The sequence below is a fragment of the Aquila chrysaetos genome, chromosome 9, assembly GCF_900496995.4.
Source record: "Aquila chrysaetos chrysaetos chromosome 9, bAquChr1.4, whole genome shotgun sequence".
In the NCBI taxonomy this organism is placed as follows: Eukaryota; Metazoa; Chordata; class Aves; order Accipitriformes; family Accipitridae; genus Aquila; species Aquila chrysaetos.
The window spans coordinates 7,555,950-7,700,128 of record NC_044012.1 but is presented as its reverse complement, the minus strand read 5'-3'; the positions used below and the strand labels follow the sequence as shown (position 1 = coordinate 7,700,128).

The following is a 144,179-nucleotide window of genomic DNA, read 5'->3' as shown; positions in this document are numbered from 1 at the left end:
CTTTTTCTGTAAGAAGGGTTGATTCTTCTCTGGGAAACACGTTTTGAAAGAATTTCACTAAAAATGCTGTGAATATCTGACCAGCTGTTAAAGTCACTTAGTTCAAGTGCCTGTGGGATGTTTTTAAGATCCAATGTCCTAGCTCAGTTTGCACTGGTAATCCAGTCTTTGAACCAGGGAGTCATTATATTTATCTGTTTGGGTTTGGGTTTTATATACCACCAATTACTGTTATCAAAATATGTTAAATTAACTGTGTTCTAGGGAAGCAGATAATTTCACTGTAGACTGGTAAATATCCAGCTATAAATGAAGGTACCTTTTATTTATTGCAAAGGCTAGCACATTCATCAGCATGCCTAATTAAAATTTAACAATTAATAAGCAGTGGCAAACCCTGCACGAAGGTCAGTAGCAACCTAAGCAAACTTATCAAAAATGCAAAGGGGTTTAGAGTTTTTAAAAAGTTCATTCTGTCCTTAATTAACAGATCTAATTACAGCTCTGCCATAGCAAAATGCAAAATGATCTCTTCAAAAGACAAGAAGTCAAAGGTTTAATAGTGCAGATAACCTTCTTCTTCAGTACGTACCGACCCAAGTGTAGAAGGGAATTTTACCAAGCAGTCAACAGAGTTGATTGGATGGCTTTGACAGAAATTAAAGCTAAGCAATACATAGAAATCCCCCCAAAACAAAGGATTTGAGAGGGAATAAAAACTCTCTTGTGTCTTGGGGTTTGAAATAACACCAAGTCAAGACTTCGGATAATCTCCTTTCTTAGCAAGTTGTCAATGTATTTATTCTGTGACCTTTGCTGGTTAGTTTTGAATAACACTTTCTGTTCTATAGACTGCATGTGTTTAATTATCACCTCATTCAACAAAAATGGACAGTGCAAAAATCAAGGATAATCTAGCGTAGTAGAGCTAAATACAATCGAGTGAAACACTTAAAATTCCTGCAGTTAATAGTCAGCATTTAGGAGTTGAAGGGAAATTTTCCAAGTTTAACTGAAGGGTTTAGTTATGTATTAGTTCTTCAAGAAGACTGAAAAAAACCTGAGTGTTATGTTCAGTTTTGCAGGAAGAGGCTGGAAATGAACAGAACTGGGTTCATCAGTAAGCGAGTTAAATCTTCCTGGCTGATTTATGTGGGCAAGGGTCATATAAAGTGGCTAAAAGACAAACTAGACTGCTTAAAATTAATAATGTATAGCTGAAATGAATTGTTACTATTCATCTTTACATTTGGATTAGCAGAAAGAACACCACTATGAGAGGCAAGATCTCTTCAGGGAAACCTGACCTATGTGAATATTCTTATTGTTCCTTTTCATACCCTGCCAATGACAAAGTGAATGTAGACCTATGGAACATAGGTACCTAAAGCAGAAACAATTGAATCTCAGTAATGATCTTGGAAAGGCTCAAAACCACAGGAGTCATATTCATCTTAGACTGGAAACGAAGTGCATCATAACAAATTTTTTCAACCAAAAGGCTCATTAAACATAACTTGAAAACAGAGACTCTGTTCTGAGCAGTCTCCATGAATTGTCCGCTAGCTTTACAGCTGTGCTATCATGAACTGAATAAATTTCATATGGCTTTCTATTGGCTGTAGGAGGAAAAAAAATGAAGCCTGCTCAGACTGATGGGCATTTTAAGGCTTCCCTTTAATTCCTTTTCTTAAAAAGAACATAATCTTCTGGTTTTAAACTTGTGGCTTGAACCAATAGGTAGCATCAACCATCAGTAACATGCCATACTAATGTGGCCTCATGCTAGTCCTGTGCTACATATATTTGAAAGCAGAAATGGTGAGACTTTTAAATGTAACAAACATTTTATTTTTCTACTCAAAGGAGCCAGACATCCTGTGTGTCCATGACACGATCCCCACCTCACCTCTAAGGAAATTATAGTGATCTGTCTAAAATGTGCATGCTCAAAGAGTTTTATTTGTTATTTGGGTCCTTCTGTGCATCCTGCCTCAGCAGGGGAGACAAAACTGGTCCCACTACGTTGCTTAAAAACACAGATAGTAGAAAACACATGCCACATTATCACATTCCTTTCTTTGGTAACACTTGCTTTAAGATAAGAAATGAACATAATTACTGGAGTTCTGCTGATGGGAAGTGAAATATCAGAGGTAGGCATTATTACTGTTACTGTTATTATTATTATTGAAGTAGCAGGAAGTGCAGTGCTATAAAAACTCTTCTAAGCAGTCACTCCCTCTTACAGACCATTAAAGGTTCACTTCACACTTATATCTCTTTCTTCCAGACTGAATCCTGAATCATTAATTTTGCACTTGACGTTCCTAAAAGAAAGCTTTTTTGAAGCAAAACCTTCTCTTGATGTCTGAATGCACCCTGAAGATGTTAATCACCAGAGCCGTAAATTCAAGACAAAAAGCCATCGAGGTACCTTGAATTTATTGAGAATTGAAAGCAGTAAGATGTGAAGATTTTTGTTTTATTTTCCAGCACCATACAATGTCCAAGCTTTAGACAATATCTTTTACTAATAGCAATCTGAGTAAGCAAAGCTGTTAAAGATAATATATGGCCCAAGACACTATATGAAAGGGTGATAAATTAAATTCAGGAGCAGAGAGAACCAAACCAAATCTTTTTAAATCCTACCTACCTCTATAAGCTTTTTCTTTTTTCTCTTCTCTTCTCTTCTCTTCCCCCCCCTTTTTCCCTTTTTCCTTCTATTTTCTCTTGCCCCTCTTCTCTCCTTTTCTTTCCAAGAGATTTTTCTCTGTCAGTGCTTCACCAAAATACAGAATAAATTCAGGGATCTAAAATGTCCTTTAATATATTGTTTGGAGGAGACGCCCCTTCCCTGTATGCAGATATCCCTCCCAAAAGAGTTTCTCACTTTCTTTTAAGAATATCACAGCAATGTGAAAGCAAGCAAGTGATTTTTCATTTCCAGTCTTCTGTGAATCTTTTTCTTCCTCCTTTCCTATTCCAGCCTAAGTCCTTTCCAAATTAAAGCAAAGACATGAAGCAAATTATGGACTTTGCTTAACTGTTAACAAAGACGACCACCCATCTCAAATATTCTCCAGCTCAGAAATTCTGAATATCTCATGCATTATTGCCCTCTAGTGTTACTTCAGAATGTATACAGAAGATTCCATCTGTAAAACTGAACAAAAAAAGCATGTTTCAACAAGGCAGGGCCAGATCTGAACCTGAGAAGAAGCAACCATATATCCATGAAAAGAGACATTTTGCAATCCCTTGATTTCAGTTGGGTCAATTATCTAAGGTCTTTACTAAGACCCAGTGCTTTGAATATTCGTTTCCACACAAAGGGAGTGGGGGGAGCACAGGGATCTTTACTTTTCTCTCCACATCTCTATTCGTGCTCCAGAGACGATGCCACTGGTGCCATGTGGGCATTTTGATCTAATCCTAGTTTTCCTGTGGCTGAAAGTTTCTCACAGAGCTTAAAATGCTTGGTTTAGCAGTGGGCCAATATAAATAAAATAAACAAACATGGCAGTGTAAGCTCAAAACAGCATTGTTGTAGAATGGCATGAACAAATTGGAGTGTGACCTGTTATCATGTCTGGTTAATGAGACTTAGGTGTCCCATCAAAGAATGGGAAAGAAGTAAATAATTATAATTTTCTATGGAAATATTCCAAGGCTTTCCAATTTCCAGGGAAATTTACAAGTTGAAATGGGAAGAAAATTACTAAGTCCCAGTTCTTTCCTTAAGTCTAAAACAAATTCTTGATGCAAACAGTCCCAGACTGTGAGGGAGTGTGGATCCAGATCTGCCCTCTCCATGAAAGTAGGAACAAAATATCTGCTGTCAACCTGCCAAAGAAAAATTATATATTAGTAGACAGGCTACTAGCAGTTTGCTAGAGTGGGTGCTGAAAATTAAGACCCTGTATCAGTATTTAGGTAACTCATTACACCTGATCTAAGAACGTACTGGCTAGTGGCAATTTTAAGTAAAAGTGATCAACAGGAATATTCAGTTTCTTTGAAAATGAGACCTTTACAATCATGTTTTGGTTGGTATTTAAATGGTGTTCAGTATTATTACCAGACAGGCATCAAATGCTGCATATTTCCTCATTTGATAAAGGTCTGCTGGAAAGTATATCGCTTGGCTTAGTGGACGAAGTTACCACCTGTGGGATGCTAAGAGTTCAAATTCTGTATTTCCTGCATCATATTGTTTTCCTGTGCTTCATTTTTCCCATCTAGAACTAGGATGATGAAATAATTCTCTTATGTAGAATTCTTTCTGTAGGTCCATCAGAGCTGGGGTTTTACTAGATAGTATCCAGACTTCCTCTGAAAGTTCTAAACATAATAAGATAAATTACTAGATTTTTTTTTAATTCTCTCCAAACTCACAATAGTTTTTCAGAAAAGTTCTCTAACCTTCCTGAAAGTTTTGAACCCAGATCAGCACTTTCCTCAAACCATGCATCATATTCATTTTGCGGCCATTTAGGGGGTAGTTTGAAGGAAAAATCCAGAGGACTCAAGTCAAGAGTCCCAAAGTGAGCCATGGAAGGTACAACTTCCAGTCCTCTCACAGGGGCTTTCATCCTGTGCTCGTGCAGGAGCTCACATGCACCACTGGAAGAGGTTTTGCTGGGAACATGCTGATGAAATCCAGCAAAGAACTCTGCACGTTTCTTATTCAAAATCCTGAAATCCCCAACACAAGATGAATCATGACATCCTAGCTATTTACAAACAAGAAATGTTACTATGTTTTTTACATACTCATATTGGGCATGATATTTATCTCATACTGATTTTGCAGCTGTATACTGCAGTCAACTTCAGTTGTTCATGATGACATAACATGACCTATCCTAATAAAAGGAACAGAGTCAGAGCAATGTTAAATACCCCGTTACATTTTGTGATCTATTTATCTGCTGCTTTAAATGTGTAAGGGGTCTGTTCTCTATGTTCTTTTGCCAGCCATTTAAAGGCACTGATAATTAGACTTCTAAAGTCATTTGGTCACTTGCCATGCTCAGTACCTCCTGGAATTTTCAAAACAGCTGTGATACTCCCAGATTTAAAGGATTTTGACAAGAGTGAGATACTAAAAATTTTCAAAACTATCCATAGGCACTTATCTACATCTTTAGAAATGAAATGTCTTTCAAAATGTGACCCTAATCCCTTTCTGAGAAGAGTAGACCATGACATCCCAGTACTGGGTGTGTTACATGACACTTTTAAAACACGCTTTGCCAACATTTTTACACGTCTCCTTGACCTGCCTGCAAGAAGTCAGCATTCAGACAACTTAGAGAGGATGATTTAAAATCTGATCTTGAACAAGACACTATTTTTCTAAAAGATTGAAAACGTCTCTAACATTTCATGCTCTGAAGCTCATTTTTTTAATGATGCTCATAACTAGATTTTTATGGTGAATCTTTATGATTCAGAGAAATCAAATCTCAGAGTGATTTGTGTCACCCCTTAGCTATGGTTATAGCTTTATAGTAATCTTAGGATGTGCACTAGTTGTTTTTTATATTCAAGGCCTGTTAAAGGATTTATATCTGAAGCTAAATGGGTAAATGTACTGCAGGTTGCACAGTTTCCTAGTACATCATGAAGCCAATTGTCTTCATGCATGTGGCTGAAGTGAGAGGTTTGCCAGAGAGGAGTTCCACTAGAGTCAGGGAAGACTTCAGAGCAGCAGCAAAAATGTCTGAAGATTTGCTTCATAGCTCACAGCTGCTGCAGCCATCACGGTTGTAAACACTTGTCTCCATAGAGGAATCTGTCCGGGTAAGCACAGCATAGAGACACTCAGCATAGCTCTTCCTATGCATTAAACACATTTGTATGAACAGGAGAGGAGACTCCACACAACCCAACAAAATACACAAGCAGTGTGGAAATAAGCTCTGGCTCTTCACTTTCTGTTCTGAGCAGCACAGCTGTACTGGCTGATACTAACGAAACTGCCAGCTCCAATCTCCGAGCAAAGGAACTGAACATGGTGCGTAAACTACCTTCATCTGCTGGCTCTGGGACACAGCTGCCTTTGGGCCATGATTGAACTTGTTGCACTCTAAATTTACTATTGAGCTAGTCACAGTAGTGGTAAGGAAGACTGCGCCTTTACCTTTAATTTGAGCTGGACACAAATGGGATATTTTTCGTGGTCAGAATGCAAGGGTGGTTTAACTTTGGGGGGATTTATTCCTTAATTTTTGCACAAGCAACCTAGACTGGAAGGTGGGCTGCTGAAGAATGCAAGAAAGTTCTTGAGTTCAGAAAACCTACAGGTCATTGCTTGCACCTGCCTGTCCCTGTGTTCCTTCTCTCCCTCTGGTCAAAAATGGAGCCACATATAGTGTTCCCTTCATACTCATTAGATCTGTTCCCTGCATGCCTTTTTCCTTTTATATGGCAAAAACAATTTCCAGGGTCTTTTTATTCTTGTTAGTTCTGTAGAATCAACGGAGCAGTAGGGAAGTAGTTTGGATAATTTTTTCTCTCTTACATTAACAATAGAGTTTTAACTAAGACACCACTTCAGAAAAGCAGTAATGAAATGCACAAGTCAAGGAGAACACAGCTGTGACTTTCAGAGTTTGCAGGGCTGTCAGCGAGAGAAAATATATCTTTACCTATAAAGTGGGCAAATTTATTCTGTAAGACTTTGAGAGAAAATAAATTTGGAACTTCACAATGCTATTTATTCAGAGTCACTTTTCAGCGTATAACCACTTCTTAAAGTTCTCATAATCGTCAGTAGGAATCTCATAAGCATCTCAATGCACCTTACATTCTTACCTCTGTCAAGAGTCAGCAACCAAGTTGATAACAAGACCTATCTTCTTTTATTTTGCTGGAGAGACTCTTTTTAATCAGTTCACAGTTGCCTGGTATGTGTCTAATTTTATGCAGCAAGAAAAAGATGAGCATATCCATACTGACTTAGCAAGTTCAGAGATATTTTGCTTTGAAATTTACAAACAGATAGGATCCATGACTGGAATTACAAATGTAGGTAAGCATAACACATTTAGAATTGCATTTCTTTTCTTCTAAATTGTTTCTCTGCAGCTTGTCATTGCTTGTGTAACATATCAGCAGACTCGGGACAGGCACAGTAACACAAATGTCATTGGGCCACATTCAGAGTAGGATGCAAACTCTGGTTTCATATATGCTAATACATATTTTAAGATTGTTCACATTTTAAAAGAAAGATGTACATGAGATATATGGGTGAATAACAAGAAACAAGAAAAGTTCAGCTTTAAATGCATTCCTACCACTATGTCTGGAAAATCTCCACTGCATTCTGTAGAGTTTAAATCTGTATTGAGAAGAAAATTTGGCCCTGGAAATAGCACAGGCTACATTGTGTAGGTCTAGCCAGGAGCATGCTGAGCTAGAAGGAGAGTTGGGTCTATGTGGTTTAAGACCGTAATTTCTGCCTTGAGTTCCATAAAGCAGAATGACAGAGAAAAGCCTGTTTTAAGCATCATTCTTTAGCTCAGGAGCTAATGTCTTAAGGGTGTTGGTGGTATTATGTGTATCTCCAAGCAGATACGGAGCACCTAATGCATTTTAATGGAAACAATTTGATTCAAGACTTTAAACATTAAGTGATAGCTCATACAGGGCTTTGAAGATCCAAGTAGCTTAAACTTTACTGGTTTTGGGTACCTGGAGTCAAGTTCCTCTTCATGTTCTCACAGTCATATCTATTCTTCCTGCCTGTAAGGTCTGAGCACAAGTGTGAGCTGGACTCCATGTGCCTTGGTTTTCCTTAACAGAAGAGCAAGAGAAGGTTCAACCTGTAGGGCTGTACCTCTTATAATAGCATTTGGGTTCAGATCCTCTGAGGTACATGGCTTTCAGCTGGCTTGAGATGTAATAGATAATAGGTGCTTAAGGTTATTTAGGATCTGGACCTCAAATGTTGGCACTAATTAGCTCCTTAAATCGCTGCTGGATAGAAGTGCAGAATGAAAAACTTTTTGCCCTCAACATAGTCCTTTCCAAATTAGGATGAGATGTTTGCTGAGGATAGAAAATATCTTGAACATGCTGTACTTGGATTATACCTGTTCTGTAGCTACGCGGGGAACTTGCAGTTCTGGCATCTCTCCCGGACTCTGCAGTATGTTCACTTTCAGTTTCAACCAGTTTAGTAGTAAAAGATCCTTCCTTGGCAGTGGCTACAAATACCAGTATTCCCACTGTGAGGAAAAGTTTAAATATTCAGAAATTCCCCTTCAAAGCATTAGTTGAAAATCACTATAAGAAATTCTGCTCTTGTCTTTGTCTTTTATCTTGTGAAGAAAAGCAAACCCATAAAACCTTAAGAAACAAAATCTGTCTTTGACCTTACCCTTGCCTGGATTGGGCATACACATGTATGGAGCTAGAGTCTTGTTAGTCAGCAACTGAATGTGTTTGCAAGTTTAATGGTACAGTGTCCAACCTATTCAATTACAATACTACAGCTTAATCACACTAATAACAAGCTTTTAGAGAACTGGAAGCTGTATTCTGCTCATACTTGCTACTTTTCTTTTTACCTGTTACAGTGCACTTGGGCATCTGCTAGTTTTGGCAAATTCAAGCTGACGTTGTCTTAGAGAGGCAAGAGAAGACCACAGGTGCGTGCCCTAATTGTAATTCCCAGAGAACCTGAACTGGGCCAGCTATGGAAAATGAAGTAATTCTCTTGGTCCAGTATAAAAAGGATCTAAGTGCTGTTCTGGTTGACTGTTTTTATGATGGAGGGGAGGCCTTTAGGGGAGAGCCTTTAGGCAAAAACACTATTAGGAAAAGTTTTTAAGAAATTTTCTAGTGATTGTGATTTCTTGTGATTCTCGATTACATTTCTTTAGTGGTCAGGCTGAAGAGAATTGTCCCTTTGTTCTTAGGCTCTGAGTTTAGAATATAGGAAATATGCTTGTCTTTCTAACAGGCTGTAACAGTAGGCTTTGAAACTGTAGTTAACTTGATATGTTCTTGGCTTGCTGACTTTGCTTTATCCTCTTAACAGAATAAATAATCTCATGTAATAACAAACCTGACAGATCTTCATAATTGATCGCTATTCCTGACATATGAAGGGCACAGGAAGCAAACAGAATGAAGCCGTGTAAGTATTGTGCAATGTAAGTATTGATTCTTTTAATAGCAGTACTGCTCTTCTCTGTAAGTGCCCACCTCAGCAATAAGAAATTATGGGGAAAAATAGAAGTGGGAAGTAAAATTAGACTTAAATGAAAAAAATATGTAACTGATAACTCACTGAGAGCCTGCCAAGTAGTCTCTCATTGCCTAAGGGTTCAGTTTTACATAAAGCCCTTAACTGTATTAATAAGATTCCTTTTGGACTACTGAAGGCTAAAACAAGTATAAGTGGGGGAGGAGTAATAAATCAGCCCTGTTTGTACTAGACACGTTAGTAGTGTTCAAAACCCCTTTATACAATTAGAATGATTTACAGCTGAGTGATTGGCATAGGCTAAGAGACGCTGTGGGTAATGGGTAGAGTGGTGTGGGGAGGGCTGCTCACACCTCTTACAGCAAAATTATAATCTAGCAAGTTGTGCTTTCAAAGCCTGATGTCCTTGATAAACAAGGAATGGCAAGACTTATTAAAGTGTAGTCCAATCATTGTTATAACCTGATACTGGAAGAGATAGGTGTCAGGTTCTGTTACTGCTGAAGTTTTCACAGCATCCAAATGATCTCTTTTGAGGTGTGTGAGAAGGCACATTGGCACATAATATGTGCACACCTATTCCCAAACCTGCAAAACCACTGCAGGAACCCTTTAACCTGTTCTTTCATCTCTCTTATACATCGCTGTTGTCTCACAATCTGCTCCCACTGAGCATGCTGCAGTTGTCTAACGAATTTCACATTCAGATGGTTGACTCACATTACACTCCACAGGGTCATATAAATGTTCTGAAACTGACAGTTGTGATTACAAGTTAGTTGGGTAAGAAGAGGACCCCTGGGCACAAATCTCTGATGTACCTGAAAATTTTTTTGGCAGCAGTGACTAAATCTATCCCAAGCCTACAAGGTCAATTTGCAGCTCAGTTGCCATCCATATTTATCTGCCTCACACATTGAAATTTTACTATGACAGTGATAGGATCTCTAGGAAATACCTCAAGTAGATTGTTTCCATGGATAGCCTGTAATCCTCATTTTCTTGCAACAGTCTTCCAGGATGTGTCATTCTCCTGATGATGCCGTCTTAGGTTAAGTTGAAAAAAACAAGACAAAACACAAAACAAAATATGTTCTTATAGTAATAGAATTCACCTTGATTTTAAATCACAATGGCTTGTAACTTGGTACGCCTTGGTCACAGCACTGTCACCAGGTGTGGGCATTGTTCTGCTAAACGATAAAGAGAAAGGGTTGGCTGCTGGAAGGGACAAAGAATACAGTGTGAGCATTAAGTAACTTAAATTTCTTATGTTAGTTGTGACATCTCATATTATGGAGGCACTTACAAATAGAAAAAAATATGGAAGACAAGGAAAATTGTGTTTACATATAGAGCCTCTTTTCTCTTAAGCACCTTCAGTTTCTGATGATTTGTCAGTAGGAGTTCCTGCTGAGAACTAATATATTTAATCACAGTAATAGTATGACAAAACACCAGACAACTACAGTTACAAAAGGAATCATTCCTACATTTATCATGCGGATTTTAGAAGCAATAGCAATTTTAGAAGCAAGTGGGGGGGAGGGAATCAGACTGTTTTTAAAGTATTTAGCATTTAGCAAGTTTCAAAGTATTTAGCATGACATGATACTTGAGAAGTTTTCATCTGAGGCTCTTGAGAGAACCACTTCTCTTGGTCCATGATCAGGGCAGTGCATGACCTTGTGCGATGTAGGAACATGCCTGAAATGGAAGAAGGTTTTAACTAGGATTTTGTAATTCACTAAATGAAATGGCTGATTCTTTTCAACTCTCAACACAATCCACTTCTGAACCGCTAAATATTGAAAAAAATAAGACAGCCATTGCTCTGGAGTAGCTGTTTACTATTGAGACAATGCAGCTGATATTTTTGTCTGAATTTTTTTTTTCCAAAAACAAAAGCATGTAAAAGCAAGAAAGTTGCTCAGTGGCTTGGAGAAAATGGTTTTGTTTTGGGTTTTTTGGGTTTTTTTTGTGGTAGACTGCAAAATGAGCACTGAAAGGAAGGGAAAAGAACTTTCTCTAGCTCTGTCTTACATGTGTTCTTAAACTGTGAAATATCCATGTAGCATAAGGGTTCAAGAACTTCAGCATTCAAACACTGTCACTGCAATTAACTGCACCAAGGGCCTAATATAATGCATGCTGAAATAAACAGGAGTCTTTCCATCAGCTGGAATGGATGTTGGATCAGGTTCAACACAACACAGAAATGCAAGCTCTGCAGCCCTTGCTCTCAGAGGAGCTCTCCACTATGTCAGCTGAAGTAAACTCTCCATTAGCTGAGTTGGTATTGTCATCTGTGATACTGAACACATAAGCAATTCTGCAAAATAAGCCATATGCTAGAAGGTAGTGATAGGCACTAGATGCAGCTTCGTACATACCTTCAGAAGCGCTCTCTCTGTGCTGTATATGTTATGTACTATGATGTGCATTATGCAAAGTTTCTGCTCAGCAGAATTAGTCTTTTCTGTAATTAATTTTGATTTTTAATTAAATTTTGAAATTTAATTTTAATAGTTACTCAACAAAGAGTGTTCCCTAAGATAGGGAACTAACATGCAGGGAGATGGAAATGCAGAGGTTTTTTTCTGAACCTATACACTGATCTCCCTTGTGACCAAAGGCAGAGTTGCTGTAGTTTCCTCCATCATTATTCGATTGCTAAAATAGCAATAACACTTAACTAGGGGCCAGGAAATGCTGTCAGTGTTCTATTGTGAATGTGCCCTCTTGCCATTCACAACCTGGAATCCTAGTCCTGCACAATTTTGCTTTTTATTTACAGCCCTCTAAGTAAATTTCTAGAGCTAGATAATACAGTCTTTGTCAGAGATACAAGCAATAAAATATTACTGTATAGCTGGCATCTCTGAAGCTAGAATACAACCCAATCAAACTGACACAACTGATAAAATTTGGTGCTGCAACTCTTGCAAAGTCTTTGCAGCGCTCTGAAATGCTTGACTACAGAGTGGTCCTGAAATCAGTATGGTTTTGCCATAAAACCACACTACATCAGTGCCAGGGAATGGCATCCTTTGTTGCACTGATCCAGTGCTCCGTGCGAATCCTGTTCTCTTGGGAATTGGTCACCGGGGACAACTCAAAAGTGTTTTGCTGCTTTTAAGTAAGAAATCTAAATTAGTGGAAGCTTCAAGTGGAGTGTATGTTTTCTTTTGCTACCAGAAATCCCTCTGTCCTTTGCATCAATAAAACCAATTGATTCTAAATTTGCTAATTGTGTTGAAAATAGTTTTATCATACTCTCTCTGAGTCTAGTAAATGGGAATGGAAAGTGATAGTTAGGCTAGATGCAGTATGATGTAGATGGTGAGTCAGAACTCCTGAAATCCAGCATGTTGGGTTTGTTTTGTTTTGTTTGAAGACGTAATCTAGGGCTACATTATAAATGTACCTTCAGCCCAAATTATGCTTTGTTTATCACTTCCTTCTTGAAGAACTAACTTTATATTAGGTAGCAAAATATTTCTTCCTATGCAGAGGAAGAGAAAGTTTTTGTCTCATACTATCACTGCACATTTGATGACAGGAGAAAATATTAACTAGATGTATCTTTGAAGTATCTGTGGTGATACGGTACATAGCATCGCAGGGGCCAGTCCTCCTATATAAAACCCATTAAAGAATTTCACTGACTCTTGTAGTTTATTGAGCCTGGAAACTTGTTCAGTAACTACGGAGCTTTTAACCACTTGGCTGTTTTGTCCTCCCTTCTGCCCCACAGGAGCAACGTAAATTAAAATGAAAGATGATTTACAGTGTTTTGAAATAACATGGTATAAGTTAACTTGTAAATGTCATATATCATTAGACCTGATGGGAAGGATGAACAAGACTGTATTCTGTGCCATGCAAAAATGTACTGTTTGTAACACAAGCTTGCAGCAAAACTACCACCCCAGCGTGTTTCCTACTGCTTTTCCATATTGCTGCAGGTGGTACTAGAGAGCTAGACAAAAAGAAACAGATTTTACTTTTTCAAAGCTGCATCTTTCCTTCTTTCATCTCTTCTCTGCTTATCTGTTGCTGTTGTTCAGACCCCCCTCTAGGAGGAAGATTAAAGAACAATATGGAAAAACAAAGGAAATAACAAGAATGTTTTATTTTAAAGAAACCTTTTTCGAGAGTCTGCTTTCAAATGCTTCCCTTCAGATTTTAGTTTTGTTGTTTGTTTTTTGTGTTTAAACACATTCCACTCTGTCATAAACACTCCTTGTGCCATTTCTAGTGTCAGGAAGGGAAATCTGGGGCTTGAATTGATTGTGTAAAGGTACAGTTACAAGGAGAAGCAGATGGAAGATAAAATGTTGGGTGAAATTTTCTGTCTGTCTAGCCACCCGTTCATTTATTGTTCGTTTCCATCTGTCTTTGCCTGGCTTCCAAGATTGCATTGTGTATTTCTCTAAGTGCTCTTAAGTGCCAGAGATTTAACTGAGTGCTGCACTCGTGCTACCTTAGCTTACTTCAAGAAGAAATAGTATTTCGTTATACTGAATTGGGTTTGTGTTCAGCGTTTTTTATGGGATTTTTTTAAAATATAGTTGTTCACGGGTCTGGAGAAGGCTTTTATGACAGGTTTATTGTATAGCCCATCTTAACCAAAGATATGTTACCTACAATGTAGGACACGTGCTTCAGGGTTTTTTGTCTTCAGTGCTCATATCTTTATTTGCCTTGCAAGTTCTTAATCCTTAGTCTCACTTCTCAGCTGGCTTGCCTCTCGATACTTTTTTATTAGTTTCTTTAAGATTTATTCAGCAAAATACTTTTCAGTTTTGTTAGCGTGGGAAAGGAAAGGTTTCAGTAAGGTAGGTGGGATTGTATACAGCTTTTAAGGTGACTTTCCTGAATTCTAAGCAGGTCTGATCCTAATGGTAGGTGTTACTTTAGAAGGGACATAAACTTCTGGCCTCTGTCTCCCCAGCTGGAGCATGGAGGTGCTAATGCTACTCTCTCCACTGCAAATGGCTGGTTGGAAAGGATAGTTAAACAGTATTAACTGTTCACTGTTTTATACACCATGCTGGTAGTTTTAAACTGCTGCAGCCTCAGAAAGACTCACAAAACGTGGTGGTTTTAAGCTCACTTGACATTTTATTCAGATAAACACCAGTATTTTCCATGTAATGTGAAAATCTGTGTATATATCAGAATACAAAGTCTGTTGTTCAGATTACCAGCAGCTTTAGGTTAGAGAACTGAAATGACCCAAAACAAAACCGCTAAAATGTCATAGAAGCCTGCTTAGAATAATGATGAAAATGTCCACTGACCTGAATGATGCGATACTAACAATTCCTGGATATGGAAAACAAGATATGGCTACTCTAAAGTTAGACAGCCAGAGCTAATGACCAGGTGCTGATGTCAGGAGCTTTTAGGGAGAGGCTATGGGAAATGACCCAGGTCAGATCTGCAACTGAGAGGGGGATGTATGTTTTGAAGAAAAGATCAGGAGATGGAGGTAAGTGTACTTACCTTCAGGTCATCAGAGCAAGATGGTAATTTTAAAGACTTAAAATACAAATTCTGACATCTTTCAACACCTAGATGCGGTTACTGCTTTGTTCTCAGTGTGGTTCTTTTTTAACTGTTCGTTCATTCATTCACCCTTTCTCTGATTTCTTGTCCTGAAATAACAATTGTGTGAATTGGCTGAAAAACTCCACAAAGTTACTTAAGGTTTTAACAGATTCTCAGCCTTAGAGGAAAAAAAAAATCCTTCTTCCCTTCTATTTCCAGGATCCTTGTCCTCTCTCCTCTTAAGGATAGGTGCACTCATTTCCTCTGTTAGGTCAATTTGTGAAATAGTTAAATGCTGCTAGGTATTGAATATCAATGCAGAATTAGTTCACCTATGATATGCCACACAACCCTATCAGCAATTGCTGTGCTCTTGTGGAAAAAAACCAAAACAAAAAAAACCAAAAAACCAAAACCCATATGCAAGTTATTTCTCAAGTTTGTCTCAAGACAAACATCTCATTTACTGTCTCAAGACAAACATCTATTTCTTTGTGAAGCTTAAATATGTTACTAGTTTTTTCATTATTAGTTTTCACTCACTTGAGAATACTTCTTTATGCAGTAGAATTCAGTGAAAGCCATTTAGGTAAGAATTATAGGATTAAGAAATGTAGGATTAGAAACTTTCTTCATAGAAAAAATTGTTGTTTTCTCTCTAGGCAATTATTTTATTGGAGTACAACTGGAAGTTCCCCAAAACTTCATGCCTGAATTTCTGAAAAGAGTAATTCCATCATGACCATTCCCATATGTTTTGTAAAAAGAAATAGCTGTCAGTACTCAATTTACTTCCACCATATGCATTAAAATATCCATTATATATTTATAGTGGACACAGGTACAACATGTATCTTCATGTCTTGTAAATAAATGCTTTTTCTGTTTGCTGGCCAATTTCATGCTATAAGCCTTTCTGAGATACCATCCTGTTGAAATCTTAGCTGACATGTCTTGTTTCCTGTCTTTTTATAACATTTCAGTGGTTTGGGACCTGAATTACAATACATTCCTCAATCTGATTTATTTTGTTATTTTATTTTTAAAGTTGCATGGTCACCACAGTGCTGCTAAGATGCTCAGAGTGAAAAGGAAAAGAACCTAAAGTTTTTCTTCAACTTGTTTTGCAAACTGGGCAACACTAGGTTGCAAATTGGTGTTGGCATGTGATGTTCTTCAAATATTCCCAAGGGAATTTCCTGGTGTGAGGAGTCTCCAGTCTGTGTAAAAATACCACAACTGGCTCCTTTGCCATATTCCCTTAGAGAATCTGAGGACATAGGAAAATTGTGTCTAATGTCTGCTGAACTCTTGACCATCTGGGTATGGGAGATGTCATGTTGGAAGCCACCCATTATAGATTAGACTAGTTGCTCTGACTTCCCTGACTATTAAGACACTGTAATTGGGTTACTGATTTTCCCAACGTAGTCAATAGTAGTGTAGGACTAATTCCTTAATGACTGCCACAAGTTATTCCAGTAGCTCATTGCCACGTAGTGAGACAGTGCTCACATTTCCTGTTGCCTTTTTCAGAGAAGAGAATGTTTCTGTTCTGAGAAATGCACTAGATTTTCCTTAAAGTGTTTATGAAAGAGGAAAAGATAGCCATTACACTGTCATGTAGGCTGCTTTTCCAACTCCACAGTTATCTGGCAATAAATACTTGGATAGGAGTAAGATGAAGTTGTGAAATTGAATCATGATATCTCAACAGATGGTCATAAGCAGCCTAAATATGAGGTGAGTGCATCATATGTTTGACTTGACTCTGAGAAGAAGATTTATACAGTTATGTTCTACCTTAAAAGGAAATACCTAAATACCTTTGCTAATCTGGATCTGTACTACATTAACTTTCAAAGATAGACAATATCTCCATTGCACACTTAAGGTAGATTATTGGTTCTTCTGAGCCATAAGGCATGTAAAAAATGACAAAAGGGAATAGGCTGCTATTGAATTTATTAGAACAAGTTGATGAATTGTATGTGAAAAGGGAGGTTGGAAGTATAAATATGTTCTACATCCTTTCCATGACAGGCTATGGAATATTTATTACAAATGGAGACATAAAGCAGGAATAATCTTCCCCATGACCTCACTGTGACAAACTGGCTTTCTAATTCTTGCTGAGTGCTGATTATTACTTGGCTAACACTCTGAGCTAAAGATGAAGCATGTGCTAAGTTGCGGGAATTCTTACAAATAGGCTGAGCTATTTTCAGAAGGGCAATTTTAAGGACACAGTCATGTTTTTACTTGCAGGAGTATTTTTCCTTAAGGCATATGAGTAGATCCACATATGTGCAAAACCTTCAGGCAAACACTATGAATGTAATTGCTCATTTATGCATTGTATTTAGTGCCTGCTTCAATGAAGTAGGCTTGTGAAGTGGGGGTTAGAGAGCTTGGTTACATGATGCTATGAAAGGCACTCTCATTAAACACCTTTTTGGAGGTGTATATTAAAGGAACAGGGGTAACGTTAATAAACATCCTTCAATTTTTATCAACTCGGAAAGGACGCTACTGGCCAAGGTAGCTCAGAAATAGATAGGTATAACACGACAGAGTAAAGAGGCTCCTTGTTGAGTTTTGTCACTTGCTGGAAACATTTGAACTATGTTTATGTACAGACTTTCCTCTTGGAAAGAAGCAAGGATCCTGCTTCTTGTGGCAGTGCAGGGGTTTTGCCATGTACTTCTATACAGTGCGTTCAGAAGGCTGGAGAGAAGAGCTACAGTGAAATCACAGAAAGAAATAGAAAGTCATTAAATTAAGGATCACACCATTCTTCATGCAAGGTTTTCCCCATGTACCATCTTGATGATTTTACCATGATATGAATTAAACCAAGGCTACTTCTGGTCTGTACTTTGAAGGTGGCAATGTCCTTAAGCAGAGACTCGCCAGACCTGTCTGACCGTAAGTAGGCCATCGCCTCTCCAGGCTTGTAACTGTAGCTGTAAGGAGCCAACCCTTCTAGTGTGCTCTGAGCGGCATAACATAGACTTTATACTGCTTAGGTTTAACCTGGACACATTTTAATCTAGCAAGCAGGTCAAGCCAGTGAGATCTACGTGAACAGTTGTCTCGTTCCATACCTTTCCCGTGTTGCATGATGTGCTCCTCCAAATCTCGCACTGACCTTTGATCAATTCCTCTTATGCTTACATAGCAACAAGCTGTAGTCAGGGGACCTCTACAAGCTCTTTCTTCCCATGTTTTCAGAGCCTGTTAGTGGTAGCCTCTTTGCAGTTTTGTTCCACAGCCCTATTGATGTGTAGATACAAGAACAAGGGGAAAAAAGGTAAAAAGTTTTCAGGTCTTACTGATACTGAACAGCAAGAATAGCATGCTTCTGGGGATGGTTTTTACAGCTTTTCTTCTAATAGTGTCCAAAAAGTGTATAAAGGAAGGATTTGTCATTCATTTTTGTAATAATCTAAACACCTGTAACTTGCTTTCAGAGTTTTCCCAGATGACATAGGAGTTTCTCTACAACTTATTCTACCATCTCACCACACAGTCTGCTTCTATGATACAACACTTCTGTTCTGAAATTAAGACCACTAGGGGAGATCAGTGGAGGGAATTGTCTCACATGAAGAGTGTAAAACATCAAATAGAATGAGCAAACACCTCTTTTAAGTTCTAGATGAGCTGTGGGAAGTTTTTGCGTCTGTGAAGTTTCACAGACTGCCTGAATTTAAATCTCCTAAATCTGTGAAAACAGAGAGGGTTTTTTTTAAATTTCTTTCAGATCCAAAATATGAGACTTTCTCCAAAACTAGATAGGCTCAGCATTGAGCAACACTGACAAGAGAGAAAAGTTATCTCCAAGCTCAGTAGCATGTTTCTGTTGGCTCTGTCATCTGAGCCCTGTGGTATTATCAATGCAAGCATACTGTTAATCCATGTAATGTTATTAAACCAGTAGGTATATCTTAGTTTCTCAGATGGGTCAACGTTTCTCCTATTTTACAAAAAGTGTGACAACTTGGTGTCTCTGAGGTTGTTTTCACTAAAATGGAACAAATTGGGTTTTGCAAGCAAGTCATCCAGGAAATGTAGGGTTTGTTCTCAATATTCTTGATATGACTTTGAAACTTTGCTACCTGCAAAGAATCTCAGGCAAGTCGCGTCTGCAGAGCATCTTTTGCAAGCACACAGTGCATTAGTTTGGTTGGTTGCAGCTCAATTGAATTTGTCAAAAAACTTGAGCAAATTTTAATAGTTAAATTTGTGTTCTTGTGTATCTCATGTTCACAGGATAACATAAACCCTTACATAAAGTACACTGGAGATCTAAACATATGCCTTCCTAGCACTGTGGGTTACTCTGCCATATTTTGTGTCAGCATGTCAAATTTGAAAAAACAAAAGCATAATAAAATAATTTCCAGTACATGTTTAATTTCATATGCTTGAGAGTGTTGAGAGTGTTATGTCAATGTACAGTATTACTCCTGTAAAATGGCTTTACTCTGACATCAGAGGTGAATTTTCAGTAGTTCCATACTTCAAGTTCTCACCAGCTTCAGCTGTAATTTCATGTTCTTGCCTGCCTTCAAAACTTAAAAAGAAAACCTCCAGTTAGTAAATCAGGGATAGAAACAATAAAATAATCCAAACTCTGTTTTGTGAAAGGTCTACGAAGTTTTAAAAGGAATGTTTCTGTAGTTAAAGATCTGGGAAGCAATAAAAAAAATCCACCAAACTCTCCTCTGCAAGAGAATTCATGGCTCTAATTTTGCCAGTCTGCTTAGAGTATTTTCCAGAGGCTTTGGAGGATACCAAATTTCCATTTCCAGGGGTAGTTCACCAGAGAGAATGGTAGGATTTCGTTCTAAGTTAGAAGACCCTGGAAAGATATTTTTGCCCTGAATCATTAAAGGTTAAAACCATGATCACGAAGATACTCAGTCAAGTCCTGACCTTATTTTCAAACCACAGAAGGATGGATGCAGCTTAATGGTCATTCATATGACAAGTCGGATATTTTTCTGGGGGCCACAGAAAGTTGGTCTGCTTTCAATTCCTTGGATCCTTTCAGTTCCTGCCTAGACTTTTCACTTAATAGGGCAGAGCAATGGTATTGAACAAATTGTCAAATGAATGAACAGAAGTCCTAGAACAAAACTGCAGGCTATGCCTGAACTTACCTGTAGGTTCAGAAGTTGTTCACATTATTGTTTCTACAAGCTTAAATTCTGCAATGTTTTATGGCTATTAATCCGTACCTCATGGGGTGATTCTGGTTACAAGGCTGTGTCAGAACAAAAGGTCAGGAGGGTGGGGGGAAACAACTCTGAATCAGGCTTCACGAGAGAGATGTTTCTCCATAGCAGATATCTATAATAAACATGCAATACTCATCATCTCTGCAGTAACAGATGTCAAATACTGTCAGAAAGGGACCTCTAGATATATGATGGGAACACACAGTCAAACTACTCCAGGGGAACTCAGGTATTCTGAAGGACAGTTTTAAGGGATCGTCACTGAAACGATTTTAACCACATAATGTAGAAATATGTGCCATACAGGTGTTACCTAAAAGAAAAACATATAGTATAATTTTTGCATGTCTAATGTAAAGGAAATATATTTTATACATTCTCAAGTGTTAAGAAGGAATACCTGCTGCATAGTCAGATAGGAATTAATTTTACTTGCACTGCAGGTGAGCTGCATAAAAGCAGGAATTATACCTGTAGGTAGGAAGGTCAATATAGGCATGGCTTCAGAGCAAAAGGAACTGCTTCAGGGTAGAGTACTTTTATAACTGTAATCGCTAGTATAATACTACCTTAATACAACAGCACTAAGCAGCTTTCTCTCTTTGGCCAAATTAAATATGACTCTTAATCTAATTTTGTTGCTTCAACTTCTAATAATTAAAGAGAAAGGCTTCTAAATTTTGCTGGTAGGGTCTTCAGATACCTGTGCTAAACTGGAGAAGCACACAGAGGAATCATGGAAACTGTGGAGACTGTAGCTTTAAAGAGGCTTGTGTGTGTAATTAAACCATAACTGGAAGCAGATTTCTTGATAAAATTCCTGGGAAAGTTGCAATACTAGAAATAAGATGAAAAACAAACAAAAAAAACCAGCATGGAGGAATAGAACTCCTAACGGCAGAGCTGGAAACCTCAGCAGCTGTGGAAGTGGCTGGCAGAAGTTCAGACCGAAATGTCACACGCAGCACCTGCAAGTGCTGAATTCCAGCAGCAGGGGAGCACTGGGAACCAGTGGCCTGTTGGGGAACACTTGTAGGTGACCCCAAGTAGAGGAGAAGTACGACATTGTAGTGGAGATGTTTCAGAAGGTCTATGTTCCATGTTGTAAGTCTTTCCAACAGCTGGAATTTAATCTTGTAAGTTATAACTTGCCAGACTCCCTGGTTTGGCATTTAAAAACAGACAAACAAACAAAAACCATTCAGAAGTCATTGCAAGATGTAGAATGAACCCTTGCAATGACAGATAAAACATTGTAGTAAACAAAAATCATTCAGGGCCAGGATGAGGCTTGTGACACTTAATACTGGGTATGTTTGAACCCATAGTACGCACACACACAAAAAACCCCAAAGTCTATGCTTAAAAATACTCGGGACCAGGAAAGGAGAAAATAAACTGCAGGACTTTGTTAACTAGGACAACCAATATCTGTTATGCTGAAGTGGATGAAATCATTCTAGTATTTGTAAATAGCTACTTAGAGCAAACTGGATATTCATATCATTCCAATTCTCATGGAGTATAAGCTTTAGTACTTACTATTAATCAGTATGGCTGGGAAGGGGGGAGGTTGAAGACTGTACTTTAGAGATGCCCCAGTTCTTTAATGCCAAAGCCTTAAATGTCTGAGTTGGAACTGGGACACTAAAAAGTGCTTCTCACATGTCTTGGCACGGTCACAGAACACCACGGCATTGTGGCACAAATTCCACCCTGGGTACAAAAGAGATGAAAACTGAGGTTTGTGGAGGGAGATGGCAGAAGTGTGAATTTGTCCGGATCTCTTCTGTCGGTGGTGGTACCCACACTCCCTCTGGTGATACCCTTCAGGGACTGGTGAGCTGCCGTCAGGATTTAATCCCTCTCGCCCTCTAAGGCAGGCAGTGAGATCTGAGGTTATATTCCAGTTGCTGGGCTGAGAGCTGATCTGCTTGTGTCTGTGGGAGGATAAAAGGGCTGTAACTCTTATCTGGAATAAATAAATACTGTTTCTCCTCCTCCACAGATTTTGTATGGAACCTTCGTGCATATGTTCAGCTTCTACACAGAAGCACACCATATGTGCAGGCTAGCTCTTCCTGAGGTATAAAAAAATAAGAAATCAGCAAATGGCACCAGCCCCACGTGTCTGGGGAGTTTCAGAACTGGAGCTCTGAGGGCTGGCTGACAGTAAATTCTTAAGGAACAGGGAGAAACTGGGACAGAAGAGCAGCAACCAGTGTGAAAGGGAAAGGAGAGGCCTGGAGCACAGCATGCAATCTCAGTGTGACTGAGTGTTTTGTAGTGAGCTGAGCCATGTGAGGCTAGGAAGATTTTGAGTGAGACCTAATTAAAATCATCTGGCCCTCATGAGGGAGATTTCTTTTTCCTTGCAATTATTTTTTGTGTGTCAAGGATATTTAATTAGGCATGTAGAGCTGATGTTTCTGAGAGGAATTCAAAGCACACTCATAGCTATTTTTAGTATATTATTATATTGTTGGACTTGGGGATTACAAACACTGCAAGTCTGTAAGAACAAAGAAACTCTATGTCCAAGGCTGCAGCAATGGTTCAGGATTGACACAATCTGCAGCTATGGCAGTTGTCTGTATCTGATTCTTGGGAGGCAGTAAATATCTAAGTAGCAATTCTACAGCATCCCAAACATAGAGTATCATCAGCAGGGATTAATTGTTTCTTCTTTGACCTACTCACCCCCCTGCAGCTATTCTGGGGCATATTAATATTAGATGAAACTTTGGAGAACCGTGGTTTTGATAAGGTTTTCCACTAGTGTCTTAATTTTTTATTTCAGCTGATTTTTTTTTTTTTTTTCATTTTCCTTTCAATGATCACAGTTGCAAAAAGAGACCATCTGGGAGCTTTTCTTCTCACAAGTGGTCTTTATAGCAAAAAGTAATTTAGGAAGCAGTGGTTAATAGGTAACCACTGGACTGATGAGGTGCCAACTCTGGCTGCTTCATTATAATTCCACACATTCTGCGGCTTTCTAACACGAGGATAAAGTTGCATGCTGTGGCTCTGTGAACATCCAGAGCACTAGCACAGATATGAGACCATAAGTGTGAAACTTTGTTGGAGGTCTCCCTGGAATAACTTTGCAAAGGCAAACTCAAAAATCAGACCTCAATTTTTTTTTTGTGGACCCTTATGGTTGAGGCCTTTTTTTTTTTCTTTTCTTTCATAGAGCTAGACTTTAGCACACACACCTAGCAAATGCAAGTGCTATTCCTGGTGTGAACTGGGCTTGTAGGTTCTCTTGTCTTACTCAAAAGACTTCATGTTATTTTCACAACCACATTCAAAGTTAGGTAATCAGAAATGGTAGAATACAAACATGCTGGTCAAGCGGGCTCTCTGTGTGAATTCCCAGGGGCAGTGCTATGGATCTCTCCCTCTGGACTTTGCCCCTTTTTTTTTTATTGCATGCTGTAAGGGTTTTCGGTCAATATTAATGTTTTGATTTAGAAATGGGTACCTAAGAAAAAGGTGAGGTGAATATATATATATATATATAAAAACATACACATATACTTGTTCCTAAACAAAAATTTGAAATTCACTTAACCCTCAGACATCTTTTTTAATACCTGAACTCTCACCCGAACATTCATTTCTAGACTCGTAAGGTGATGAGGAATCTTGTCTCCCAGGTGTTAAGTAATTCAAGAGCCCTTCTGCTCTGCTACTGCATCGACTATGAGGCAAAAACCCTATGAAGTACATTGCTAATTTTAGCACGGTTTTAGAACTGTATTTGTGGTGTAACTCCAGGCTCTGTACGAGTTCTCTGAATTTTCTTCCAGCTCTTGATTCCTCACTAAACTCACTAGGTGGCTGTCTAAGAACACGCATATGCTTGTACTTGCTGAAACACAGCTGTTTCGCTGCTGTGCCGTTCTCTGATCGCACGCTGGAGAGCACCCTCTCATCAGCCACAGCAGGTCCCGGGGACCAGCTGCAAGGTCTGGGCTGAGGGAACCCAGCCCCACGCGTACTGGACACCAGAGCCCTTTGATTAAACCAGTCTTGTCCTCCAAGACAGAATTAAGTGCGTGTATCAACTAAGTCCAAGCCTCGCTTGAATGACTTCCTCGCAACACCAGTTTTTCGAATTCTATGCGATTCATAGGAGTTAGGTAAAAACAGGGATTAAGGTAGACTGTGCATAGCTAAGGCTAGTTTGTTCTTCCAGTAAGCTAGAGGAGTGAGGCAAAGCGGCTTCCAGAATCTGGAAATTGTGGTTTGTATGTGAGGGGATAGGCTGAGAAAAAATATGTGGTGTTCACTTAACATCCTTCTTGTTGTTAAAGTCCTTATTACCAGATGTGGCTTGAGTTTGGCCTGTACGCACTGATTTTGTATGGTTATGAATCCTTTAACTTAAGGGAAATTATTTCTGATTGAGATGAAAATTGGACCCCAAGGCTCAGGCTGAGCTGAACTTTGGGCACGTATCTCAAGTTTTCCAGTGCTTTTCATTGGAAACCCTGACTTACAAAGGAAAGTATGCATGGATCTATCTCCAGTCCATGTGTCATCCTATTGTCTTCAGTACTGCAGAACATAAAGCAGGGAATGAGACCACACAGGAATGCATCTCTCTAGAGCACCTCTGAATCTTTCTTATATGGTTTATGTTACTCTGTACTACCCCAGAAAGGTGGGGTAGGGAATAGGCAGTATCTTGTCTCTTTGCCTTAATGTGATTGCAGCAAAGCTGAATTGGCACATGGCTGGGAATCATCTTAATTGCTTATGCATGGAGAAACAAGGGGGAGGATGGGAGAATAGTAGGGAATATAAATGTTATCTGTACTTAATCAGTTTTTTCCCATCATCGTGTTTTCAACAGGATACTTACATTCCGTAAAACAATAATTTTTCTTTTAGTTTAGCCTTGTTGAAAAACCTAGATTTACCTGACACTTTAACAATTTTCTGTTGGAAACACTGAAATGAGATACTTAGTCTAAGGGCCGGGTCAACTCCCTATCTTCCAGAAAATCTCAGACTGTGAAATAGTTTGTTTCCTGTCATCAGGACACAAAATGCTGATATACAACTCTCCAGTGTCTTCTGGGAGTTGTAATTCGCTTGTTCTCTGCCCAGCTCTGGTATTTTTTGGAACCTTGCAACTACATGATACCTTTTCCACGTGAAGATAAATGCATAGTTTTAAGCCTTCATTTGCCATAAATCTTAATTTGCATATTGCAGGTTTAGCTGAAATAATAACAAATTGCCAAAATGTTTTTGCCTGGCTGTCAGGCGAGTATGAAAGCTAGCATTCTTGGCTCAGAATCTGCAGGATTAATATGAAATGCTAAAACATGATACTGGAGCTGATCAAACCGTGCAACCGACACCTGAGGGGAATTTTTCTCATGGAATTCATAAAAACGTCCTTATTTTCTCTTGATTAGATGTGACTGTTAAGTTTTAAATAGAAAGCAGCAACTTGTACATGGACAGCAGTGGGAGCTTTACTGTTCCAAAGCCATAACTTTTAATCAGCATAGTTCCCTGTCAAAGTGGATTACCCCAAGACACTTCACAACCCACTCTGCTCCCCACCCCCCCATGGCTTCGGGGGGGGGAGCTTTGGAACAGGAGGAGAGAAGCAGTGAAAAAGGGGATGCAATTGTCCGAGAGAGACAGAGCTATGTGCCAAAATGTCTGAAGGTTTTGGGACTGTATGATTCTCACATTATTGGTACTTTATTTTTTAATCGACCGCTGTTTTTAAAAGGGCAAATCCACTGTTTGCCTTCCTCTTCTATATAGTTAGTATGCCACAGTAACACAATCTGGAAAGCGAGGTGTAAACTCTCCTTTCAAAGAGCCCTTTGGTAGTTGAAGGATGCTGGCTGGGATCCATCCAGTAGGCATGAGGTTCAGAAGGTTAATGAGAAGTTCAGGGAAGAGCACTTACAAAAGCCAGCACCAAGAATAACCCGGTTCTTGAAGTACTCTGTTCCTGGGCAAAGCGTGATTGTGTAATCTAGGAAGCTGGGGAACGACTTTGGCTGTTTCCTGAATAACAAGACACAGCATGTATGAAATAGTTTGAGTTTGGGTTTTTTTTTCACCTTAATCAAGTTCCTTATATAAAAAAAGAGCTAGATTAACAGCCTGGAAGAACTATACAATATATATTGTATATATGTAGATAAGAAGTGTTTGGGTGGCAGATTCTAAAATTGGCCTTAGAGGAATCTCTCACCTAAAAGAAGAGCAAGACCTTTAATCTCCCATTAAGTCACAATCTCTCAGCAGATCAGTGCTGTTATCGGTACCAGTCAACAGGAGAGCCCCGCTGCACTTGCCTTCATGCAGACATGAGGTGTGAGTTGTGCCTGCCCTAAATAAAATTAACCATTTAGCCAAACTAATCAAAGAGAGGATAGTGGATATAGCAAGGTAGAGAGAGGTTGTTAAAGGGCTGAAAGTGATCACTTGTTATAACAAATCCAGTCTCTGACCATAACAGACTGCTGTCATAGGTGTAGAGTCCAGAATGAACCGAAACAGTATCTGCTCTTCTGTTCCCCTTCCCCTCTTCCTTTCCCAGTGCAAGTGTAAGAAGTTGCAAACACTGTCTGCCAGCAGACTTGATACAAAAGGTCAAAGGCTCAAAACCTGGTAAGTCACAGAAGATTGTAGAAGAGGTTAAAGTATGTGGAATAATACTAGGAATGTATTTGAAAAAGTCCAGATGATCTTAACTGGGTGAGAAAAACTCCTCCTTCTTGACCAGAAATTTAGCACTGGGTGTAAAAAAAGTGAGCAAATCACTCAACCAAGAACAAGAGAGTATCAGCAAATCCTGTACAGTATCTCATCTCTGGTTTTTGTCAGTCAGAAGATAAATTCCCTTCTATTTTGTGTTTCCAAGTTATACTTCAAGATGAAAAACCCATTCCTGGTCCCTGCTGAAGACCAGCAGAAACACTGAAGAGTGGGTCAAATTCCATGCAGTGAAAATACTGTGCAGCAAACACAGGTCAGTCTGGCCTCCCTTCAGCCTTGCAGTTGTTGATCATGGCAGGTCAAAGCTCAGAAGCCCTGCAATACCAAACTTTGATTTATAGCTCTGGCATCAACCCTCACCTGTTAATGTAAGCAGTTCCGTGAACTTCTGGCTTCTCAGCTGCTTAGCCCAGATGAAGTTTTTTCACCAGAGCTCGCAACCAACCTGCAGCACTGCACTGTGGCAGGGAGGCGTGGGGGCTTTAGCTCTACCTTACAAACAGCAATCTGACTGGTGAAACTGAGCAGGATTCTCCAAACCGTGTGAGCTCTAGGGTAGAATCACTGTGCTAAGGAATAAATGAAATGACTGATGAGTGTGCCAGATGTTAAATGTGTCTTAGTGAGTTAAGTGTTTTATATTAGCTATCTGAGAGTTGCACTGGTACACTCTTGAATCACTGTGGCTGATGTAACATAGGTCTAGCCTAGCTAGAGATTAGGAGGCTGTTTCTGACCCTTGAGCGATCTGTATGCTTATCTGACCCATAAGCTTATAAAAAGTTCATGATTTTCATGACAAGTTCCATTGCAATTGAGAAACAAACAAACAAAAAAGTCAGCATTAGATGTTAACTGGCCACAAGACACAACGCCAATTCAAGTTCAGAACATGTAATATGGTAGATGTATATCACAGTAGCCCATATACCATCTGATGGTCTTACTCAATAGCTGAATGCTTTTCAAATTAGATGTTCCAGTTTGTTTATATACAATTTGGGGTTTGCAACTAGTATTTTGGAAGTGCACACCAAAATCCTCAAAATTAAATTGTGGTAAATGATACAGTTTGAAGAAGTATATACTACATTTAATTGGAGAGAGCTGTGTTTACAGCCTGTTATTGTCTGTGTTGGTTGACCTTTCCCCACACACCAGCAAAGACAAGAATGAGTAAGTCATGGTAGTTCTGGGCCACTTGGCATTTGCAGTGTATTTTTACAAAGTCTGAGCTGATGAGCTTTCTGCTGACAGGCAATATCTCTGGCTAGAAGTGAGATGTTCTGATCCAGTTAAAAATATTATCTATCAATGGAGGATGCTGTACAGTTAAAGTAAATTCTTTGAAAGTTAAAATTCCTTTAATGGACTTGGAAGTAGAGCATCTTTTTGTGGAGGGTGAAACAATAATTTGTATATTGAATCTTACTCAGCCCCTGTGGATAAATAGTGACATATCATTAATACAATGAATAATCTATGAGCACTTTCTGCAGGGTTTATCTATTTGTATCATTTGGGGAAAAAATCAGTGAGATATCTGTTTGGATATTAAAAATATACCTAGAAAGGTTATTCTGTCCTTTTCAATCAAAAGTTATATTTCATCTCTCAAAAGCCACTTTGTTTAGTAGTTTATAAAAATCCTTTTTGGTAGTGCATTTTGAGGAAATAGAGACCTCAATTACTTTTTACTTGCTCAACAGTTATGTTGAATATGCAATGTGGAAATGCGAGTTCTAGTGCTCTGGGGAACACCTTGCACCAGAACGGCTTTTCCTGTGAGACAAGTCATAACTGCATCCAGGGAAAACATTAATGGCATTTTGTCTCATCTCTCCTTATGGAAGGAACGTGTAGGCACTTCTGTGTTCAGGTGCCCCCCGGTATCATTGCGGTGTCCTGCAGTGCCTGCGGTGAGGAATCAGGATGGCTGCAATACATTACCATGCTAAAAGCACTATGACAGTTGGTCAAAAAGGGCATTATAGATAGGATTAAGTATTTTGTACAAGAACAACTCTTGAATTCTGCAGATATCCTGAATCTCTTCAACTAGAATCTAGGTAGAGCTAGTAGAGGGCCATTATTTCCATGGAAGCACGGGAGGGCTGGCAGGAGATTCCTGCTTTGGGGAGAATGCCTTCAGTTTCCCCTGTTACACAGACCTAATTCAGGTATTATGGTGATACGAGAAGGTGAAGCTCCCAAAAAGGGAGTTCTTGTGTATGCTTTTCTCTGAAATCTGTTTGCTTCCCATAGGTAAGAACTTCATGAGTAAACATTTCCATTATAAACCCTTTCATATTCTTTTCGAATGAACTTTTGCGTCAGCTCTCCTATGTTATTATGAAAGGATTAGTGAACATTATGACAACAGAACGTAATAAATTAATGCTTGGCAGCCCAAGTCACCTAAGGGGTACTAAAGGTCTGTCTTAACTGCAGTAGGTACACAACAGTGTTAAGAGTGAAATGTATGGTGGCAACAGCTGGATTTAATGCTTAGAAAGCCTGGAAGTTAGGGCTTAGCTGCAGGTTTCTGCCTCCATTGGCAGAATCCAGAAATTAAAACAGATTCTGCTCATGGTTGAATACTTCTTATTATTGAACAGGAAGCACGTAAAATATTTCATAGTTTGAAGTATAGGTCCCATAATAGATGCTTTTCTTCAGGGAGCATGAGGAAAACTGGTTTTGGTGTTACTACATTGCATCATGAATTGAGAAATTCAGGTTTTGTCTCTTGTTCAGCCCAGCTGGGACATTCAGGCTGGTTCTGCCCCGGTATCTCTCGTGGAAAACAAGCACACTACTTCCCTTAGTTCTGCCTGGTGTACGTTGGCTGCTAGAAGGCAAGCTCTTCGGGCCAGAGTGTGCTTCTGATTACCTCTACCCAGGGCAGAGGCAATGACTTCCCGTGGGCAATGCAATACAAATGCTGTTAATAGCAGCCCGCATCTGCACCACTTGCAGTGCGAGTCTGAGAATCAATACGGCCCCGCTACTGGTCTGTCACTGCCTGTTCCTGTGGGAAGCAAGTGTTATTTGTAAGCTGCAAGGTGAAGAAGTTCGGAATGCGATATACATCAACGGACACGTTCCAGCCCAGCCCAGCCCTGGATTTGTTCTGAAGAGCAGGGGATGAAGAATATCTATGATAGCGATGCACAGCGTGTAGGAAGTAGACAGGAAGGTCAGCTTGATTTGGCTGATGTTCATGCAATATTGGCTGGGGAGGAATTTAAGGTATTTTTCTAGCAGCTGCATCTCCTTATTTCAGAACTTTTTTTTATGGAAAGAAGACTTACTGCTTTGCCAAAAACTCACATCTCCGTAGTCCCCGATAACTGCCAGGCTAACAGTTGGAATGATTCATATGTATTGCTTTCCTCTCACGATAGTCACTGTCTTGGTTAGGACTCAGCATTGAACACACCTCATTTTTGATTCATTCCACTGTATCCCAGCTTCCCTACTGCCTTTCCCCTCTACTATCCTCTCAGACCTCAGCAATGCTCAGCGTTTGCTTTCAAAACAGAGTCAAGATGAAGTTCCTCAATATTGCTCTTTCAGATCTTATCTGCATGGAGCTGCCTTTGAAATGTTCTGCAGTGTCCAGACAGACAGTGAGCCACGAGCAACACTTTTTCTCCTAATCACAATGAGCTCCCTGTTAACATGTTCTTTTCCAATTGTTTCTTGTTCTACACTCGGGACTGTATACATGTGTATACAGTGTTGTACACAATGGGATCCCAGTGACTCAGTAGGGTTGGACTTCTGTTACAATAGAAATAATAACGTTAATTTATTTTATTGATGCTTTTGAATAGGATTTGCTGAAAAATAAAGGAAATATGGGATATGGATCATGTTACCGTAAAACCACATGCAGTGAAACGTTCATCTGTCTCCAACATTTCATGTCTTCTGGGCATCCGAGATAGCTGAGTTTGATTTACACAATCAAGCTATTCATTAAATATCTGTTTGAGTTTTAGGCAGATGCATCCTTTACCTGAGTGATGAAATCTGACTACAGGAAACGGAGCTATTCCTTTGTGAAAAGACCCCATTCTGCTTTATAAAGTGAGCCTTGCAGCAATATACTTCTAGAAAACTGCCAAGCTTTGTATACCAAATATCGTTGTAAGGGCTCAGCCATGAAACAGTTGTGGACTTGGGGTTGATCCAACCACACAATAGCACATCTTTATGCAATATTTCCTCTTTCAACATCCATCTCCAACACTGTAATTCACTGACAACCATCGGTTCATTTTAATTCCAAAATTCTAGCCCAGAACACAAAGCAGTTTAGAGTCTGAATTCTTGTGTAGACATATTAATTATTTAACTCAGTAGTCCAAATCATGTTCAAAAGAGCGCTTGCTGGGAATCCTTCAGGAGCCGACTGATCTATTGCGTATTACTGACTACTAGATTATAGTGTAGGTCAGAAGCATGCTCGGTGTTTCCTAGCACCAATACTCAGTATAGCTTGCTGTTGTCAGAGAACTGAGTGATGGTGAATGAAGGGAAAAGTGGCAAATCTATGTTAGAGAATATATGTGCATAAGAAATGATCCAGTGAATCCATGTAGTTCCTACTAGGGATTGGCTTGGAAACTTCTTAGCTGAGTCATTTTTAGAAAAATAAAGTATCCCCAGGCAGATGGGAGAGGCTGTAAAACCTCATGCTATGTTGAATGACGCTTCTAATCTTGCAAACCACCTTGCAGATAAATACATGCTGGGAAGAATCACGTGGTTCTGTGACAGACAAGTTTCCACTGTCTTTGGTGAGAGAAGGGATAGGTCAGTTTTGTCTTGCACATAGGGAGGGCAACTGTATTTTTGTGCATTTTAGCTTTTGTGTTGTTATAAAAATAAAACCATGAAGTTGTGTCCATTTTGCCTTTTTGTGCCTGAAATGGGCGCAATCCAAGCCAGCTGCTTCAATGGTAGGGTAGTCATTCAAATGAGAAACATCTTCTGCTCTTAAAAGGCAACTACAATATATTCACTCTGTTGAATAACCAGTCGCGCATTCCTCACTTGCCAGCATAATGGGACCTTCAAAAGTAGAGAAGTTTCACATGACCTTAGCACATACGCCTGACTTTGAGTGCCTGAAAGGAATGACCTCCATCCCATTCATCATAATGGCTTGTTAACACTCAAATCCACTGTTTTGAGGGTTCCCCGCCAATATTAACCCATACGAGACCTGAATGGTAGGGGCATGGTCAGGCAGAGAGGTCACACTTAGCTATGGTGGCTAAATTTCCCCTGCCCCAAAGAACAGGCTTTTCTTGTGGGCAGCTTTTGTCGCTACCCCGCCACAGAACTGGCGCAGGCTCAGAGTCGCAGACATTAGCCAATTACGTAGCAGAAGAAAACAGGATAATGTTGTACTTGAAGATACGATGGGACAATCAATGTAAATGCAAATGAATGCATACACCACTTATATTACTTGATGTTTACTTATAACCTCCGTATTTTATTCATGAATTTTACAATTCCAAATATAATGAAACAGTTAGAGTACTTTATTACAAGGCTTATAAAATAATTAAATATTACACTTATATTTTTTGCTTTTTTTACACCATAATTCATACTGTGTGACACTACCATTTTCTTTCCTCAGTTGTCACTTAAGGAAGCGAGCAAAGAAATATAAAGGAAAAGCTATGCATTAATAAATTAATTATTTTACATCAAATAATAAAAAGGACACAATTATAAAAACGAAACAAAAAAACCCCTTGTAGTTTTCCTAGAAAAAAGGTCATAATTATACAATGTCCAATATCAAGACAGAGCGGTGTAGGTTGAGATATGTTTCCAATCATCATTTCTTAAAGTATCACAGAATACATGTTTTTAATTTAAATTGTTGCAGAAGGAACTGCTAATTTTAAATGACCACTGTCTGGCATTAGTGCTGAGCTGGCTAATCTTACGCTGAAACGATACTTTAAAAAAACAGTAAAACTGAACTACATTCATCAAACAAAGTTGTGGGATTGGGTGGAATTAGATAAATATGTCCCTCATAGGCACTCCCCAGAAAATTACAGTAGAACACAGCTCTGTCTCAGAATGGGTTTGGCAAATAGGTTGGGTATTTTTTCAATGCAGAAACTTTAAAAATTGTACCATCTGATATATAGTGTCACTGAACATCTCGATACTGAATCATTACAAATAGCATTATGTTTACATTTCTTTTGTTTGCTGGTGGATTCTGAACTAAATAAAAGTTTTAGGAGAATGTATAAAAATAAAATTGACTTTTATTTGGTTAGAGTAAATCATCCACTTCTTTTACTTTTTCTTTTGTTTTTCATATAACCTGTGTGAATAAATAACTATTTAGAGAAGTTTAGCATGAATTAATGGACTGTAATATTCTTGTTACTTCCTTTAGGTAACGGATGAATCAAAATTTGCAGAGAGATTTAAGATTAAAAGGAAGACATTCTTCAGTATCTTGGCATTCAAACAACCTAGCTTCTGAAAAAAACTACTTTAAAATATCAAGTTTAAATTTTAAAATTACATATCTAATGAGCTTAGAAAGTTGAAAACATAACCATTGAGCTCAATAAATCTGAGTTCCTTGAGTTAGTTAGTTGAAATATGAAATTCTATTTTACTTGTAACACAGCAATATTAAAAGTCCAAATATTCTAAAGCTGAATATTTCTAGGAATACATTTCAAGTTACTAGTTAACCACCTCTGAGTTTCTACACAAAGCAGAAAATGAATTCTTCAAAACAATAAAAACATTAGCACAATGCAAAACTTGCTTTTCCAGCAGCAAGTCTAATAGAGAAGCACCATATATCTTTGTAGTGCACTATTTACTTCTCGTGGTCACACGTGTGACGCTGCATTCTCCAGACAACAGCCATTTGAACGTCTTTCTGTGAAAGTGGCAGTAAACAGCTTCCTTACCCTGGGACGATGGGATCATAAAAAAATAGGAAAGGAAACGCTTTTGATAGTGCGATCTGTCATGCTGCCGTGCTGTAACCTTCCCCTTGAGCTCCCGATCTCTTTTGCTTTGCATTCTGGTAAATTAGCCAGAAAAGGCTTCCTTGCCTTAATTTCTTCCTCATAACATATGACAGTGCAAAATGACACTTTTAGAGAAAGAAGAACTGCCCCTCGAGTCTCAGTGTTCAAGTGATCCATAGTACCCTGTACTTTAGTGAGGTCAGTAAATAAAGAAAAAAAAGAAGAAACATTCCTTTTTCAACATGTATCGAACAATTACTGTACCTCAGACATTCCCTTAGAAAAAATGTCTCTTCCATCAGTGGTTTATGTGGCACCATGTCTTGCCTCAAAGCACAGTTAATTCCAACATAAATTGAAGAAGAGAATCCTGTCACTGAAGGGTTCACGTAACACGCTGCTATCAGTTCTTCTTCGTGCATGATTTACAACATTGCTTGCCATAAAATTTGTGGTTACAGACACCATGCTGGGGTACCAGATGACACCAAGTGAAGAAATCCACACAAGAAGGATCATCTGAAGGAGAGAAATCCAAGCAATATGGTAAGACCGTGTTTTAGCAAGTCTACGAGTCAGGCAATATTTCAGCACACTTGTATGCATTTGGTAATATTAAAAACGTGATGGGTGACTCAATTCAAAGAAGAGGAACCATGAACTAGCTTTCATCTCAAAAATACTAGTTTCTTTTTTAATTCATTAAGAGATGTTTGATTTGTTAAGAGATTAATCTGATGGAGACAGAGCTAATACAATAGGAGGGTCAGAGGCTAAAGGAATTAAAAAATGAGGAGCACGCTTTGAAGTTCAGGAAAACAGGAGGAAGTTCCACTGTGCAGGATAATAAGAGTCATCTGTGTTTTCATCTCTGATTACAAGTATTGTTCCAAAGCCAGGTACTTGTACAAATGAGCCCGCTCCACGCTTGATGCTGATTGCTTGTTGCCATCATCATCCCATGGAGTTTACCTGCACCTCAAAGCAGTGGCAGCTTTGAGTGTACGTGCATGTACATGTACACACAAAATGCATGGAAATCTGAACGCATGGACCCTACTCTGGGTACGTGTGCCCAAAGTGCTCTGCTATGTGTTTGCGTTCCAACACTTTCTCGAGGGACTTCTTTCTCTCCATTTGACTAGGCAGGGAGCCTAAGAAATCTCTCTTCTTAGACACTTTAGTTAGGGGGCATGAATCAGGCTTTTAGGACTTGCCATGTTGGTGAAATCTTAACTGCAATGGGAAAAGAGACAGGCTGACGATGTTTAGTTCTGAAAAGCCCAGCTTTTAATTACAAATACAAATAAACCATATTTCTCAATTACGATTTTATTTCACGTAAAGTTATGTACAGATCATTTATACACACTGCCTGGTCGCTTTAAAAACATTTCATAGCTGCTCCTTTCTACAGTTTTGTACTGGATGCTTTATGTTTCTTTAAAAGAGGAGAGTGATGATTCATATAGATGATTTATAAACAAATTCACCATGTCTGAGAGAGCAGTAAGACATTTAGATGAGGTTTAGCAAAATTTATAGCTAAACTGAAATCTCCTGTGAGCATGGGAAAAGATTCCATTTGACTCTCAGAACTACTGTTTACATGGTCAATAAAAGGAATTTACAAGGAGACAGTGAAGAAAAATCTAGCCACTGTTGTCTGCATTCTCACATCCAATAAGTTGAGTCACAGAAGATAAATGCTCCCTCACATAGCACAGACAACTTCTTCATATTCTGTGGGCCAGGAGTCATCTCTGTCTCTCTATAGGAACTTATTTTGATTAGTCACCACTTTTTGCTTTTTTTGATTTGCTTTTATATGATGGCAAAGGTGGTTTTGTATACTTTTATCACCCTCAAATTTATTTGAATGAATGAATAAGAAAATAATTTAATATTTTTTTTTAAAGATGCTCTTTTATTCCTCAGTTTTTAGAAACATTTGCCTGTCTGTAAATGCTAATGGTATGTAAAGAAAATACTGTCTTTGAACAAACAGTTGTCCAGGAACTAGGAAGCTCAGTACTGAATGGCAGCCTTCCCACTCCACAGCATTGCCTTTCTAGTCTTAACTGAGGGTCAGTAGGGATGCAACTGGGAGTTCAGCACCAGCTTTTACGTTACTTCATCTGCTGTCCACCAGACAGAATTTGCCGCTGGGAGGATGCAAAGCAGACAACAGATGAAAAACATGCACAGCACAAAGAGAGGAAAGCTTTCTGATTAAGTCAGGAAGAAGCTCTCCTGCCATGGAAAGGTAAATTTTCAAAAATTACAAATTACTGTTCCAAAAAAAATTATAAGCACTAAGGAGGCAATGTTAATAAATCATTATGTCCCTTTTGAAGATTGGAGTGCAATGCTAACATTACAGAGGTATAGCCATAAACTTTACTCTTGGGACCTAATCCAAAGACCATTGGAATGAACACAAAGAGTCCCACAAACTTCAATGGATGTGGATCAGGCTGTCCGTCCCTTATTTCTATTTACTCAAGTATTTAAATGTTGTTTAAATTTTCATTCATTTTAAGCAGTTGGATTTACTAGGAGTTATGGTGACCGTAACTGCATCTAACAGAGGGATGGAAATGACCCAGTTTGTCTAGGAAAGTGTGTAAACTCTCCCTGAAACATTAATTTCTTGACTGTGATCACTGAGCTGGAGCTGCATGGCTGATAATAGAGACTGATTTGCTTCAATGTGATTCCAGCACAGCTGGTTCCCTCTCTTTTTGCTGGTTTAGACAGAAAGTTAGAGAGCAGTGAAGAGATAATTGATCTCTAGAGCCTGACGACCCAGTTATAATAAAGGGGAAAGGGCTCCTGCAGATGTGAGGAGAGAGAGAAACAGGCCAAGGCCAAAATTAATAACAGACATTACTCCAGACATGAAATATAGCAGAGGAAGGCAGGGGTGAAAGAAAAGTGTTTGCTGTATCGTGACAGAAAAAGATGTAATACAGAAACTCCAAAGTACAGCAGAACTTTTTGGGAAGGTTAATTTGAAGTATGAAGAACACTTACTTATAAAAACAGCAGAACTATTTACTTATCCCTTTTAGGACCATTTCATCTATAGATCCTTGTTTGGATTCAGGTCCCCTGATACATCGGTTTGATACTCTGCATGTCTTGAGTTGCTGCAGTAGAATGGCCTGTTAAGATATCACTGGGTTTTACGGGGTTTCTGTGCACAGTGAATGCCAGGAATCGGTGCAGATGAGGGGGGTGGTTGGCTAATGTCAATTTACAAGATGCAGGGCCAGAGCCTGACCTTTGCTCCCAACTCTGTTACTACCTTTCTCTTGCAATCCAGCCTAGGTTTTATAGAGATTACTTTCAGCTTGCAGTTTTAAAATGGTAACAAGACAGTTAATATACGGTATTTTGAAAGTTAACATTTAAAGTGCTTTAGCATACCTAGATAACTGTGTTATATGGGACAAACCCGGACCTCCATGAGCTTTTTTCCCACAGTGAAAACTGTAACCAGCTTGTAAGCAAATATATGGGCTGGGGCTAACGCACAGCGCTCTTTCTGTGGCGGTTCTGAGAGAACTCCCCTTCCATCATTGAGTGACACAAAAACTCTTGCTCCCCCTGCTCCTCTAGAATTGCAAAACACACTGAAGAGGTGGAGAGGGATACAGCAGACACACAACTGGGGACAGAGCTTAATTTCATGTTCCCTGACTGCATGTCATACGCTGATCAGAAGCAGTAAGAAAAGAAGTACATTCTAGAGAAAGCATTTTTGGACTCCCAGGATATGGGTGCAATCTGAAGCTTGGGAGGGCTTCAGAAGACTAAAAATAAATGCCAAATTCTTATTGCTTAGTACAAAAGTTGCTATTTTTAATCATAAAACAGTACCAGCATAGGATGCTTCTGTTATTAAACAAGATAGTATAAAGATGCAGCTCAGAACCAAATGGCATAACTTTTTTACGTACTTTTTTTTTAACATATCCTTGTTTTTAAAATCTCCGGTGTGAGTTATACTCTCAAGTCTGCTTTAAGAGGTTTCACTTTGAGAAGAGAGATGTTGTAGTGTCAGAGAGTAACTGTAAACCTGGAAAGTTTATGAAGGAACATGACAGATACTACTCTTCAGCGGGTGTGACTGGAAAAGGTGATTTTTGCTGGATACAGATTTCTAAGCAGCCAACCCTGCTGCAGCACATAGAGCTGAGTTTTACCTCTTTTCACAGGGACTGGGCAGAAGTTAGTATTGCAAGCTCTCAGGACTGCTGGTTTCTGATGGGGCAAGCACCCAGAAGCTGGTCTTCCTTGGCGCAGGCACTGTACGCTCCGGGTTTGCACTCCCCCTCCACATGTTACCGTACACTGTAGATAGGAAAAGAAGTCAAAGCCTTTTTTTCATTACAGAGACTCTCTGGGAGCCCATGAAAGCCAAAGGAGTAACTTTCAAGGACTTTGGATGAGACTTCCAAAGAGAGAGAGGTCAGGATTGGATGTGTTGCTGTTCAGCAACCCCCATCAGGACCAACTTTTCAAAGATGTGTGCATCTGGTCTCCCTTCCGAAAGTTTGGTTATTTAAGGACTCAGCTGAAAATTTGGTTCCTTACTTAGGCGTCGAGACAGAAACTGAACATTTCAGAAAACCTGTTCCTGATTGTCTGCAATGATTTCTTTTGAACTCTGAGCCTCTGGGCCCAATCCTGCTGTCTGAACAGAGATAAAACTCCCATTGGAACCACGATTATGGCAGTATCTGGGGAAAAACACTATGCATTTGCAGGAAGATCTATGAAGTATTTTAAACTGAATAAGCCTTTTACTTGTATGTGTTTCATGAAAAGTTGTCTTTAAGATAAATGTGATCATTTTCATCTGATTACAATTGTCAGGCATACATTGTTTCAAGTAAATATTATTAAATGAGTGTGTGTCCCACTGATATGTGACTCATAAAGTAGATAAGTTCCAGAAATACAGAAGCTTGTTTGCAAGAATGTAGAAACAAATACAGACTGATCCCATAATTAATCATAGTATTTAGGGAATTCCAGGCAATCTGTGCAGATCCTCAAATACATTGTGCACATAGATATGTAATAGTTCAACCACAGTGCAGTTTGAAGAAGACTGAGAAGAAACTGTTGGAAAATAAGCATGGAATGTAGTGCCTCTCGAGCATGAATAACATTTTTAGGTGACATTCTTCAGTTCCAGGGCAAAGAATTGAGCTGCACCAAAGCACATGATGGATGTGGACCAGCTGCATCATGTTTCAGTGGCTGAGTGGTGTGACCTTCTTTAGGGAATGGCTACATGCAGGAGTCGCCTGTGGACTGTTAGTACTGGAGATATCGCCTCCATACAATCGGACATTTGACTACAGCACAATGTAAGACTGGAGCTAGCTTTAATCTAGGTAGCTTGGACTCACATTGCCAGTCACAGTGGCGTGGTCTTCGGCATTTTATGCCGGCCAGGTGTTTGTGCCACTCCAGCTAGCATTCAATCTGTGGCATATGATACCGCGGCTTTTCTAGGTTTGGTGCTCTCTAAGCCCAGCACTGCAACCTCAGCTTCTAATTACAGTGGGTACACTGTCCAAGATTCAGCAGTCGCATTGCAGTTGTTTTGGTCTTTAATGTTGTGTAGTGAAAAGCACTAGGGGATGCTACTTGAGCTACTATGTAGAGAAACTTGCTCCTTTTGTAAACCGCGTAAAAGCCAAGATGTGAAATAGTGCTGGAGAAAGAGCGCTAGCCAGGACAGGGAGAGAGAGGCGAGAAAGTTTCCCATTCCTACCTGCTGCCAGGGTGAGGAATACCAGCCCGACACCATGTTATACAATGTTAGTGATGGGCAGGCTCCCTTGTTACAAGCTTCTTCCAGGTCAGTGTTTGGTTTCTTGATGTTTCTACATCTTCTCTGCGGAAAGGTGATCAATTTCCCATGGATGCTTTTCTCACCACATTTTAGTTCTCGCTTTTGTATGCCTGGGCCACAGGAGGCTGAGCACTGCAAAGGCAAAGTACATGTGTTTCTATAAACACATTCAGATAAAGGAGAATGTGCTATGTGCAAGAGAGCCCGAATTATGTGAAACTACAAAAGCATTATATAACTGAAACCACAAAGACTATGTTTCGTAATGTGTAAACTGAAATATGAATCCAAGTCAGTGAAGGTCCTGAAAAACAAAGACATCAGGGTACATCTGTCTACATCTGGATGTAAAGAACTGTGTTTTTATAGCGGCTTGCCTAGAACACCTGATTTTCAAATGACAGCCAGCTTGCTTTCCCCCACTTGGTTTGTGTGTGTCCCTGAGTCAACATTTCCAAGAGCAGCAAAGGAAGGCAGTGAGCCATGTAACTGCACCACCGTACCTCACTCCAAGAAGAAATCACCCACTGGAGTCGGTCATTTTTGGGGCAGCGTCCTAGCACACAGGTCTGCTGGGATTCAGGTTTATGGTCTCTGCTGCACATACTGTCAGGCAAGATTTTAACCTTGGGAGAACCGGTACTTTTGCAGTAGACATCCCGTTTCTTAACACCTCTCCCACAAGTCTTGGAGCACTGTGATGGAAAGAAATACTCATTTGAACTAGAGGAAATGAAAATTGGCATTATTTGTATTTTACAGCAGAGCATAGAAACCATGGCTAATGTGCTGTGTAGCTGCCATTGTAAGTAAACTTGACATTCTATTAGTGAATAAGTAACAGTAACATCTGTATGTCGCTTCTAAAACATTGTTCTAAGTGCTTTCTTAATGTAAACTATGAACTCTTACAGCCCCCATGTAGAACAGATAAGTAATATCTCTCTTCCGTAGATGAGGTAAGTTGGACTGGTGAGCAAAATGCTTTTTTCCCTGGACAGCATAGTTGAAAGCTGGTCCTAACCTCCCATCGCAAAATCTCCCATGGCAAGATGTTCTCGGCTATTTGTTATTTTGTCCTCACCTTGGCCTAGAGGGGTGAGATAGAGGCAGAGAAAACTACCCAGGGAATCTATACATAACTCCTTCACCAAATGAATCTCACTACAAGACAGAATCTGATACAGACAATGGTTAAGAAGTTTGACCAAAGATATTTTAATTGCCAAGATTACAGCTGAAGCTTAGGACAAGTCACCAGTGAATAAATATGCCTTGTTGAACCGTGGTTCAGTTGAAAAGACATTCTATAGTTTTCATTGCCGTAGCATACAACAAAATGCATGAATGAGCCATTTCTGATGAAATGAAGAAATAGACAGCCCTGAAATAATGCTGCCAGCTCTCTACCTTGTTGCATCCTCTTCTAATTGTTCTTCTTTTTACTAATAATTAAGGGGCACATTCCAAGGCAGAATCCTGCACTATCGCTATCCGTATTAAATCACAAATGTTTTTGAAAGATTTCATGAAAGCAGAGTTGTACTGAGGATGCAATATCTGCATGCTGAAAATCTGTGGTTTTAATCTTTCCCCAAAACAAACAAAAAACTCCTTTCATTTAAATTTACTCTGATTTGTGTAGAGAGGCTGGGTATTTTGCATTTTTTTCCTCTTAACTCCTTTGAGCCTGTGATACAGCTGAATCTTAAAATCTTCACTAACTTGTTCAACAGGCCTGTTCAGTACATTTCAGCAGGACTTGTGAACTTAATTTTCATATTTGAAAATGAGGCTTATTTGAAGCTTGAATTGTACACCTCTTAAAGAGGAGGAAAATGGATGTGTTCATTTGGGGTTTTTTTAAATTTAGGAGAAGGAAGGTTTGAAAATGTGAATGTGTTTGAAGACTTTGTTCTTCCTTTTTAAGTATCTAATCATCATACCTGGTGTTTATAATCTCCTGCGACACCAAGGCTTCCTTTACATACACTGCAAGAAAAAGTTTCTTTTTGAGTGTTAAAACTCTGTTATGATGGACTATCGAGTAGTTACTTGTCTGTCATAGTACATTACAGGGCACTCCTCTGGAGAGGCAGTCTGTGCTTCTCAGCTGGGAATGCTTAGGTCAAGATGTTTTTGAACACCTAAAGAGTAACAGTACCAAGAAGTGTACACTGAAGTAATAGATTTTTCAGTAAATTTAAATCCACCTTGAATCTCACTAAATGAAGATGGAAAAATAAAAACGATATAGCTCCTTTTGATATGTGTACTGTCAGCTTTCTCTTAAACCCCAAATTCCCCAGTACTCCATTTATCCTTACATTAATAGTTCATATCAGCATCAGTAGTAGTGAAAGAAAGAGCAGAGATGAGTTTTGTGTAAGCATGTGTGTGTTTTTTAACTCAGGCTGGTTTAATGTCAGGCAGTTTGCAGGTTTGTAAAGCAGGGTGTGTACACACAGGAATCTGCCCAGGGGCCTTATGCCCCTTATGGCAATTAACTGCAGCAGTACTCTACTTGCAGTAGAATAGTTACTCTAACAAAGGCAAAAGTACAGAAGTGATTAGTGAACATGTAAATCACAGATTTATCAACCCAAAGCTCACATACATGTGTGCATTAATATGCAACTCTAACCCCACATATTTCTTCATTCCTTGACTGCCTGTCATCCCGGAGAAAAGTTAATATTGCTGTGGGACGTAATCTCAGAGGGGGCTTAATGGCTTTGAAGAATTCATAGAGCCTTAAGTTATGAAACCAGAAAAAATTCTCCATCTATTCGTATGTACCAAACAGGACACCACATGTCCACTTCTGGCAAGCCCTCCTGTCCGAGCACTTAGGAGGGCTAGTTAAAATATATACATAGTTTACATATTATCTTCATGAATAGAGCCACTTGCAAAATACCGATATTCACAAAGTTTGCACTGTTCTTTTTGAGCAGAGTTTTTGGCAATATTTTCATTATGCCAGCAGACAAAAATAGAAGTTTTTCTCCCAATTACCTGAGACCATAGGCCGGGGCTCCATTCAGGTGGGCAGTCCTGACTATTGCACATCTGCACCTGTGTAGGGGTGCTGACAGGACACAGGGAATGGGCCACTACCTCCTCTCTTTGGAAAGCCCTTTTCTGGACACACTGAATGAGACGACTTTGTTGCCCTCCTCCACAAGATTTGCTGCATGCACTCCATTCGCCTGTTGACCAACTTAAAGGAGAAAATGTACATTAGAAACACAGGAGTCCAATGAGCTTTATAATATCAATACATACGAGCCTCCTATCAAATGTGAATTATTCAGGGATTCTGCTTAGCCTGCTCTCCTGATGTACCGATACCTGTTCCAGAAATCAGAAAGCCATAGTTACATAATCTGTCTTCAAAGCATGGAGCATTTTGCTAGGATGAAATATAAGTCACACAACTAGAACAACTAGTATTACTTACTTACAGTTCTCATCTACCTGAACCAGCCTGCCTATGAATCTGACCTGGAATCTGGAATTCCGTGGGGTCTGAGAGGGACGCTGCCATTGAGGCTGGTGGAGTATCCAGAAGATCTAAGGGTCTGGCTAACAAATCACCATTCCTTTGTAACCATGTCTGTGCTTTTAATTGAAAAAAATCTCTCTAAAACAGGAAAAGAAAAATCTTTTCTAAGGAAATGGTAGGATGATCACTTTCGTCACTTTAGCTGCTGAAGAGACCTCCAGATAGACTAACAGATCCAAGGCCAAAGGAAGAATCCAGATAGATGGAGAGAATTCTGTAAGTCGATACGATTTGATTATTGGAAAGTTCTGCCCTTTGTTGTTACATTTTTTCCTTTTTACATCTCTCAGAAGACAGGGCGGAGGAGGCAGATTCACCTAAGCTGATAGAAAGGAAAAGCTGGCATGACAGGGAAAGAATGGGGCCAATTTAGCTGAGCATGTACCTCCCAATACATTTGTGTGTAGATACACTCAGACAGGGCGACAAATGTTGGCATGGTGCTGTCCGGTGGTATTTATGTCAAACTTTACTGGCCTCTATTCACAAAAAAGAACTTGCTTGCTAAAATCAGCAGTCCTGTCATTAGTGTCTTGAGGATTGAAATGTCCTTAGACTAATAAATTTGGCAGACAGATGATGTAGAATCTAAATAAAACAGAGGAAATTTAACCAAAAGCTGTGGGCCAAATCTATACTCCAGTCACAGGCATGCTTCAGTTATGCATCATGTCACTGAAGTTACACAAAGTCTGAAGAATTATTGCCAATTGCTTAGGATAAGTTCAGTTTTGAAATGTGAATAGCTGCTCAGTATTTCTATTATTGAAGCATTGAGTGGGTCCCCAGCCTTTGTGGAAAACTTTGCAAACATACAACCAGGTGCCTTTGACCTTGAAGGCTTACAACATAAGACCGTAAATAACAACTAGACAGGAAAACAGAAGTGAAGAAACAAAGGAAATTATGAATGACTAAATGATTACTCAAGTCGAGAACTCTTATTCAGAGACCCAGCACTGAAATTAAACTGTAAACAGCAGTTTTACAAATTTTTTAATAATTTATGCCACAGAAAAGGTTCTCATCTCAAATCCGACTGCTTGGCCTATTCTACTTCCTACAGCATCAGTCCTGTGACCACTGGCATAGCTGCTTACATACAGTTTGAATGACAAGAAAGCTTTGGTTTTTTTTCTTTTCATACTGTGTGAAAGATGAACAGCATCCCATTTGCCTGTCTGTTCACATCTGCCTGAAAACAAAGCTAATTTTTATTTGTAAAAAATGTATAAAAAGCCTATTTTGGAAAAATCCCTTTGGGAATAGAATAAACCCCAACTCTCAGTCTAGTAACTTCGGTAACTGCCAAAAGCAGTGGGGAATATAAAAAGCACTAATTTAAGGACAAAGAAGTATTAATGTGAAAAGTCAGTAGTTATGTAATTCCAGAACATGTCAGAAGTTTCCTTTTTCTCTGATTTATAAATATTTGGACTATTGCAATAAAAACTTCTGGAAAAAAGTTATACTTTTTATCCATTTTACAACTTTTAATTAGTTTGCCTTGATGTTTCTGACAACGGTGATTGGTAGAGCAACCAAAAGTGTTCATTTTAAGAGTTTGTTCACCGTAACTGCCCAGAAAGTTCCCCTCTTCACAGATGAGAGGGCAATAAACCTACTTTAATGTCCTCTAGTAAACAGCCATTTTCCAAGATTATCTGGGCTGTGATCCAAGAGCATCTTTCATTAGCTCAAATAACTAAATAATTATGACCAGATTTGGCAGCTCTGAAATCCAACAACAACAGTGTGCAGTACTGATGCTTTTCTGTGTTCTTACTGTTGGGACAGTAGTTTGTTCCTACTCAGACTAATAAGTCTTTGTTCTTATGCAGTAATTATTCCTCACTGACCTTTTTAAGTCTGGAGCCTCTTTTATGTCACAAAACTGACACGCTTGTATCTCATCTATTATTCACCTCCTTCCAGTGCCTGTTATGCCTACCGTATTTGTTTTTGCTTTATTTGCTGGCTAGTAAGCATTCTTTGTTTCCTCCATGGTATTTATTAATACTACATTTTTTGATGTTGGCAGTCTCGGTTTTATGGGAAATATTACATGCCGTGACTTTCTGGGCAGATTCCTCAGCAGAGATATTCTGGCATAGTTTCACTCAGCTGAATGGCAATCTGTTAACTTTAGACATGGTCCTACATGTAGATCCTCCATACATTAATATATCCTAAGGTTTTTAAAAATAACTAATTAGTGAGTTGAATTCTTTTTCCCTAGAGGTGGCTTGGGGTTTTTATGGTTATTCTTTTTGTACTCTTTTTAGGGTTCAAGTCATTAATTGTGCTTTAAAGTAGTAAATCTAGGAATACCAGAGCAATTTCAGCATGAAAACATTGCACTGTGTCTCAAAATGGATATTCAGCATTTTCAGTGACAGGTATATCAGTGGATGTTCAAAATACATCGGGATCTCCAGTTAACAGAAATGGAAACTTTGTGTGTGGTCAATAAAAATGAATATGATTTTGGTGAAGCTTTATAGCATAGCAATGCCACATCAAAACAAAGGTAAGCATAAACAGCTTAAAAAGACTCCTGGGAACATCACAGACAATACATTTCTGTCTACATGATACTGAGTTCATTGGATAAAAATAGTTCTGGCAAAAGATAAGTCACATGTGAGAAGACTGTGTTTGGCTACAAAGATTACTTAAAATTGGTATTGAGAAAATCATGTGGCTAAACGCAATCTAAAGAAACTGCTGAAGCAGGAACATGGGGCTCTCATGTCACGTGTTACCATTATTTAAACCTTATCTCTAGCATTTTGTGGTCATAGTGTATAATTTGCCATTTGGATTTTGTGTACTCTGCTGTAATCTTTAAATTTTGCAGGAAATTCCAAACTATTACTGGACTATTTTTTACTATGTTCAACATATTGCAAACTATGGGTTTTTAAGTAAAAACAAAGCCACTGCAGAACATACATACACATCTTTTTGCTTTGCTCCATCATCCTCTTCTGGTTTGGGAGAGATGAGGAATGCTTCCTATTAAACTTCATTAAATGTATTATTTTATGAAGTATGAGAGTGGGTTTAGCCAATTGCTTTTACCACTCATTGCTTTTATCACTGCAGAGTAAAACCAGCAGATGACACCAGGTCTAGAGCTTTCCTCCATTTCCTCTGCCTTCTGTTGCCTGTGTGCTTCAATGCATCTTCGACTGTCTTTCTTTATTTCCCACTGAAACACTCTTAATTTTTTCAACATATCAATTTAGAAAATCTCCTGTTCTGGAAGTCAAAATGTCTTGGCCAACTTAGTACAGTTTTTCTGTGTCTATGGAAGTATAAAATTAAAATAATGCTAAGGTTGCAAAGTCAGGAATCCAAAAGTGAAAAAAACAGCAGAAGAAAGGTGGACAATGTGTCCTTAAAGGCACCCATTTATATTCTAAGCCATATAATACTGTGTTTAATTATATGAGCACACAACATTTTTTTTTCCAAAGGACCCCTACTACAGCTACTATAAATCAGTGTAACTCCCTTGTTTTTAAAGGACCTGTATTGATTTAGACCACCTGGATTCTAAATGCTTATCTATACGTCAATGTCTTCCTTTGCATCTCACCTTTCTTATGTCTTTTAGAAAATAAGATTGTTCACATAGGCAGTGTCTTCATATTTATTTTTGTGGGCATTAGGAGCACTGCTGATGATTTATTTGGTTTATATAGTCCTCTTCTTGGTATCATAATACTCTGTGGGACATTGTGTCCAAAAATCACTAATTACACTTCACATGATTCTTTTAACCTAATCTAATATGTGGAATCTGAGTCATGGGGCCAAGCTTCCACACGGGGAGTAGCACTTTACTCAGGAAATGGTCTTATTGATTCAAGGTGAGTAAAGGTGGCAGAACGAGCCTCTAAGTAACTTAGATTTACTCAGTGTCACATAGCTAACCCCAGCATGGTGACAGAGCTGCAAGCAATCCTCAGGAGGTCTTGCTTTGCAACATTAGAAATACCGCCTCTATTATTATCATTGGGCTGAAGCCTACACAACTAACATTTTTAAACAATTACTGTTTTACGTTACAGAATAAAAGTGGGTTCATCTAGCAGGCTATACAATTCTGTGTGCCTATCAGAGAGGACTTCTTTTGTGGCAAATTCAGTCATAAGGCACAGTGAAAAGGTAGAAAAATAAAGCGAACTTACTATGCTGGGCAGGGATTAGTATTGCATAGTTTTGTTTCAGTCATAGGCTTCGTCCTTGGGCCACAAAAGGAGGAATTAACTCGTGTACGATGATCTTCTAAACAAACTGCTTTTGCTGTAATGTGTCCTATGGAAGTATTAGAAAAAAGTACAGTAAAATAAATGTTTACTCAATATATAGGAGAAAAAGTAGTAGAGAAGAATTTTAACTAAAGAAGTCCAAGCTCATCCTTGGTATAATTCCCCTGACTTGAAATAAATAAAATAGGATTTAATTTGGCAACAGGTTTTTAATTTTTTAATTAATTTCCTTCCCTGTAACACAGGTACTACTGAAGTCAGATGAAACATTTTAGTTATAAACAGCGTATTTGCAGAATCTTCCCCCAGCAAATATTAGCAATTCTTCAAATCCTAATTCCTTGCAGAAACTAGCAGTGCTTGCTTAGAGCTCTCCTCACGTACTTGCAAACTGCAGCAAAACATTTTGCAACTTGTTACAGTATATCTTTATAGACTTCAGAATTCTGCAGGTTCCTGTACCTAAACTCTATCTACTGTCAACATCAGGACAGATTACAGAGAAGACTATGAATGCCTTAAGAGATGAAGTGATTTTATAGTTTTAACTTTAAATTGAGATGTATCATTCACCTCACACATGGTTCATTGGGCACAGCAAGTCAAATTTGGAAACACGGTTGTTTCCATCATCTTTATATCCATGCTGCATCCTTCATTTGTTTTAAAGGGAAGTAAGAAAAATACAGTTGTCGTATTTTATGTCTGCAGTGCTCCTGCTGGGTCTTTCTTCCATAAACAGTTTATTGAGATGCTGTGAAGTCTGACAACACACTAGCAAGATATTCCTGAATTTCACCTGGACTTTTTTGCCAATACAGGAACAGAACATGGCATTTCCTTGGTTACCCAGTCCTATTCCTTGGTATTAAAGACAACTGCATCATAAAGTCTTACTTGTATGACCTATTTCCAATTTAAAGGCCACTAAAATTTTAATTCTCAATTCTTTTTGCAGGACTTCCCACATGCCAGTTTTCTGCTTTCATTACATCCCAGAATTCCTTTCAGTGACAGAACATCAGGATCTAGAAGAACAAGTAGATGGTCTGTGCAAAGCAAATACCTAGAGGAATATGGTAATAAGAAATCCTTAGCTTATAAGGAATTTCAGACTCTGACCTGGCAGAACTCAAATATTTGAAATTAAACAGTTGGAAGATCAGGGTGCAGCTGTCAGTAAAGAAAGGTCTTGATAATGTTTTAGTCTTCAATTACTCTCTACAGATAAGATAAATTTTACACATTATTTAGTATCTTTCTATGTTCCCAAATTACAACAACATCAAAGCACATATGTAATTCCCACATTACTTCAACAGCAAGATATCATATGCATATGGATTGACCTAAGGAAAAAAGACTGAGTCACTGTAAATGACATGAATTGAGACTGGCATGAATTTTTTTTTTTACTATAAAGGAAGTATGAAGGTACTTCATCTATGTTATAAGTTGTCAGATAAAAAAATAAGGACCAGGTGTTCAGTGTAACCCCCTGTATGTATTGATACACATTTGCAAAATTAAAGGCTGCTGAAATGTTTGAGATGCTTTATAAAAATGAAAAAGAAGAGGATTGGCAATTGGAAAGTTACCTACCACCACCACAAGTAGCTGAGCACTCTGACTGCACTGTCACCCAGGAGTAGCTATGTTTTTTGACAGATGTCTTGTTTTCATTGTTGGTTTTGGAAAATGTATATTCCCAAGAAATCCCAGGATTTTTGCCTTGTAACAGGATCTATAGAGGGGTATTTGGGGTTTGTTTAAAAAGAACAAAGGAGCGGGGGTAAAAAAAAAAAGAAGGATTCTGTCATTCTGAAGGAAGATGAGCTAAACATGATACACACATATTTATACACACTATGTTTGTGAAATAATTTTTAGGAGACCTAATTTTTCTATAAACTAAAAACCATCAAAGTAATTCCTAAACAGCAAAGCATTTGCTTGGACTAACACCTGCAGGTCATGTAACAGAAGAGTGCAGAAATACATGGTTCAGCGTAACACTCCTTTAAATCAGAAGGCATTTGACTGGATTGGTGAAGCAGAAATGCCTTCAGTAGGTGTGAAGTATCATCCAAAGACTTTTGGCAATGCAGTATTAGTCGCTGCCCCGTCCCAGCTCTCAGTGCTCTGCTCCTGCAACTGGCCTTTAACAACTGGGTCCCTGCGTTCACTGGGGGCTCAGTGGCAGGTGCTGGAGTTTGCCTGTGGCAGTGCAGTGGATGGATTGAGGATTTGGGGCTGGGAGAAATTTCCTCTCTTTTAGTAAGCAAAGGCCAAGCTAGCTGATCCTTCCACAATGCCTTTTATGAATGAAGAAGCCTTTGCCCATGAAGTATGCAGGACTCAAATGCTTCACTGAAAGAAGCTTGAGCAAAGCAGTAGTAGAGCTGTGTGAGGACTGGGAATAGAGGTGGTTAGAGATGGCCTCCTCAGTTCTTGAGGCTGAGGGTATATAAAATAGATTTTTTTTTCCTTGTAAAAAACTTTTTTCTATGCAGACTGGTGATAGATTTTTTTTGGAAGACCTTCAGCTGGTATTTTTCGCCTGATGATTGAAGCTGATAAAGCTTCAGTCAAGGAGAGGACCCATCCTTGGGTGTCTACAAGGGAAAAAGGATTGGAAAAATCTTCTATTCATGATTTTAGCATAATGTGTTAGAAAATTTATAGAAAGTGTGATTACTGACTATAATAACAATCTTTGTCATTTAACTTAGGGAGCTTAGCTCTTGGGATGTACTATTTTAGTGGTGAACTATATTGCAGTTTTCATGTAGGCAACTTTCTAAAATTCACTGTATTCATTTCAAGTCTGAATTATAATCAATGCAAGATTCATTAACATCTGACACATACCTAAATTTGGGGAGAAATTTCTAGTTAACATCTATTTTAGAAACTTTTTGGCAGAAAAGTGCATTTAGATTCAAACTTAATAGAAAAAGTGCAAGAGCTTACAGTTACAGACCTCTACTAAGTTTTAATTCTTCACCGGTGTAGATCCGGTCATAGTAATATAAAGAGCAGGTGCAGTTAACCTCAGTTCCTAAATACGCTTTTTGATAAGCACTAGCATTTCAAGTACATTTTCAGTCTATGATGTTAATGATTACCATTCAAAATATTAATAAAATACCAGATAAGTTCACACGATGCTTAACCTGAGTGCTTAAGCAATCCATGTAGGTAGAACTGATCTCTGTATAGACTGGTTTCATAAAATAGCAACAAACTTGCATTTATGCCGTTTGAGACCAAGAAGTATAATAACATTTTGGAATGTAGCCAAGGGTTTTAAAGAATTCTGAAAATGTATTTATTGGAAAACAGAAATTACCCATGACAGTCAAAATTCAGACCAAATTTACATGGCCTCCAGCTCAATAATGGGAACACATGAAGGATCTGGACTGCATACTGTTTACTTTTCTAGAAGAAAGGAAAACAGATGCTCTATTTTCCATTCTTAGTAGCCAAAAATTTTATTTCAGTCAGTGGATCTCAATAATGACCCAAACTGAGAATATAGCAATTAGGACTGTAAAAGGCAAAATACTTCCAGAAGAATTGGAGAGCACGGGCCTTCTTATTGGAAGAGTCAGACTGAAAGATCCTCCAAGCACAGGTAAATTAAAGTATTTCATGTGAAAGTTTTCATCTCACCCATCCAAGCTTAACTCATGAGCACCTTAGAATACCTGTGAGATTACAGAAGAAATAGATCTGAGAGTGATTACTGACCTCTGTATTTTTACTGAATATTCTTGATAGAAATAATATTACTATATATGCTTTAGGGGTGAGTCATATATGTATGTATATATCACAACTATTTTACAAGAACAGGATTAAAATCACTCTGAGATTAGAAAACATTAGAATTGAGACTGCTGTGCAACTCCACTCTGCCCTGCACAGATGCACTATGAATCTCCAGATCTCATACTGTCTTTCCAGAAAGCCTCTACAATGTTCAGTGCTCACAGCACGTGGTGCTCACTAATGAGCTTAGTACAAAGTTTCCATATTTTACTTTATCCTCATTCATCAATGTGCAGTTCTGTGCTCTATTTGCTATGCTCTATTCAAACCGTTACCAGTGTAACTTTTTTCAGGACCTTTCTTTTTTCCTTGGCTATTCATCACTATCTGATGTAAAAGTTTTCTAAGATTTAACAGCCCCTTCAGATGAAGGAAAATATCTCTTCTATATGAATTTTTATTATTAGAAAGCTGTCCAACTGCTGATAGCAAAAAGTCCAACTCTCTTAAAACAGCTGTTCCACAGTCACTTTGAATCTTGAACCTCAAGTCCATGGGCATTACAGTTTCTCGAAAAAACAGGTTGTAATAATATATGTTCACTCTGCTGTCCTTCTCTTAAGGACAAACTGAGGCAAATATCTAATGTGTAAAGTTTCAGAACATGTGCTTAAAGAAAAAAATAGGGTGCATTAAGCCTAATAAGAATTGAGCCCTGGAAAACTATTCTTTAATTAAAACAATTCCTTTCCTCGTTCTTACAGACCAGACTTCAAAATGCTTTAATTTGCTTTTACTCATTGGAAGGTCCTACAAGTCCAAGGTATTAGCACAGATCTCAGGATCTTAGGCAGCTAGAAACAATTTCAGAGACTAGCTTTATTTTCTTCTTGTATTCGAAAAGATCTGGCTAATGTATGAACAGTCAAAGTCAGATTTCCTCTTTCATGGTCCTATGAGGATTCACTTTCTCCCATTTCAGTAGGTGCTCTGTGTTCCTTCAAGTGCAGAGGCTGAAATTCTATCTGGCCTTTTAGTAAGTCGTGTGTCAAAAGAGGAGGAGGTTTTGTCCATGCCTCATGTCCTTGTGTAAGGGTTAGCCTTTGTCTCATTTGATTCTGACAGCTGTCATAAAACTGTGCTATGTCAGTGGCCAAAAAAACAGTAAAGCTTAAAACTTTTCTAATAAAAATATCTTGAAGTATTAGACTGAACACTTGTCTTCTGAAAGCGCTCTTTACTTTGTGATAGTAGAGGCAAGAAACAGAATGAATGCCTCCTGAACCACAGAATTCAGAACACAGAAGAGGGAGGATGAGAAGGTAAAAGTGGCAACCAGTTTTACTCCTGTTAGAGCAGTATTCTGGGGCTTCAACAGAGTGAAGGGAATGAAGAGGAAATGATCTCAGACGAGTTAGAACAAGACATGTTAGTATCTATCACTTCAGAGAACAACCACACAATGATGTAAGAAACTCGCAACCTCCAGCTGAATGAGTGCCCGTGGGGTAAATCCTGCAGATTAAGACCTTGGGCTACACCCCCTTCTTGCGCATTGGAAAGTAGACACAATTATAGCAGGCAGATGAAGTGAACTTCCTCTCTATTTCCTGGCCGGCAGGCAAAGCTAGAGCCCCTTCCCACCCAGCAGACTACAAGAGGGAATGTTTACAAAGCAAGAGCTGCATCACAGTCAGGTCTCTTCCTCCTGTATCATCCCAGCTACATAGAAAAAGGGCAAAATCAAACTCTGGAAAAGTACTGGAGACAAAGTGTTGCAGGGCACAAAACCATATACTTTAAAGTCCCTGGCACTCAGCTGAAAAATAGTATACAACATATAATGTTCAACCACGTTTTCATCAGGAATGCAATACTATTGCAAAGTTGCAATTTTGCCAAAGTAATGAGCATATAAAAAGTTTTCTATCGTATTTTCAAACGTTCATTATAAAGCCCTTCCTTAACAACCGAATAACTGAAGTCTGCATATACAGCCAAGTTATCAGACTTACAAATTTGGAAAGACCTCCAGTGCTAGTCTACTTAACTGGATGCGTTCCAGCATCTTTTCAGCCAACTGGCATTTGCTCCCAAATTTACAGCTGGCAAACAACCTCCTTAAACATTTCCAGTTCCTCAATAGAACTGTTTAATGTCTACCTTTAACACACCAACCACCTGACTTCAGACACAACACTCAGCAGCTCTGACCGCAGGGCGCAGAGTTATAAAATTTACAGCTTCTTGAGTTCGAAAACCACAGACTCTATGGCTGGAATCTGCCAGATCTATTCTGAAGAAAAAGAACCGTGGCTTTTGCTTAGGGCGCAAAATGTTAAAACAATGGATAAATTGAATTCTCCTGAGTAAAGAACCTTTTCCTTTTGCTGCTAATTTTGATTTCAAAGTTAAACCAATAAATTTTCTAAGCTAGCTGTGCATCTGCTCCTTTGTTTCAGATTATTTTTTTTTCCCCATGGATATCCTAAGTTTCCAATAGAGTACTCCATTTTGCAGGTCAAATTTTTAAAGAGTCTATCAACATTGCTTTGTTATGATTGACTCTGTGCTTTTCAGGTGTTTTTTATTGTAAGATGTGTATGTGAAGTTACTTGCAACACACTGAATTAAAAGAGATTAATTTACACAAGATAAACTCCTCTTTCTTCCATAATAGTCTGTCTAATGTATAAGAAAGCGTACTAATGCCTGGCATGTAACAAGCTGAAAAAATGACTCATTATCTCTGTGAAGGACTAATAGACATTTACAAATCACTTACAGAGTGAAGCTGAGCATAGAGAAAAAGCCAGGTAAAGTAATAGCTACTGTTTACCCATATGTGCTTCATCTATTTTCATCTTTACTCGTTCTGCATGTGCATAATTTACAAAATGGGCATGAGCCCAAACTTTGAATCCCAGCATACGTGGCAGCTTTGATCTGAGTCTTCCAATTGCATCTACATTTCCTGGGTCACTCCCATGCTTTGTAAGTCTTTGATAATTTCTTTAGGTGGATGTAACAGAGTTAAGCTATCTGCAGTGAGCCATCAATTACACCAGTAAGGGCAGACGGAGAAGTTTGTCTGTGTGGAAGACTAGTGCCTGGCTCTGTTATGCTTGTGAGACCTGCAGTTTTCATCCACTGTGAATCTACACGCTGTTTAATAAGTATTGTAGCATCCAACATCCTAAGCCGGATTCTGATTTCTCTGTTCAATCAGGATTAATTCCATTGACTTTTATGAATTTACTCTGGTTTCAGAAGGGTAAATCTAAGCATGCAACATATGATGCCGGTGGAAAACCGTTTAAACAAGTTTTAAAAGAGGACCGTTCTCTTGAAGGGCAGTTATTGGATGAGATCCTTGACGGTGGCTAACACCAGGAGCTTCAAAGGAGAGTGAGAGAACACCTGTTTGGAAAGCACCAGCAAAGGAAGAATTACCCATTGGTTGCTTAAGCCAAACATTAAAACAAAAGGGGTTTTATCTCTTCAATATTTCTAAAGTCACTTTAAAGACAGTCTTAACTAAAAGCTTATGACAAACTATTGTTTTTCAAGAAAGTCCACTGAGGTCATTAAAAGGAAAAAAAAAAAAAAGAGTATCCTTGAAAGGTCCTGTATGATCTCATTTCTACTTCAGCTGTTTCAAATTTATCTTCTGTTGTTATTGTGTCTCCATTTTTTTACCGTTCACATGCTAAATGTACAACTTTCAGGGATACTGTCCAGCTAATCTCTCCTCGCTAAAGGAGAACCCTTTTATCCATTGTATTGTATCAACATCTGTATCTTATAAGTACATCTTAGCTCTCTTTAGCTTACTTTCTCTTTAGGGGAAATCAGTACAAATTTATCATCTAGTAGCTAATAATAAATGTAATGCTTTATAACTGCAGCTTGGCTTTCTCTGCGTGGCAGCTAGATCATCAGTAAAGTCATTCCACCTGGCCTCCTTTCTCTTTTTTCCCCCTATTGATAAAGAGGAAGTGATTTACTGGTTTTAATTAGACATATTCCTGCCCTGAAGCTCTGCTCACCTTCTCTTACCGTGAATGTTTCCCTCTTTGCAAAGCATCCTTTCCATCTGTTACTTACTGCTGTCAAACTCTCTTTTTTCATAAACATTTCATAATTTCTTGATTCAATATTTCACCAAGTTTGAGGTAAACTTCAGTGAGGATACTGATCCTATCTTGTCCTGAAAAACTTTACAGAGCTTTCTCAAATCATATTCGACTTCTCAAATCGGTCAATTTTTCATCTGTTTATTGATAGAATGGAAAAACAAATTATTAAACTCTCATGTTTTTAAGTTAGTTTATCAATCCCTGGTGATGCAGTATTTTTCATGCCCACATAACAGTTCCGTTTCTTTTGCCCTTTCAGAATCTTTCCCATAATTCGAGAGAGTTGTGGAGGGTGACTGAATATTTCGACAAATGGATGTCACAAGTGAAGCTCATATAAACTCTGTATTGCTAGAGCCGTGTGATGGCAATGATGTCCCTTGTGCTCTGCTAGCCTCTTCTGGAAAGTATTTTCAGCAGTTAGCGGTGCCCACTGGCAGCTTTTATTTGCAAAGCTAGATAAATGAATGATGAATTTACTGTTCGTTTCTCCTCAAGGTAAATATTTTTCAGTTAACAGGAAAATACTGACGAGGTCTTAAAATTGAAAGTGCTGACCTTAGATTACCTACAACCAAATGACAGATAAATGAGCTGAATACATTCAACTACATTAAAAAAAAATTCCAGCATGTTTCCATTTAAGATGAGAAAATTATGCTACAGAAACCGTATTTTAAAAACCTGGTATTAATTTCTGATCCTACATTATCATTTAACTATCACATTTCTACCCCTTTGACCATTGTCTGTTATTTCATCTAACCTGAATCTGACCATTTCTGGAACTGCCTTCTGAATCTATGAATATTTTTCATTTCAGCTTTTATTGGTTTCTACAAACCCACAATCACTAAAGTATCAATAATACTAACTTCAGAAGGATACAGGTACACAAATTCTGAAGGGCACTGGTTTACTGGGTTTTGCCCTCCCTCCATCTGTGAAATTAATTCTTGAACAATCCAGAAAGGGTTCTGATGAATTCTGAAGTCTCATCGTGCATTTACACTTCCAGTAGTTGTGGTCAGGAAATACTAGTCCTACATACTTAATTCCACATTCAGCTCACAATGTTCTCCTCCTCCTCTGAAAATATTTGGCCACTATAGTCTGTATTTTTTCTCCCACAACCTAGTTAAATTACAGATTCACTGCCCTTTGTCTTCTTTGGTATGACTCATTCCCATAATTACATACATATAATATATGTAAATATATAGATGTGTATTTATTTTTTTATGAAATTCCAGGGTAAATAAGAAAAGCACTCTATCAGTCTTTTTCTTGTCTCCTATCCATTTCTAAATAGCGTTTGGGACTGCAAATTCTGATTAAATGATACATGCTCAGCTGAACTAGCGAAAAACCTGATAGAAAAATAGATGCATAGGAACACACTGTACAACAAGATATAAATACAAAACATTTCAGGGAACTGCAAGGCTGCACTTGTGATATGCAAGACAATAGGGAATGTTAAGGTTTTTTTCTTATTTGGGTTTCCTCCTTCTCTCTTAATACATGCTTCAGGTGTCTCCTTCAAGAAAATATTTTGGTGAATGACTGCATTTCAAAGGGAGTGATTGCCTTGAGCACAGACTTGCCAGACCTGTCTGGACCTGGAGAGCACTGGTCCCATCCTCTCCTGTGAATGTTGCTCAGAGGACGTGCATAACCTGAACTTTCTGGATACATGCAGGCTGATTTGCATTCAGAAACACAGTTGAAAACCTGGACCGCTTCAGTCACCACACAAATGTCTAGCAAAACTATGGCTAAAAAATTAAACAGGCACAAGCTGTGTTAATCTGTCTTTCAGATCATAGTGGCATGGCAATAAATACAGCTACAAAACCTTATATTTTCTGCCCACCTGAATAATAAAAGTTCCTGTATTTATGCGTGCAATTGATTAAATTTCTCAATACCTGCAGTGTGCATTTTACAAGGGCTCGCACTGAATTCTTCTGGAAAAAAAACTAATCTAGAAAATAAGTATTAAATTTCTTTTTAATACAACCTAATTAAAAAATGAAGAAAAAAAGATCTGAAGATACAGGAAGAAGTTGAGGTCTGAACCCTGGAAAGCTTTATCTTATTGAAACCCAACGTAATTGGATAAAAAATTGCTGGCAGGACTTTTTTTGTATGCTGCTTTGAAAACTACAGATGAGATGATAGAAATAAAAACAAAGCTACAATGTAGTATGGTTAAACACTCCTTTTTTCAGTCTTCTATCAGTTTCTGGTATTTATAGTTGAAGTAGGATTTGTTTCATTATTACTGCTGCAAACAGATCTTCACCAATATATGTGTTTTCTCAGAAAAGCATATTACTTTAGTTTTCATTGGCATTTTTGCTGCTTAGAGTTACTGGTAAATCATAAATAATGCAGATCTCTGAACACACAAAATTTTGCATTTTTTTTCAGAATTCAGCTTGTTGAATGTTGCTTAAGTTATTGAAAGGAAAAAAAATCTTAAGTACAGCTCATAGATATATATAATTGGGGAATACGTAACTGTAACATTTTCAGTCGTTAGAATCCCTAGTTACCAATGCCAGTGGTGTAGGTATTTCAATAAAAATACAAGGGAAGTTTAAATAAGCTCTCAAAGGAGCAATAGCCTCCAGTTAAATGTTAAATCTTAATAAAACTGTTTAGCATAATTTGATAGGATGAAAATAGAAGTGTTATTTGGCATTAAATTTTTTTCTTTAATCTTTATTCTGCAAAGTATGTGCATGATACGCAGCCAAGTAAGTCGTCTTACAGGCAATTTATTATTCATACTTTAGCTCTATAATAATACAGTTCAATCTACTTTGTATTATGACAAATAAGATTCCTGAGAGTTCAGCTTAGCATTTCATAGTATTTATAAGTAAGTGTGCTTGTTTCTTTGGTGTAAGGCTATTTTGGAGATGGTTTGCAGGCAGGGAAGCATGTCTACAACTTGTAGACCAAGCTCTTCCTTGGACTAAAGCATCTCTATTAACATACGTACCCAAAATGAAAATTCTTCAACTGAGAAAAAAATGTTTTAAAAAGGCATTGCAAATTGCGATAGTAATTTGTGAAAATAATGCCCTTAGCCCATGTCAAGCTGTCCGTTCTAAAACACGTGTTCATCCTAAAGTACTTTAACATGTGTTCATGATCCATGAACTTCAGTCGTTCTTAAAGACACATTTAAGTACATTACTCAATCAGTACGAATAGTAAGGCTCTTCACTATTCCAAATAAACACTTTACTGAATAGTTGTGAAAGTTTAAATAATCCTTGCAGAATATATTTCATGTCACAGTCTATACTTACTGTGTTTCTTAGTTTAACAGAACAAAGCTGTGTAAGGGAGACAGGGTGCAGAGTTCTCAGCTAACCCCTCCTGCTAAAGTTGTGCAGAGAGCAGTTTTCAGTTACAGTGTTGTATGATGGGGCAAAGAACCACAGATTGCTGCCTCAGAGACCGAGTACAGCACTCGCTCTCATGCTCCCCAAGTGCACACCAGAGAAAGCTATGCGTTGGATAGTGAGCTGACCAGAGTATTGCTGGAAGGCGGGGGAAGGAATTGAATCCCTTCTGGGGAGGGCTCCTTCCTTCTCACAGGGAAGGATTCGTCAAAACAGACATTACAGTCAGTTGAGTTACAAAGCCAAAGATTTGCTAGAGCTTTCTAACAAAGCAGGCAAACTAAAGTGGCTAACAGGGAGTAAAGACTTCAGCGATTCAGCCAGAATTGACCCTCAGATGTTCTGATGCATTTTAAAAGATAATCTAGTAAACTAACCTAAATGCAGAAAGATATTTTTCTTAGAACAGAAGTATTAGTGGCAAATTTCAAAATTGTAACACCGGAACAAACCATGTAAGTACCAAATTTACTTTCTACTAAATATAATTTCAACACAGGACACCTGGCAGACAGAGTAGGTGATACAAATTTGACTGGGAGATAAACATATATAAAATTCATTACTTTAGATACTATCACCAATAAAACTGAATCAACTGAAATTACACAGGAGCCTATGTGTGGTACTTTGACCATCTGTGTCCCAAGGTAGATGTAAAAATGGCTACATGCGCTTGCAGTTTCAGAAGCATTATTTGAAATTGTTACCATTAGGCCTTGCCATAATGTTAGATTTAATTTTTAAATCACTCAATTTTATTGTATACCACTTATGGGATGAATTTATAATCTCTATTACCATTGTGCAGCAACTGAGAAGTAATGCTATATGGTGTGTTTTATGCACCTTCCTGTTCACTGAATTTGTGACAGTTTACTAAACCTCAGACCTTGATAAACTGGTGAAAGGCCTTTCAACCTAGCATGACCACACAATTAAGTCTGAATACTATCGTGACTCAACGCCATTCTTTAATCTTGCTGAGAGCTACAGTGCAGAGCTAAAGCTGTCGTTACTAATTCTGTAATAGACATCAAGGGAAGAATAAACAGAAGAAAGCTTACTTCAAAGACCAGCGTCTCATTAGTTGGTCCTGCTGCATATAGACTCTCTGGATGGTTAAAAGAGCGTTGATAATCAAAAACTGTTCCAGCAAAAGAGAACTTTCCTGGCCAGTCAATCGTCCAGTCTCCTGTCAGGTAATACTTTTTACTGAGGTTGCGCACTGCAAGGTAGCTGGTGGAGATTTGCATTTCGTGGAGCTGTATACTGCGTGCTCCTGCTGGAATAGTGACCACAGCATAGTAGTCTGAAATGAAAGAAGTATGCAACATTTTTGCAGTTGTCATACAGCTAGAGATGGCTTATCATTTTTGAGGCAATTTGAAATTTTTTGCAGTTTAAAAGATACTGAAGACAGCTGTTCTGATCCACCACAGTTACCGTGTTTTCACAAGGAGAAAACAGCTCTGATTTTAAGCCCTCTATGCAGCCTGTAATCAGAGTAACTCTGAGGTATTTCAATTCCTGGAATTTTTCTTTGTGATTAAAGACAAGAAAAAGCAAGTTCACCTTAGAAAAATGCAGAACAGACTAACAGTGGTTTCACTGTAATCGTTCTACCATGTTTTCCCTGCAGCTCCCTACAGTAGTTGGAAGGTACTACTTCCATCATGGACAAGGTTTTTGAGGCGAGATGCAGTGGGATGCAGAGAGCTTTCACAAAGCCCTGTATACCACTCGATCTCCCTGCTGTGAGCCTTTGTGCTCTGAGCATGTAGAAATCTCACTCGTTCTATAGTCAGATGAGACACCACTGACAATCTCCAACACGTGCTGCACACAGCTTAATTTCACAGAGCATTCAGTTTAGATTATTTTTTTTCTAGCATTGTATCTCTGCATTACTATATCCTAAACAATTTCCTGGCCTATATTACTGTAGTAGTGACATGTCTTATGATCAACAGTAAACGGATCCTCAAAATACCCCCGTGAGTAAAGAAATATTATCTGCATTATATGCCTGAGAAACTGCTGCATAGTGAGATTATTTCAGAAGAAGCCTGTGACAGTCCACTAAAGAAAATTCTACCTCCCAGTGACTGGATCATCCATTGAATCAGCTGGACAGCTTCCAGTCAACTTAATTTGAAAATGGACATGGAAATACTGTCATGTTTGGCATTATTCTGTGTATCACTTTTTGTATCTTCTACAGTCTCATTCCAGTCAGAGCTGTTGACAGCTATTTTTTCACTCGCCTGAATCCTAAAATATCTTTTAAGAGGAAATTCACATGTAAAGGGAAAATGTGGCTAAGAAGCAAGAGGAGTGCTTGCAAATTAGCTAATCAAGACTTATGCTCATAGCTTTCTTGTTACCAAGAAACAGGAGAAAAGTGAACTCTCCCCTCACTCTCCCTGTGATTTTCAGTTCACATCTGGACTTCTAGCCACTGCCCTAATGAGCAAGGAGTCATATATATTACATGGGGATACAGCAGAGCAATGAGTTGATGATCATGTGGGAGCAGCTTTCCTTACCATTAGCTTTGTGCTGGATCAAGTATTGGCCTTTAAAGAACTTGCACGTTGAATTATCTCCTTTACAAACTCCACAAGCATCCAATACAGCTTTGGAACCAAGTCCATGATCACACCCTACTTGCTGCAACCAAAAGGCACAAGTGAAGGACTCAGACACAAGGGAATTTGAAGAAACAGCTGCATTTTCCATAAAGGAGTCAATTGCCCACTTAAAAAAATAGACATTAGGATTGTAAGAAATTTTATCTTACTTCACATATTCCATCAATGCAAACATCATATGTATTTGGAGAACACAGAGTTCCATCCTTCACTTTGCTGGACATTGCAAAGAAAAAGTCAAAGTCTTCAGCTGTGCAATACAATTTACATCTGTCTTCCTCTGGGGAAAAAACCCAACAAGACAAAAGAGAGGACAAGAAAGTATTAGCAGACCTGCAGCACAGTTTAAAAAAAAAAAAAAAGCACCTTGCTATTGTTTCTTCCTGCATCCTAGATGACAAGCTACAAGGATTAATTGTGTCTGGTGACATATTAGGACCCCAAGATGGGCAGAAATATAGCCAAATACAGTAGTTTATATTATGCTATTTTAAAAGAACATGTGGGTTTGACTGTCCACACATAGAATTAAGAATTCAAAACCAGTGTGAAAACATGCACATTGCATTAGCTCTGCTGATGTGGCCCTCATTTCAGTTCCACTGGTTCACAGTTTCAAATTTCATTTTTTATTAAGAGAAATGGGAGACTGTAATAATTTTATTTAATTTTTAGTTAAAATTTGAAAAAGATATAAGATGGCACAAATGATCAGTTCAGCTGAAAGTTAGGACTAGGGCCAGATTTTGCCCTAACAAAAGCACTTTTCCTCTAGAAAATCCCGACCATTATCAATCAAATTTCTTCTTACACAGAGATCGTGTGTTACGCTTATAAAGGGCTGATTAGTTCTACATAGACAAAAACAGTCTTGCAGTTGTAAATATTATCACAATTGCTGAAATACACAATTCTAATACAAATCATAAGTGCAACAAATAAAACAGCATAACAATTTTGAAGAACATGAAATTGGATTCAAAATAGTATCCTTTTATTCTTAACTAAGCAGCTGGATTTTCAGTAGTACTTTCTACAGAGGCAAGGCATCTGTAGCAATTTTGAAAACCAGATCATGTTTTCAGGACTGTAAATGTAGATCTTGGGGTAGATTTTGAAAAGCAGCTAAGAGGGTAAGGACAGGCATTTTCAAGTTCAGAGTCACTTGGGGACATCTTGCTTTTGAAAATTATGCCCTTTGTCCCTAATTTTAAGTTCCTATTTCTTTTACTAAACATGGCCCCTACCTTTAAAACCAATGTAGGCTACCTTAATTTCTATTAAACAAGATGCATTATTCTCCCTATTATACCACATCCATTGTTACATGCTGTGAAATCATATTGTTTCTTTCCTCTATTCACATTTGCTGTTAGGACATAGGTTTCTAAATAACCGTGAAAATGTCTGCAAAGACTTTTGAAGAAAATATAATCAGGCTATGAATGAAAGTTGCATGTATGTGTAAATGTGTGTGTGTGTGTATATATATAATCATACACTTATTATCATCAAAAGCAAGTTTTTAGAGGTGCTAAACGAAGCAGCTACAATGGGACATAATCCAGCCACTTTTATTCAAGTAGTAGCAATTGCAGCTACAAACTGTGCTTTCAAACTACAGAAAATATTTGTTGTGTCTGATCAAAATGAATACTGATTCAAAATATTTGCAAAATTAAGATGTGTAAAGTAAAAATAAACTTTGCTTGTACAAATGACAAGAAATAGTTATTGAGACCTGAACTTTATAAAGATCTCTTGGTAAAAGATGACTTTAAAAAATTTATGCCAGTACATTGTTTGTTTTTCCAATTCTCATGGGACTATACCAGCAGAAAAGTCAAAAGGTTGATTTATTGTTATGTTTGGAAATCTGAGAACGTTCCAAAGGAAGGAAGATTCTAGTAGTGTTATTGTGGGAGCTCGTATTTCCCATGCTGAAAAATCTGTGGAAATTGTTTTGTTTTGGTTTTACACTAACCAATATGTAATATAAAATGAAAGAGAGGGGTAGCAACAGCCAGGGAGTCATGCTAAGGACAGAGATTGAAATTCACAACCAAGATCAGTTCTGCATGTTCATACAGGCAGTATCTCACAGGAGGCCAGTTTCAACCATGCTAGAAAGCAAACACATCTCAAATAAGCCAACTGAATTACTATTTGCTTACATCAGGGTAATATTTGCCCAAAGAATATGGATGAATTACAGCTTATAGCTCACTTCCTGCAATTGTCTTTGTCCTTCAGAGCTGTGGCATAATTACCTTCCACTTTAGTATATGGCTTCCATTTGTAGTACCATCCCCGGAAAGGTTTGCTGTTGTATTCTGCACACTGCTGGGCACGGAAGTCCAAGCTATTTGCTGGACATGGCTGATTATTACAAAGTTGATAAATACGGCTGGAACCTTGGCAGAATTTGCCGCCATACTGTGGCCTAAAAAAAAGAAAAAAAATTCTTTTGCAAAACCTACTTTTCGTGTGATTGGCATGTTACATGAGTATGAGAGTACAGAGAAAATGAAAGGATATATTGTCTTAGGAAATCAGTTTTTCTTATATGGGCCATTAATTTTCATGGTTCCCAAAACCAAGCAAAGCAGTTGCCATGAATTATCTACTTGGATCACTGCAAACTCAGCAAAGATGCAACCATCTAGAGGTGAGTCATGTTTTCACTAATTTAAATTTATAGGGCTATTTTGTATTGGCTGATTTCAATCTTGTTATATACCTATTTTTGCTCTGCTGTAACCCAGGAATGAACATGTGCAAAGAATTACCTATCATCACAATAAGAGTTAATAAAGTATAACATAACACTGATCAAACATAAACAGAATGAATAATTACATTTGGTTGTTCATTTGTTTGTAAATAATTTTGAAAAAATGTACTTTTAAACAGTTAAAGGAAACAAGGACTGTGCATAGTTGTTCTGCTTTAGGAAAATGTTGGAATTCGTGGATAACTCCATGTCACCTGCACTTCAGCAGACCTTACCTGGGCATTTCCCTTAATTTTGGCCAGAATGAAGAGCATGCTCTATTAGTTTGCAAGTATCTTATGTTATCAGAATAATAGCTTTTTAACTATTTGGTCTATGCACATGACTGTAAAACAATGTCAAATGTAAGACTTGCTCTTTTTAAAGTGACTGAGAGGTCTCATAAGCTGCTGAGAAATGTATTCACTCAACTTCTGTATTCCTTATGGATCTGCATAGGAATTCACTGATGTTATTTTTGCAGTTTCACAATGCTCAGATATACATCTGCAAGTAGTGGGCCAAATGTTCAAAACACCAAATTCTAAGAACTGTTTGTTGTATTATACAATTTCTTGCATCAAGTGAAAAGAAATGTAACAATGCTGCACTTACACACATTTGTGTAACAATTTTAAAAAATTAGGGAACATACATACTTGGAAGACAAGCTATGATCTTTCAGTGGATGGCTTCCCCATGTTACACACACATTAAGGAAAAAAATCAGAATAATATAGAAGATACAGAATAATAATTATATATTAACTATCAATAATTAAGAATAATAGTATAAAAGATACAGTTGCAATGTATTGTTTGTTTAAATCTCTAAACACTATGTTATAACTATTCCCCATATCAAGTATCCCATTCAACTTCTCTTCACGTGCATCTGACTGGAGTAATGTGGAGGCAGCTTTGTGCAACATGGATGAGAAAATCCAGGTGCTTTTTCTGTTTGCTTTATTATAAATTTTAACCTTCATATGTCTAACCCTCTACCCAAGCTGCGGCGTGGTTTTATGTTTTGAATCAGCTTTGAATGTACACAATATCTGCCTTTTCCAGAATTCTGGGCTACGAAACAGCCTTTCAAAGGAAGAGGTGGAAACGCACCTGCTACTCTATTTAAAACTGGGTTAAACCATCAGCAAAATATGTTGTGGAAAAAACCCTAACTTCCACTGACTTTTCTTAAGGTCACCTACTAGCTACACTGACAGTGGGTATAACAGCGAAGGTCTTAAAAAGAATCAGATTTTCTGCCCTAGTTGGTGGCAATTCAGTCTGTGAAGGGTGGGGAGCATATGTAACATCAGTGAAGTCAGGGAGTATTTATGCTGACTTTGTGCAATTGGTGAGAGCTTTAAGGCAGCCAAACCGTTGGGTCCTTACTCAATTCTCTACAGACTTTCTTTACTGCTTCAGCACATGTATGATTTTTGACCTCCTTCAGCCCCAGACAACAAATCTGCTTTAGTGTAAGGAAAAGAAGCAACCTCCTTCCAAGTAAATGCCACCAAACAAGCACTATAATAGAATTATTTATGGCTAGATCGTGATTTCTAGCCACAGTCTTGCATTTGAGGATGGTATAAAATTCCACCAAACTAAGGGAGCACTGAAAGAGGCATTCTGTTTCCCAGCTCTGTTACAGCATTTTAATATTACAGTACACTCCCATTACTGAAACTGTTGGCCAGAGAATTATGGAAACTTCCCCACCTTCACTTTTTACCAACAAGATGTCAGTAAGAGTTAAGTAATTTACAGGAAACTAGATGTAGGTCTACTAAAACATTCCTGAGAAGACTATTATCTACACTGACAAAATCATGCTTTTATTGGTGACATTTATACCACCAGTAGATTTTGGTTTGACTGCCTACAGAAGCTCTGGTAGTATGACTGCGCTTAGAATGGAATGCTTTGCACAGAGGGTATTCCAATATTTCTGTAGTGATACAGTGCTCCTAATAGAAGTATCACCTAAACTTCATCCATCTGTGTACCTCCCCAGCGCTGGCATGCATAGGTAAAGATACCCGCGTGAATAGATGCTGTTAGAGCTGAGGCCTTGCTGAGCATAATTGGAAAAGGGAGAAATTTGGTGAGAAAGGCCAGTAAAAAAACAGTCTCCAAAGAATGATTTGTAAAAGGAGTATAAGTGCAAAGATATAAATACTCCACTTCCTATAAGACTCAAAGTGCTACAAGAGTAGCTTAAATCAATTCTGCAGTACCCTCTTAAGAACAGACTTCATGAACAATGAAAGTAAAATGGATACTAACTGCAATGCAACACAGAGAGTGAGAAATCCTGGAATTAATCTGATCGAGGAAAGTATTTTATGCATTACAAAGGGAATTAGACTCTGAAATTCTGGACTCCTATCTTTTCATGTTTTGTAATAATTTAAATTCAAGACAGAACATTTCTGCTCATATTATGAACATATGATAGTATCACAAAGTTAGACTATTGTATTCTGCATGAATTTGAAAGGTCTACAAGGTCTTTCACAATCTTCATTTTTAATTGGTATTTTAAATGGCATCATTACTTTGCATCAGTTTAAATCTGCATTGTCTGTAATCACTGTTACAGGTATTGTACAGAAAATATTAAAAAGACGTGTTCAAGCAATTTTGATTTAGTCTTTTGATTGCATACATGCCTAAAACTCCATTCGACTCTTACTGAACAATGCATTATTGTGAAGTGGGTAGGATTCAGTCCCACAGATATGATTTAGGTATTAATTTAAATCTCTCGGGCACTCTTCAGGTTATTTCCCAGCTAAACTATTAAATTATGTAATCTATTTCTATCTTGGAAAAGTACCTCAATTGTAAAATGTTGTGATGTATGAAAAACAGATCCATGAAATTACAGTGTGACAATTTACAGAACCATAATGATTTTAGCAAATCTCCATAGTTCTGTGTTCTACAGATGACCTCCATAGGTGTTTGTTAGTATGAATCGTACATAACTCCAGTGGTAATTCAGAAGCCATACCCAGAGCTGTTGGGGTATGGTCACAAGGTCTGTCTTAAAATTGTCAAGAGAAAGGGAATTGAATTGGTTGGATATTATTTGCAAGAGGAGAATTTCACATACAAACACAGGTAACGAGATTTTCATACGCAGCAGCCTGAATTTGTGTTCTTCACCTGTCTTTAAGCTTCTAATAAGACGTGTCACCTTTAAAATCACTGGAAACTTAGAAATCTCCCTCAATGTTCATAAGTCAGTTACTTTGAAAAATGGACTACTTATTTAAAAAAACCTCATTTTAGAGTCCAGTCAGTTCTTCAGAGATCCACACTGCTTGTCCTAATCTTTTACAGAAATACATTTTATTCTTTGTCATTCTCAAAATTTTGCTATGCAAAATCATCTATCAAGCTTTTGAACAAAATAAACATTAGCTCCTACACAAATCTGGATTAGGAAAAGTGAAATAAATATATTACATATGAAATAATATATGTACTGAAATATATAAACATCTGAAATATATTTCAGAAGTTCAAAAAGAAAGGAATCATTATTCTTTGTTTATGTGTAGTTACAGAGGTGAACAATGAACAGTGACTAGGTTATAAATCATTCCATGTGGTGTAACACTGAAAATGGATAGTATCATTTTTCTAATGATTCCACATTTATACAAAAGTGCTGTGATGGGAAATACAGCTACCTGGATATTTGTGCACTGTTGTGCGGATGAGTTATTTATAGTCCTGTCATTTCATCACTCTAACTCTGAGAGAGATTTATAGTATACTCTTTGTACTAACTGAATTATCACTAATGTAATAAGATTAAATTTAGTATAAACATGATCCAGTTCTGGTATCAAGTCTTACTTGGTTACATCAAGTCTTACTTTAATTAGAACAGATCACTCTGAATGCAAGTTTTAAATACATAATGCTACAATAAGAGACACCCTTCATGTTAAAAAGCTTCTGTTTGAAGACCATTGGAAGTCATTATCAGTTCTAATAGTGCACCAACCTGAAACATTTCAACTGCTGGACATTATTCTATCACATAGGGAGAGCAAGGGAAGGCTTATGAATAAATGCAAAGAACAATGTGCATACATACAAATTTAGCAGGCAAAACAGAGACCAAACTAGGAAGACCAAAATATATGTATGATGTGTAATTGAGACCCTGCACTCTCTTGCTAAATAGTTTAATAAAGGAAACTATCGAAGTAATTTTATTTATCAAAATACACTGAGAAACAACAGAAGAGGTTGAGAAAATGCTTTGCTATGGATCTGCAAAAATTGGCTTGACTGAGTGAGGGTAATAAAGACTATTTTAACTAACTCACATTTTCCTATAACATAGTATATGAAGCATGGATATTATTACTGCAGCACTGTATAGTAGGTGTGAGGCTTCTTTACAGCCTCATATAAACTGTGTCATATTTTCTCTGTTTTTTATTACTGCAGTTTAAATGCTGTTTTTATTGTGTGCAATGAAGAATACATGTGTCTATGCCTGTTGAAGTTGTGTATGAAATAAAACAGTGAAATCCTCTTTTTCTTGTAAGTTGAAATGAATTGAGTACTTGGGAAAGATGCTGGTCAGATAACACTTGACCTTTACTTTGAAATAGTATTGTAAGGAATAGTAGTATTTACAGTGATGAGACATTCACTAGAGGAAAATACCAGAAATGTTTCATGAGTTAGCGTACAATTCTAGGGTTCAGCAACTTCATTCTGACCTGTGAAACATAAAAGAATGCAAAGAACATGACAAACATACAAAGACATCTGTCTACAACCATTTTGAAATTGACTTTAAACATTTTTTGGTTTATTATCCTGGATAATATGATCTCATCAGAAGTCTTAATAGCTTTTAAGACCTTTTTCCCTTGCTTTTAAATAATTATGTGTGAATATGTCTGTATGGCATTTCATTACTTCTGCAGGTATTTGATAAAAGTTAGTGTCACAAAATAAATTGAGAAAGTTGGGCTGTAGATTTTCTAGTACTCTAGCAGTCTTCAGACAGCCATTACTTTCTAGTATGAGGACATATTTCTGTCTTCCAGCTACTGATTGGTCATATTGGACGTGAAAGAAAGGTCTCAGAAACATTTTCACATGTACTATTTCCCTACAGAAATGGACTCTTATTTTTTTTGTTGTTGTTCTAATAACATAAATAGTATAAAAATAATACCTTTTCATATCTATTTCTTACTTTGGATTATTGCAGTGTCTTTCTTGATATGTGACCCCACCTCCACAAGTGCGAGTACACTCTGACCACTCAGACCAGGCAGACCATTGGCCATTTACAGGCTTGGGTCCATGATCACCATATTTGACACACTGTCCTCTTCGACACCACTGCCAAAAGAATGCCAGAAAATATCCTATCAGTTAGTGGTACCTAGTAGATGCAAAAAAGAAAAAAATCCACATTTAAAAGCTCCGGTGCTTAACTGTAATAAACGTGAGGTCAGCCACCGAACTCAGTGAGATTGTTCACAGTAGGACAAGGACTCTGAAATAGGACATTGATCCACACAATCGTATAGATAAGTACTGTCCTAAAATTTGTCCAAGTTCTGAGTTGAAGATCTCTGAGGTACAAATTTTCAAAACTCTTCTCTTGGAAAGTGTCGTCTTGGTTTACTCTTCTCCAGAAAATCCATGTTAATTTATGGTCTTGTGCTATCAGAACCTCAAAACTTCCCATGTAATTTAAAAATAGTCTGCTAAAATTCTGCTAAAATTTCTGTCTTTTATCATTCAATTATGAAATAGTGAACAAAAAGAAAAAGCAAAATAGATCATTTGTCAGTAACTGGAAAAATCGAAACAATATTCTACTGGAAGAAACATTACAGCAAAAGAAAATATTTGGCGTAAGTATAGATGAGCGTAAATTAGAAGGTTCAACTAAAACAAATAACCATGCTCTTTTAGTAGTGATCACTGATGATAACATGCATAATGGCCTTAGTCTGTAGAGCAAATATTATGGCTTAAGGAGTGTTTGTATCAGAGTGGAATTGGAAGCCTTGATCTAACTTCTGTTATAATTAATGGATTTTCATACTGATTTAGATTTGCCAGATGTATCTTACTCCGTAACTCGATGGGAGATGCATCACTCCCTACCATCAGATAGGTGCCACTGTGAGTACCAGTCCTGACTATGTATTGCAATGCAGTCGTTTATAGAGCAATCTGGAAGTCCGTGATAGCAAACCTAGAGGGATCTGGATAAAACTGGTTTTGACAGGAGCTGGTATTTGACCCAATACAGTCTAAAAACAAGTTAGAGTGATGATGTCCTATTTATAAAACAACTTACCATACTTATACCACAAGCTGTTCCTTCTGCTGCTGGCATGAACTTTGTCTCGCACCTATGACCCACTTTGTGACACCAGAGAGATTTGCATATATCCTGAAAAGAAAAAAGTACTCGCTGTAGTACTCATAATTCCCATTATTTCCTGGTGTTTAGAAAGACTGACAAATGATACATGCCTTTGCTACCTTAAAAGCCATATAAATAAAACCTTTTCTGAATTTAGAAAAGCCAAGGTTTAAGATTCATAGGACAGCCATAGCCTGTATATTGCCTTCTTGTTTATGCACCATTTCACTATATATTTTTTAAAACTTTTTTGAGTGTGAGATTATAATAGAATAAAAACAGTGTTAAAAAGTTCAAGGCTAAAATTTCATCACGTCTGCAGGGACTATAATACTGTGAAGAAACTAGATTTTCTAAAGCACAGGAGGTATCTGGAAACACAGTCTCTTTGCAGTGCTGTTCACTCTCTCTTCTTTGTTTCTTAGCTGTAGAAGAAACACAGCTGCCATCACGTGATAAATGTGGTTAGTATAAAATAAATCAAAATACTCCAGGATACTAACAGGAGTCAAAGAAATGAAAATACTTCTTTTCAGAATGAGCACTACAGATTATTTAATAAAATGTCTTCTCTGAAGAGATCAGCAAGGAGTGTAGCAGTCACTAAAATAATGGGTTAATCTAAATTAATCCTTCATCACAAAGTCAAGACTAACTATAAATTACATTTTTATTGTTCTAAAATAACCCTACAGATCTTTTCCAGACTTTGCTGTCAATGCATAAGAGTAGAACAAAACACAAGAAACTTAGTCCTTTATCCCACATGCCACACCCCATGCAAGTTTTGATCAAAACTCTACTGCCTGCTAATTTCCCTTAGCATAATAGGCAAGGGCTCATGGGTCTTATATATTCAACTGCACTCCTTATGACTCCTGGAAAGAACACACTTCCTTCTGAAACTCCCTTGGGGCTGTGATATTCCTCAAAAGAGGCCAGTACCTTCAAAGCAAATTGCCAAGCAAGATAAGGTAGAGAAATAGCCCAGGCCTCGGAAGAACACTGTATTATTTGTACTCATTTAGTGTACTGCAGTTCTCTAATGTCATTTTAACTTTTTAAAAGTATATCAATAGGTACCTTTACAAAGCTGAGGTTGCACAGTTTTGCTTTCATTCCAAATTGCCATTTGCACTGGGTATCAGCATCATAGATCTGCCCTGGCAGTTTGTCAGGGTATTTATACTGTCCTGTTTGCTTAGGTTCATCAATCAGGCAGGCAGCTTGAGCTGTACTATAATGAGAATGTATATTAATCATGACTATGATCTTTATATCAAAATATTTTAATCTGCTACAGACCAGCAAAACACATATTATGGTATACAGTACCTTTAACCATCTTTAAAGGTATGGACTGAAAAGAGAGTATCTCTTGCAGGAGCCAAAAGATCTTGACATGTTGTTGGTAGCCTGACCTGCAAAGTTTTAAGCAAGCAGGAATTTCCAGGCTTTGGGACTGTTGTGACAACAAGAAAGAACGATGTCAAATTCTCTTTCTCCTTTTATTCCTGTGTAACCAAGAGCAAGGTGATCTAGTCTGCTTCTTTCCCTTAAATGGATTCCCAAAATCAGGAAACAACAGGGACACTGTCTCATTTCAGCGTTCGCTTTGTGTGGATTGACAAACAGAAGGCTGTTGCAGCTTGTGTGCTTTGGGTTGGCTGTGTCCAGCTTAAGACTGAAGGCACCCTATGGTCTACTTTTTCTCCTTTATATTGCTTGAGAACCCATGTATACAGAAGGTCAGTCTATGCTGGATTTATCTTCCAAGATACTCTTAAGATACTAACTTGGAATTCAAGGATCAGATCCACAGAACTATCTAGCTGCTTGATTCTCACTCTAAGGAATTAACATCTAAAATGCCTGTATTGGATCTGGGTCTTAGTACCGCCTACACATTTTTTAGTAATCATGTATAGTCTACCCATGTATGACAAAAAAAAATAAAAGGGAATTTGTACAGGAAAGGACTGCAATTCTGATGACATTAAACATAGACCAGAAAACAGTTCCTTTAAAAGCATCACTGAGTAATGCCAACATGATGGAGAAATAATTGGCAACTTTCTCTTTTTCCTTCTTTTCCCCCCCTAGAAACAGTATATGAAAAATGTAAAATGTCCTTATTCATGACATGAGTTAGATCAAGAGAGAAACTCCAGTGAGAAAGGCCACTAATGTTAATTTACATTTTGTAATGACTTTGGTACCACTGTGTCTGCCCTCTTTTGTGTTCACTTCCTACTAATTCTCTAATAAACTTAGCTGCTGACAGGAATGCCTGGGAAAGAATGATATGCCAGTCATTACTGCAGGATATTCATGGAGGCTGAAATTCATTCTTTTGAAACAAGGCAGGACAAAAACACTTACATGCCCTACCATCTATATGCTTCTTAAGTTCATGTGTGGGGGCTCAAATAGTACATTGGTTTAAGCACATTTTAAAAGAGGTGAATTTCACACTGAAGTAATTTTTATGTCTGTTCAAGAATTCAAGCCCAGTTACTAAAGATACATTCCCTGGCACTGGCCCAGATTTACATCTGACCTACCTGAGAAATTTGTTGAGATACTGCCTGCTGCATACAGACCAAGAAAACACTCCATTGTTTCCTGTGAGTGTGGGAGACATAATATTACCCTCAGCTTTTCTACAAGGATTTCCTTCTCCATCATGAATCATACCAAAGCTGAAAAGAGAACCAAGCGTTAGAGTGAAAATCTAGATTAATCAGAAGCAAACGAAATTTGGGGCAGAAGAAACACTTTCTGGGTAACAGCTCTATGCTTGAACTCCACAGGGAATGTGGAATTCATCCCTTTCATTCCAAAGGGATGAAAACATGCACCATACAAATGACTATTAGTATGAAACAAACTCCAATTAATAGCATTCAAATTTTATTGTCATCATACACTTGTCTGGTGAGAAAAAGATAGTCAAGTTTCAAGAAAGACCCATACTGGTAATGCACAGGAGCTCTGCAATGTGACCTAATGACAAGACACTGGCACAAAAGTACCAGAGTTGCAGACTGTGTCAGAATTTTTACAGTTTAACCATTTCTCTTTCCTGAAGGAGAAATGTTTTGTGGTGACATGGATGGAAGTAGTGGATCTTATGTTCAGTCACACTTGTACTTGCCTGTAAATCTATCAGCTTAAAACATGCATGCAGTCTGAGCCTTTCTTTGCTTTAGTGATAATGCCTATTAACATGAATGGCGTGGAGATCAGAATCCAGGGAAATATCGGTGTTACACAGCTGTAAGAATATAACATAACTGTTCTCCTAATAGGAGGGAAGAACTACATAGCCACAGTCAATCTGTAGCAAAAGAAGTGGGATTGAATGAATAGAATACAAGGTATGAATATAAAAATGTGATTCTTTTTGTAATTTTGGCCACTGACTTGCTATATTATCTCAGGCAAATCACTTTCTGTTCCTTGCCTTTGTTATACACTGTCACTTACTTTGTCTAGACTATAACCTCTTTAGTGGGAATACTGCCTGTTACCAGGTGCTTTGCTCAGTCTGCAGCACCAAGAGGCCCTGCTTTCACTAGGAGAGGTGTTAGGATAATATAAAGAATAATAAGTCATAATAAAAACCACGTTAAAAAATGATAAATTATGTGGAGTTTATGGATATGATAAAGATAATTTTCAGGTTTTTCCTTTTCACTGTTTTATATTTACTCCTTGTATGGGACATCTGTGAATATCAATGTGTTTTGAATAGAAATTTCATAATCTGTTACTTCAACATTGTAGTACATTGGCAAATTTATGAATGTAATCTGTGCATGTGCAGGGAATATCTAATTTACTGCACTCGATCCTCTACTGTTATAAATCATTGCAGGCTCATCAGAGTTACTGCATGTGTTGCCACCAGCTGAGGCTCCAAACTTGCTAAAATATATGGCTCCTTCTATAAATGGACAAAAAAAGTCCCAACTGAGCTAGTATTTTAGAATCCTTTACAAAATACTAACTTTTTTTACATGCATTGCAGCCAAAGAATCCAGTTTATATACCCACTGACACAATGGGCTCTGAATTCCCTAAGGAACTGCTAAGCTTTGAGGTAAAAACACAAACTACTTAAAGAAAACCATAAAAATGTGTAACAACTGAAGCTACTCAGTGGATCACAGAGCGTGATGTATACAGTATACAATATTCTCCTACTATGAAATCCTTAGGTTAATATATTCACAGTGGACCTCAGCACCTCCAAGGCTGTCACAGGTATTTTTTTCTTCCAGGAATCTCTGTACCACAGAGACCAAATTCTGTTTTCTTACATCACATACTAGATAGTTTTAGGAACATGAACACGAACAAATGATGAAGACATTTTGTATCTGGCACAGATTTCTTCCAGGAGATAACATGCATTTTATTAGACAGGAGTATGGAAGTATACCAAAGAAAGGCTGAATAATATCAGAATCAAAGGCAGTGGTGAAAAAGATAAAAAAAAAACAACATTAAAAAATTTCCAAACATAATCTCTCAAAGCAAAGTAGAAAATAAACAGGAAGGAAGGCCATCAAGAGGCAAAAGGGGATAATTCTTGAAAAATAAGCTATGGGCCTGATTCTCTCCTAATATTGATCGAAGGGCCTTAAAAATGTACTGAGGTCAGTGAAATTGCATTAGTGTGAGAGGACGATCAAACAATCTATATTTTACATGTTTGGTCCCATTGAAAGTGTTGGCACAATTCCCACAGGCTTCCCTGGTAGCTGGATTATTCTTTAATTCCTTGCTTCCCTTCAGATGTACAGAAACCTGTGAAAGGGTCACTCATGTAGACATTAGGTCATAGTATATACTGTAGAGCATATTTGTACAATGAAAACAAAATAGTCCTGATTCAGTCATGCAGAATCGGAAGGATTCATGCTTTGACCAAACAGCAGATACAGTACCACTGCTTTTCAAAGATACTCTGTGCAGTAACGTTGCTGCACAAAATAAAGATCCTATGCTCATGTTTTTTCTGACCCTTGATGTCAGGTTTGTACCACATAGAGAAACTATGCTTCTATACTGCCAGTGGTTAGACAGACTCCAGCTCGAGCTATGTTAAAACTGAAAATCAAAACCATGCAAAAAGTTGTAAAAAAGTAATTCAAAATGATTTGGGAAAAAAACCCAGGAGAGCAAAACCTAATCATCTTTAGATTTAATTCAACAATTCAGAGAATATCTGAAGCTCCATGGAAGATTATTACTGATTTTGTTTGAGAGACAGCAGGTTCTTAGGAAAATTACAGTCTTATTACCATAGAAATCAAATGGAAATCCAATGGATATAGATACAGAAAGGCAGAAACCACCACAAAGGTTGGTTTTAACTAAATCACACATTAAATAGGTAGAGAGAACAAAGGACAGGTTGAATGGAATGAATGGCTCCCAGATCCTATAAATCACCGTGTCTTCTCGGAAAGAGACCTCTAAGAGACTCAGAGAGATCACTTCTCCATACTGTAAGCTGCAGTGTCCTTTCTCTTTTTGGAGCAACTACACTGATACTAGAATCAATTTATCTACCAGAACGTGGTAGCAGTGTGGGAAGCTTGTAGATTATTATTGTCAGCTTTCACTGTTTGATCTGGTTATTACCTGGAATATATAAAATGTCAAAAAAAAAAAAAAAAAAAGGGAAGCACCCTGGGCAGCTGATTCACTATTTCATGCTAAAGGACACACCTCTGAGTGAAGAGTCTTGACTCTGTTTGGCCTAAAATTGCCTATAGCTTCCCATCAAATCAGAAACAGCTGTGAGGCACGCACCTGTATCAGAATAAGGTCCTTTCACCTGTGGCAGCAAAATCGACCAAAATCCCTCAGTGATTATTTTTATGATTGTTGAAGAGATGATATTTAATAAGGCCAATGCATTCGGTGGATGCTGTATATATTCTAATCATTATATAGCTCTCTATAAATGATCCATATTTAACTGATTTATATTAACTAGTGCTACGTTTCCATTCACTTACATGTTTGTTCATAGAAGGAGCATGTAAGACTCATGAAACTTACTTGTGTCCTGATTCATGAGCAATTGTAAAAGCCAGTCCAAGGCCTGTATCTTCATTAATGGTGCAACTACGGTATTTGCTGCACATGCCACTGATAGGTGCAAATCCTGAAGGAAGGAAGCAGTAGAATAGCTTGTTCCTCTACAGAATTCCAAATACATATATCATCCGCACTGGTCCTAATAACCCAGTCTATTGTGGTGCATGAAGATGGTTGTCTACTTCATCAGGTTTATCATGGAGGAATTATAGCAGGCTTTTATTTGACAATAAAGGGATTCCTGTATAAATAGTATAAATCAAACCTAAGCTCCCAAAATACACTTTACTTGTAAAGATTATTCTTTCCCCTCCTCACGCCTTTACTGCTCCCAAATCAGGGAGAAATCCCATTCAAAAAGGGCAAGTAGTCACAAGAAGAAAAAAAAAAAATCAGAGTGGCTCAGAAATACTCTTAAAATCAAAAATACTCCTTGAAGAGCTGACAATCCAAAAGGATGTCTTCAGATAGCTTATTTTGCCACTTTTTCTGGGGCAATGATACCAGTAATACTCTTTTTCTTTTAGGTACCTCAAAGACAAGAATGTAGAAATAATGCTGTTCTTTCCTCTTCAAGAAGGCTAACATTATGTGCAAAAATGGGCTTCTTTATTTTAAAATATTTCAGTCTCTCTGAATCAAGATGCTGCTGTTGACACCCACAAGTTTATCAGAATGTGTTTTCATATCATACCTAAAGTATCACAGGGCTCATTTTTCCAAGAGCAGATATCAAAACCCGTAAGCAAGATGGCATGGTCATGGCGCTTTCCATTCTTCCCAACCAGAGCAGATTGCCATTGACAAAAGCTGTTCAGTGACTGGTCCGCATGGTGGTTAATCAGTAATCCACCCTGTAGATATTTCACAGACAGAGAAATAAGGTGCTTCCATCAGTACTTGAGAAAGGTGATTGAAAGAATAAGAGTTGGTTAGGGAAAAGGGAATTACTTTTTCGTATTTGTTCTACATAAACTTATGTATTCCCACGTTGACTGTCTGTGATGCCTGATGCAGTTGATGAGTGAATCTATTACAACTGTAAAATAAAACTGCACCTCTCCCCAGACACAGAGATATTTTCAAAGCCAGTGGTTAGAATTACAGTGTACAAATGTATTTGACTCCTGATAAAGCTGGACACTAAACCATTTTCAATCTTGTGATTAAAATGTTTGGAGATTTCTGTGGAGGAAAAATATTATCCAAGTAGATCAACCCATCACAAATTTCTTTTCATCAAAAGAGGTTTTGTCTTCTTTTGTCTCAGCACCCTTGCCAAAAGAATTGGCTCCACTCCCAGCTTTTGTTACATGCTATCTTCTATTTGGGACTTTTGACTCCTTCCCCCTTCCGATCATCACATCCTGGAAAGCCCAGTTCAAAACCTTTTTATTTATTTAAATACTTCTTAAGTAGATTTCTCATTCCAGCCATTTCTCTTCAAGAAAATGCTGGAAATTGTTAAGTTTTACCTTACTGGAAGCATGTCAATGTTTCTAAAGAACATTTATATGAAATGAAGGTTTTAGTATCAAAAACTGAGAAGCAGTGAAATGCAGAAAGTCTGATTTTGGAAGTTTTTGTGATTTTAGTCTTCTTCTCATGCTTTATGTCTGATATCCTCTAATGAAAGTTCATGCACATAACATGGGAACACCCAATGCTCCCTGTGAACAGCAGCAAAAGAAGTATACCACACAAAAATTCTGACACAACTTACAGGCTCATGTTCCAAAAGAAGAAGGCTCACAATGATAATGTTTATATCACTTCCAATTGTTCCATCTTTAAATAGACTAGAGACCTGCAACAATTATTGAAGAGGAAATATCACCTACATGTATAATTTTTTTTTTAATAGACTAAACATATGTATTGAGTTATTGCATTGGGCATCAATTTTCAGTACAAATTAATGGAGTTATATACCTTATAGGATTAATCCAAAAGAGCTTAACCCAGAAGAATTATGCCCCAAACCACTACACTTATTCAAAAAACTTGGAAACCTTCTATTTATTTCAGTGGGCTTTGTTCTGTCCTTGGTCTCCTGGATCAAGTGTAATCAAGTTCAAAGTTCAAGTTTTGTAGTACTAAACTAAAGAGCAAAGCCACAAAGGAAAACATATTTCTAGTTAAATTATATTATTTTTCTCAAAATAAATTTGTGCTTTCTCAAATAAATTTTTGTTTCAAGGAGAGACATCAGACAAAACAGACTAAGATTCAGGATACCAAATGAAATGAAAGTTTCAATTTCAGAGTATCTGCCTTTTTTGTACTACACAAGAAGTATTTTAAAATTTAACATTTGAAATATTTCCCCCCTTTTTTTTTTTTACCCTACAGTACTGTTGCCAGAGCTGTGATAATCGAGGTGTATTTTTTTAAAGAGCGTTTTGATGTAAGTAATACATTAGATGAGGCTTGAAGAAAGGCTTGTGTAAGGTGCCCCTGCTCTTTTTGGTGTCACTACTTGTCTAATGAAATATCCTACTCTGACATAACAATATTCCACAGGGAAGACATACTTCAGTTATACCACACCTTACCATATTCATAACTGTTAAGATGTACGTTGTTACATTTTCCTTGCCATGTTTCTCCAACATTCTTTTATCTGCCACAACAAGGGTTTCAACATTTAGACTTCCATTTTTCTGAATTTTAGCAGATGATCTTTTGAACCTTGCAGAAGTCCCATATTCATCTGAGCGAATGTATGTCTCTTCTGTGGGTGGCTTAGGTGCATCTAAAAGGAAATAAAACTCAGTTTTGGAAAAGGTTCAGATCACCCATGAACAGTTTCATTGGAAGAAGAACTATCACAGGTTTAGATTATTTTTACAGCATGTGATTTAATACTTATGGCTAAGTTCTTGTATATTTATCAAAAAAGACCTGATTCATTCCTGAGGGAAGGATGGCTACAGGGAGAGAAGAAAATGGGAGAACCACATTCGTATGCAATAAGCAGTTTAAAACAGGGAATTAATCTAATAAAATGGTAGCATCTGTGGCAAAAAATACACAGAGAATTTTTAGCAGAATTTCTACATTTTTCCTGTCCTTTTGATAACTTGCTGAGGTGTTTGGCATGTGCTACTTACATAGCAGTTGCTAAAAAAATCTTTTCCACAACAGATGTCCACCGTCAGTACAGAAAGCAGACACACACCACAAGTAAAATCCCTGCCAGCCTGCTATTGTGATTGACATTGGCTTTCTATGCAAATTTGCCACTGAGATTATTCCTGCTGGGAACATATTTATTTAGTATAGGGAAACATCAGGCAACAGCAAGGAGGCCTAGACAACAGGATATGTGCAGCCAGCCCACAGCCCAATGCCAGGGTGCACTTTTTCCCTCTGCACTTGCGTAGCATGGTCAATGGCACGGTTAGAGAATGGTCTCTAGAGAGATGGTAAATGGGAAAAGAAATCTATGTCCTACACCCTATAATGCTCCTGTTATTCATAGCTTCTTTTGTATAAACCTACACTGCCTTTGCATCAAGAATTAAGTCGAAAGCCACTTTAACATACTTTTTGGATAACAATAGGATTTTTTTTGACACAGGTTGTAACATGACACAAGTGAGGGAGCCTCAGGTAATTAAAAAAATCCTGCCTGTGCCACATCAGAAAGTTATTCCAACAACAGAGCCAAAACAGACGCTACTTCCTTCCATGCCAAGCTGGGAAATCAAGAATACCATAGAATGCACAACAGTGGTCTGCTTTCAAGAACTAAGTCACTCTGAACTATATTTAACGTTGCAAGTGACTGTGCTAATAAGATTTTAAAATGTATCGCTCATTATAAACAATTGTCCTTTACAAGCTCAAGGAACTTTCCTCTTCTGGAAGCACATCAAGACATGAAGACATGCCTCAACCAAGAGTGAAGTTTTTCAGTTCAAGGCACATCAGTTTCCATGTACTATTTTGAAGGCAATACAGCTTCAAGGCATTTGACTCCTAAATCCATGAGCAGTGGAGTTTTGCTCTTGAATTAACTTCACTGCTATTAATAAAACCTAAGCAGCAGCAATGTTTCAAGCATGATTTACTAACTACTGTCCAGTTAATGCTCAAGATCTAAAAACATTTAGATTGTGAAGAAGAGTTTGAAAGATGAATAACTGGCTTCCCTAGTGCTTAAAAATTGCCAGTATATGAAATTTTAAAAGATGGTGAGTGGGACAAGCTACTTCTATGACACTAAAAGTGGCAGTGTGCTCTTCCCTCTTACTGTTCAGCAAGTTTAGATTAATTCTTAGGTTAGGATGAATTAACCTTGACTAGGCAGTGTTAATGGCAGAGGACTGCCTTCCGTAAGACTGCATTCTGAATGCCTTTGTTCATTCAAGCTGAAATTTTCTATTCTAGGTGACCAGATTGGATTTTGCTGAAAATTTCAAACTGATATGAGTCCAGATCTCAGAACAAGACCAGGAAAACAACATAAAAGCTAACATGAAAAAAAAAGAAAAAGGAAAAAAAAAGAAACGAAGAAGAAAAAAGTCCCAAATACTCATAGAAGGGGTGTTGCCTTTACTGGAGTGATATGTTTTCTTCTACATCCTATATTTGCCCCTACTCAAACAATCACATATGATTTTATTTGTAGGACTGCATTCATTCACTGAACATGAGATCAACTTGTTTTAAAGATTAACCAAGGCTGGGTATGGAAATAGGTTGTTATTTTTCAGAACTCCTCCTTACATTCTCTCAGAAGGTTACAGGTATGTACTGCATGAAGTGAAAGACCTCAGGATGTGAAAAGAAAGAGTTTCATGGTTAAAGTAATTAAATGCAATCTTGCTTAATCAGATCCTAACAGTGTGTCTGACACCGAGTTCCTAGAGCAATGATGGGTAAACCACTTACACTAAACTCATCACAGTTGGATGCTAATTGCATGTTCTTCATTTAACATAAACCCAGCTTGAATATGCAGCTAAGAACTCATAGCTGTAACTGAAACTATTGAATATATAGATACACATATACAATTACAGTCTTTTAATAAGATAAATCTTTTAAACAAAAACTCAGTTTATCGATTTGGTACCCAGAAGCAATGGTTATTTTTGACCTGTCCTGTGTCTGTGAGTCCCATTTGTAAGACAGGAATAACGATAGTATCTTCTCACATCCCAGGAGGTTATGAAAATACAGTGTTCAAAATGCACTCATTTATTATAGGGATAAGCACCATGTAAAAGCTCAAGGACATGAATAATTCTGAATTTGCACAAACAGTCACAGGGGGTACAGTAAGTAAGGCACAAGACCACAGTGGACAATGCAAATAAAATAAAACACTGTAGATCATATGAGCTAACTTAGCACCATTACCCTCTGCTCTGAAGCAGGCAGCAGGAAAACCAGACAGGAGGGAAAGGGAGTATGTAATGAGGTAGTTTTGAACTGCATCAGAATGCCAATGTTTACAGGCTGAATCATCAGCTTGTGCATCTGGCATTTGAGGTCTAGGGAGGAGGATTTCTGAAGAAGCAGACAATTTTTAATAAGCAGTTTTCAGGCCTCAGATAGGCCTCAGTCTCAGACAACCACCTTTTCCACTGCCTACTTTCTCATTCCTTCCCTTCTATTTGTTTTCTCTTTCTCACACACCTTTTGGAAAAGGAACCTGCTCATTTTCTCAGAACTCAGGTAGGAAGTTGGAAGAATATAACTGGACTGAGACAATGTTTTCACTAATGTGTGCAGTCCTGGAGACCCTCATTAAGAAACTCAGCTCAGAGGCAGATCAGCTTTCAAAAAGAATCAACTGAATGCTGTAAGTACAGATATGGGGTCCAAGCAGGCTCTAAAATATTCTGCAATTTGAGGGCCTAATGAAGGACTCAGACTAGACCTTGGCAGGATAATATATTCCAAAATGTTTTTTAAGAGGTGGCTCCAAAATCTTATTTAAACAATTTACATGGGATGTTCATTTTGAAGATCTCAGTTGCTGAAAATTTCATTATCAGATGGTGAGTTCTGAAAGACTTATTCTCTATCCTCTCAGAAATTAATGATTTGGAAGACTTTTTCTCCATCTTCAAGCCTAATTAGTTATATATCCCCAAAGTAACAGAGAGCAGTTCAGGGACTTGGCATCCATCCCTGTGCAGAATTGCTTACTGAAAACTATGTCAATGTAAAAAAAATCAGGCAAGGGATCTTTTAATCTAGGTAGAGAATAAGAAAACTAAACAGTGATTCTGATGGCTTATTAAAACAGATGATGACATCAATTTAAAGGAATAATCACGTTTCTCATATCTATTTCACTTTAGAAAGTTATAATTTAAAATTATTATGTCTCCATCACAAAGGTGACAGTGAACCACACCTCAGAATCACCATACAGTCTCTAAGAGCCACTACCTCAAACAAGGAGAGAAAGTTTCCTTACATACATTTCTTGCGACGTCCACAAAAATGTTGCTTTTGAAACCTTCCATGGTGGTAACCATTCGCTTGAGCATGATACTTGTGGGAAGTGTGAATTCTGTGATGACCAAAAGAAAAGTATTTGGGATTGGACTCTACTGTGTACCGGTGCACCTTCTCTTCTGCAGTTCGTTTATATAATACATGAGGATGGTGTCCAGCAGGTGATGTGTAGTTGTGCTCCTGTGCTAGCTGCTGAGGTAATGGAGATATAAGGAACTCGATCTTCCGTGTCCTTATCAAACCTGACTAAAAAAAGAAACAGCACCACAAATTAGAAAAAAGACTGTCAAGGTTCACAGCTGGAACATGCTAGCTCTTAAAGTGATATCCCTTCAAAGCCTAGACAGATTGAAATGTGCTCCTCTAAATTAGATTTATTCCACATATAATCTAGATAGTCTTTCCAATTAAAGTATGCATTGTTTCACTTTGGAGATGACCACGTTTCACATTTGGTAACACACAAAACAAGAATATTGTGGGACTGGCAGCATAGCACCTGCACACAGTACCACAAATAATTTCATATGCAATATTAATCCATTCTTCACAGTATAGATTTGTATGTGTGTTTGTGTACAGGATATACAGTCTCACATAAAAAGAAAACGCTTTTGGAAAATGCAACTTCTAAGAAATGCAAACATTAGTAAAACAAAATATTTGAACTATGATTCAGGGTTTTTTCAGAACAAGGTATTACCAGACAGGAATCCCATACTTAAGGTTACTCTAAGTAGAAACGTAAGCACATTATAGTACAGCAGCACAAAGTGGAAGCATCTGAACATTTTAGTACTATCATTCAGTAATCAACTCCCCACAATTTAATCATCATAAATGCAGTTTTAAATTTATGCCATCCTACAAGAGAAAACTGATCAGTGAAAGCAAGTATGTGATTGTTTTCCTTCTTGGATCCCTGAAAGACAAGTAAGTATGGGAAAACTACACTGTAGTTTTCACATAGTATCTGTGCATAAAACTGCACATGTGATGAAGTGTTTCCAGGATCAGGGCCAGGGAAATGTGGGTGGCACTGAGGAAGTATTTCCATGCAGCTCATTAATCAGTTATGATTTTATTTCATTTCTTGGTTTTGTAAAACATGTTGTAATAAACACTCCTTTTTACCAAGTCAAAAACCAAGAAGAAGTTTCATCAGGTAATTCTATTACATTATATACATAATACTAGATACAGATTTTTGTTTTGGATCAGTGAGGCTCTACCATGTGCCAACACCCTCCTGCCAAAATTGACATCCCACGAGGACTACATATCTCTTATGCTTCAGAAAAATATGTGCAGACAAAAAAATGTCAATTGCGAACCATCTTGCCTGACATCTTAAGTCCTCCCAGATCATGATTCCACCTCCTTCCTCAAAAAGTATTCTTTGACAATGCACATATTAGACATGTATCACCTATTCCCTTCTGAAATGGATGCTTTTCTTCAGCCTAACCTCCTAGGACCAGAATGCCAAGGGTATCAGAAGGAGAGCAGTTTGAATGCCTAATGTAAGCATTGTATTTCATAAGGATTTGTGGAATTTTCTGCACTTTCAGAACTGTTTCCCATGAGGAAAACTCAACAGAAAATGAAAAGCAAGGGAAAATAGAAAGTTACATATGAAATCTTCACAGCTTTAACTGTTTACTAAGCTAATGCTAAAATTGACTTTAAGTCTATTCCAGCTGAAAAGTTTTATCAGAGATATACATACAGGTCCTCAACAGTCTAGTCATACACTATGGCCTTTTCATGGAAATTCACTTTGGTCTTTCCAAATCAAAGGTAGCTTCACAGTACTCCCCAATATAAGCATCCTTCATGGGGGCCTAATAATAGCGCTCAAAAAATCATACTGTAATCTTGATTTTGACAATAGAAAAGATTCCATATTATGAACTCGGAGGGTCTCATTGCCTCCTGAAAAATAATATGAAAACAAACATAGATGATATTCTGATAAACAATTTGCCCCCTCTCCTTTCTTCAGCACGAATTCATAATTACGTATCTCAGCCTATATCTACTTAACATTCTAAATGAAGGTTAAAATTGCCACTGTCAATAAGAGACAGGCTTTAAATAATTGACAAGAATTTAACTTGCCTGCTTACTTCAGTAAGTTGGCATATTTCAAATGTCAAATCACATTCGGTCATGACAAAGTACTTTCCTGTAGGGAAGAAGACTAATATTTTAATCCTTATGATGTGTGTCATCACACAATTTAAAAGTGGTTCTGAGAGGCAACCTTTATCTACTAGAGTGCACTGATAATTGGGCACTGCTAAATTATTTTTTTTTTCAGCTGGAAGACAGAAATGTAGTGAATCTGGTTTTTATTTCCACATTTTAAAGGTTTCCACATCTGAAATTATTCCTGCAGGATTCATTTTGTAAATGATTCAAACCATATGGAACAAAGGGGTTTCTACATTTTCCTGTAAGAAACTGTCCCTGATGTACACCAAGTTTCAGCCCCAAATGTAATTTCTATATTTAACATTATACGGGTGGACTGAGAATTCGGGGCCCTGCACTGCATGTATATTGCGGCCCCTTTACATAGGTTGTAGCTGACTGAGTGCCTTACAAACATATTTACTTTTTTTCCAGCAGAAATGACCCTAAATCTCCAATAAGACTTCTTTCCTTTGGGTTTTACATCAGACACATCCTCCAAATTGAAAAATGTTGTGTGAATGAAAGATACCTTCTTTTTGATAACATCTAGTTTTATGAAGTTGTCAAGAAGAAAGGGGAACTGCTACAGAGTAGTCTGGACACTCATTCAATCACAAAACATTTTCCATTTCTTCCAGGTATGGGATGGTTTCAACGATCCATATTAAAATAATCTCTTTGGTAATTCCAAAGTAATGCTGAGAATGCTGACCTGGCTTCTGACAGAGATGCAGTCCTCTGGATTGCTGCAAAGGGGGCAATTGTGCAATAACTGCCAGATACTTCTCCTGCAGGTTCTTGAATTTTAGCCTTAGGTAAAGCAAAGTGGCCTATGGCTATGGTCATGTTGCCTGGAAAATATGCCAGCTGAGAAATGCCAGAGCACAGAGGCAGGATACTAGCACAGAATCATCTTTTCTAACTTTACACTGCCAAGGAATTCCAGTTTCTTGAAGGCCAGATTTTGGCTAGTCTGTACTCCTGGGCAGTGTAAGTGTTAAAAAAAAAAGTGTTCCTGGGAAATTTTGCTACAAATACATGAAACATCTATCTAATTGTGAGTTAGATGCAATATGTTTATCCAGCTCAAATACTTCAGTAGATGAACAAATACTGTCAAAACTGTCATGGAAATTTATGCATTAGGTTTCCTATTGCCAGCATAGCTTTAAGTATACATGTGATTTTCCTTGAATCAGAACTCAATGACTTTTTTCCATTAACTTTGATGGGTTTGGGACCCAACAAGGAGAGGGTCAGATAGGTCAAAACTCCATTTTTATACCAGATTCTCTGCAATTATAACACCATGAGAGGAAGCAGGATGACAAAATCTAACATTCTTACTAAGTCTAGACAACACAGCATGAAAAAGACCAGGGACTCCTGTCTATTCCCTCTCTCTCCCACTGTGGCTATCACTAATAATAGCAGTAATTGTGAGAACATGGTGGGAAGGAAAACCCAAGAGATTGCTCATTTGGAATTTGCTGTTCTCTTGTTCTTCCCTCACAACACATATTTGCTATTCTTCTGTAAGGGATATTCCATGCCATTGGAAAGTAAACAGAAAGACATACGTTGATCTGTGTGGTTAGCAAATAAATCTGAATCAATAAATTAGAGGAACTTGCAGTTTGTTTGCACAAAAGTTGAGACGAGATGAGAAGGCAACATTCCTCCCACTTGTTATTTGTTATGAAATGTTTGCTTAGCTCTGGGCTAAAGGAATTTTCAGATCCAATACATCTTTGTGAAATTCCTCAGTATCAGGGTGTTATCACCAAGGTAAGGCACTTGTTCTGTTTTCTTGGTGTGTTTCAAAAGGAAGAAGAATCTCAAAATGAAGTTTGGACAAGGGAAATGATATTAAAATATCGGCTTCAACTTTTTTTTAATTGAAGTTAGATGATAAACTGAAAAATAAGGAGAATTTTTTAAACCACTGAAAGTTCATCTTAGCTATACAAAACCAGGTAAATCTTCCATTGATTTTAGACTCACATGGAATGGTTTTGAGAGTCACATGCTAACATATCTGTTTCTAACAGGTCTCATTGGCCTCTTACTGGAACAGCACAAAGGCTGCTCCCATTTGTCTCCCCCTGTGTTCTTAGACTCTGAGTGAAGCCTTTGGCTGCTTACCAGCCTGTAAACCTAATTCATTTTGAGGTTTCAGCATCTCCAAAGAACAGACCCTCCATAAAAAACAGAGCAGTCACAGTGAGTGAAGGATTTTCAGAACTTATATTTCGTGCCTATAATTTAACAAAGCTAAATTCTGAGATAATAGACAAACCCTTGCTCTAAACTAGAACAGCCTCATGGCTGTGGGTTCTCTGTTTGCATACAAGGCATTTTCATTACACGCTAATTAAATTAAAGGCAATAGCTTGGCCATATGCATATTAAGGCTACAGGATTTTCAAAACCAGATGCAAATAATGAGGTAAGAAGCATAATGACATGAAACTGAGAATTAAAACATATGAATAAATTAAGTGCAATGTCTCTGCTAAACATAACTACTTAATACTGACGCAAAGTTAAATTACCATTTGTATGAAGACAGGTGTATCTCAAGTAAATAAAGTGCTAAAAAGTTTGCATGTATTGTCTAAGGAATACTACTTATATCCAGAATGCTTTATTCAGTGTTATAAGCATATACATAAAATTAGGTGTTAAAAAAACACTATGTCTTAACTGAGAGCAGCTAAAGCAACAGCCAAAGAAATCAATGAAATCTATACCATTAGAAGGGTGTGCATGTACTCAAGATGAAAACTGTCTCAAAAGGAAGAGTTAAATGTCATTTCACACCCATTAAAATAGTTCCAAATATTCATGCAAAGTTTTAAAAGACTTGACAAAAGATCAACTGAAATCGGCATAAAGCTTTCCACAGACTTCAGTGGACATTGATCCAAGACTTCTGTTGTGTTATTTCCCAACTGTCCAGCTCCTAAAAAAACACAAATCATTGATTCAAACACATCTTAAGACGAGTTACAGCACGTAAAGTACAGAGACATAAAGTACAGTTTTTAGTTCTACTTATAACAAATTAAAATACAAATTAAGAACTTCCTTGAAATATAAAGAATAAGAAGAATAGATGTCCTAAGAACTATGGTTGCTGGTTATTTAAAATTATCTGAGGTCAAAGATGCCTATATATCTAGTATTCACATCATAATATTGTTGGGACCTTCTCATGTCACAGCATATTGCAGTCTTTTCTCATTCACTTCGGAGTGAAAACTCATGAAATTATCTCAGCTACAGTTCATTTTAATCAAAGCCAAACTCTTATTTTCTGCCCTGATGCTCTGCTAAGTCTCTGGCACTTTGGCACCACAAAGGAAACAAAAAACACCTATCTCTGCCACCAAAGAATTCCCTTGCTGGAGGAGAAACTCCCCTAGCTCAGATGTCCCACCTGTGGTTTGTCTGCCAGATCGTTTCCCATACTGGAATAATGAGCATCTTAGAAGCAGAAAAGAGGGTACAATGGAGATCCAGAGAACACAAAGCTATTCACACAACTTAGAGCTACCTGACAACAGCCAGAAGTTGCCTTTGGGCCCAGACTGGCCTCTAAAATTGGGCAGATGTCAATTTTCAAATACCAACATACTGCACCGTGTGCTAGAAGAAGGGAGAGGTCTCCCCATGACTCCTGTACGTCTGCTCAGATTCCACCACAGACTGATGAGGCCCTTCCCTCATGTTTTATAAGCGGATAACAGTAGTCCCTTCATGAAGTATAGAAATGATCTTCACGTTTGCAATCAGCCCTCCATTCATTCTGCACATGCTCCAAGGCAGCTGGTGGCAAGCCAGCTCAAACTAGAAGCAATGTAGCTGCTAAGAGTCTGGGTTATTAGCTCAAGCACAGCATAACATTTATGTGTCTACATGGTATTTTGTAACATCTAGTTCATGGCCAGCAGCTTGGAGAACAGTGACAGTGATTTCAGATCCGTTTCAACTGCATACTCAGAGAAACCCATGTGGAGATGGCAGTCCCCTGTGCATATACCAGCAGCCTGATACAAAATCCTGTCAAGACAGCAGGAAAAATGCCAGCTGTTTAGAATGGGGTTTGGGTCAAGTCTCAAAAATGGGGTGAAGATACAGTTTTCTCACACATGCCAAGGAATCCCAGGAAGACTAATGTCCTGTTAAGTTTGCTAACATTCATCTTACGGACTCCTCTTTCCTCCAAAGCAAGGATATTCAACCAGTACTAGCACAAGGCTGTTCAAAGCAATCCTGCATCATGTAAGCAGTCTAAATAAATTATTGTTTCTTTAGAGAATGCGTAATGAAGTAGACTTACTGCTTGGGATGGGTTAAGTTGGTAGTCTGAAAAATATGTGAGACTATAACCTTACTACAGTCATAAGCAAAACTACTTCCAAGAATTATAGCCAGCAGTATAGTACAGCCTGACCTGGAATTGTAGATACCCGATATCACTAACTGACTTTCTGAGAGATGAATTATTGAGCACCTCTCACGTTGGGGTCAAAATGGCAATGCTCTGGAAAATATAATCAAAATGAGCAAATTAAGATGTGAAATTAGGTAGAAAAAAATGACAAGCAACTTATCTGGCAAAGCAGAAAGAAAGAGCCGAACTGCAGAAAGTGTTGCTGAGGTGAAAGATATCTTTACCCTTGGGAAGCATCATGAGCAAACAGCCAAACCAATGGCAGTAAATCATGGTAATTAGAGAAGTTCATTCCCTCTCCGCTATGACCTACAGCCCCTTTCCTGGGTGGTAACTGCAAAGGGGACAGCAGCAGCTAACAGAGCTGAGGCGTATTTTGCCTCCATATGCTGTTTCTGTCCCCCTCAGAAGGGCACTTCACACAGATGCGCCCCTGTCACCGAAGCACTGGGTAAATTAAACAAGCTTCTGAGAGACAGTGACAGGGACGGGATCCATGATTCTCCAACAAAAACTGAAAAGTCTGGACCCTAAACCCATACACACGTTGTTAAATAAATGACTGACTTTTTAAAGAGTGTTAAGCATCCAGGAGCTCCCATTGAGCTGAACATTGTCTCTGCAAGTGTTTCCAGAGCGCGTTTATACCAATTTGGGAAAGAAAATGTTCTGGGAAACTAGTGAGAATGGACTCTCATGAAGTTTCCAATAATACACATGTATTATTGAAGTCAGAAATCCCACGAGTAAAACCCAGAGCATGTTCATTTTTGATCCTATCCCAAACCAGGCAGCACAAAAGCATGTGAACACACTAAATGAAAGAGAGAATTTCAGTTAACTAAACTTTTCCCTAGCTTTTATGTTTGCCAAACAAATTCACCCATCCTTCAGAAAAGTATCAAGTCTGTACATGGGCAGTTACTGACGACTACCCCCGAGTCAGGGAAGTACAAATATAATGTTTTATTGGACTGGGTCCTTGGCTGATGAGAATAACCTCAGCAGACCTTTACTGATTTTCACCAGATTGGAATATCTGGCTCTGTACCACAGCAAATGTTTAGGTTAAGTTAATGGCCTTTATACACACTAAAATATTTTTATCATGAAAGAAGCATTAGAATCACTGGATGCCTATTCTGACTTGAGAATTGTACAGCAGATAACATTTTTCTTTAGATTCTGACTCATAAAAATAACTCAATTTATTCTGTTTTCTAACATAATGTAGATTTCTTGCAAATGTAAAATGTTAAGAGTTCTTAACAATATAGCATTTTATTATCTGAGGATCTGCCAGAAGAAGAGTACTATGTTTAAATTGCCAGTCTGAGTTAGTCATGAAAGACTACTCTGTTTGGTTGCTCGAAAGAAGTGCTATGCAGAACATTCAGCAATTATTAAAACGAGGTAACAAAATTGCATGTCTTTAATTATTCCTATATGAACAAAGACAGAGTTATCTTTGAATAGTGCCTTTGTATTTCTGCAGTTGACTGAACTTGTTTAAAACATCTTTATGCAACCCTCTGTCAACATATGGCAAATAAGGAAATATTCTTATTTGTTCCTACACTTAAGGTAATTGAACCAGTCACATTGGTATTTAAATGTATTAAATTGGTATTTATTGCAGGGCAATGAGATATTCTAGAACTAACACAAATTTGATTGCTTTGCCACAGATTAAATACTTGCTTGTCAGTACGTGAGCTCCCTCATTTCTCGTGTTGGGTTTTTTTTTAAATGGAAATAGGCATGACAAATGAACAGAAGAAAAATACTAACATAAACTAGAGCATTATGACACTAACTATATACTAATAATATTTAAGTGCCAAAGGTTTACCAAGTTGCACTCAAGATCACTTCATTAATGATTCCATTAATAAGGCTCTTTGGCTTGCCATAATGATTCTGGAAAGCAATTAGCTAAAACCAACAGCTCAAATTTAGGCTTGGTAGCTGTACAAGCACTTTGGTATTGCCTGTTTAAGCAAATCCCTGCAACTGTAAGATAAAATCTAGATATTTTATTAGTTATGACAGTTCTGAAATCCATCACAAAGCAAACAGGAAACAGCAGGATTGTTTTATGAATGCATTTATGCTTCAGTTTTCCTAAAAAGAGGCAGCCCACTATTTGTCATGTGCTGTCTTACAGTTGGTTAGTTACTTACGGTACGTCAAGAATAACAGAACAACTGACTTCAGAAGGTAGCTTAGTCTCCTAATCTAGCATCCCATGTAACTGAATGGACAGTTTAAAAGAATCCTTGAAGTGTGAGAGGAGGTGTACCTTTTGGAAATTTTGAGGCGTAGAAAATGCAGCCCTCTGTCCTCTCATTCTGTGTAACAGCACAAAATAAAAGCGCCATTTATGTTCCTCTTAAATCTCTGAAACATGACTTCAAGATGCCTAGATCTTTAACAGATCTTTGGACAGGGCAGAATTTCACCCTAAGGTTGGTTTGCTATGAATTATTCATGCTGCTTGAAGGATTAGGTGCAATGAAAATGTTCTGGCAAGATTCTCCTCCTCCTTTGTGTACAGCTAATCGATTTTATCTGGATGGAATTCAGATGTACTAATATTCTAGGGAAAGTGCATGCCTTCTTAATGAATCTTCTGGTCCTATAGTTGTGATAAAGGCAAAACCAATAAGATTAGGGCATAGTGACACAGAAAATGAAGAGCTTAAAAAAAAGAACTGATGATAGATAACTAAAATGAGTACTTGGAAATTCTTTTCCATAGGTACTTAGCATTAACAGATGCTTGCTTGAGTGTTTCTGATCAGGAACATTCCTCCCTATCAGACATGCAACTCCAAACATTAAAAGTCATGAATCAGGCCTTGCAGGAAACAACACTATAAATTATGAGATTTTTTAAAATAATGCTGAAGGGCTTTGGTGTTTTATTTTCTTTCTGGTTTCTTGCACCATTTTCAACTGAGTTTTTAAGAGGGTTTTTTACCCTTTATGATCATGTGTACTAGAATCAAACTTGGGGGGCGTTTGGTGAAAACGCAGCTTTTCCTATGATAATGGGACGTTAGCAGCTGGACCTTTCAGAAGAACATTTCACACCATGAGTAAGAGTAGCAGACAAGCCTGAAAGACTCCCCCTCCCTTACAAGATAGATACCCTGTTGAAGTTGCAGACAATAGAGACATTTACCCAATGCACTTGGACACCACATAGGGCTAGCTGATGATGGATCCTTCACTCTGTTCAGAGGTCTTGACTTCAGAGTGACTTACTTACACTGGCTGCATCAAAGCCCCAAGGCAAATGCTCTAGACAGTGGCGGTTCACTACCCATACCCACTTTTCTCCGGCGAAGATCCTCCAGATAAAAGCTTCAGCCTGGCAGAGCTGATGCAAATGAATTTGAGGGGGCAGAAGATCTGAGCCTGTCTGACCTGGGATAATTTGCATTCAAACAAAATAAATCCAGCTCAATTCCCATAGCAATTTTACTTTGCTATGAATAGCTCAGGCAGCTCCAGTAACGAGGAGCTCGGGTTACATCTGATTGCCAGCTGTATTGCTTACTAAGAAGTTAGGTCAGTGGTTCCCAACCTTTTAATTTTCCTTGTTGGAGTATACATTGCTATGGATTAGTTACATGAGAGAGTGGTCACAAGGAACTCCGTAGGGAACAAAGTATCAGCTTTGCTGATATTCCGCATACACAGACATATACATATGTTGAAATATCTATGTGGGAAGGAGAAAGGGAGGGGAACAAAAGAGCTTAGGCCATTAAGGGAATAGAAAACAAGAAGCAAAAGATGGCCCAAGAGTGAGAATGTCAGGCTGGCGCCTGAGTTATCTGGATTAAACTCCCAGTTCTTCAGCAATTCAACTTATCTGTTCCTTATTTCTTAGTTTTATAGGCAGGATTTTGTAATCAACCCAGTAAATGCTCAAGAGAGACTTGTGAAGGCTTACGTTTGACCCCAGTTGGGTTGTTCTATAAAAATGCCTCCATCTTCCTCACTATAAGCTGCAGCCACAGCCTTCAGGATGTCACTCAGTAGCTTAAGCTGTGATCCAGTGACCAGCTGCACTAAGCACAGAAGGTCACAGCATAGCTAGGTACGTGCCACTTAGCAGGGCTCCATGATGGCAAGTGCCTTCTTCAAAGACACATTCCTCAAACATGGCTCTGCCCATGATCTGTCCCTTGGCACATCACTGGGTGGGCTTCTGCTATGTGACCTCACTCACAGGAACAACAACGCTACATGGTATGTGACCCAGAAATATGCAGGCACATTCATTGGAGTCTGAGAAGGTTGATAGGTTTGCTCATAACCAGGAATTCCCTTGCTATAATGCTTTCTATTTTTCACATGCCTATGGAGAAAGTGTGACTACTTAGCATCACCGTGAAAGCAAGAAAGAATAAATTTCTTCTTCTCTTCTTTTGCTGTAATCACCTCTTTGAAACAGAACAGCAGCCTAGGTGTGTCTGAATCACATTATTTTTTTCCAAGAAATGGCAAATCAGTAAAACCTTGAACGCAATTCATACTATTAAACGTGAAATACAGGAAATCATCCCAAAGATCCACCGAGTTAAAAGATGACCTCACCACTTTCTCAGTTTTTCACAACGTTAATAAACCTGTACAATGGCAACTCCATGTAACATTTAGATAACCACACAAAACATACAAATGTCCTTAGCATCCCAATCTTAGTTTACAATGGGCATTTGAATAACAAGTGAGTTATTTGCCAAGATAAATGTAGTAACTTAGATCTATATTCCATGTAATGAAAAAGCCTCATATTTGTAGGCACCATTTATAGCCATGAAACCTGCCTTCGCAATATTATATTGCCAAGTGTACCATGGGTCCAAAGATTCTTTGTTTTCCTGCTTCTAGCCAATTGCTACCCATCAGCACTGCTCAGACATACTGCACTAATCCTTGTCCTGCTTTAAAACTGTGCACACTCATTCACACTCCTCTCTCCCACAAATTAGCCTATGTTTCTATTTTAAGGGAAAGATGCACAGGGGTGAGCATGCTATAACTGCTCTGCTGGTGTAACTGTACTGAAATTAAAAGCAGGAAAACTGGGTGGATTTGTTCCAGACTAGAAAAGTTTTTAATACTACTACAAATGAAAGTTTGATGAGAAATAATTTTCAGTACAATTTTCTTACTACAGAAATCTCTGCAGTAGAAATAACTGTGATGACATGCAAAAAACTTCCACAAAGAGGTCCTGGTTTGGTACGAAATGAAACGTCACGCCACAACTGTCTTAAAACTGAAACAGTAATACTACCTTAATATTGTCCAGATTTTCAGCATAAAGTGAGGTGAATCCATTCTTCAACCCAATACATCAATTTAGATCTCCTGACATCCTGTCTACTGACAAGGTCAGAGTACAACATACAAGTCTAAACCAGTATTTGGAGTGTTAACACAACAGTTTTCAGATATTCAGAACCATGTTTGACTTGTACTTACTGAATAGGCCTGCAGAACTAAACTGGTCATGAAAGGTTACACTGATTTTACCATAAGCAGACTTTAGTATAAGCCTGTGAATTATGTGACTGTTTAGCACGGATAAGTCTTAAGAAAAGTATGAAAAGACATTTACTTACGTCTTTTCATTGAAGAAATCAGTTCTATTATGCACCTCTGAGAATCAGAAATGAGAACAGAAGCAGCTGAGGAGAGGACGTAAAGGTTCCCATTTCTAGAGTCCCGCAGAAACTAATCCAAGACGGGAGGGCTTTGATTCCTGTGTCAGCAAGCACCATTTGCTATGAGTTTCAAGCAAGTGAACAGCATTTCTTCATAAAAGCATTTGGACAGTACAGTGTTTTCGGTGCACTACCTTAGATATTAGGCTCTCAAAATACAGTCTGTGGAGCACCAAAGATCTAAGTAACCCTGTGATGATCTCTGAGATCTCAGGAAACAGGAAAGATAAAGTGACAAAGGGAGGGTTGTGCCTGAAAGCAACTTTTTCTGTGAGATATTCTTTATATTAAATTGGTCCAAGAAATTTAGAAATCATTGCCACAGATGTTGCCACTATGTTAAACACTATAGGCCTCCTTAGTGAAATAAAAATGCAGCAAAGTCAAGGGAGATACAATTATATGGAATTTGTTGACAGCTCAGCATGCTGCAAAGTTATAAAAGGATGATTAAAAAAAAAAAAATCAGCAGAAGATTTAGGAGACAAAATTTCCTAAGCAGCCTGACCTTCTTTCTGCAATGAATCTACTGAACAGTAGGTTAAGCAAAGGTCAAGTCAAGCATTGGTAAGAAAAAGGCTCAAAGAAAAGGAATGCGCTGTCAAGGTCGCAGAGGCTCTGGGGCATCAGGGAAGTGTGTGAAAGTTACAGACACTTCAATCTCCTATGTAGTTCCTAGTCCCAGGGCCTGAGTGTGCTCTCTGCTCTGTCCTGACACCACAGAACAGAAGACTTGAGTTCACTCCATGCCACACTGCAAGCCAGCGGCTGCTCTCTGTGGACTTCAGGCATAACTTGAGAGAAGTGCTGCGCAGCTTAGCTGCTGTTGTATCTTGAGCCCTTACTTAGAAATCTGGATGCACTTGGTGTGCTGAGAAGTGCTGCATGAGTCAAATAAGTAGTGCGTCAAAGCCCACCAACTCCCATAAATGAAGATCATTTGCCTACTTTCATAGGCAAGAATTAGAAAAGTGAACGTGGAAAGTGAAAAATGTGGTCCTCCCATTCTGAGTCTCTCTGAAGCTCTGTGTCACTTGCACAGCCACTGATTTATAATTCTCAGATTCTAACTTCTCTGCTAGAGCCGATCCTCAAGCCCCTGTACCTCCCATTAGTGTATCCCTGACTTTTCCCCCAAATAATCTGGCTGCTCACTGGCCACTAAAGGGGCACTGCCTGCCAAAAGACTACTGCCATGAAAGTAGTCAAGCCCTATTTGTGCCTACACATTTTCCTACATAAGATTATATGTGCTTCCAGGAGTTAAAGTGCAATCATGCCACTTCTCTGTGTGAATTTGCCCAGCTTAATGTGTCATGACTGAAGATGTGACTGTTCACTCAATCCATCTGGATCATCAGTCATTTACTCCACCTTTTCTTCTTTCCAGGTGGTAACGTAAACAGAGGAAAAGCCAGAAGGACCTCTTGTTGCGAAACATTTCCTCTCTTCACAGCATGTTACACTATACACTCCTCCCACAGCATAAAACCGGCAGTGTTAATGTGCTATGGAAGTAAATTAGTCACAAACAGCACCATAGGGAACTTAAATATTTTGAATGTATACCATATAATCAGGAAATGCCCACCCTCTTTATCTGTCAGGAACAAGGAAATTGAAAGCTTTGTAATCTTAAACTGCCCATCAGTAGCTATGAATCAATCAAACATCTTGCTGCGGAGAGCTAGCATGCACAAGAACGCTGGTAAGATAAGAGAGGGTTTAAACTACACTCCCCATCCTGTTGGAATAGTTTCAGCCCAAGATTCCACATTTGATCACTGCCTGTCCAGGGCTCCTCTTTATACGCCTCCACCGAATCCCTCAAAAAGACTAGAATAGGACACTGAACTTTCATAGTTTTTCAAATTATTTATACTATTACTAATTCTCACAAATTTCACCAATCCAAAATAAATTTGATTTTTTTTCAAGAGTAAATAAATTTTATAAGATAATTTACAGACTTATTCTTTTAACATATAATGCTAGAAGTCATGCAAGACTGATATACATCCTCTACATTATCAGTTTTTTGCAATAACCCTACATCCATCATCCACTTACTACAAAAATCAGAGACAAATCACATCAACCTTCTCTTTAAAATTTAAGTCCCTTCCTGGAAGAAACACGAAGGTGTTTATTTAAATGATAATTACTATTTTGCTAGCACATAATATAGTTATTGAATGGCAGAAGACATAACAGTTGTAAAGAGCATCACCTCATGCAACTTTACAGAAATACAACTATATTAATATTTCCCAGACAATGGACACTGAATTGCACTGTCCTTTGTAAAATCAAGTTTAAAGGATTGGCACCAATTCAGTGCATTGGTATAGATATGTATGTATGTATATATAAATTTACCTTCTTTATTATTGGCAAGTAAAATGCAAAAAGTCAGGTCCAGAGGCTAAGCTGTCATTAAGGGCATGTGGCATATCCATGGAGGTGTTTTGGAGCACATGGGCACCATTCAGAGCAGGCTGATGGTAAGCAGGAAACATAGCCCCATGGGGAAATGCTCCACATCTTCTTCTGTTAAACCTAACACAGAAGTAGGGCTCTGGAGGTAGAGTGAACTTTGCTATGCACAAATGCTAGTTTGCAGAAGACAGACCTTCATTCTGGGTGAATAACATTTCCTTCTGTTTTGTTTCTCACATTAGAGCATGTTCCTGACTTTCCCAAACTAATCTTTAAAATGGTTAAATAAATCATGTGAACAGCCACAACAAAAAAAATATACTATTCCCTCAGCCCTCAAGCTATTTCCAACTAATTTAGTGTCGTGGTGTTATTCTGTGCACCAGAAAGCTAGTTTTCAAGAAATGCTTGGAAAATGACAACAAAAATAAACTTCTCATGGCACTATAACCCAAAAGCTGAGAACCTCTAAATAGAACTGGTGTAATATTCATAGGCCAAGACCAAAGTCTGGCACATTCTTGTTCCCAGCTTCAACTGTCTATGGTAAACTATCAGCCTCTCTTTCTGATTCAGCTTCTGGTCCAAATCGTCCTTTCGTTGGTATTTCATCTGTCGCACAGGCTGATGGAGAAAGCAAGCCTTTGTCACCATACCATTAGTCTGATGTTCAGTGACACATGGCACCAACTCTATGCTGTTCTGTCATGGCTCCCACCATATTTGGGTTCATGCATGGTCTTCATTAAGTGAGACCCGCAGGACTCTCTGTGCCTCAGGCAGTTAAGATGACCACCCAGGACTCAATGGTAAGACAGAGGAATCACAGGAATCAGAGGAATCAACTATTTCTGTAACAGACTACATGTTCTCCTCTCTACAATTATTTGGCTCTCCTATCAAGAGCAGATGAATGAGGTCTTGCATCCTACAGGTGTTCCCAGGATGACAAGTGATAATACAAAAACTGTGAAGTCCATCTCCTGTCTAATAAGGTAAACAAGCCTCAAAAGCTACTTTCCTCTTTTACTCCCAATGCCAGGCTTGACTTTATCAGGACCTGACTGGGATTAGGGCAAGTAACCTCTTTACATTTACTCTTGACTTCATATTTTTTGGTGGCCATTGTGCTTCCTTTACTCCGTCATTGTTGTAATACTCTGGCAGCATAGCAGAATGAAAACACTTGGCATTAGTACACTGAAACATATCTGGCAGCTGCAAGCACCAGATGCCAAGCATTTCAGTGCATCTTCTAGCAGCAGTAGCAGCAGCTGGTTCTCTGGGAAACTGCCTGAACTCCTCCCTCGTTTCACTCCTGGCTGTTACTAGTCCGAGTGGTCCATGAGAACAGCATAGGCTCAGTCCGCAGATGGGTTTCTTTGCCCTGCAAGTAGGCCGTTTTCCTCCATCTCACTTCTGATTCAGTGAAATCTGATCATACAGCACCACCTTGGATTATTTACAAGATATGTTTTGGGGTCTGCCAGTAGAAATGGATATGTTTCACTTTCTTGATGAGCCAGTGGTACCTTCCATTTGCAAAATGTCTTTCTAAATCAAATTGTAATTGTAGTAATGTTTCCCAAAGAAATGGTGTGCCTCTTGACTCAAGGGCCAAGATGATGTAGAGAGGAAGAAAAGAAAACTCTCCTGAAGCCAGGTTCTGATCCAAAGCAGTCAGCATAAAACTTTTTACTCATTACAAGCTTTAGATGAAGCCCATAAACCAGCAAATACCTGCCTATGAGAGTGGAAGATACTGTGCTGCAGGAATCAGTAGACATCAGCTGCTCACTTGTGTCTCAGCCTGGAAATTGTTCTTCTTCTGCCCCTTTGCTCAAGCTTTTGCCGCTAAAGGCAAGTTAACAATCTGACCATCAGTACATGATGCTGGGAGTGCAGAAAATATCCATATGGCCTTCAGCATGGCTTCTAGCACGAAGAGAAGCCAGCAAACAGAGAAAAAAACTGGAGGCTGGAGATACTGTTGTGGTAGACTGGTCTCTACAGTGATTTCATAGACATCTATTGCAAACAATGTAACGTAGAGCAGACTATAAGGAATGATCCTTTGTCAGAAAAAGTAGCAAAAAAGGGGAAAAGTGACAGAAGCATTTTCCTTGTCCACAGTGGGCTGCAAAAATTAATCTTGGCCCTAGGCCAAGATCAGTATCTTAATCTTTAATTTATACTTGCATCTAACAAAACAAAGAGCATAACTTTCTGTCAAATGTTAATAACAAGTAAAACTGCGTAGCCACATTTTTAGAAAAATTTAAACTTTCTTCTCCAGGACTGTGTTACAGCATTTATACCTATCCCTTACCATGACCAGCTTATACTTTAATTACAATATTAACCTGAAGTATTTCTTGAGGTTCAGTCTAGCCTAATTTTAAGACTTACTGTTTTGATGACTTCTTCCTAAAAAAGGAATGAGTGTGTGGCATAAGACAAGCCTGCTCAAGATAGAATTATTTTTAAATGCTCACTCTTTTCACTGAAGTGCAATAATTTGCATGAAGAAAAAGCAAATCTGTTTTTAATTTCATGATTTAAAAAAAACTAATCATATTCTGGTGTTATATAAATTCTATATCTCATGGTAAAGAAACTGCAGATCTGAAGAGTAATCTATGTTTCATTAGTTTGTGTATTCTGCCACAGAATATAATATTACGTTCTTAAATTAGTTGGAAGCCACACTGTGCTGCAGAGTATAAAAACAAAAGTGAGGGCTCAAGCTAGGTCAAGCATATTTTGTATAGGTCCATTAAAAATCTCATGCCATTAATATTAATAAAGATGTTGAGACACAAAAGTCCTTCAATTAACATATATTAGGCAGGCAGGCACAGGCATTCAAGTGATCCCACTGTGAACAGCAAGAATCCAGTCCTCAAAGAATAAAGCCATGAGTGTGCTGTGTACATAGTGGGGCAGCTAAAAATGCTAATGCCACAGAAGAGTGAAAAGGCAACGCCCTATTGTCTGTGCAAGTAAATATCACTTTATTGCCTCAGCTTCCTCTTCTCTTAAGCAGGTTTGTGCTGGGCCTTGTTATTCCAGTAAGAATAACTTCAAGACCTATTATCTTTGTCATCAGACTTTTTTCTTTTACTATTTTTTGGCAGGAACTAGCTGGGCAGCCACATATGAGATTCAGAAAAAGGACATTCATCTGACTGTACAACTTGTTTGTAGATTTCCCTAGCTTATGAACTAACATTGTAAAAAAGAAATTAACTTTCACGTTCCAGAAATTACTCTGGACAATAATGGTTCCCACGGTACTGAGCTTCAACCATCAAGACTCATTCACTTGCATATGACCTGATTATTTGACATTTCTTCACCCTCATTCTTAGTGACTTCCGAGCATGATAAACAATAAAAGGTTACTGATGTCAACCTATTATGAGCCAGGATGCTGTTCTCATCTAACACACAGTAAAGCCAGTACTGAAGCTTAATTAATACATGTTTGTAAATTGTGCTGAGCTGCAAGGCATTATGATTTCAGGTTTCTTCTGTAAATGTTTACCTCGAAGCTTTAGTCAATGCTCTACTGTCTGAACCAAAGATAAGTTCTGCTTCCATCAGCTATTCACATAGCTGGTCAAATCACTGTCAAAGCAAATCAATAGGAAATTCCTTTAGCATACTGTAATTTATGGTAGACCTGCAGCAACAGAATTGGGATTACAACGGGATAAGAAAAGGCAAGAAAGAACCAACATTTCTGCTCCCACTGACATGATCAAAAAGACAGAGGAAAACCTTGTTTGTAATGTAATTATCCATTAAAATTCAATTCAGATACCATTTAAGGGCTAGTCAAACCCTTCCTAACACAAAATGAGTGGTTTTGAGAAAAAAGATACTGAAGTCTGAGTTTCAGCTGATAAAACTCACTGTAGGTCCACTGCTAAGTCTCACTGCAGACATAACGAAGTTTAACCCCTCTCCTGCCAGCTCACTGAGAGAAGACAAAGTGAGGTACACAGAGCTAACAGCTTCTGTACGTGGTCAGGAGTCACGTCAGAGGAAGTACTTCTAATGGCTAAAAAGGCTGCTGACTGTAGTGGGGCTGCTGTCAGGTTATCACTGGACACTGCAACTTCCAAAAAGAGAAAGCAGGTATTTTCTAGAAAATCCCTTGAGAGCAATATATCTGTAAGTCAACAACATTACTCATGCTCAGGAGAGAATGAAATCAGACGCAAATAGCTCTGAAATTGTCTTAAAGAATTGACCGATATATTATTGGCATCACAGCTCTGGGTGCCTTTGTCTAGCGTTGCCCCAGCTTTTATCATGTCCCCATCCATGGACTGCAAATTTCAAACCCACAGACATCAAAAACAGTTTTTAGACCTCCATCCTTCTCTCACTGTTTGCAGTACTGGACAATCTATCATCTCTTTCAAAGAGTATGGGACGTGCTGTGCCACAGAAACGCAAACCCTTCCCTAAAAAGTTGCACATTAGTAAACATTATCTTAAATATCTTGTAGACTTAAACGCAACTGTGACAAACAAAAACCGTAGGTGCCAAAATGACTAAGGGGCTTATGGAGCTGGTAACAAACTCCCAGTGACCATCCAGACCAGTTATGACTGGGCAGCCTACGTTGAATCAAAGTCAAGTTCTCAACTGAGTACAAGTGTGCAAATCACAAAGCTCTCATCATAATCAGGGCACTGGTTTTGCAGAGAGGCTAAGGAGGAAGTAAGCTTGGGGGCAAAAAAAATGTTTAAGAACAGTTTTGATACTACTGTTTGCTCAAATTAAGTGGACTGTGCAGCAGGGCCAGGGCACAACCAAGATACTCCTGTGCTTTCCGCTCTACTGCTATGTGTCAGGTACAGAGCTCTAGGAGTGGGCTGCTTGAGTTGGACTTCAACTACAGTTTCACAGACTGTCATTGTGTTTTGGGTAAACAAAAGCCTTTACACGCCAGGTCTGCAAAGCTGGTATCTTCCTCAAACACTTCTGAAGTGGAGGAAGAAGAGGAAAAAGACAGAAATAAAACCTTGTTTGGGTTAATTATTAGTGACTGAAAGCTGGTATTAGTTACTAGAATCTGCCTCGAAAAAGAGAAATATTTTAGATGTTCAGCAGCTCACAGCTGTGCAGAAGAGAATATGTTGCCTCTCGGCAGCAGAGATGGTATGATCCAAATGAAAATAGTGGCGCTTAAAATAAAAATCCTCATTTACATCAAAGACATCCTGTTATGAAGAGGTCAAGTCTGTGCAGACAGGTCACCCTCTCCTGACCCTTATGAGCATTTGACTATAAGCTTTTCTTTAATGGACTAGGGAAAGTGTGGGAACTAAGCTTTGTGGGAAGACTTTGCTACAGCAAGAAAAATGCTGATGTTTCAAGTATAGCTAGAGTCTACTAATTTCTTTAGAAGTTATGGTAAGACTGCTGCTTAACAAGAAAGGCCAGGATGAACTGCCTGTCTGTGTACAAATGGAGGGTTCCCTGTTTCCAGAACTGCTTTAAGGGTGCAAACAGTGGTGCTCACAACAGCCTGAAGTTTGGTCTGAAATACACCAACAAACAACTTCCATGCTCTTACTGCCAGCTGAGCAATAATGGAGCAGGCAAAAATGACTGAGAGGACCAGCTCCTGTAGGCACTCTTGCAAGCTGTTCTGTGTCCACAGCCCACTGTGTTCAGACTGATGGAGCCAAAGTGCTCTCAGTGACAGTCCTCTATGTATGTTCCAGGTTTTTCAATATAAAACCTGGAAGAAATGTAACCTCTGGTACTTTTCCTGCCCAGCAGAGGCAGATTATTTCTCCATCATTAATTCTCTTCAATTCCATTTCTTACCCATCAGGAATCAGTAGGGTCAAAATGCCTGGGATAACACTGTCTTTGTCCTGTAGAGCTAAAGCCAGAGTTAAACAGAAAGCTTATCAGACAGATATGGAGAAGGGCAATCAATAATCTAATAACACAATTCATTCCCCATCAGCAGTCAATTCAATGCTGAGACCAGAAACAGTGTCTTGTATTTGTCTAGTATAATTTAAAATATCTTCAAGAATATGGCTTTTTCCCATTGTCACCTCATTTTCCTTTAAAGGTTTTTCTTATTTTCATCTTTACCATATTATTGAGTGAATAATGGCAAAATGTCCATCAAAACAGTGGACAAAATGATGAACCTGTAACACAGTCTGTGTTTTATAAAGGATGGAGATGTAATGGTGTGTGAATATAAAGAAAGTCAAAGAACTCATATGCCAGATGCTGTTCATGTTGTGCTGCTATAATGGCAGAAAATATAGGATTTGTATATTGGCTTCTGGATGGACCAAAAATAGTTTTGAGAATGAGTCAAATCACCAGCTCTGTACTTAGTTTCTCTTCAAGGTCCCACTGGGCCAAATTTTGTCCTATTTTTACAGCTGTAGGTTTCTAAAGGAACCTCATTGTGAACAGCAATTATTTTGTACTTGTAGCAGCAGTCTGGCTCACTGATTTTGATGGGAGTTTGTCTGCATAAGAACCTTGGGATTTGTCTCAACATATTTAATTGGACTTAAAGCGTGAGCTCTAGGAATAAGAGGCTGTTGTTAGCATGAACTTAAATAATGCTAATACAGGGTGCAATTAAATGACTACAAAGAATGGGTACATGAGTTGCCTCGCCTGCCTGCCTCTTAGGTGGCCAGACTGCATTAAGAAGCTTTAATTTTGTGGCTTCTTTGATACTTTGAGCGAAGTCCTGCCCTCAGACATGCACACACAACTTCCATTGAATTAATACATCTCCTGTTTATCTCTCACTGCTACATCTAACCCTTTCTCCAGTCGTAGACTCCTCTGACAGCTCGGTGAGTGTAACATGATTCATCCTTCCCTCCTCTTTCTCTTCCCTTGACTAGACACTAACAAACATAACAGAACTTGAGACAAGAGAAAGAGGCCCCTTATAATGAAAGATTCAATCACATCTTAGCAAAAACAAAGGAGGGCACTAGCTAGTGCATGAAGCTGACTCCACTCTTCTAATTGAGGTACATAAATAAAAGGGAGAGAATGGCCCACATTCACCTCCAGCGTAAGCAGGTGCAGTCTCTCAGGCCTCCATGCTAGTGTGTTTGCTTAGGGCTGAATTTGGCCTGAACAATAAAACTGTGTATCACATAGTTTTAAAGGACCTGAACTGTTCTCTCTGACCCAAAATACACGTGCATGTCTCCTCTGCGATGTAATGGTAGGAGAGTTTCTTTATGTTGTACATATGTTTCTTTCCGCTGGGTGCATATGTTTTGTACTTGCTATATACCCTCACCTGTCTTCTCCACCAAATAGCAGCAACATCCCCACAAATGCTATATAATAAACTACTCATTCATTATGTTCACTGTTTTCTATGTTGTGTATTGGACTATAGTGTAAACTTGTTTGACTTGGTGAGAGTTCTTGTTCACAAGGGGAATGTGACTTCTGCTCCTAAATGCACAGTTATAAATTACTTTTAAGAAAGTCTCTAGAACACAACTGACAACTGACTGGGGTTCTCTTGTATTCTGCCCTGATTTACTGTGTGACTGCAAACAACTCACTTTATACAAGAGATTATGTATACATAGACCTAACGTAGGGAGACAGAAAGGAGACAAAAACTAGCATATAAAGAGAGACAAACAACACACAGTTTACACACAGACTAGGAAGACAGTAGTAAGGTTTTTAGAGACAATGTCATCATGAAAGTGGAGTTAAAGATGGTGAACCTACAACAGATATCTATTTTTAATGCAGATGGGATAGCACAACATGTGGATGAGAATGGGCAAGGGGGCAAGAGGAATGAGGTAGGAATACAGATATGGCTACAAAGAGTAAGTCCTAAAAACCAACTTCTTATTCTAACAGTGGCCAGCACCGCCTCCTTCAGAAAAACTGAAAACCTCCTGCATTCTGTGGATTTCCATAGTCTGCCTCCCAATTAGATAGCTAAAGGCAATTATAAGTAATAATATATTACTAAATAATAATAGTAATAAAAACATATAATTAGAATAAGTAAGAATTAGCTCAGGTCAGGAGTTTGGAAAAAAATTGAATTTGGGAAGAATGAAGAACTTGAATTGGAGAACGTAAACAGAGGATGAAGCAGCAAGACAAACCATGGCCTGGATATATCAATTGGGAGAGTACAAGGGATTGAAGGAAATTCCCAGAAGTCATGCTGGAGTAACAGAAGAATTTTATTAAAAATAACAATGAATACCAATGGAGAAAGGAGTTGAAATTTTGCATTAATTTCTATTTGGGCCACATTAAGATGATGCCAAAGAGAGAAACTAGTTTTGTATTTACTAACGTAAGTGAATGTATTGATCCAAAGTTGTAAGTGTTAAAAAAACCCCACCCCTGAGAGTATGAATGTATTAACAAAATATAGGAAAATGAGAAAAATTATCACAACTTCTTTGGAGGGAATGTATCATATTCTCCACAGATAGTCCAGAAGACATTTTTCTGAAGGTGTACAAAGTACATCCATCTTTTGAGCATTTTTGATAAAATGACTGAGCAAGTCTGTGTGATGTACAACATAAGCCTGAATTTTAATAAATCTCTCATACTCTTTTATCACTGAGTGTGATGCTGCTACTCAATGCCTGATGGTGAAACAGACACTTAGGAAGATCTAAACAAGATTTCTTGCATACAAGTTAATTTCATTTTAAAAAAAATTTAAAAATAACAGCTTTCTTGCTGCATAACAGATACTCCAGCAAGTAAAGGATACTGACTGAAGCAGAAAAGGGCAGAAGACAGAAAAAAGAAAGTTTCTTGTTGAAAATCAAAGTACCTACACACTGTGATGATGAAAAGACAAGAGGCAGTACTCCTAGTAAACTTGTACACATTCTCCTAAAATGCCAACTTAATATATTAGAGTACTTACTCAGATAAAGAGCATAGATCCAGTTTTGCCTTCTGACACATCAGGAAAATTGTCTTGATTGATGGAAACATTTGGTCTCAAATCAACAAATCAGCATAAAAATGTGGGGCCTTACTGTCAACTAAGCTATTAAAACTTAAGATACACACATCTCTTAACAGATCTATACCAAAGCAACAAATTCTTGCTCCTTTCCAGTGTTAAGTTAAGGTCATCCTGCCTAACAAACCATTTCATATAGACTCTCTCAAAAGTCTACTCTGCAGGCAATGGCAGGTAACAGACAGCTGAATGACTGAATACTCTAGGTCATCCAAAAAATTAGATCAAAGAGTCCCTGTAGTCTATTGAAATGCAATTGCTTCCACATCACATTGTGGTGTTCCAGGCTTGAAAGAATGGGTCACTGCAGTTTTATTGTAGAGAAGCTATTGCTAATGAAAGGAACAATGGAAAGATTAGTGCTACCAACCATATAGAAGAAACACCACTTTCGGTTTAATTGCAGTGAACAAAGCAAATAGGAAAGAAGGGCAACCAAGTGACAAAAGTAGTTGGTGCAAAGAGGATATAGAAGCTATTCACAAGGTTCTCTTGATCAGAGCACAGCGTCCAGACTTAACATATGATTACTGAATTTGGATCACAGTAAAAAATGACGTGGTTGTTGTTACAGACAGCTGATGACACATTTTTAAGAAGGCAGCCTTGCAAACTGAGAGACTAAGAATCCTGCTGATAATTTGCCTGGGATTCATTAGGTGCACTGAAATAAATAAATAGATAGGGAGAAAGGAACAAATATACTTTATTTGTGATACCTACTCTGCAGAGACTATTATAAGTAAAGGTTTACTTCATTTACCAGTTTAAAACATTTTAAGGTGAAATCTATTGAACCTTGGAACTGATTAAAGAAAGAGAGAGATTCTAATTGGTGATGATCTAGGTACTGAAAAGGGTTCTGCCATAATAAATTTGTTCATGCCACAATATTTATTCTCTTTTGATCAGTTTCTGGATCTTTTCTAAGTGAAGCTTGCCAGTCATAACAATCTCTATGTCGAGACAGTGGTAAAAGATCCATTTCAGTCTCAGTTAAGATCACCACATTCTGTTTCTCTGTGACCTGAGGCAGATTTGAACCTTCCTTCTCCAGACAAGACTTGACAAGCCCAGCTTCACTTAGCTCATAAAGCATGCTAAAAAACAAAATGTGACCAAACAGGGGAGATCACCCAAACCGTAACTGTTGTGTGTAGGTAGAGCACTTCTCTGAGAGGAAAAGACAAACAATTCAGTAAGTGAAAACAGTTTTTTTCTGAATAAATATGGTAAAAGCTAGCAGTTGTGAAAATGAAGCTTCCACAGAAACAACTAAGCGCATCCAATATTAACAGTTCAGCATTACAAACACAACTTAAAAAAAAAAAAAATAATGAAAGAAAGCTTCATTCCAGTTTCTGGCACCTGCTCCAAAGTCACGTTTGCAACTGTTCAAATGAACTGTAAGATACTAATTCCTCTAACTTGCTGAGAAAAAAAGTAGAGCATTGAAAATACAATCCAGACTACTTCAACCAGTTATCAGTATTCAACAGCTCTTCCTAATGAGCCACCCTCTTCTGAAGTCACTGATTACTATTTCAAAGGAAACACTGGGTGTCTCAAGTGCTCCTTTTTTGGTCCAGTCACACAGTTTAATAGCCCTTATGGACAAGTACATTTGCAAAACAGATTTCTAGAGGGTGACCCAACATATCCTCTGGACCTTAGTCAACCACAAAGCATACAAATAGCTTCCTATACCTAAGACTTAAATGTCACTGCTTTAATCTGCATCCGTAGGAGATTGCTTTGCAAATGCAAGGCCTTAAGCCTAAAAAACATCAGTAACTATTAATTCTGTAGATGATTCTTCTGAATTACATCAGTAAAGACTTCTCTGCAGGCAATGAGCACTGTCAAATGTATTTTGAAAAAATAATTTGTGAGTAATAATTTTTCATAAACTTGGATGACAGCTATAAATGGAAAATATGCAATGATGATATTTAACACATTCATAAGAGATCAACTAATCAAGACTTATAAACCCAAATAAGGCTGGAAATGTCAAAGGAAACAAAGGGAAATTGGTTCATAACTCCTGCTGAGCTAGGAAATTCACCCTTCCTTAAAGCAGCTGACAAACCTAGGTATAATATTTTTTTCCCACAAGCTTATGGATTGATTTTTTTTTTTCTTTATTCATTGTAGTTCACAAAGGCGGGAAGAGCATTTACTTAAGAGCAAGCAAAAAAGTATAAAATATCACAAACCATAACAAAAGAAAATTGCTATGGGATAATTACTAGGACTACCAGCTAGTCTTCTGGGTTTTTTTCTGAAAGGCTGATCAAAAAAATACAAAGGGTGTGATGTAGTTCATTGTCTATAATTAAACCTCTTCTGTTAAATGCAATAGCAACTAGCGGTATTACAAAAATCACCAAATGGTGTATAGTATCCTGAATATTATACAAATTACATACCTTCAGCTACTATTCCATGTATGAAAATACTTTTAATGCTGATTTGTTTTAAATAAACACTTACCAAGCCTACACATGTAGATATTGCTACTGAAGAGGTGCTATCATTCCTTATAAATCCCTGGTAGAAACACTGCTCAATTTCATGTTCCTGAGAATTTGAGACTCCATCTTTCCCGAGTACCTGGACAATAAAACTGTTGCTTAAAATGGTTGAAGGTTTAAGTTCTAAGTGAAGTTCCTGTCCAAATGCTGAAAATTTGTAGTGCAAGGAACTCTTTGAACTCTGAGTTGATCTCTTTCTCCTAGTACTGTGCAAAACATCATGTGAAATGTACGATCCACTGGAATCCACTTTGACAGGTGTCACAAATACATAATCTGTAATGATAAAAAGTTAGCCATCAGCTTTTGTATCCAACAAGTAAGCATCATTCTAACTTGGTAAGCACCAGGCTTTCACTGTGGCATGAAGCATTCCCTCATTTAGGGAATGGCCTGAAAGCTCTGCAGGCTATGTGTGTATAGTCTTGACTGCATAAATTCACCCCTGTAAGTCACACAGGCTCTCAAACTGTGTTTGTTTCCTTTCTGCCCTACTGAAAGGTACAGACTAACTAGCATAGCTGTGAACATTCCCACAATCGCTCTTCTGAAGACATTTGTCATCACCAGCAGATCTGTAGATTTTTCCCTCCCCTTGTATTAATTGCTGTCAAATGTGAAGGCTGCTCTGGTTTGAGAGCTTTTTCCTTCCCTAAGAATGCAGCAAATGTTATATCACTGTAGGGGTAGCCATGACTGAGACTTTCTAGAACTGTACCCCTTGTTCAAATGGATTAAAGGATTAATTTATTAATGCCTTAACTGAGTGAGACCTCATCTCTTTGTAGTGACTTGATTAGACTGGGTTTCAAATTGTAACTGACCTTCAGCAAAAAGAGATTACATCCTACCTAATAACCTTTAGTCAGCCATTGCTAATTGCATGTCAAAGAAGTTTACTGTTTTGGATAAAATATGTGAAAAATTACGAAACTATTTGTGAGGAGAAGACTAAGATCTACTCACAACCACCTAAGAAAGGAAAAAATAGAGGCCATGATTCAGCTAGCTGTATAAGCAGGTGCCTAGCTTGAAGTACATTACCATTGCTGTTGATCCAGCCATCCAGGGATCACTTGCATCCTGGAAGCTGGGTCTGAATTTTAGCCATTTGCTGAACTAGGACCTTTGCGGCTATTCCTGGTTATAGGAGTAACTATGCTGAATAAACTGCTTCCCAACCCCATTTCATTTTTGAGCTGTATTTCTCTGTGAATACTTAAAGATGTCCATGCATTTGACAGTAAAACCATTCATTTCTCTTCCTCAATTGAAATAACACCATTAAAAAAGAAGAAAACCCCCTCCTTCTTGTGTTGTAACAGACGTTGCAAAAACTATCAATCTCTTTGCCCAAATAGACTTTATTGGACACACAGTAAGCTGAACACATAACCAGTGATAGGTTGTTTTTCCTTAGACAGTGGAACCAATACCTCAAGAACTTTCACTTTCCTTGCGCGGTGTTAATCAACGGCAGAAGCTGAGGACGCTAAGCAGGCTGGTGGCCAAAAAATGCAAGCAGCTGCTTGAGAGAGGGAATCCCCCAGTGAGCAGATGATAGGGTGCAAGAGGGTTTTCCTTTCTGCACCCTGGTGTGGTTCTCTATTGTACTTTGTTTCCACTCGCACCCAATAAAAAGCATATACTGCACTTCAAACTTCCCAAAGTCATCAGCATCTAAGTGTTAGTCTCTGCAACCTGGGAACAAACAGCTCCTGAGCTCTCACTCACACAAGTCCTTTCTCTCCAGGTTTGTTTTCCCTTAGCCTGCATTGCACGGCTTCTTCCGCTCTCCCACCCAAATCTTTTCATTACTTTTGTCTCATTGCTTCCATAACAGACACATGAGGTTTTGTTGTTGGGGCTACATACGCATTCATCTTTCTAATCGCACATGTAAACGTGGATGTTTTTACCATCTCATTCATTCGCTTTGCTGTTACATATTGTTCCTTTTAGCTTTTGCACACAGGGCTTAACAAGTTAATCTCTGCCCACGGTTAGCTATTTTACAGCAGCCAACTTGCTTTCGCTTTATGTTCCCCGAACACTGTGGCTTCTTCCCTTTAAATGCTCAGTCCACCAAAAAAAGCATCCATGCAAATGTTCATATACACAGACACAGAAAGAGCTATACAAACCATGATTCAATTCACTGATGCTGTCACTGGTTAAAGTTGCTGCATGAGACATGCAACAGAGGCAGCACAGCTGAAGGGTCTGCAAGAGAAAAAAAAAAAAAAAAAGAAAGAAAAGGAGTATTGGGCGACATTTACTTGACAAGGGAAGGCAGAAAGACAAGGCACCAGAAACTGTGCAGTAACCTGGTATGAAAGTACACTAGGCGACTGCAAAAGAAAGTGCTCTCGACCTGCCTTTACAGTGCTTCCAAGCCACGGGAGAGTCGGGAATTGCATGGAGCTGCCGCTGAGAATCGCAACAGGTAAAGTCCAGACGACAAGCAGGAGACAGTCCATGTTCCGCCGTGCACCTGGCGTGCTACCTGCTCCCCGAAGCGTGCGGCGGGCGAGCCCGGATCCCCCGCATGGTCACCTGGGCTCTGCCCCGCAGCAGCTCCGGCGGCCGGCTCGCAGCGCCGCGCCCCCGCCGTGCGCGGCGGCGGAGCCCATGGAGCGGCGCCCAGGTGAGCGCGCCCTCGCCGCCGCCGCCGCCGCCGCCGGCGCGCACCCTTTAAGCCGCCGCCGCCGCCGCCGCCGCCGCGGGGCAGCGCTGCCTCCGGCGCCGCGTCTCGGCGCGGCCGCCGCCCGGGGGGCGACGCGGAGCGGAGGAGCGAGCGAGCGAGCGAGCGGGCGGGCGGGCGAGCGGGCGGGCGGGACCAATGGGGAGGCGGCGGGGCCGGGCCGGGGCCGGGGCCGGGGCCGGGGCCGGGACTCGCGGGCGCAGGCGGGGAGGCACCTGGGAAAGGGGGTGGCTTGCGGGCCGCCCCCCGCCCCGCCGCAGACCTCGGGGGAGGCGCGGAAGCCGCCGGGCCGAGCGAGGGCAGCGGCAGTGCTGGCACACCTGTGGCGATCCGCAAAGAGACCGGGGGGACCTTCACTGGGGCGGGAGGGGTGCAAAAAGGGGGGGCCGAGCCACAGGGCTTAATCAAAAGGACCAGAGTTTTCGTGATGATGCTGGGAGAAGGAGTCCAGTATCAGCCCTTCAGCTTCCAAAGCACCATTCACTTGGAGAGAATATGCTGTTATTTTCTGTTATTTTTAAAGGTAGCTTCATAGGAAAACAAACAAACCAAACAAAATCAAACGAAGATCAGGTTGCCTGGGAAGAAACACCAGCTGTGATAGCCAAGACCAGTTACTGAATATTGAACACTGATGCCTATAAAGGAGCTGACTTTCACGCAGTGGCTTACATGTATTGAGCCAAATGCAGCACCAGGTTCTGGTCACGACTAGTCTGTGCTATTAGGTTACACTTTCCCGTCTATAGAAAACTTCAGTAAAGGATCAAAGATCTAAATAATCTGAAAGGAAACCGAAGCATTGAAGTGAATGGGACTGGTCCAGGCTGGAAATCAATACAGAACTTGTTTCTGATGGTTTTGGCTGCATTTGGAGAAGTGTCCCTCACGTCACGATCTCCCCTTTTGTGCTAGAGAGTTTTCCAGTATGTGTCTCAGTCCAATCTCACCCAAAATCTCCCTTGTCCCAGGGTCACACCATGCAAATAAACAGTAGCTGTGTCAATTGAAGGTGCTTCGCTGCTCCAGTTGGCACACAGGCTGGAGAGCACAATGGAAGCCGAGGTGAGCTGGAGGTCATCTCTTCTATCTACCGCCTTCACCAGGGGTTTCGTGGTAACTAGTTTGGGGCAGTGGATTAGACAGATCAGAGATATTTTCCCTTCTAAAGCATTTCCTGTCTTTAAACATTAAATAAGTTCCCAGGTGTGGAATTTCTCCTTCAGCTCTCTCCATTTCCCAGTGGGTTTTACATTATCACCTTGCTGAATGTATTATGATAAAGTTTCAAGGTCTTTTTGTAATAGTGCACCTGTCACCTCCCACTGAGTATATTCAAATGAAATAGCTGGCTACAGGTTTACGATGGTCCCAGCGGAGCAGAACACATAAAACATGCTGTGCATTGCAGATAATAGGAGAAAAATATAAAATTATTGGGCTGTTATTTTATTATCAGCCTTCAACATCCTGAACAGACTTGACTGTTTTCAGTAGACTACCTGACTGTGAAGAAAGACATTTTATTTGCTGTGAGGGGCAGGAAGTAAATACAGATCTCTAGCAATTACAATTGTTTAAGAAAGAAAAAGACAACTTTCACCATAAACCTAGCACCACTGAAGGGAGTTTTGCTCTTGATTTCTGTGGAGTTAAGATTTCACCCTGGGGATTTATAGTTTCTGAGTATGATCAAAGAAGAAGAAAAAAATGTGACACTGCTTTGCATGGCTGTAAATGACATGCGTCCAAATTTGAGTTGGCATTAGGCAGGGGACCCCAACCTTTCTTGGCCTGTAGGCAGCCACATTGATCAGTTAACATGCTCAGACAACATCATACTTTGCTCCCCGAGTCAATCAAGATCCCAGCAGTGATGGTCATAAACATCAGAGAATCCTGCAGGCAGCTCGTTACCATGTGCAAACATAGTTACCATGCAAAACATTAGAGAAATAAAGCTCCACAGTCAGCAGTGTAGTAAACAATGCAGTGAGAAGGGTTTTTTCCTCCCTCCACTCCCTAGCAATTCCCACCTCAGATGACCAGCAAGCATATAATCCTTCAGAGATAATCATTACCATACTACAGTCTGTTATTGGACTCTTCTTTATTCTCCCTAAGCTGTCAGGCTGGATGCTCCTATCACTTTTTTATGCTGATCAGTTTTGTCATGTTTTCAGTAGGTCTTTTTCTTCCCCTACTTTTTTGTATCCACCTGTTGTAATTGTGTTCCACCTACATGAGAAACTCCTCCATTGCCAGTGAATACAAAAAAGCGTGGAGACCCAATAGAAGCTTGTCACCCTTAAGCAGCATTGCGCTACAGATAAGAATACCCTTCTTGGGGAGGGATCTCCAGCGTCAAGAGATCGTCTATGTACCGTGACTCAGGACGTCAGGTTTTCTCTTGTATCTGCAAGGGAAGGTAGGGGGGGTTGCTACTCTATACCAGCAGTGAGTTACTGCTTCACTTTCATCACCACGCTGAGGCTTGCAAGAATATAGACTGAGTTTCACCAGGGCTTCTCATCCACCTGCTCTAGACAGATCACACCAGCATGCAGTGTCCATTGTCTTGATGTCTAGATTCAAAGATGTTGGATGTTCTTGTTTCCACTTGCTATCTTATCAGAGAAAATGGATTATTATTTTTAATAACTCTACTCTTTCTAATTCTGAATCCCTCTTTTCTCGTGAACTTATATAGACTTTTTTCCCCAAGAACTATGCTGTCACGGCCATCATGATGGAGTCCAGCCCCATACAGAACTCACATTATTGGTAACGTGACTGACAGGCATGCAGAAGAAATAAGCCCTGAATTAAAATGCCATCATGTTTGTTTTGCCGCCTTTGTTAGAGCAAATTCTTTATCATTTGAGACATTCGTGACCACTGAGATGAGTGAATGATTCACAGAAGTCTGTTGTCTGATAGCTCTCACCTCTTCCTTTGTCAACCTAGATTAATTTTTCCAGATGTATTTGTATTATAAATTAATTTGAATAATTGATACCATATTTAAATCATATATGATTGGATGACTGGAAGCACTGTACTTCCAATGGGAAAATGGTGCAGTGAGGGCTTGTTTTAATCAGGTAGTCACATCGTATTGAGTGAATACGCATAGTAGAATCGGAGCAGATATGGGTTTTGCTAACTCAGCATTCAGTTTCTGCAACTGTCCTTTCCTACTTGACCATTTCTGTGACTATTTCTTACTGAACCACATACTTGTTGGGTTATTCAGGATACATGTAAGCACTCCATGGGATTCCTCCAGCTCAATCTTTACGCTCTCTTTGTATTTATCCTCATGAAGATATTTCACCCTTGTGAAACACAGAAGGTCTTTGCCTTCATTTATAGTAAGTGGTGATTAACCACAGGCTGGGTGAAACTCTTTGCGGAGAAGTCTTCGCGGAAACCCCTTTAGAAATTAGGATGACCCTCTTTAGAATGAGCTGGTAGTTTTCAAAACCCATCAAGTTCATCTTTGTCCCCAGTTGAAGAGGCTCCAAAGTGAAGTTATACTCCAAAGCTGGTTATGCTCCATACATACCAAAACTGCTAAGGAGGCTTTTCTTTCCCATGATATTATTCATTCAATAATCTCAAGGCATTTTGTGAATTTATATAATTTGCCTAAAGAGTTCAGCAACTGTTACTCAGTTGTAGCAGAACAAAAACCTCTAGTTGAACAAAATATGAGCAACTTGAAAAAGAACTTGTGGAATCGTTCATATAGATTAAGCACAGTTGCAGGGATGTAGTCATCTGGTATCAAATCACATTTGCATGGCTATTCCTACATTATCTAAACCCACTCAATACCATACAGTTTAGGAAGAGGCCAAATCCTTTCAGCTGGCATAAATTATAATAGGTCCTCTACCTGGCTGAGTTACAGAACCTGAGAAGATAGTCTACTGTATCCTTCTTGCCAGAAAGATCCCTTGTGCAGAAAGGAGACTGTAAACAAAGAGACTTCATGGCCTACCTCCTTGCCATAGGGAGATCCTCAGGTATGGTACGGGGGCTCAGCTGGAACATGACACATCCTAACAGACTGACGGTCTGAGGACGTTGGTCAGCTTCCCCTCCAGCTGGAACAGCATTAGCACTTGCTCTTACTTCCACAGAGTAGGTTTATAAAGTACTAGGCAGTATTGTAATATGCTAACAGCAGATCCACTCCTACACTGAATGCTTTTCCCCTCCCCAAATTTTAAAAGGCTACTCTCATAAAAAGAAACGATGGGGACTTCTTTGTTTACTTCCGTGAAAACCGAAGCTGACTACAGTATTCTCAGGAATGGAAAATGCTAGTCTAGCGTGTTCCCAAAAGCATATTTCTGCATTTCTAACCAGTGTTCAGTTTATAATATGAACTACTGTAATAAAGTTGCTTTTGCGTGATGGCTAATTGCATTCTTCAGTGACACATGGCATGGGTTATACCATGTCACTGGTTATTCTGTTTATGCGTAACTGTATTTCAGCTGACATGGAAACTGTGTAAGTAACAAAAACATCTACGGGTTGACTTAGTGTGGTTCTTCCATTAATTCCTCTTCCTTAAGAGCCTGAAAGTTCACAGAATAAAATTCCACTGTCTCACCAGTTTCTGTGTTAAATTCTGCTTTCTGCAGAAGCCTCAAAACATGGTGTTAGGATTGAAGTTATGTCCTCAAATGGTCTCTAAACCCACAGTTTTCAGTTTGCATCCTATAAATTCTGGCAAACTCCATGCAATAAAGAGTAATCTCTGTGGAATAGGTTTTCACCACCATTTACAGTAACATTTTCTGTCAATAAGCCCCTAAATTCATTTCACATAGCTTTTTAATCACAGCCACTGGAAAAGGAGCTTGATCCAGCATTCCTGCTGTACCCTAACTCCCAACGAAATCAAAGAAACAATGTTTACATTTTTTCCTCACCCAATTTGCACGTAGCACTGGGCTGTTATAGTCCCAAATAAATGCTTTTGATTACAAATATTAAACACAATTTTCTGCTTACATGCATTTCTCTGTATTGCACAGCATGTCCGTCCTAATTTGATTAGTTCTACACATTTATTTGTGCTAGCTGGACATCCTACTTTCTGGCATGGAGTATGAAGTTCCAGCTATCCTGCTGACTTGTTACCATTGTACTTGCTCTATCCTGCGACACAAGGGATTTGGGCTCAGGAGCGGAACTAAAACCACCTCCATGCTGGGTGCTTACGGCTGACATATAGAAACTTCACACAGCAATGTTCTGCATTTCTCTTGCAGTCAGTGCTGTAGGCTAATGCTTAGATTTTAGAAGAGATTAACTGACTTTCATTTCTAGTGTCACCAGCAATTTTTAAAAGGGGGAGGGGAGACCAAGGAAGCAAGAAAGACAACCTAAAAACTCCGCAGATAGCATTCATTTGGCTTGCATCCAAATGTCACAAGTTGCTGCCACAGTGTCCCGACACACTCTGTGGCTGAAAAGTGAACAGGGGGAAGCTGCAGCTCGGTACATGGGGGCTCTGTCACACACCCAGACCAAAATTAAATGAAAATGTCCATCACTAATAGAAGAAAAATAAAAGCTGTCATTGTGGGTGGCCCGACTAAGGCTTTGCAAGCACTACATTTTAGAAGAGTTTTCCTGGAACCTTGCCAAGTGTAATTAAAGCACAGGTACCTCCAAACTCACAGAACTCTAATAAAAACAATTAAGCAGTTTATACTGTTGTGCACGTGCCAAAATTTGTATTTATACAATGGATCAAAAATGGCACGGGAGAAACCATGCAGTCCAGCAGGTTCAAAGATCCACTTTGAAAATGCTTTTTATAAATACTGATTTGCACTACACCCGGAGGGCTGTGTAGCCTACAGAGTCACAAAGACATATTTAAAACCCTTGCAAATTACTTCTAAGACACTAGTATTGGTTTCAGACATACTTTGGCATCACGTGCAGGAAGGAAAGCCCAGTCTCTGTTACAGTCAGCCAGCATCTGCACCCCAGAAAAGGATAAACTAGGCCAAGAAAGAAAATCCATATGGAAGTTTCAACCTCTATCTTCTGTGATAGGAATGTATGAGGTTACTCCACCCCCAAAACAAATGGCACTGGGATGAAATGGTACTTCATTCATTTCTTATTGGTTCTTCTCTACACCCCTGTAAACAAAACATACTTGTTTCATCCAATAGAGGCTAAAAGTTGTTTTTTTTCTCCCTTGCTCCTAGTAGCGCTACTTCATCTCACCCAAGCCTGACATATTCTCTTGCTTTTTCATTTTATTTCTGGACTGGAAAGGTAACTTCTGCTGATGTTAACTTGTTCCCACAAGTGCTAGCATCAGTTTGCATTGCTTTGTAAGATAAGATCTCTGATGACAATTTTCCTACTTGCATCCAGTTAGTTTCAGGGTGGGAGTCTGAGTTCTGGGATGAAAATTTCAAGTGCACTCTGGGGACTTAATTTTCCAAAGTACCAAGAATCCGCAGCTCCAGTTGAGATCAAGAAGAACTGAACCTGCTCAGCATTTCTGAACACAAACCCCTGTACTCTTTTGAACAATATACCCTGAGAAGAATGTTCCTGGGAAGATTTAGTCTCCAGTCCTTTTTACATGTGTTTCTTCTTTTATTTGCTACTAATTTCATGGGCCAAGCAATGAAGAAAATTGGCTCCTCTCTCCTCTGAATTTCATTATTTGCAGATTTTTTTAATACAAGATAATGCTTCTTTGGCTGGCTCCTGGGATTCCTCTATTAAAAACTTCCCCCCCTTTTCACATCAATGAGCCTTTATTACTTCAGCTTTCTTGCTGGGAACATAGATTGCGAAGAAGTTCAGGAGCCTTTTCAGCCTCTTCTGTGTAACAGTTGCAGTGTACCCACAAATACTTTGTTTTACCATTTTCAATTAAGTATCAGCCCATTTCCTATGAAAATGAGGTGCTTTTACTTCTGGTTCAGTGTGTGTTCATCTTCCCTTTATAGTTTTCTGCCCAGACCCACCACCTTCATCTCTTTCTTACTCAAAACGGACCTCTCAGTGGGAATTTTAACTACAGCTTGGCAATCAAACAGGAAAATGTCTCCCACAGAATTATGGAGCTGTTCCATATTTGCTTCTATAAGAAAAGGCTTACAGCACCATGCAATACTACACAAAGAAGGCGTTGTCTAATAAATCTGCATAGATATTCTACTTGCTATGTACTGAAAGACTTCAAACTCTTGTACCATAACAGGAGTGGGTTTTGTGTTAGACATTGGAAAGCTGTATTTTTTGAGGACCAGACTCTCATTTCTTGTAGGCTATTTTGCACCACAATGGCAGTGAGCAATCACTTCACAGCTTTGTATAAGGGTATTAACTCTAAATATTTAACGTGCTTTATGCTCTTTCACCAGGAAAACAAGGCTGTCATGACTTACATTTTATTTTCTCCAAAGAAGGATATTTTTACCATTATTTTTCTTGCCAAAAGATGACAGTAACAGATGAAGAATATGGTAGCAGTAGTTGTACAGGACCCCTTGAGCTAGGTGCTGAACACACGCAGAACAGAAAATTGGTCCCTATCCCAAGAGCTCAGCTTACAGTTTTTAATTTACCACAGCCTTCTTTGCATTCCTAATTTGCAAACAAAACTATTCCCTGACTGTGGTGTTGATTTCCAAAGTGATTTCAGCATGTTGAGGAGTCAAACAGTTGTTTTACAAACTCAGTGTTGCACCAGTTGCTGTGACAACATTTAATAATATCTTACTCTGTGTGTGTACTGAGTGGAAAGTGTTTGATTTTTGTCTATTTTCAATAGAGCTAGATGTTGGGAAGAAAAAGGGAATGAAATCATTTTAGGCTGTACGCCTGTAACATTGAAATTAACAGCCCTTCTTCAGGTGAATTCAATAAGGGTAGAGTTGGATCTTATGGTGGCAATTCTGAACTTGCATAGTAATACAAGCGCTCTAGTGGGGCAAGAATGTAAAGGTAGCTGGGAGAGTTAAAGAAGAGGTGATTTTTAGGCATATTACAATAAGAGAAATGTAGAATAGAAGATTCATGAAAATTGGAGTCATACAGGTTGAAGCTTTACTCGGCAAACCCTTATGTACGAGTCTAATGCTAGGTATGTTCATGTTAGCTGGGAGGTGCCTTATAATCAAAACCCTTCCCTTCCTCTCCTTTAAGAAATACCAAATACTGTGGAAGTGCTGTTGTTTTGCTCCATGGATGAACTCTTAAAGAGTGTAACATTAGTAAAAGTGATTTCATGGCCTTTTCAATCATTTAACCTTTAATGAGAACAGGGCGGGGGGGGGGGGGGGTAGCTTGAATTTAAATGAGATTTAAACCTTCTTGGCAATGTAGACACTGCAACATTGTGCTAGAGCTTCATAACCAGAAACTGAAACTGATTTCTATTTGAGGGTAACCTGATTATTTTTTATCCATGCTCACAGGATAACTTTACTGAGTTGCATCTAGCAGGAAGAAATGCGCTGACTCCAGCTCTGCCAGGCCAGCTAGCACTGCTTGCTGCCCTCACGGTATGAAACTGGAGTCACACAGTGCATGATGTGTACTGGAATATGCACAGGATCTTTCAGAGGACTATGGAAGGCATTGCATGTCTAGGAGTTAGCCACAGTCAAGCAAGAATTATTTGCAGTCAGAAGTCTACACACTGAAGTCTACCTACAGCTTGAGTTACCTTGGCCTATTTTCACAATCCAGAATAAAATGGAATTAAAAGTAAGCAAAAAATGTGATAGGTAAAGTATTAATTAGATTGACAAAGTACTTTTATTTTTTATGACCTATAATAGTCTAAATTGCAAGAATTTTTTTTTTCAGGATCTACTTTTTGTGTCCCTTTGATTATATAGATACACTTGTGCCTTGCTCATTTGCAATCACACACTAAGGGTGTCAAGAGCAGCAAGACATAAATGCTGTTCTCATGAGTAAAATTTTCTCATTGCAAACTGAGGAAAATGGGCAGTTTATTAAGTCTCTCTGTTCCAGATACATTTTTTCTGAAACCTGCCTCATCACAGTATAGAGACAATGCGATCTGAAAGCATATTGTTTTGGATGAGGGCCAGCCATCTGGGAATCCTTCACAAGTACCTGAAATAGAAGTAAGGTAGGGCATATTGAGGTGAGCGGCTTCCAGATTTTACCTGAAAGCACTGTAGGTGGCCTAAGGCCACTTGAATCTAATCCAAAACAGGCACCTGGCTCTGGCCTGGATGCCTGCCAGTTTCAAAGCATATTCTATCCCTGAATTATGGTGTCTGGACTTATTTCATGGCTTATTGTTGTATGTCTTTTAAAACTAATTCCTCACTGAAAGATGTTTGAAATTCAAAGCTTTCTTCAGTTTCCCACTTTATTCTGGAGCTGCAGACACTTGCCTTATTAGGTCCAGGAAAAACCTGCTCTAACAATTCACTAAACAGAGCTTAATGCTTTGGTAGTGTGCAGGTTGTTGTTCTTGGGAGGAAGAAAAGGGAGAACGGAGTCTTGTGTTATGGCTTTACCTTGTTGATAAACATGAAGAGGTATAACTTCTGTAATGTCAGAGTTTTCACTAAGTGCCTGTGCTGCTTAACTTTCAAAGCACTTTTTCATAGGTGTAAAGGGAGCAATCTACTTGCAGTGATTAAAGCTTGGTTGTTTATTAACTACAAATGTGGCTTGTATATGCTAGCCCCTGAATTATCACAGTGCTTTTACTATAGCTCAGCCATTCATATTTCAGCGAGATTATTCTAACATCTTCCTTATGGGCTGCCCAGAAGCAACTCTTCTATAGAGCTTCATGACTATTGGACTTTTTTGGAATACCAAGTCAGACTTACTCATACTCCAAAGCTCCGAATGGAGAAAAGAAATCTCCTAAAATCCAAATGTGAGCAGTATAGTCGATATTTCCTCCACAGAGGAATAAAATACTTAAAATACTTAAGGCAGAATTTAGCAATGGGTGATACATGTAAATATGAGAACTTTTCCCTGAGAGCCAAATGTTTAGCTTTTGATGTTGAAATATTTTAAGTGGAAAGCACTACAGGATTTCTCAGTGCTACAAGGGCAGCTTAAATGGTAATGTATTCATCTTTCTTCTGCCTATCAGATCTGTCAAAATGGTTTGTATCTTCATGATTTTGTATAACCAGCAAATCTAATCCTTACCAGATGCCTGGACTTTATATTGCAGTGTTGCATATTCTTAATTAAGCTGCTATCTGCCCATCTTAATACTTGATTATCATTATCACACTAAGCAGTCTACTTAGCTAAACTTTTAAAGAAACAGAAAGGCAGACTTCTGCAAACTCCTTTCCTAAGTTGAGTAGCCTCACTGTTACAGAAAACATGTTGCTGTTTAAACAGACCAGAAAGGAATTACCTGACCAGAATAAATAACAACTGCCTGAGGGCATGTTCCCCCTCAAATGCTGATTTGAAATTGCTGATCAAGTGTTAGATTAACTGAATTACTTACAACTCTCAATTAATAAATACCAAAGCAACTTGGCTAAGAAAACAACAGAGAACATTAAACAAAGAAAACAATGCCCACGTCTGCAAAAATTCCTTGGAGTGGTTTGCCAGATACCAGGGCATTACACAGAGATTTCTACCGAACCATCCTCAGAGCTAAATCAAGGGTCATTTCCCACCTAGAAGTCTAATAAGCGACTCAGAAGGATTTAAAGACTGTTGGGCCTATAGGAAAATTGCAAGTAACTGCAAAGTCAGGAGAACACTTAACCTGAGATTTATGTGTTGTATCAACAATAATGGAAAGCCCAAGAGAGACTAAGGGTTCAAGATATGAACCTATTACGTGTGTGTGTGGAGTGTGGAATGTGGGAAGCTTAGGGCTACCATATTTCTGTCCAGGTTTTCCCAGACGAAATGAAATGCAGTGAGACTAATGTGTCTGGGATGCGTCCTTGATTTATACACATACCAGTAAGTTCAGAGTGAATTGGATTTACTGTGCTCACACAGATCACCCATTCAGTGTGCACACATTAGATCCCATGCATCCCGAATGCATGGGATCCATTGTTCATATACTGTAGAATAGATCTGACTATATGCAATAGGTATGTCTGCAAATGGCCTTGATCAGCTCATCACAGTCCTAAACAGGCATCACATTACTTCAGTTTTTCCTGGACAAAATATCTAGGTAGAAAAAGAGGACATACCTGGAAAAAGTCAGATGCAGTCCTAGGTAAACTGCGTAAGTACAAGTTTTATTTGGTATGCTTAATGGTATCAATATAATCACATCTGAAGATACCATTCATATCAGGTAAAAAAAAAAAAGGAACTGAATCCACAGATACGTGAAATAAAGAATTCCATTTCATTGCCCTAAGCGCTCAGTGGAGAGAGATTAGAAAAATATGTCATTGTCCACTCTTGTCTAAAGAGGGACAGAAATAAGTGCTGGTGTTCAAGAGGGAGAGATACTCCTTGAAACATTAAAAATCCAATAAGCCATTTTCTTTCCAGCCTAATAGATGTGTTTGATTAATATACACTAAAATATTAGCCATAGATTTTAAGGATTTTAGGCACTTTTGGAAATGCACTTCAATGTATTTGTTGTTTGAACAGGCTCTGCAGTCCTCAGTTGGGGAAAGACAGTACTTCATATTCAGAGTGACTGTAATGTTTGGAACTCCAGAATGTACACTTGCTGTACATCCACACGTTCCCTGTCATGGACTAAAAAACTGGAAAGTCGAATGATGAAGTAATTCTACCCTCAGCAATGTACCATTAATATTTTAGTATACTAGAGGAAATAACTGGATTTGGAATGGTTAGCGCAACATGCTACTCTAGTGTGGCCGAGCAACCGCACCTCAAAAAGCTATGCTGTCTATATGCCTACTTCTCTGAACCCTGCCTAATGTCATTGTACCATGACCCAAATTCTGCACATACTTATTGACTGGCAGCTACAGAAACACTTTAAGACAAAATCTGATTTTATTTGGCAACATACACTGATGGGTATCAAGCTATGATATCTCATGTGACTCCTATTTCTTTGGATTAAAAAAAAAAATAGGGCTACTTTTTCCCAAAATCTGTCTCATTACAGCATACAATGCCAGAGGGACACTCCATGTTCAACTCCAAACTTATCTTTCTAAGTAACCTAACTCAAAGTGTGCCCACAAATATTTTTTAAAACTGTATGAAAACAATGCTAAGCAATTTTTCTAAATTCAAAGGGTAGGATTCAGGCAATCACAAACCCAGAAGCATTTATCTGGTGACTTTTGCATCCAGTCCCTCTGCATGCTCTAGCCTGAAAAGCAGTCAGTGTGGAAATGGTGGAACTTGCTAAGCACATCCGAAGGATATGCTAGATCTCGTACGTGCAGAAAGGAATTCTTCTGTTCTACACCACCATAACATTTTATATCCTGACTCCACTGCAGCCAAAAAGCAAGTCAAGACAAAATTCCCTTCGCCAGTAAACCTGAAATTCCATCCAGCAGATGCCAGCAGCAAGCCTTTCACACCCGCCTTCAGGATACACACTTTTCTGTAGTTCCTTCCAGGGCATTTACTGAACTCAATTTATACAAAAAACTAGAAGACAAAGTCACTGACATATAAATCAAGAAGGAAACATCTGTATTAAAAGAATCAATGAATAGTTCCATTGCAAAGGTGATTATGTGGGAGGCCTTTTGTCTTTTTAAGAATCCCTGTCTTCCACCTTTTGACTCTTAAGCTGAAAGATGCTATTTAAAACTACTGTTTCACCATATAACTTCTATTTCTTTATGCCTTGTTTTCTTAGATCTGCTGCTACCTTTTATGGCTAAGTTTTTTAGATTTGTCATGCTGCTATATAACTCTGAAATGTGGAAATTCTGTAGTAACAAGTCTTATACCACTGAACTGAAGTGTGGCATTATAGTCCCATCATTACCAAGTCATGATGGGCTCAGTTTTGTACATGCACCAGACCCTTCACTCCACTGAAACTGAAGTGAAAGTCTATAAATGACAAAAAATTCCTATATTACTTTCTCATTCAGAAGAGAATCTTCCTGATTCATGTTTTGTTAATCCACATAACTGACAACTCTTATACAGTGCACTGAATTTTGCACCAATTCACAGCAAACGTATTTGTAGTAAAACTAGGTATCAGTTTACTAAAAAGCATCAGTGAGACTTCACAGGCTCCTTGCTGTGAACAGGGGGTCAGATTCTCCCAGAAGTCTCTGCTGGTGTGAACTGGTATAGCTCGACTGAAACCATGTTTTGCTGAAACCTGTTGCTAGACAGAATTTCAGGCCAGCTCAGAGTCTAACAAATCAACAGAACTGGAGCAATATGCATCAATAGCAAATTTTGTCTAGGGAATATAGAGCAATCCAAGAGGTTTTTTAATCCAATCTGAATGTGTCATATTGTCTATACCCATAAAAAAACTGTAATACCCAGTAAATCCTATGGCCAGAATTTCTTGAAGGAAAGAGCTTACTCCCTTTCTGTTGAAGGAGAGAGGAGAGTGCTCTCACAGAAAGCCTTGTACGGCCCACATACACAGAATTATTCCCATGGCTCTTGGGGAGTCACTGTGTAGGTACACCGATACTTTTGGGGGCTTCCAGAAAGGCTCATAAGTAGAAATGAAGTCAATCACTCTTAGCAAGTAAGAGTCAATATTCAAGTAGCTAACACTTTTGCTATGGCAGCCTAAACACACTTTTTTATCTTCATGGGAAGACTTTGCTGAAAAAAATACGTTACTGAGGATTTTGTTGTGGCAGGCAGTGCAACATTGAAGACTACTCTATAATGCCACCTATCACAGCCTAAATTGCTCGTCCCAGTAGCCTATCTTTAGTTCCTAGAGAGGAAGATGGTCCTCCAGAGGATGCTTCAGAGAAGGTCTAACCTGGATGGCGTTTCAGAAGAGCCTCCAGCAATGGCACAGTGTTTTTCTACCCCAGTAAATATACACACACAGGTTTAGGTGTAGCAGTAGCCTCACAATCAGCTACACAAGGTCTGTTGAAACCTTTAAATAGCATCAAGTCCACATGCTCAATCCCCTGAGACCCCTGCTTGAATACATGCATTGGTGACATTCATTATACAAAAAGGGGAGAATTTGTCCAGTGCCCTTAACTTCAAAGAATTCTGGTAGTTCATTTTGTTTAAAAAATTCTCATTCCAAATCTTAATCTGTAATTAGCTGTTGTAAATCTTCAGGTTAAACTTATAATTTAAATTCAAGAGACTTTAAAACTGTCTGGACAAATTAGATATGTACTTAGTATACTGGCACTTCTCCAAGACAAACAGTGTCTGTTATTATCAACAGTGCTAATGTTACCAGAATAACTAGGAAGCTTTACAAATCAGCATGACAAATTAAAAAGAGGAAAAACAAAAATCTCCGAAGGCAAGGAGTTTTTAGTGCTCATTTAAATTTAATCTTCATGGCTAGATTTGTTTCCATAAACATACGTTTGTTGTAATTAGCTACCGAGACTGGAGCTTAATGAGTTTAATAAATATTTCAGGCTGTTAAGAGATGGAATTGGCACTGTGATGACTGGAGATTTTCTGCAGTTCAATGAAACATAAATGAAGAGTAGAAATTAATAATTAAAAGAGAATTCGAATGACTGAATCACACATTTCCTAAGGGCACCATCCAACTCTCTGTGGAGTGGAAAAAGTTATTAGGAACTGGGCATGGACCATAAGCTTCTAAACAATTGTCCAGCACAAGAACAGAAGATCATTCCGCTGGAAGTACCCATTAAGGAAACCTGAACAATTACACACAATGCAGACAGAATGTTTTCCCCATACAGGAGATTGAAGAGTGCAGTGCAGGTATTGCTATTTGCTTCAAAACTGTTTTCACTGCAACCCCTGTGAATATCAGAGAGTTTGATGACCCCCTATGAGGAAACAAGTAACAGGAGCCACCTGCAGAATTACAGCATTCATAAATCTTCAGACAATACCCCTCTTCATTTAGACTTCTGGCTGATAAAATATCCTCTCCCCCTTTTTTGTTCTTTTATTTTAGCATATTTGTTTTTGAGATGTTATAGGAAACATTAATTTTCACACTGTTTGGATTTTGTATTCTTGAGTATAGATGCAAGTATGTTTCACTTGTATGTAATCTGAGGGCTAGTTATTAACAGATTTATAACACCTGTCACTATCCAAATATCCATGTTACCAGAATGCAGAGAAGGCAGAGGCACCATTCCAGTCCTAACTCTAGCATTTCACATCAAATCAGATGTATGACAGCTGTCTTAAAAATCATGAGAGAAGTGTACAAGTCATTAAATCATTAGGTACTCATGTTTGCATGAGGGTTTGTGCAGCACAAGTCAGTTGTGCACATGTTATTTGCTTTAGTTTTTCATAGACTTTAGCCTTTCTTTTACAACTACAAGATGGAAACTTCTTTTTTTAGATGAAAAGTAATATCCTTAAATGACCACATGATTTCAAGGAACATGGGACATTACCTCCTCCATACTACCATCACTAAAGTTGATAATAAGCATCAAATCTTGGACCTAAAAAGCAAAATTTTGGAATTTTGAACTTCCTTTTAGGACTGACTGACTATTCTTAGAGCAGGGACAATTTTTGCTTTCAGATGATGAAATCGCTCTTCAAAGAAAACAAATTAAATGGTGCTTGTTGTGAAGATTCTAGCTCATATGCTGTCTTCAGATGCCTGTGGCTAGAGATACTTCTTAAAACCAGCCAAGGAAAATTCACTTCCATAATCTTGGAGCAAGTACTAAACCAGATCTTGCAGCTTGATGTAGAGTGTTTGCCCAGGCTCTCAAGAATCTCATGATTTGTGTTCATGGAAGATAATATATGGATAATCTAGTCCATACTGTATAATAATTCACTACTTCAAAGGAAACAGAGAACTGTGCATTTATCAGATAACTGTAATGTCATGAAAGGCTGAAGAATATAAGAATAAGATTAAACTACAGAGATAGAAAGTTAAGTATTTAAATGTTAATGTGGAAACACTTGCTACATACCATAAAATACATACAAAATCTTAAAATAAAAAAACATGCTAACAATGCAGAACTGACTTCAGGCCCATTCTCAACTGTTATTTCAGTATTTGATCATAGGTTATCATTCAATAAAAAGGTGCAATCTAGCAAGCAGATAAAATTTTGAAATGAGGCTTTGGAGAACTATCCATTACTTTGATTACCAACACATACTAAAGTTGTTAGTTCAATGTGGAGTGCAAATGTCATGTCAAAGGACACTGGTGAGGCTTTTCCTTTTCTTCCTCTTTGGCTCTTTAAATTAGAATGTTAAATTAGCCTGACTCACAGACCAGACAGAACAGGTAAACAATCTAAACTTTTGTTTACAGCTGGGATTTTTCCTTATTTCACTCCATCTTTCTCCATTTTATTCAGTGGGCCTGCAAATGGAGCATTGTCAAACTTGTTTTCCTGGTTTGACTCACGGCTCATTCCTTATGCAGATGCAGAAGAGGGGGAAGGGGGATTTCTACATGGGTTCAGCATGTCCTAAATTATCCTTTTTTTATTTAGTTCAGACAGGCACTTCCACTGGTTAAAATACTTTGCAGAGTACATATGTCTCAAGAAATACAGCAACATGTTAACTATGAGTATACCAACCACAAAAATCAGCTTATCTCAAGCTGTTCATAAAGACAAGAAATATAATGAATGACGAAATTAGGAATCAGATGTCATCACTTTGTAATACTCTCACCCCATATATTTTCATAATTTCACATGGTTATGTCACAGAACTCTTTAATGATTGTACAAGTTGTGTGTCATGAGGTGGAAAGATTTAAAATTACTGAAAAAAAAATTGGTATGTTTTTTCTTTCTTTTTTCCTCATGAATTTGACAAGTTTCTCATGGTCCTATTAACAGAGGGCTCAGTAGTTGAAAGTTGCTAAACAGTATATTCCAAAGAATATGAACATGGTTCAAATAATATAGATTAATAAAAAAGAAATCATAACTGCAAATAAAGAAAACTAAACAGAAACATGTTTGACATTTTGCAAATAAGTCTTCAAAAATCAAGCCCCATGAAAGTATATTCTCATGCACTCAAGTGGAAAAATGTGATCTCAAACCAAATGTTTATTTTTCAAACAAAGGAAGAAGTAACCAGTCCATTTTATTCCAATGTCTTCATTGTGGTCTAATTAATCAAATCAAAATGAAAAAAAAAATTGTAACAATTTGCCAAACACATAAAAGAGATGTCTGATGCTGATGATTAAACAAACAACTCCCCCAAACAGTCTGAATAGTTTCTAGAGGAAAGAATTTTAGGGGCTTTTGAGCTTTCTGAACTTTTTCTCATAAGTTGTTTTCAAAAGATCAAATACAAATTTACCATTTATCAATCATATTACATACAAGAATTGGGGGTGTCTTTGAAATTCTCTTCACTTGAATTTCTGGGTCTATTTTAAAAAAAAAAGGTCTCTGGATTTTTTTTCTTCTAGAAAAGGCCCCATTTATGAATAGCTCCACTAAAATATATACGACTACAAAAACGAGCACAGATGCAGGTGCTTGGTACATCATTTATAACATGCATTCCTGCTGAACTCAAGCACGTAATTTCTATTCATCTCTGAAGTAAAAAGCAAATACCAATACTTTTATGAAATACCTTCATTTTAAGAATTCAGAGTTTGACAGATGCTTGTTTCTTGCCACATTTCCAGTGGCTTGCCACAGGCAGCCTTAGTGCCCAATGGCAATTTACTTACATCATTTTACACCTACAATAACAGTTTTTTCCAGGGAAATTCTCTATTTTTATATTCATGCCATGTTTATGCTCCTACATCACAGACATGTGGCTCAGAAACATCACTGAACAGGTTTCCTAGAGCTGAAAACTATATCTATCAGTTACCAAATATAAAATGACCCCGATTCAGAAATGAATGTCAATAAATAATGAAGAGAACATAAATCACTGTTATTTTGCTAAATGGCAAGGGGTTTTAGCTTATTCACTCCAACCAGAGATATAGAGGGAAATTCATATCAAGTATAAGCAAATTGGAGGTTGTACCTCGGAATAATAAAAAGAACGTGCAGGCAAAACTTCTTGAACACTGCAGCCACATGTTCCCACTCAGAGACATTATGTGAACCAACACACCGGGAATTTTAACCACAGCCTCTTTGTGCCCCATACACAATATTTTAAGGCCAATTAATCTGTGTGTTCACACACCCTATGTGTGGTCTCCTCTCCGGTCCAACCACATTGCTGATTGCTGGTGCTGTGAATACCTTTTCTCTGCCAGGCCAAAATAATGCACTGACCCTGTTGTAAGGCTGTTACACTGGTGCTTTCCACACAGAACCAGTTCATGCAAAGAAACAGGAGTTTCATCGCCTTCTGCACCAGAGTGGACTTTACCTGTTTTGAAAACTAGTAATACCCAACGTCAGAGAAAATAATTTCGACATGCTGTGGCTGCTTCTCTGTAACTGTAGCTACTGTGTTTCAACCAGAGAAGAGTGTAAAATGTTTTTCTACTGCTTTACTTAATTTCAGCCTCTATAGAAAATAGGTCAGAGCTCTAAGCCATCTTTGTGCTTTTTTAATAACCAAAATCCAATGGAAATTTGCACACTTACAAACAAAAACCAGTCTCAATGTCAAAAGAAATTTTCAGCAAGACCTGACAGTCAACTTAAAGGACTAATACATGAAGAGAATATAGAGGTGTATCTAGGGGGCATGTGCAGATAGCTATTATAAACAGTAGCATATACTGAAAAATGAGATATGTAGTCCTGTATGTTTGAAGTACTAATAAGTTATTGTTATTGTTATTGTTATTGTTATTGTTATTGTACAGGGAAAATACATTTCTGATAACATACCTCTTCTGTGTCACTTTCTTATATACAGCAACACAATGAGTTATCTTAGTGATAAATATCACCTCTGTCAGAGAACCTGACACCGAATTATTCATATTTATGGTCTGCTTAATAATAATTGTGAATGTCATCTTTTGGCGAGTAAATTGAGTATTCCCCATATTTCCAGCCTAACAGAGGATCCTTTACTAATACTGATTACTATTACCATCTATTCCACTGTATGATCACAATACTGCCATGTGCATCCTGCAGGACCCAGAAGACAGTCAATTCCCAAAGGACATGTCACAGAAGAGTCTTTCTCAAGAGAGTTGAACATTAGGGTAGCAAACAAATCAGTTGAGAGAGGTTCAATTGCTTAAATAATTAGTTGTTCATCTCAGCACAGTACAATCTTTAAGGATCTGAAGAGTTGATTAATTTCTTAAATGAAAATCCCCATTAAACTCCAAAAGATTTGCCCAGGCTACTTTGCAGCTTTAGGTTTTGCATACAAGGTTTTGAAAATTTCACTTTTTGAGTAAAAAAAGAAAAAAGGTTTTTGAAAATTGACTTCCTACCCAGCTGGCTGACACAACCTGAAATCCACCTGCCCACAAAGGATTTTCAAAAAACAATGGAAGCAAGGAATGGTGTTGAGTGGATCTATTGTTGCAACCTACAAGCATATAAATATTTTAACAGTCTATTTGGAACTGTTGTCAGTATTACATCATTGCCTTCACCCAGGCTACAGTCTTCTGTTGCTTTTACTGAGTTTTAAAGGTCATTGATCCTTTAGTAAATTACCAGAGGCCACTGAAACCAGTAGGGGTCTTTTCCATTTACTCACACACTTGTTAGATTAGGCTCGTACATATTCCCTTGCTGTAACATGGTACCCTGACACTATCCAGAGAATTAAGTCTCCCTCTGTCCATCCATGGTACCAAGACAAGCCTGTTGATCTATCTGTCAGAGAACCCACTCTCTGGTAGCAATGGGAGGAACACTCACAACATGCACTCTAGTGTTTCTCTGACTCACCTTGCAGTTGGGTGTCATGGCATGCTGAGTGTGGTTTGGGATCAGCGCATCGCATCGCCCCAAAGAAAGAACAAACATTTTACTGTTCTTGCAGTTACAGCTATGGAGCTTTACCAAGGAATAATTTTTCATCTCACTAAGGTCTTCAGTTCTATTATTATTATTGCTTTTGAACTAAAAATGTCTGCTTTAATCAATATGGTTATAGTTTTCTTTCTGCCATCAATTGAAGTCAGTAAAGTATCTCCATTACAGCCCAACCAAAAGGACATTTCCTCTCAAAAGAAAAGAGCAGCATGTTTCATGAAACAATTTATTTAAAGAACATCTGCTTGAGTTTTCAGAACGTTGCTGTAGGATATGGTTACACTGAACTGTAAGACAAAAATGTCTGGTTTTACTGTGTTCCATATCTCAGTTATTAAGTCAATTTTATAGGACCACTTATGTAGGCTGAAATTTTTCCTAATAAATCATTAGAGGATATTTAGGCCTCTCTCTCAGTTTGTGGTCTTTGTTTGTTTTCCAGTAACCACAAAACATCTGAACTAAATTATCTAGCAAATTTGATTACTTGTATTCCAGAAGTTGTACATCTTCAAGATATGTGAATGTCATTGCAACATCAGCAACCTCATGTTCTGACTGCATTTATATCACTCGGTTCCTCTTTCATTGCATTGCTATCACATAGGTGTTAAATCATATACAAGCAATATTATACAGCTTCAACTTTTTCTAAAGTTGAATATATAAATTTTTTAAAATATTTAAGCTTGGATCACATCACATGCCCTGTTTGACCTTTTTTAGCCATGACCCACTGCCCCTGCAGCTAATGAAGAGAAAACAAGCTGGCATCTTGCATAATGGTATAGGCTATGTGGTTTGAGGACGAAGGGTTCTGAAACAGGGTTTGTGACAACACCCAGGTGACTATTTCATCCATTGCAACAAATTCTTTAATGAAATAGAAACAATTGAGTTTGAAAGTGTCTGAATGTTCCATTTGGATATGCCTCACCTTAGAAAGATTTATTTAAGATTTTTATTTAAAATTTTGAAACAACTTTTGGAGAAAACTCGATGTATTTTTCAGAATTTAGATTCTTCAAAATAATTAACAGCCTATGTTTCCATCTTGATCCAAAGTGTTTCTTTTCTACACAATCTCAATATTTTTTCAAGTTAAGGTGTTTATGTTTCAATCAGCTGTGTTTTGTTTGTTTGCTTGTTTTGTTGCAGCCATGGTGTAAATGAACTTAGCACAGAAGAGATGGTAGATGCCTCAGTATGGGATGGCAGACAGCAAGAACTAGTCCCCCTTTATTTACTAGAATTATGATGTCTTCATTTAGACAATACACTTTTTTTGAGAACTGAAAGCAAAAGTAAAAAAAAAATAAATTCCAAAGATGATACAGTAACTCTTAATTTTCTTTAACAATATGAGAAACCATTTTTTTTCTTGTTTTTGCTTTTGCTGCTTAAAAGTGAGCTCTAATTTTATGTAAAAACTCTGAAATCCAAACCCAAAATAATAATTTAAAAACAGCTTAAGCCACCGGAAAGCAAGTGTAACCCATGAAATGCATTGGCTATAACCTGGGAGGTGTCTTTCCATGTTAGTGTTCTTCAGCACAGGGAATACAAAAGTTAATTAAATTAGATATTAAATTAAGCATAGTTCTGACACAATACAGTTCACTGGAATTTTATACAATAAGCTCCTGGAATTAGTCAGGGTCAATAAAGAATTACTTCAGCAACCCCCCATGGTACAGACGTTGTCTCATCAGGCAAGATAAGAATGTACCACACATTCCACTATTCAAACTAGGCTTTTAAATGTTCAGATTTTTTGGGTGGGTGACGGAGAGAAAGAAAGGAAAATGAACAGACTTTCAGCAAAGAGTTTGATATAACATAATAGGAGCAAAGAGTCTTTCTACTCTGCATTGCTCCCCTGGCCTGCGTGAGCAGACAAGGAGGCTTTCAGGCGCTCCATTTGTGTCGTACTCCAAGCTACATTCCACATTTCCTTGCTTTGGGCACCATCTGTAGTTTGCATATTCCTTTAGGACGCCAAACATCCCTGGGAAAACAACAGCAAAACCCCAAACATACACAATACGCAGCCCATTCTCACACAGTAGAGGCCTCAGTTGGAAAATCTAGACAATAAAAGCTTTAAATAAAAAATATTATCTCTAGGCAGAACTGTATTTTCCTGGTCCCCTAGAGAATTTTTCTCTTGTTTGTGGCTTTGTTTTTTGCCAGTGGGTACCCTGCTTCCCTGTTGTTTGAGGTAAAGAAATCTATAATGATGTCTCTTTCTCCATTAAAATGTCCCTGCAAATGACTAGAGATAAATTCACAGGATTTTTAAAAGCCTCAGTGGATGCAAAGTTGGAAAACTGAAGTGTTTTACTGCTACACTAAGAATATTACACAATGTCAGTAAACCTAATGAATCTTAGTACAAAGCGTACAGGTTGGTTCATTGCAACACAGCTTGCCTGCAAGCAACAACTTTGTCTTTACTGATCTCCTGCCTATGCCAGACAGAGGTGCAGGGGGACGTTTACTTCCCACATCTCCAGTGTTTGCAGAGGCTTCAGCAGCAGTGTGCTATTTTTGCACACACGTTTGCCAGCTGTTTTATCTTACAGGTCACTCAGGGCTTTCAGGGTAAGTGAATGTTCCTACAGAGGAAGATGGTGAAAGCAAGCAGTGTGACACCCTTCCTTAACGTACCTCCATTTTCAAGCTGTTCCAGAGGTGAACTGCTGAGCATTGAACACATTAGTCATCAAGTCCACATCCAGTGGTTTGGTATTACCAAGCCTCAAGCAATGCTCCATTCTGTGAGAAGTGAAATTCCTGCATTTTACATGCATTCAGTTTTGTTAGTATTTAATGTTCACTGTCTACAAATTGTCTAACTTGTGCCTTGTGGCAAGTCAGGCCTGAGCTCTCATGGGTCACCATAAGACGCTATTATGGCCTAATAGGAGTTTTCTTCAGAATGGCACCAGTCTGTGGGACTGCTTAAAAGTGCAGTTTGGGGAGTAGCAGGAGAATATTGCATTAGGCCTCAGTTATTCTGTGCTATCCGGGAAGCAGCAGCAAAGCATGTGGATCTCATCTAGCAGATCCATGAGAATCTGGAGATATTCAACCTGCCCCCTCCCAAGTCATACTCTTTAAGTATGGCTCTGTTTTTAAGGATCTTCATTAAGGCTCCATCTCCTTAGTTGTCTTGTAGAAGAACATGATCAGGATCTTAGTTCCTTCATTTGCTCCTCTGAGTTATCATTTATATCAGCTCTTTCATGCTCACAAAAATAAAGATATCTCACAAAACAGTACAAGATAACCAGACCTCAGCAAGGGAGTATGTATTTGACACAAGAGAAATGCACCGTTTACAGATGAGTATATTTTTAACATCCAGGATCTGTGTGGTTTTGCTGTTCTCTTTTTATGGGTGCACATTTTAAATAATGCTTCAGAAGACTGACCTTTTGCTGAAGAGACATAAAGCTGGGGTGAGAAGTATTAGCGGAAAAGGAGTAATAAAAATCTTTATTAATTTTTACTTCTGTTGCTAACAAAGGTGAGTACGCATGAGAAAGTGCCTGCATGTAGTTCTGTCCATCGCCTCCCCAAAGCTGAGCTTCACATTGCACTTAATTCTGAAAGAATTAAGGCCAAGGAAAGGTAAAGATATGTTTTATTTTGTTGTGCATTTGTTCTGGCTAAAGCAGTAACAGCCTCACAGAAGAAACCCAGCCCAATTGCTGCAGACATGGTTCTCTGTTTACATGTCCTATATGAACATTAGGGGATTGCTTTATTAGATTTTCACAGAGTTCACAATAGTCCAGCTCTGAAGCCCACCAACACTGGAATTTTTGTTTTTCAACTTGCACCAGGTTTTCCTCCTCTTTGACTTGTACAGACTTGTACTTTGTTGTTTTGGTTGGTCAGGAAAAGTATGAGAGGATTTCATAGGGAAACTTAAGAAGGTCTCAAGAATCTTTGGTTTCAAAGCTATTAGTAGGACAGTTCTATTGAATTTTTGGGTGGCTCCAGGCTCAGAGCCCTCCTGTAGTAGGCACCCTATGGTACATTACTGCCTGCTTCCAACGAACTAGTAGGAGGTGATTTGTTTTTTTTTAATATGATACAAATACTTTTTATTAAAGAAAATACAACTGTAAAAAGGGATGCTGTCTTGTGATGATTAAAGGATCTTTAACCTGTTCAGTGTCACTACTAAACTGAGGCTGAACAATGTATGAACATCTTCTACCACTATTAATTAATTGCTGCATTTTAGGTTTGATATTGGACAGGAGAGATCACTATAACATATCTCAGGGACATATTTTTCTTTCAGGACCTCTCACATGCTTGTTCTATCTACCCATCAAGTACTTTGTTATATTTAAATTATAAACTCTTTGGTCTGGAACCATACCTTTCCATAGGTTTGTACAGTGCTTAATGTAACAAGCCCCTACCTTCAGGGAGTTCTGCAGTGCAAATTAATGATGTCAAGTCTCCCAAAACCTATATACAAAAGGACATTAAGTTTGTGAAGTAAGGATTCAACAACCAGGAGGTACCAGAATTAAAGTTTCCTCTGCAATTGGCTATGCAGTCTTAATTTGGCATGCATGCAGGCATGTATTATGGTACAGACTCTCATACAGCCATATGCCTTGTACAGGAACAGGCAATGCTCACTATTGCTATTGAGTATTTTATTTCATTCTTCTCCTTCACTGCATAATCTCCTGCATTCGCTGCTGCATCTCATCAGACTCATGAATCTTCCATAATTGCCAAATGTGCGATCTTGTTTTAGTTGCCTGGTTTAAGAAGCATAGGGCTTGACTTTTTAAAGCAATTACAATGTATAGCACATTTCTACTCAGAATAGATGTCAATGCAATAGAAATCTTGCCACATCTGCAAACCAGAAACATTAGCTTAGATGTCTCGAGTTGGATCCCCAGAAAATGAGCAGCACAGCATTACCACCTCCAAAACCTTGGTTTAAATCACTTACTTTTACAAACTACATAGAAGTGTCTGCCAAACATATAGTTCACCAGACATATATTTCACTACACAAGCACTGATGTGTCTTAATACTTGAATCCTCTGCCCCTTTTACCGTAGCCCCAACGCATCTTCTCAGAGATCTCTTTGAGCTGTTAGTTATTTAGCAACTTCTTCTCAGAGTTAAAAGCTTGTTTTAGCCTGTGTAAACTAAGCACCTGAAGATAGGTACAGTTCTCATTAGGCTTCTGTCTGGGAGGAGAATTTGGCACACATTTACTGCCTTGCCAGGGTCTTCAAAGGGAGTCCCTGTGTGATCCTGCCAGGTTCCTAAACTGAATAGTTTGGCAAAACATGGCCTTAGATCATGCTATGTCACATACCTGTGGCGGGGTCCAGCTACAGCCTCAGTAATAAAATTCACTGCAGCACCCAAGGAGATTAACTTCTCATAAATGTCTACCACACAAAATGCACAGGAGTCCCCTTTGCTCACCAGAGACTGATCTTTCATAATCTCCATTGATCTAGGACTTTGCTTGTATCGTTGACTTCTTTGACCTGAATTTGCCTACTTGCTGTACTCCTCCTTGATGTTTTAGACTGTGAAGGGTGCCTAATGATCATGTTGTTATCTTACAGCAAGATTCACAGAGCAGTGATTTCCTTCTATTCTTCCCTAATCAGCCTCGAGACATAATTAACAGTTCCGGTCCCCACAGTGAGTGTACCATGTAAAAGCAGCATGACACCTAGCCGGTCCACTATAGAGTCTCACCCTCACGAACATTTTTCTTTGCTCACTTTTTTTCCCCTTGAGCTCTATTTTATCCAAATCTGTGAAGCTCACTGCCACCTTTGAGGACAAGGAGCAAAAAATCCCAGTAACAAACTACCTGGACTACCTATGCTTGCAAAAATAATACATAAGGGCCAAACAGTGCTTGTGTTTTAAAATTTACTGATGTTGGGATGAAGATTCACTCTTCCCTTAAGGAGACAGAGATAAGAGTGACTTCCCCTGAAATTCCTGTATTAATTAAAAAGAAAATAGTGCTTCCCTGGAACAAATCCCTCATGTTACTTTCTAATCATCAATTTACAAGTACAGATTCTAAAGCAAAACACCTGTGGGTGGTTCTGAGATCATTAACAAAATATGAATCTTTTAATAAATAATCTCATGGCTATGGCATCTTAGGAAGACAGGTACCAATTTCTACATTATTTTAAAGCCTGCTGTGCAGTTAGGCTGGATGCCAGTGCTGAAAAAGAACAGCCTGAATCTTGGCATGGCAAACCTCCAGTGGGCAGCTTTAGTCTGAGAGTGGTCATATTGTGCTCTTCCATGGCACTGTTCTGCAGAAGCTATCAGAAGAAGAGGCCCATATATGGTAGTACAGCATTAGTGATGTATAAATCCAAGTGTTTTCATGCTGTCAGTTAAAGCCTACTTAACGCAGACTGTGTGCGCAGCATGTAAAATAATCTAAGGGTACACACAGTCTCTAAGGGTGTGTATGTCTGTGGTGGCAGCAACAGGAGGAAGAACTTGCAGGGGGACCATAATTCTGGATGTGCTTTCCCTGCTGGAATGGCTGTAAGTGATGGGTGATCTCTGAGGTGGCTGAATTCAGTGCCTTTCTGACTGGAATGATAATGCCATCAGGAAGATAACAAACAAGATGAAGCATCCAAAAAGCCTTATTAGCCTTTGATGGATGTGAGGAGCTGCCAGCAGAAGCAAAATATATACTAACTGCATTTCAGCTGCTTTGTGTGTGAAACTGCAGTGCTGGAGCAATGTGGAGGGTGTGCACACATTAATTCTCCTTCCATGTGGCAGAGTAGGTGGAAAAAAAAGCCAGGAGGAAGAATTATAGTAGTCTCCCTTTTATTGTTGTGATTTTATTTGTAGTCAGCTTTGTCCTTTCAGTCAGTTATTTACAATTCTGTTGTTTGCTCTATTTATTGTTACAGGATCGCACACTTGGCCCACAAAGTCAGCGTATTTGCACAAGGATTGTATCATTTTGATGTTTCTTTTAGCAGGTTTTTTTTCTATTCTAATCTGCTTGCTCTGGCTATCTGGTTTGAATAGCTAATCCAGAGTTTATTCTGTTGGACAGTAGCACAAGGTTTAGGACAGTTTATTGGGGTGTATTACAATGAAAAAGACCTCAAACGACTTAAGAAAGAGGCTTTGTGTGCTCCCTGCCCCAGCTGACTTGACTGTTGGTTAGGACAGCAGCACAGCACGTGGTCAAACTCCTTCTCTGCCTCTCATTCTCTTCTCTGAGACCACGCTAGCTCTATATTGCTGAGCACAAGTGTTCATTTGTTTATGCTCTCCTCCTCGCCTCCACCCTGGGAATATATATAATGGAGGAGAAGTACTTTGACCCGTTTTTACACTTCACAGTATTCTGGCATCAGCCAACCTTTCATGTGTAGCTGCTATGGTTAAAATAATAGTTATACTAGCACCTCCCCAGTGAAAAGATGTAACAAAGTGCTGGTACTGTAAGGTATGCAGTTCCCATGCTGATGCCCCTGCCAACCCCAGCTGTTAAAGCCACCACGAGCCAACAAAAGATAATCAGATTCTTTTTTTAAATATGATATGTGGAGCTCTCTCTGTCCTCTGACTTTTGAACTTCATAATTTTGCCCGCTATGGAAGGTAGAAATACAATCTGTTACACTCTCTGTTATTCTTTTAACACTGAGTGGAGATTCTTCATTCACACTATTACAAAAGCTTTTTTCAAGGCAAACACTAATTCTGTGGTTTAGTTCAAATACTGTAAGACTCAGAAATAGTGTGAGGCTTTAAAACTGAAGGAACTTGAGTTTCAAGGGACACGTCACACAGAAATCATATGACTTGCAGCAGTCATACATACTAGAAATAGAGAGAGCTCATTTTATCAATGGGAATCTAAGGCTTAAACTGTTAGTGTGCTCTCTTATTTTCTCAGCAGCTAGCAAGTACCTTCAAAATACTATTTCTATTATTTTGTGTTATGTGGGGCTATTTACATTCTTATATCTATTATATTTAATGGATCAAAAAAAAGTGGACCTGAACTCATTCTTATTGGCGAGTGAGTCGGTGAAACTGCCCTTATTGGGCTGCTCCGCTGTCTTGGCTCCTTAAACATTGCACTAAAAGTGTATTTCCTCACACTAATCCTATCAGCTGTATGTCTCTTCTCCTATGACACTATGTAACTGTTCAGTCCTTGGAAAACCAGTCATTTCTTACAGTGAGTGATTTAACCATTTTAGCCACATGCTCTCAAGATAATATCTTGAACAAGATGTGCAACTGATTTAGTTTAACAGTAAAGTATTCATAAGGAAGTATTCAATAGTGAGGCATCACAGGAGCTGTCAGAGCAGAATAAAAGAAAGGATTAAATGCGACTCTGCTTATAAATATGTAGCTGAGCGATTTAGTTCAGCATATTCTGCATCTATAGAGAATGCCTCAAATCAGATTCTTTTTACAGACCACACTCCTGGTTCTGCTATGTCCACTTTTCATCACTTCAGCACTTGGCAGGACAGCACCTGGCAGGACTTTGTCTTAAAACTGGTGTTCATCTCAGGTAATTTACATCTCTCCTTTGCAAATATCCTACTAGTTTGAGAGATGACAGAAATAAAAATTATCTCACATTTTGGATAACTTTTTTTTTTCCTTTTTCTTTGCAGGAAGCCTTAAAAGAAGAGTTTGTAGAAAGCATGGCTGAAACCCATTTGAAAACAGTTTCTCCTGCAGGTGTTGCCATCCCATGGGAAGGAACGTATGTCAGGCATTCTTTTACCATCCCATATGATTATGTGACAAGCTTCTAAATGCATCTCTCACAGTCAACCCACAACTGCTGAAGCATGAGATAAGAAAGATTAGTTTAGCTGGGAGCAGATCTAACTTGAGGGTCTGCCTTTACACTACAGTCATTAGTTCTGCCAAACGTACGGCACCAAAAATGTCCTGCTACATTGCCCAACATTATTACGTTCACTGCATCTGTACATGCCAACATATTGCTTTCCTTTGTAGGATTTCAGCAAAACAAACCCTTCAATAGGAAAAACACTGTAAGCCATGTGGCAATAAGGATTTACAGGGAAGTAAACTTGAAGGTTTAATGCAAGTAAGCAATACCTGCTTACTCTGTCTTATACAACTTTCTGACTGGCAACCACGTTGGGTCTACACAGTATCTTCCTTGCTGAGACCAGAAGCAAAATATTAAGCCAATTCCCTTATGGCATGGCAAGATGCACTAGGTAAAGATTCAAGAGAATAAGCAGATTCCAACATTTATTGTAAATTTAACTTGACAAAAATGCAAATTATATAGTTGCTTAAGTTCAAGGGATTCAGACTGTGATCAATCTAATGAAAGCCCATGTAAAAGAGATCTGTCAATGGCATGGGGGTAATAAGGGTGGATATGCTCATTGGGGTTTTTGGTCAAGCAGCCATAAGTTAATCAGCAAACTTGAATGTGATTACTCCAGCGTAAAAGCTAGTGTAATCATTTTCAATGAACTGTGATCGGCGTTTTCTTCTTTGCACTCGTATCTGATATTCCCAAGTATTAACCTAGCCAATAGAGTCAAGACCCATCTGCCTTCTGCTTGGAAAGTGCCCGAATCTAACCCTGCAGTTTCCTAGCTCCCTCCCTTCTCCATCAGTCAGGGTTCCTGGCTCATTTATTTACCCTTTTCATCAAGAAAGCAGGATTGCTTTTCTAACATTTCATGGCCATCAGACAGACATCACGAATCTTGATGACTGCCAGAACAGAGAGACCTGTTTGTGCCCACAGCTGCAGGAGATGAACAGTGCTTGTAGACAAATCATGGCACTTGGTGACAAATGCTTCAATACCCAGCAGGTTTTCCCACTGGCCATCCCAATCCACAGTGCTACCACAGAAGCATATCTTCCTTATCATTAGATCAATCTTCAATTTTGCATTATAAATGATAGGGTCCTTATAACTGAATTAAGGATTATTTTATAGGCTTAGAAACTGGGATGATCTGTGAAACATATTTTTCAATGCAAAATGCTTTAATACCTACAGAATGCCTTCTCTGATGAAAGATTTTAGCTATACGCTCTCTACTGAAACATTTGAAGCAGCAGCTCCTGGCAACAGTAATTGACAGGGCTTGTTATAAGGAATTTTAACTAAGCAGAATAAGAGATAATGATATGTGGTTAAGTAATTTAGGCAGGATATCAGAACAAAATTCAGAGTGAGACCTATTAGACAATGAAAATATTGTCCAAAGGAAGTGATAAAAGCCACATCACTTAAAATATTTAAAGCTGGTTTGTTTAAAGCTCCAGAGAGGATAATTATATTGAATCAATCTCCATTCACGGAGAATGAAATCAGCTTCTATTCAGGAGCATGAAATAAATTACTTAACTGGCCATTGTAGTCTCTGACTGAGGTGACTCCATGGTTTTTCTTCTCTTCAGGGGATGCTGCTTCACTCTATATGTTTGTTTTCAGAGAGGAAAAACACTTCTAGAAAGGAATTAATCTGGAAGCCTAGTTTAGATAGCCTCCCAAAACCACTGCTGTACTCCAGTGTATAGTACATGCAATGGTGTAGTAAAGCTGTAAAATGAGTAAAATAAACTATCCCAGAGTATCACGGTTCTGCTAGGTCCTGTACTCCTTACCAAAATGACCACTGTAAAACAAAAACTATTAATAATTTGTAACTGATTTTTACCTCATCTTCAGTTTTTACTGGAACACAAACAGTTCTTCCACATGTTGGCTTGTAAAACCCCATTCTGCAATATTTGAGGGATTGTCTGTGGTATATTCTCCTTCAGCACATTGAATCAACTCATCTAAAAGTGTTTTTTTGTTTTTCCATAATGTTGAGTCTCCGTTCTACTGTATGGATGATTACAAATTAGGATCCCTGTGTCATTAGAGCGCTAGGTCATATCATAAATCAAGCACTGATGGAAAATGTTGACAAAAGCGATTTATAAGTTTTCAACTCCGAGCCCCATCTAGATGTGCTCTGATTGTTTTGCAATTGTTCCTTGGAGGAAATATGTAAGAACATTCATAAGTGGGGCACCAGTGGGTTCCTGTCTGAAAACAATGAAAATTATAATTGCAGTACAGGAGCTATCCTTATTCTGTAATAAGACTTTGTATTGAGGGCTGGTTTCCAAATGGAAGTTTTGATGCAGACATCTGTTAATAAAATATTTACTACTAAAGTTTGATATGGAAATAAACCAGCAAGTCTGATTAAGTTCTTAGGGCTAAGACAATCCTTAGGGCTAAAGGCAAAAAACAACCACCCTCCCAATCCTCAGTTTTAACTAAAATGTACAATTATACAATACATTAGAGTTACATCAGGGTTTTGACTATAAGGCCATTTTCCAATGGATTTAAATGCCACGTAGAAAAAAAGGATCAAAGTTTGCTACAGTGTGATCAAATGTTCTCAGTTTGATGCGCATCCATCCAAATAAATGTCTGTTCCTTATAATTTAGTTAATATATATTCCTAATTCTAGAA

General features: G+C 38.5%; 1 protein-coding gene across 3 annotated transcripts; it reads right to left on the bottom strand.

The window, feature by feature from the left end:
* Window positions 1–32,278: 32,278 nt before the first annotated feature.
* Window positions 32,279–112,450, bottom strand: ADAMTS18 (ADAM metallopeptidase with thrombospondin type 1 motif 18). 3 transcript variants are annotated; one of them, XM_030026453.2, is made up of 23 exons: window positions 112,110–112,450; window positions 111,927–112,005; window positions 109,742–110,058; window positions 83,312–83,594; window positions 79,424–79,623; window positions 78,592–78,675; window positions 77,563–77,722; window positions 76,830–76,935; window positions 73,316–73,453; window positions 71,835–71,988; window positions 70,683–70,778; window positions 69,561–69,709; window positions 63,813–63,985; window positions 61,692–61,822; window positions 61,438–61,561; window positions 59,956–60,200; window positions 49,153–49,294; window positions 47,470–47,596; window positions 42,721–42,925; window positions 40,206–40,397; window positions 39,622–39,834; window positions 38,039–38,186; window positions 32,279–34,346 (listed from the first exon to the last, which is right to left on the bottom strand). In XM_030026453.2, the coding sequence occupies exons 1-23, from the start codon at window positions 112,260–112,262 to the stop codon at window positions 34,231–34,233; spliced, it is 3,735 nt and encodes a 1,244-aa protein (XP_029882313.2). In that variant the 5' UTR covers window positions 112,263–112,450; the 3' UTR covers window positions 32,279–34,230. The 3 variants fall into 3 exon arrangements, with proteins under 3 accessions (XP_029882313.2, XP_029882314.1, XP_029882312.1); XM_030026454.1 differs by having other exon boundaries at window positions 112,157–112,450; XM_030026452.1 differs by having other exon boundaries at window positions 112,161–112,450.
* Window positions 112,451–144,179: the final 31,729 nt, after the last annotated feature.

Excerpts from the sequence above, each read along its gene's own strand:
- ADAMTS18 (XM_030026453.2), bottom strand. The coding sequence starts at position 112,262 with ATGGACTGTCTCCTGCTTGTCGTCTGGACTTTACCTGTTGCGATTCTC. Across the intron at positions 76,936-77,562 it reads TGAGCCCTGTGATACTTTAG|GATTTGCACCTATCAGTGGC; the intron begins GTATGATATGAA and ends TCCTTCCTTCAG. Across the intron at positions 40,398-42,720 it reads GCCCCGGCCTATGGTCTCAG|TGCTCCAAGACTTGTGGGAG; the intron begins GTAATTGGGAGA and ends TTTCCATCACAG.